Source organism: Saccostrea echinata, unplaced genomic scaffold, assembly GCF_033153115.1.
Source record: "Saccostrea echinata isolate AGI-Se365-2 ecotype Australia unplaced genomic scaffold, CSIRO_AGI_Sech_v1 ptg000042l, whole genome shotgun sequence".
NCBI classification, from domain to species: Eukaryota; Metazoa; Mollusca; class Bivalvia; order Ostreida; family Ostreidae; genus Saccostrea; species Saccostrea echinata.
The window spans coordinates 2985316-3129494 of record NW_026889791.1 but is presented as its reverse complement, the minus strand read 5'-3'; the positions used below and the strand labels follow the sequence as shown (position 1 = coordinate 3129494).

Here is a 144179-nt window from a genome sequence, read left to right as displayed (position 1 = left end):
GAGTATGTTAACAATATTTAAGTGAACCAAATCATTTCTAATATTCCAGTTTGTCCCGGGCAAACGCGTCCGGTTTTGACCTGTCCCGAGTATTAAAAAATTGGCGAAAATTTCAATTATCGATATTTCTTTTTGCAATTGTCATAATATCTAAGTTCTGAAAGTTAATAAACAATGAAAAACACAAGGAATCCCATTTTCTGCGTGTAATTTGCTTTAAATCACAAAAATGAATAAACCGGATTTACTACCCATTTTAGCAACCGGAAAAATTTCAATCGTTAATAATCACTGAAAAAACATGATATTTGGAGTTAAAACTCTCAGCGAAGACAAATTTTGTTGTATTAAATTACATCTTTAAGTTTTGTGATGAAAAATTTAGTATTATTTGAGTAATTGGCAAAAACCCGGTTTTCAGTTTCGAAATTCCCGGCCCGGGTCCTCTGAACACATGTTGTGCATGGACGCCATTTTGTTTCCAACAAACCCTTAAAAATCACAGCAGAACAAAATCAGTCGTTCTGATTCAAACTGATTTTGATTAAAATGCAATCTATAAAAGTTGATAAATATTTTTTTTAAAAATATTTGAATAATCTTATTAGAAAAAACTTTTCAGTCGGTGCGATTTAATTGGGTCGGTCGCGTTAGGGGAAACAAAGGTATTTTTTATTTTGGCCTCACATGTAATTTTACATCATAACTTTATTTGACTTAAGTAAAAGCATTAAAGATTTCAAGGTCAAAAGGCCAAACTTAGCAATTTTTATTTTGCATTAAATGTTTTCAGATGGTAATGTCAGTTCTCTTGGAGTTTTTGCGATGAAATTTTATATCCCAGTATAGTGTGACTTAACAAAAAGATTAAAAGATCAAAGGTCAAGGTCAGTAATAAATATATTGCATAAAGTACATTGTAGCTCTCAGATAATAATGATGATGACAAAGTATGACAAAGGCATTCTTCGTAACACCAAAAACATGTGTTCGTTAACATTGGTAGGGAATCTGCTTACTTTCTAGCGAGTGTGTTCGATTTGCTGACATTCCTCACATCAGTAACCACAAACTTACAAGACTGTTTTGTTTGTTTAGATTTCTTTCATTCCTTTTTTTTCTTGATTATAGTTTTAATATCTTTTATGCTCCTCATATTTACCTTTTTCTTTTTTTTAAAGTAAGCATAAATTTTATTTCATAAAAGTGCAAGGGCGTATGACAATGAAAAACACCCGAAATTCGTACTTATGTTAATTTTCAGATAAAAGAAGTTTCTAAACAGGTTTTTATAACCTATTGGCCAGAAACGCTCCTGCAATGTTAAAGTCATGAAACTCCATATAAAATGTAGTATATTATAAACTTGAAATCTGGCTCCATGTCCTTTTATAAAGAAAATACATCTTGATGAAGTTAAAGGTATTTCTTCTTGCAACTGGAATTTACAAATGTTCTTTATCTTAAAATTTGACTGTCATCAATCTATTATCTTATCCCTTTTATTTTAGTACAATTTAAAATTGTATGCATTTTAATAAAAGATCAGATTTATTTTGAAAAATCATAAACTTTAGGACAAAATTTTATATAATGGAACAGAGGGATGAAACCTTAAATGCGGGATCTATTCGTTAAGAATGTAATGAAGTACAGTCAAATTTATATATATATATATATATATATATATATATATATATATATATATATATATATATATATATATATATATATTATATATTATATATATATATATATATATATATATATATATATATATATATATATATATATATGTTACACAGGAAGCATTTTGAGAAGTCCGTAGGCCGGAAAAGTCGTGCTTAAGAGGTGTAACGTCTGAGTGTTCTCTTGTTATTGCTAACATCAAAATAATGCTTTCAAACAGATTTTATGCTGGATATCTATCGACGAAAAAATAAAATGATACCAGAATATTTGGGAACTTAAGCATAAGTCATGTTTTGTAAAACGGAAATATACAATTTACATGTACTTCATAGATTATTTATAGCAAATAGAATGTAAATTAATTACAAAGCATTGATAAGGAAAGCAAGTCTGCTTGAGATTCAATTGACGTTTTAAAAAATCCATTTGATACGCCATTTTGAACACTTCATCTCGCAGAGCTTTATATCAATAATTAATATGAGAGCATTGATTATCAGGAAATATTCGTGTCATTTTTAAAATAGATCTAAGTGATCTGAGATAATTTTTTGTGTTATCGATCGAATTAAATTCAGATTATGCTGAAGCACTATGCTGTGCAACTATAATATATATAACATATAAATGAAGGTCATTCATCTTTCTGACTTGACATAGTACATTTGCTCAATGAATTCTCTCCGCAAGCAAAATTAATTAAACAAAGAAATTTTAGAACAACCTCCAGGCTTTCATAGGTACCTGCATAAGTTCAAACACTATAAATTACAATCTTTAAAAACGTGACCAAAGAACAATTTTAATGTCACTTATAAATTTACCGCTGTAAGATCGTATTATCTATGAATTAAAAGATCGATTTCAACTCTAAACTAAATGTAAATACACGTTTTCATATATTTAACCATAAATGCATGCAGTTTGAGTTTTAATATGAACATAATATGAACATGTTTAAAAACATATTCCATGGGCAAATATTAATGTCGCTTAACTAAATCACGTATTTCTAGATGAAATTTTCACTTGCATAACCGTTCCGAGTTAATTGCATGAAATATTACAGTTTTTTTCCTGTATAAAAAGAAAACAAATCCCTTTTCGCAAAGAAATGAGCAGATCTTGTATCATACTAAATTATTTCATACTACTTCTTGCTTTTTAATTACACACATGTTATCTTAAAGTGGTCGGTGACCCTTATCGACTGGAGTCTGAATTATCATTATTTCCATAATGGTAATAAAGGATTTTTTTGTATTTAACGACGACGGACCTAATTCATTTCTGCAATAGATTTTTCATTCAAATTCAGGATATTGAATGTTTGCTCAATAAAAACCCTAGTTTAAGCATGGCATTTATTGTATTTAACTTCGGATGGAGTTGATGGAGCAGGGAAACTTGGTAAGGTTTACAGGGGTACCCAGAGTCTCCAAGCAAGAAGCCTTTGTATCTTCCTGAAAATATTCTTCTCCAGAACTTCTGGGCCAATTTCAAGCAAACTTGGCACAGATTATCCTTGGGTAAAGGGGATTCAAGTTTGTTCAAATTAAGGGCCACGCCCTCTTCCAAGGGGAGATAATTACAAAATAGCAAAAAATTAATGGCATCTTTTAAAAATCTTTATCTCAAGAACCAATGGGTCATGAAAGATGAAGCTCATGTGGAATCATCGTCAGGTAGTGTAGATTTAAATTCGTTTAAATCATGACCCCGGGGGTAGTGTTGGGCCACAATTGATGATCAAAGTAAAAAGTAGGAATACGGGAAAAATCTTCTCAAGAACAGCAAGGCTATGATAGGTCATATTTATATGGAAGCATCCTCAGGTGGTGTAGATTCAAATTTGTTCAATTCATGACCCCATAATGCATATTTAAGGTTAGAACATTATGTCCTTATGACTCATGAAATGTATTCCCCCACCCATTTCCTTTTTGATAGCAAGTAGATATAACTATAGATATGTATTTATTCTTTTGGGAACGAAATAATTACTGCATGTACTTTCGATTTTGCATCTCTTCTTTTTCAAATTACATATTATGAAATTTCAATAATTGTTGAAACATGCAATTGTTGCGATGAATGATTAACTAGGATATATTATTTAAATATATAATTATGTTCCATTATATAAAATATTTATCTTATGTACATGTATAATCTTTCTGTTGTCAACAAGCTTTTCCATTTCTTATCATGTGTATCTGTTATGTTGTCTTGAAACACTCACTGAAAATTTTTCCTAACGTAAATATGAAAAACAGATAATGATGACGCTACAACTATAAATTAAAGTCTGTAAATTGAATATGTTTTGTCAATGTGATCAGAATAATATTCAAGCACTAGGACACTTAATGTTGTGTAAAACCAGTTGTTCATTTCACAATGGAAAGAAGATCTAAAGAAGAGGATGATGATGAAACTCCAGTTCTTGCTTCAAGTACATGTAGTGAGATTTAATTTCACGCTTAAAATTTACCTTAAAATAAGTTAAATTAACTTAATGCGTCGTAATTCTTGCTGATTCGACATAATAACATTAGAATGGAGGAGAATTATGATACATTTGATTTATATACATTGTGAAAAGTCATTTTAGAATATGACATACAGATTTTAGAGATTTTCATTATTATCCTATGAATTGGTATTGATTATGAAGATTCATTTTCAGGAATGGTATTTTGTCTTTAAATATGAAACCGTTTCTACCTCTGCTTAGTCTGGCATTGAGAAACATTCTCTTGGCCTCTTATTTATCAAGTGGAAATGGGTGAAATAAACAAATCTGGATCCTTTCAAAATATAGTAAATACATGTATCATTTCTAATTACAATGGTCACTTTAAATTCCATGACACCATAGTTTAATTGAATAACTGATTCATTTATCCCACTGAAATCAAATTTTTAAAAACACATAGAGTCTGACATAACTGTTTCACATTGGATTTATAACTAAATTGAAAGATTATTATTATTGAGGCAAAATAACAACTTAACTTAATGATAAACCTAAGACTTCAGTTTTCTATCGTCAATCAACAATCCTTATGGAAAACCACTATTACAGGCATATGGTGTTTGTGTCGATATGGAGGAGCATATTCTGGTTAAGATTACTCTCTAAACCGAGACACTTCACTGAAAAATAACTTGATGTTACATGGGTTTTAACAATCTCAATTAAAATCAATATGTCATAACTTATATAATCGTTACAGTGATCTTGTTGTCAAATGTAACCTTCTTCAGTTCGATTGTTGACTGACGTTTTCAATACATATTGATATGGCATATTTTTAAACTGGTATGTCTACGATTTACCCGATTAGGTTAATGATTGTTATGTTCAAATTTCACGTCCAGTGTTCCACTTAACAAATTGAAAGGTTTAAAGTCTATTTGTGTTTTTTTTTTCTTATTTCTCTTTGAATTGAGTGGATCATTAACACATGTAAATGTGCAAACTATACAGTTTAAAAAATAAAGAGATGTTCGGATTTTTAAAAATCGTTTTTTTTAAATTAGCAATAACAGCATTAATGTGTTGATCTACGAAAAATTATACTAGTAATTTGATAATTATGAAATTTAAAAAAAATCATTCGACAATTTTCATGCTTTGCATATGAGACTACAAACATAGGGCGTTACAATCGTTATAGTATAAATAATTAAATTCAAAATATGTAACCCAATTTCAGCTATTCATAGTGTCTGTGTCATAACATAGTTTCAGGTCACATAAGTGTTCATTGTGATTTTTGAGAGCATCCGATTTACAACAGTCGATCAAAGTTTCATGTTTCAATTGATAGTCAAGTGTCACTTGATTCTGTACAAAACACGACATGTTACATACTTTCTTGTATTGTTGAACTGAGCGTCATCTTTTTAAATATGCCAGATCTTGTTGTTTAATTACTAGAATTGTAAATCTAAGATTTCTTTTATAGAGCGATTGTCAATACTTTATTTTTTAAGCTTAAGCTATACTAGTACTGTCAGAAAAAGGTGTATGCTTGTTAGTATACTTGGGGTAAACATTTAGTAATAAACATATTACAGACGATTTTTAGGCACCTAATGAAGTAGTTCTTTTGTTAAAACGAGCCTATACATGTATAGTGTTTGTGAATATCGCTCGGAAAATATTTATAATGTAAAAGCTTATTATCCTTATTATTATTATTATCGTTATTATCCTATGAATTGGACTTGACTATGAACATTCAATTTCAAGTATTTTGTCTATAGATTTGAAACTGATTCTACATAGCTCTCTTTTTTTGGCTCAGTCTGGCATTGAGAAACATTTTTATGGCCTCTCATATGTCAAGTGTAAATGGGTGAAATAAACAAATCTGGATCCCATTAAAATAAAGTAAGAATCATTTTAATTTCCATGTCACCATAGTTTAATTGGATAACTGAACCATTCATCCCACTGAAATCAAAATTAAAAATAAGGTTTGAGGTATGAAGCAAGGCTTACTTTTTTCAAAATTAAATTTATGTGTAATCATGTTATGAAGGAAATTTGACCCAGTAATAGAAAGAGCAATTATTTATTATCACAACATAAAATAAAAAATATGAGGCATGTTTAAAAATAATATTTAGTGTCATATTTTTCAAATTTATATCGGAAAACATAATGTAGCGATGCTTTTTAGTCAGAATATCACGCTGTTTATCTGTGTTTGTAAAAAATCTGACCATCAGCAAGAGTTATCTTTTTTTTCCAAAAGAAAAAATACACCACTAATAAAATGCTCCAAAAAGCGTACTGTTAATTATACAACAAAAAAAGAAAGAAAAAAAATATTTCAATTTGTAGCAGCAAAAAAAAATAATGGGTGCAAATGTTTAAGATAGAAAACCTATAAATAACTATCAAATATATAAGCAAATGAAAAACAAGTAATGTTCGAAACGTTTCAACATTTTGCAAAAGGGTGTGATTGCCTTGTAGGAATATTACAGTTAAACAAATAAATGGCTGAAAAATTACACCTGTTGAAACGAATTTTTAGATATTTTTGGATTTAATTTCTTCGAAAGAGAAAGTTAATCATCTTATCAGAAGGACATAAGACCTTGAAGTATCACCTCTCCATACACCAAACAATATATATGTTAACGTTTAACGATCCGCACTTAATATCAACAACAAAACAAAAATTGTATTTCTTATCAAAAAATGTAGCGTAAGATTCAAATTAATAAATTGATATAAAGTGAGCGTTGCTTAAAGTTTAAGAAATTTATCTTTATGTCTATCCATGATATCGAGACAATTTGGCACAGTGAATAGAAAAAAACAATAGTTTATCATCACAGCATAAAATAAAATATATGAGGTATATATCAAAATAATATTGAATGTCATGCATATTACATGTAAATTTATACTTGAAAACATAATGAGGCACTGTTTTTTTCTAAATCGGAATATCACAATGTTATATATATGCTTTTAAAAAAATGCGTCCATCAGAATGAGTCAAATTTAAAAAAAAAAATGTATTCATAATAAAAATGTGTACATATATTATTTATGGTAAATTATTACAGTAATTAAATTGCGTATAAAGAGGTAAAGAGGTAAAATATTTCAATTTGTAACAGTTAAATAAAACCTTTTGCAAATGTTAAACTTAAATGTTATTTATAACAATCAAAAATATTGACAAAAGAAAATAAAAGTCGACTTTCACGTCTTATATTAATTTTAAATGAATACGTATTGACTACATAATTGTCTTCAATACTAAATTCTGGTAAGAAATCTATCGAATATATAAGGATTATTTCTTTGGAACTTATCTCTCTTATCAGAGGGTCGTTCCACCGTAAGCCAATTCAGTATTGTAATTTAAATACTTCCTTATTCAATACAAACGCAAACGGGAGAATGTATTCATTTTGATTGTTGGACTCGTAAAAAGATACATGATTGATAAACACATTTTTTTATTCGGAAGATGATTCTGTTTTTAGTTCTTTGTGCTCTGTTTTACAAACCTGTGACTGGAGTCTGTCCTGACTCGTGTAGCTGTAAACTGATTCCGTGGCCACGTCCTTGTTTTGGGATAATTGTTAAATGTATTAGTAAAGGACTAACCACGATACCTACCAACATGACAAAAGAATTTACTTGTGAATTGTAAGTAAGCTTGTCGCAAATTGTTTGAATCTATACAAAAAAAGCAGAAAACGAAAATAAGTCCAAAAATTTATACATATCCGGGCATCCATGTTTATTTTTATATCATCTGTCCTTAATGCTGTATCCGCAGTTCTCCCAGTATTCATGCACTCAATATCTTCCTAAAAGACAAGCGTATTAAGAAACTTTGTGAATTCATTTTAATAAAAAATTCATTAAAAATACGTTATGATTAAGAGTCTTACATTAATTAAAAGATCCATGGTTTTGTTGAGTGGGGTTGAGATTGAGGGATAGGATATTTTGAGCTCTAGGATTAGAAATTAAGCATGAAAATGCAAGATTTTCAATTAACATATACCGAGAAAAAGAAACATTAATCGCAATGTTGTACACAAAGAATAGAAACAAAAGGATTCCCTGACTAAAAAAAAAATCCTGTTTCTACAGAAAGGGTCATATTATAAATTTATTTTCTAATAACGTGTAAAACCTTGATATGAATAATTGCTTAATCAATGCAAAAATTGCATGATTGATTATTCTAATAATAGTTTTTATATGTTTTGATATTTATTTATCTACATACTAATGCTCATTTCATTATCATTATCATCATCTTCACATTTAACCAATAGGGAATTACAGATATCTGGAATTTACTATGTACAGTGTATATGAGGGGTTATTAAAAAGTTTGTGTACGGGTGCAAAAAAATAGGGTGTGCTTAAAAAATTATAAGGATTGTAAAACAACAAAAGTTTAAGAAGTCCTGAAAATTTTTCCTTCATAAGTCGATAATTTTTTTTTATATTATCCTCAAATAAAAAAGAAATAACATGGGTTCCCGGCGCTGTCGCCATTGAGTTGAATAACATTCGACAACGTCATTGCGATTCCACTCCTTCTGCTGATTTCAATGCATAATGTTGTAAATTGATCATAAGAAAAGTGAAAAATCCTCACTTGACTATGTCAGCTTAATAACCTTGTCAGAGTTCAATTCCTACCGCATACACGTTACTTATCGACATTGGACACCCAGACTACAAATCTGTCTGTCCTTATTTTGAAATCTTTTTAAAAAAGGTAATCTGGGTGCATTTTATTTCTCTATAACCTGTTTAAACATTTTTTTTTAGGTCTAAACCAGTTTTTCCAGGGTGAAACGTTAGAGAATGCGGGAAAAAGAAATCCCTTCTCCTTTCCGGCGTCATTTTACCGTTCACGGTAGCTCAGTCGGTAGAGCGCTCGCTCCGTGATCGTGAGGTCGTGAGTTCGAATCTCGGCCGCAACTGACCTAAGTCGATAAAAAATTGGGTACCAACTGTTCCTTCGCCATGCGCTCGGCACTTTGAAGTGAAAGTTGCGGGTCCTTCGGATGAGACCTTAAAAATCAATGTTGCTGAACATCCCATTCGAGAATTTTTCACTCATATAGAGACATTACCGTATGTCGGTGAAGGACTTCAAATTTAGACCTATACTCAGCACTCAGGGTCATTGAGCAGTGAGGGTTCTATATCATGCCAACGTCTACCAGTGATATGGGACCTGGGATTTTAAGGTCTCATCCGAAAACCGGTACCGTTACTTTCACTTCTAACGCCGGGCTCTTAGCGAAGGAACAGTCACTACGTACCTAGTTTACCTCTTAGGTTTGATGCAGCGCGGTGAACGAAAATTGAACCCGGGCCTCCCAATCACGAAGCAATCGCACTACCATCAGGCTACCGTGACCGGTTATTCTATAGATAGAAAAGATGATGCTACTAAAGGATGACTGCACTTAAGGACATGCGGAATTTGCGACAAAATAAACTTTCAAAACAAGCATTTTTCTTTTCATTGCAAGAATTTTCAACATCCAATCTACAACTTTATGTAATTACGTTTAATAAAAGTGTGTATTTACGAAGTTCGAATCTGTTTTCAAAGGCAGGGGTCATCACAATTTCTTAAATCTCCGTTTGATAATGAAGACGCCCACTTTTTTACTGACTTTATACATAGTCAGCGCATGTTTGTCTATTGTTCTACGTTAGACAGTAGTTGTATATTTGCATAAATAATAATGTGTCAAAAGGAGATTAATAGAAAAACATGCACTCATGGTTAAAAAGAGAAAAAAACTGCTTCTTCTTACATTCGCTCTCTGTGTTGTAACCAAGGATTGTGACATGTTGAATATTATAATTCACCACGTGATTTCTTACTTCAGGTAACTTTGTGAATACTAAATTCCGTCACGTGACTTGTAAGGTAGCATGTTTTGTGCTAACTAGGATATTGTGTTCAAACACGTTAAGTCATCTGGCATTGATATAAAATCTGCTTTAATTGCATAGACGTGCTCATATTGTTAATTTCATTTTGAAACCTTTGTCAGAAGCGTATTTGTGCCATACAGAATGGAGAGGGAGATTGGAAAGAGTGATCACGTTTGCTTTTCCAAACATGTCACTTACTGACGTTTCTCATACTAATTGTTAGGCCATTATTTACACACTGAATTGTCTACAGATATTTTTTCCGTTTTTCCCGATCATGACAAGGAGCACACGGCGGATGTGACCGGTCGGCAGGGGATGTTCACTCCTCCATAGTACCTGCTCCCACCTCTGATGTTTTAGAGATCTGTGTTTGCTCTGCTCCTGATTTGCATTGTTTGAATGGACTTTTGAGCTTGAATACCGTTCGTTATCTCCATATTGCATTTGGCAATTCAAAATCCTCTGCAGTTATTATCTTATTCTCCAACTTCTTCCGTTAAATATGCACTTAATTGTTGACTTAAATATAAGGGCATAAATTGATACTTTTTAAATTAGTAATGTTTTCTGATTAAGCGTTTAATATTGAGTATTTCATTGAAAGTGTTTATGCCTGTGGGGAGAGAGAGACACATAGAAGCAGAAATAAGTAGACTTAAGATTTTATGAGATCCAAGATAAGAATTGAAAGACGGCAACACTAGATCCTCATTATTAGATTTGTTCTGTCATAGAGGAATGAGAAAAATTAACCTCATTGATGTACATATATTCTCATTTCACAAGACCTTATTTGGGGAACTGGATAATTGAATAGTCTCATTAATTTGACGATTTTATTTGTACATATTGGGGGAGGGGGATGAAAGAGAGAGAGAGAGATCGAAGATAAAAGCAGAGATAAGTAGACTAAAGAGTTAGAGATTGGAGATAAGAATTGAAAGATGGCAACACTAGATCTTCAACCTTCATAAAGAAATGAGAAACATCAATCTCATATTTGTACAGGTATTGTTATTTCACAAGATCTTATTTAGGAAATTATCAAGAAAAATTGGCTAAACAAAAACACATAATCCCTCTTATATATTAGAAAAAAAAAACAAATAAATCTCATTCTTGAATAACTTTCTGTTTCTACGGGGAGTTATTGTATATATGTACTTTTTAAAAATGTGTAGAGCCTTAACATTTTCATCAAAATCGAATGATCACTATATAATAGCAAATATAGGTGAAATGATATTTTTATAAAATGAAACATGAAGAGAAAAAAAGTTGCTCTTCAATGTCTCTTATTTCCTTTACATTTTGTCGAACAGCTTAACCTTTGTGCCGCATTTGTTATAGATTTCTATGAAATCAATCATTTGTTTTTATGAACCTTTGACCTTTGACATTCATACAATAAGGTAATTTTAAGATAAATTAGTGGTTTTTTCCATTTTGTTTTTGTTAATATAGCCAACGTACCTGTTAACTGATTAAGCGCAAAATCTTTTTCTTAGTTCAACATGGATGGTTAAAATGAACAGGAATAGATTTCTTCTCTTTTAAAAATAAGATAAAGATGGTGGAATGAGAAAAAAATCATGCTTATGATTATCTAATCTAAAATATTTGCATTTTTAAATTTAGTATTACGGTAATTATGACATTGTAAAGAATGTATATATTGTGTCATTTAACTTTTTTTTCTTATTGTGACCATCATTTCTCTGTTTTCAAGCATGTCACTATCGACAAAAATACATTATATTACTAAACTGATAAAGTTTATTTTATTCCTCAAAAGAGATTAAAGAATTACTTAAGAAAATTCATGAAAAATATATTTCAAAGACCCTTGTAAATAATAATATCAAAGAAATTTTTAAATTATTTGATTTAATTTGGTTAACATATAGGAAACACTTGAGTTTGTGTGTGGCGCCTTCTAAGGGAGAGATAACAGGAAACGGTACCTAATTGTTAATATCACTCTATAATATTACATGTACCAAACAGCAGAAACTAAACTTACAGGCAGCTGGTTTCATGCAATTGACCCAGGAAATCTCACTGGCCTAGCGTATTTAGATTTCTGTATGGCATCTGATTTAGTCAATCATGATATTCTAACTGAGAAATTTAGATACTAAATACTTTGACTCGCTCACAATTAAGAGGTTTAGTCTTATTTAAATAATACGACCCAAAGTGTTAAGATTAGATTAGCAGATATTTTTTATATCTACCTTTCAGGGCTACAGCAGAGATGTATTTTGGATCCTGCTCATATTTTTATTGTACATAAGTGTCTTTCTTTTTTGTGTTAATTATTCCAATATTGATATGTTTGCAAAGGATGAAACCCCGTATGTAACTGCAAAGAGTGTACCTAAAATTGATATATAAGTATGGATTGACGTTTTGAAAACCAGTGTTTACAGAGCAAAATGATTCTAAACACACAAAAATCAAATTGTATGCTGGTGTGAACGCAACAAACAGATTAAGCTTAGATATATATGTACCTGTACTTAGTGCAAAATTTTCTGACGAAACAATGGACAATTTTGAAGACGAAAAATTCTTGTATAGATAGATTAATATCTTCATTATAATTGTCAAGTAGATTCAGTCTACAAATCCTTTAATATACAAGTTATTTACACTCGAGCTTAAAATTTTATAAAATTTTTTAAAACTTTTATAATTTGTATTATGAAGTTTTGAGACCTGAATATCTCTGAGATCTTCCTGTTTTTCATAGCTATGATTCCTATTCTCTGCGTTCAGAATTAAATTAATGCCTTTGTTTACCAAAACTTCGATGATTCATTAGATTATGAATGAATTACATATATTTTTCAAAATCTTACTTTTAAAAAAGCATATGATTAAAGAATTTGCCTTTCTCTAGAAGGATACACAAAAAATATCCTAAGCAGGACAAAAACTTGTACATAACTTTTATTCTTCTAAATTTATTATAGATATTTATCGGAAAACAGCATAACCACAATACAGGAGAGTGCATTTACTGGTCTGTCAAATCTATGGAATCTGTAAGTTATACCATTTCTTACTCAGACCACTGGGAGTCAAATAAGACCTCTTTTTTCACTTTAAATTTAACAATTTCCAATCTGAGTTTGTGATATTTTCATCTGAATTCTTTCAATTTAAATGCTCTGAATTGTATCATAAAAACAAGAATTGTGAACATTATGCTTCATCAATCTAGGATAATTATGCTATGATTTAGAACCTTATATTCATAAAAGGATTTTTAGTGCTAAGGCGACTGGGAGTCAAATTGAGAAATGATCCAATAAGTATAATAAATGTTAAGCACTGTTAAGGCTTGAAAAAGGAGGCGGGTCTAATTTATCCTGGAAATGTTTTTGTGACATCACGCAAAAATATAACAACTATTCAAAATACCAGAAAATGAAATAATTTGCAATTCTAAACTGTATAGAAGTATTAATCTACGATAAAACGTACCGCTGCATTTATTTTTCTCATTAGATAAACACCACACAGTAAGATGTAAACAAGTAGCTGATTCTCAATGCATTTGTCAACATGACGTCATTATGCGAAAATTTAAGGCATTTTAAGTGCGATGAGAGGCGGATCAAGTAATTTTTTCACAGTGAAAATTGTATCTTATTATTAAAGAGAACAATGTTTACAAACGTATAATAGACCACTGATTCCAATGCGTAACGTTTGCTTAATGTCAGTATTTATTTAATATCCAAAGAGTGAACTGAATTTATTTCCAAGGTGTTTTATGTATAGGAATAGCAAATTGAACGTAGAGGAATCTCGTGTAATCTTATTTTCGCAAGGGCACATTCTTAATAGATCTTGGCAGTTTTTCAAATATAGATAAATAAAACATTTTTTTTTCATGAAATCTCGAAAATTATTTAATAAATCTACAAAGTACTTGGTAATAATCACGCATATTTCAACTTGAGCCACATAACTTGAAATTTAAAGCAATAAAATTTTATTCTATATAAAGCTACAGTACTTTCCGGAAATAATAAGATATGTAGACAATATTATCAATTAAAATATTAATAAGGATAAGCCCTTGCGACATTGAAATTTGTATATGAATTTAACGCAATACAAATTCTGTGCATGTATCACGTGACCGTCAAATCAGCTAAACAAACTGAATATATTTCAGAGTGAGGAATACTGTCTTTTTTTCGTGTTAAAATATGTATACATGTAATTATACAGCTTTACAAAAATAAATAAAGTTTAAAAAGTATCCATTTGTGCGCCTCTATATTCAGACGATTTCTTCAAAGTACGCCTTAACGGTGCTGTGTATTCTAATGATTTAAAAATTTCATACTCTATGTCATCATACTCTGAATGCAATATACACCGACAAACAAATAGGAATGAAAAAAAAAATAACAGAATTCATAGACCATAGAGATAACCTTATCAATTATTCGAAATTAAAATTACAATAATTTCATTTCAGTTTTTGCCTTATTGTTTATTTTTTATGAAATGCGTATTCGATTGTTCTACTTGTTTGTCTAAATGCAGATCAAAATAGATGACATTCACACTAATTCCATAAGAAAAATCAATATAACTTTGTGCATTAATTTGATAAACATGTCAACCCTGCATTTTCAAAACGTGTAAATTAAAAAAAATAAATATTTTTCTCTTTCCCTAGACAGATGAACATTGAATCTATAAATCAGAACAAGTACTTACTTGTGTCTTTTTTTTCTCAACATTTACATTAGAGACCTATCCGACAACAGTATAACCAGGATACAGGAGAATGCATTTAATGATCTGCTTCGTCTTACACATCTGTAAGTAAAGTATTTCTAACTTAGATTAATGAGAATCGTTCAAAGACCTCTTTCATCAGTATTATAAATTCAACAAATCTAAATTGGAGTTTTTTTTATATCATCGTTTTAATTCTTTCAATACAAATGCACCGAATTGTATCCTAAAAGACTTTAATATGTAAACATTATATTTTATCAATTGAGAATGTGTTTTGATTAAAAAGATTCATAATCATTGTATCACTGGGGATAAGGAGTCATATTGAGAGTCGAATAAGTACACGTATGATATAATCTAAAATCCAAGATGTTCATTAAAAGATGGCTGCATCAGTTTCTTCTTTAACAAATCTTTACAAAAACAGAGAAATGAGAATTATAAATTGCTACAGAATGTGCTAATTTCCGTATTCCTAAGCTTCATAAAAGACTCTTTTTTACTCTGTTTTAGAGTTTGTTAACTTTGAAGGAAATAGTTCATAGTGAGAGATTCCAAGATTTTCTTTATAAGGTCAAAATGCAAATGATTAGGCGTGACTTTGAAATACTTTAATCTCTTTTTTTTCTGGATGCTTTTGTCTTTTATTTTATCAAATATATTATTGAAAAAAATATTACCAAGAGATAAAAGATGCTGTATTCCTAAAATAAGATTAAAACATTTCTCCCTATCCCCAAGAAAAAAATATATTCAAAACAGATTACAAAGACCCATGAAAGCATGGAATTTTTAAGAAAATATATTCTGTTTTGAAAAACATACAGAAAACATACATTGAACGATTACTTCATCCATAAAACCCCTTTCAATCCCATTTCTTTTTCGGCAATAGTTATTTGTAACATAAATTCTCACGATTTTACAGAATACAAATCTTTCACTATTCTATCTAAGTCTACGTATCCTAATGATTTAAAAATTTCATAGTCTAGATGTTATCAAAGGTGTGACTCAACATTCTCCGAAAACAAATTCGAGGGTTGTCCGGAAATTATTGAGGCATTGACAAACACAAAGAATTATATATTAATGTGTCAATGGTAGGGGTACCCGGTGCAATCACGAAATCAGATATTGAAAATAATTAACACCTACGTTCAAACTACTGGACCCATAGTAAGATCGAAAATAATAATTCAAATTTTGTATATAATTTTTGATTAAGAAAAAAATAAGAATTCTCTGGACAAGAGAATTCTTGTCTAACGCTTCCCCGTCATTTCAACACGAGAAAAGATTTACGGCTAGCATGACGTTAAAATGACGAAGCGATGCTGCTTCAGGTCAATAGCCATATGCAAGTTTATAATTTTACCGTGATTTATCTAATTGCCATATTACGTAAAAAAAAATTGCACCATTGTTTTATTTGTTCTTGATAAAATGTTGACGAAATTTTATGAATTTATTTCTTTTCTTTATGGAGTAAAAGTAAATGTGTCTCAATAATTTCCGAACAGCCCTCGAAGGGATGACAAAAATGACAGAATTTATAGAACATACTGATAATCAGTACTAATCAATTATTCGGAAAAAAAAAATTTACCTTTCATTTCAGTATTTGCCTTTGCTATCTAATACTTCTTATGAGATAAGTTTTAAATAGTTCTGCTTGTTTATCAAAAGAGATGACATTCACACTAATTAAAAGGAATATAGATTTCTTCATTAATTGCACAAACTTGTTGATATCACATTTTCAAATTGTGTAGAGTCAAATAAAAGATGTGGTTCTCTTTCTCTAGATAGATAAACATTGAATATTTGAACTAGAACAATTACTTACCTGTGTCTTTTTTCTCTAAATTAACAATAGGGATCTATTCGGCAACAGCATTACCACAATACAGGAGAATGCATTTAATGGTCTGACAAGTCTAACATGTCTGTAAGTATAGAATTTCTAACTTAGATAACTGTGAATAAATCAAAGAACTCTTTCGTCACTATTTTAAGAAACTCTAAATTTGAATTTTTCATATTATCGTTTTAACTTTTTCAATATAATGCTCCGAAATGTATCTTATCAAAAAATTGAAATGATTTGACTTGACTTTGAAGTTCTTTAAAATTTGTTTTTCTGCATGCTGTTGTCCATTATTTTCCCAAGTATGTTATTATTGACAAAACGATAACTAAGAGATGAAAGATATTGTATTCCTTGAAAAAGAATGTCTCCCAACACCTAAAGAAAAATGAATGCTTAAAAAATGATTAAGAAGACTCATGGTAGCACGGAAATCTTAAGAAAATATACATTGAACGATTACTTCATCCACAAAAAAAATTATTATTCTATCTCTTTATCAGCAATGAAAAGAGATGAATTACTTAGGCCATAAATTCATTAGAATGGATAGAATACCAATCTTGCACCGTTCTATCTAATTCTATGTATTGTATTACTTAACAAATTTCATACTGTCTGCTATCAAAATCGTAAGGCAATATAAACCGATAAACAAATAGGAATGACAAATATAACAGAATTCATAGACCGTAAAGATAACATTATCAACTATTCGGAATTCAAATTGAAATCATTTTATTTCAGTCTTTGCCTTTGCCATCTTTTTTATGAGAAAAGGTTTTAAAGCTTTGCTTGTTTTCTTCTCAAAATGCCATTCAACAGAGATAGATGACTTTCACACTTAAATTAAAATCTATTAAGAAGAACATTACATTATGCATTAATTGCACAAATTTATTTATCTCACATTCTGAACGTGTAGAGTAAAATAGTTTTTCTCTTTAAATATATACTAGTAGATAAACGTTCACTGCATAAACCAAAACATGCATTTACGTGCGTCTTTTTTCTCTTCATTTACATTAGAGATCTATCTGGCAACAGAATAACCACAATACAGGAGAATTCATTTAATGGTCTGTCAAGTCTAACACGTCTGTAAGTATAGAGTTTCTATTTTGAAAAACATACACAAAACTTACAATGCATGATTACTTCATCCACAAAAATGCTTACTATTCCATCTCTTTATTAACAATGAAAAAAGACGAATTACTTGCATGTACCATAAACTCCTAAGACTTCATAGAATACAAATCTTGCACTATTCTATTTAATTCTATGTTATATATTATTTTAAAATTTTCATACTCTATGTTATCATAGTCGTTATGCAACATGCACCGAAAAAAAACAAATAGGAATGACAACCAGAAGCCTCTGACGAGACTGTAGCCCTACTGGTTTGTACTTATAACAATGGAAGATAAAAGTATCACTTGGACTTGAAAATTTGCAACAACAATACGTAGAATAATGATCCTTGGCGTAGTCTCTTTTTGTGGCAAGATTTATTGCAACCAGACTAAAACTGTAGGAGGAGTAGCCTTTTAAAAGAATTTTACAGAAATTTCAATTTTAGTAACCATGACAACATTATTCAAACAAAATCAAAAAATAATAGAGACAATTTTGTATCTTAATGTCTTGTATGCCAAGTTATACTGAAATCAGATCAAAACTGTAGGAGGAGTAGCATTTTGAAAGTATTTCAAGGAAATTTCTATTTTTAGTAACAATGGCAACACCGTTCATTGAAATCAAAAATCGATATAAAGAATTTTGTATCTTAGTGTAGTCTACTTGTGTGCCAAGTTATAGAGAAATTAGACCAAAACTGTAGGAGAAGTTGGGTTTTAAAAGAGTTTCACAGAAATTTCTATCTTTAGTAACCATGGCAAAGCCGTTCATTGAAATCAAAAATCAATATACAGAATTGTGTATCATAGTCTAGTCTACTTGTGTGCCAAGTTATATTGAAATCACACTACAACTGTAGGAGGGGTAGCATTTTGAAAAATTGTTTACAGACAGACAGACAGCTAGACAGACAGACAGACGGACGGACACCTTACTATCTCATAGAGCACACAGATAACTTTATCAATTATTCGGAATTAAAATTACAATCATTTCACTCCAATCTTTGCCTTTGCAATCTGTTTTTCCATGAGAAAAGTTTTTGATAGTTCAGCTTGTTTTATCAAAATGCAATTCAAAAGAAATGACATTCACCCTAATTTTCATTAGAAAGAACATAACATTGTGCATGAATAGCTGAAATTAGTTAATCTCACATTCTGAAAGTGTTGAGTCAAATAAAATATTTTAACTATCTCTTGATAGTTAAACATTGAACATATAAACCAGAACAATTACTTAACGTCTTTTCTCTCTACATTTACATTAGAGGCCTATTCGGGAACAGCATATCCACGATAGAGGAGAATGCATTTAATGGTCTGTCAAGTCTATTGCGTCTGTAAGTAAAGAAGTTGTAAGTTAGATTACTGTAAATATATCGATCACTGTTTTAAATTCAACATTTTTAGCTTTGAGTTTTTCATGATATTGTTTCAATTCTTGCAAGATAAGTTCTCCAATCTGTGATTATAATGCAGTAATATGTCAGCATTATACTTCATCAGTTAAGGTTATTTGTTGATTAAGCATATTATATTTATAGAAAGAAACATAGTGATTGTAGCTTTAGGGATAGGGGGTCAGACTGAAAGATGATTAAGTACACGTATAATATTGCAACGTCCAAGATGCACATTTAAAGCTACACGTTTTTTTTCCTTTGCTAGATCTTTATAGGATCAATAATTCAAATGTAAGGCTTGACTTTGAAGCACTTTAATCTATTCTTTTCTGCATGTTTGTGTACATTATTTTACCACATATATTATTATTGACAAAAAATTAGTAGATATTGCATTCCTTAAATAAGATTAAAAACATTCTTTCCACCCCAAAGAAAAATGCATTTTTAAGTATAGATTACGAAGACCCATGATAGCATGGATTTCTTAGGAAAATATATTTATTTTGAAAAACATACAGAAAACATACATTGAACGATTACTTCATATACAAAAAACCCTAACTATTCGATCTCTTTATCGGTTATGAAAAAAGACGAATTACTTGTGCAAAGAATTTAAAAGACTTGCCCTATTCTATCTAATTCTATATATTATATTAACTGAAAAATGTCATACTTATGCTATCAAATTTGTGATGCAACATACACCCATAAAACAAATAGGAATGACATAATTTATATTGAATACAGAAAACATTATCAATTATTCAAAATTAAAATTACAATTATTTCATTTCTGTCAATGTCTTTGACATTTGCACTAATTTTCATTAAAAGAACATAAAATTGTGCATGAATTCCAAAAACTTGTTTTTCTCCCTTTTCAAAATATGTAGAGTAAAATAAATTTTTTTTCTCTTTTTCTATTAGTATATAAATAAACGTTGAATCTATAAATCTGAAAAAGTACTTACCTGTGCCTTTTTTTCTCTACACTTACATTAGAGATCTATCCGACAACAGGATAACAGCAATACATGAGAATGCATTCAATGGTCTGTCAAGTCTATGGTATCTGTAAGTATAGATATTCAGACAGATAACTATGAACCAGTCAAATAACTCTTTTTCACTGATTTAAATTCAGAAATTCCAAATTTCAGTTTTTCATATCATTGTTTTAATTCTTTCAATATAAATGTTCCCAGCTATATCTTAAAAGACAGGAATATTTAAGCATTATATATCATCATTTAAGGATGTATTTTGATTAAGAATATTACAATCATAAAAAGATTCATAGTGATTGTAGCTCTGAGGATAGTTAGTCCGATTTAGAGGTGAATAAGTATATGTATGATATTTAAATATCCAAGATACGATTGAAAGATCGCTATCTTTCAATATCCAAGATGTGCATTGGATCAAGGTTATATATATTTTTTCTTTGATCGATCTTTACAATGAAAGATAAATGAGAAATATAATTATTTGGAATTTGGAATTCGAAAACTCACTGATTTAAATTCTGAAATTCCAAATTTCAGTTTTTCATATTATTATTTCAATTCTTTCAATATAACTGTTACCAGCTATATCTTAAAAGACAGGAATATGTAAGCATTATATATCTTTCAGTGTTTTTTTTTCTCTTCATTTACATTAGAGGTCTATTCGGGAACAACATATCCACAATACAAGAGAATGCATTTAATGGTCTGTCATGTCTATTGCGCCTGTAAGTATAGGATTTCTAACTTAGATTACTGAATCAAACAACTCTTTCATCACCGTCTTAAATTCAACATTTCCCATTCTGAGTTCTCCGTGATATTGTTTTAATACTTTCAAGATAAATGCCCCAATTTGTATCATTAAATACAGTAATATGTACAGTAATATGTAACCAATATACTTCATCAATTAGGATGTTTCTTGGTAAAGAATTTTAAGATATTACATTCATAAAAGGATTCATAGTGATTGAAAATTGGGAGGCAGACTGAGAGAGGAATAAGTAGACAGTAGAATATTTTTAAATCCAAGATGCACATTGAAAGATGGCTACATATGTTTTCTCTTTGATAAATCTTTACAATGACAGAGAAATGAGAAATATAAATCGTTATATACTATGCTTATTTCCGTAAGACTAAGCATCATAAAAGACTCTTCCTTTCTTTGTTATATAGCTTATAAAGTTTGTACTAAATATTTCATAGTGATAGATTCTAAGTTTTACTTTATAAGGTCAAAAATTCAAATGATTACATTATGTAAGCTTGGCTTTGAAGGAAAATTTCTCCCCTACCCTACGAAAATGATTTGTTTAAAAACATATTACGAAAAACCATGATAGCACTGAATTCTTAAGAAAATATATCCGTTTTGAAAAACATACAGAAAACATACATTGAACGATTACTTCATCCACAAAAACACTTACGTACTTTTTTTATCTCTTTATCGACACTGAAAAAAACTACCTTGTGCCAATAATTTACAAGTCTTAACAGAATATGAATCTTGCACTATTCTATATAATTGTGTGCTTTCTTATGATTAAAAAATATCATACTCTTTGTTTTCAAAATCGTTATGCAACATACACTGAGGAACAAAAAGGATTGATAAAAATGACAGAATTTATGGAGCATACAGATAACATTGTCAGTTATAGGAATTTACTGTAACAATCATTTTATATCTACGCCTTTGCTAGCTATACTTTTATGAGAAAGTTTTTGATAGTTCCGCTTGGTTATCGAAATGCAGATCAAACGAGATGACATTCACACTTATTTTCATTAAAACCAATAGAACATTGTGCATTAATTGCACAAACTTGTTAATCTAAACTTTGTAAAATGAGTAGAGTCAATGATAAAATTCTTTTTCTAGACATTGAATATGTAAACCAAAAAACATTCTTAATTGTTTCTTATTTCGCTTTTCTCTACATTTATTTAGAGATCTATCTGACAACAGTATAACCTGCATACATGAGGTTGAATTTAATAGGCTATCAAATCTATCGAGACTGTAAGTATAGAATTTCTAACTTAGATTATTGCGAATCAATTAAAGATATCCTTTTATCGCCGCTTGGATTCAACATTTAAAAATTTGAACTTTTTCACATTATCGCTTTAATTCTTTCACTATAAATGTTCCAAACTGCATCCTAAAATACAGTAATTTATAAGCATTATACTTCATGAATTAGGATGGTTGCTAAATAAATTGAAGAATATAACATTCATTTAAAGATTCAAAGTGATTGTAGCTCTAACGATTAGGAGTCAGACTGAGGGAGGATGTCAGATATTTTGAATCAAAGATGCACATTAAAATATGGCTACACATGTTCCTCGTTGAAAAATCTCTACAATGAAAAAAACCCCCTAGAAATGTAAATCATTACATAGTGTGCTTATTTTCGTAAAATTAAGAATCAAAAGATTTTTCCTGTCTCTGTTTTACAGTTTGTTAATTTTGTATAAAATATTTTACAGTGATATAATCCACGTTTTTCTTTAGGGTAAAGAAATTAAAATGATTAGGCCTCGCAGCACTTTAATCTTTTCTTTTCTGAATTCTTTTGTCCATTATTTTACAACTTATATTATTATTGACAGAAATTTTGATAAGATATTATTCCTAAAATAAGATTTAAAAATTTCTCCCCTTTCCCCAAGAAAAATGAATTTTAAAAACATATTAGGAAAACCCATGGTAGCACTAAGTTCTTAAGAAAATATATCTTTTTTGAAAAACACAGAAAATAATTCACCACAAAATACCCTTATGTACTATTCCACAACGTTATTGGCTTTGAAAAAAGACAACTTACTTGTTCTATAAATTCATAACACTTGATAGAATACAAATATTGCACTCTTCTATTTAATTCTGTGTCTTCTAGTGATTTAAAACTTCCATAATATTTGTTTTCAAAGTCGTTATGCAACATACACTGACAAACAAATAGGAATGAAACAAATGACAGAATGTATAGAGCATACAGATAACTTATCAATTATTCGGAATTAAAATTACTATCATTGTATTTCATTCTTTGTCTTCGCTATATATTTTTTATGAGATGTATTTGATAGTTCATCTAGTTTGTCAAAAGAGATGACATTCACACTAATTTTCATGAACTGAACATTAAATTGAGCATTAATTGCACAAAATCTCACCTTCTCAACGTGTAGAGTATTTTTTTTTTCTCTTACTCTACACAATTAAACATTTATTATTTATTTATTTATTATTATTTACAAGTATTTACTTGTGTTTTTTTTCTCTCCACATTTACATTAGAGATCTATCCGACAACAGCATAACGAGCATACAGGAGAATGCATTTAATGGTTTGACAAGTCTTACACGTCTGTAAGTAAAGAATTTCTTACATGCATTACTGTGAATAAATCAAAAAACTCTCTGATCACTGTATGAAATTCAAATTTGAGTTTTTCATGATATCGTTTTTATTCTTTCAAGCTAATTGCTGCAAACTGTATCTTTAGATACAATAAGTAAACATTCTACTTCATCAGATTTTGATGTGTGTTAATTAGGAATATTAAATTTATGGGGAAAAAATCACAGTGATTGTAGCTTTAGGGATAGGGAGTCAGACTGAGAGATCTCTACAATGACAGATAAATGAGACGTGTAAATCGTTATATAGTTTGCTTATTTCTGTAAAACTAAGCACCATAAAAGACTTTTCCTTTCTCTGTTTTACAGTTTGTTCAGTTTGAAGTAACTATTGCATTGTGATAGATTTCAAGTTTTTCTTTAAAGGGTCAAAAAATTAAAATGATTAGGTTTGACTTTGAGGAGCTTTGATCATTTCTTTTCTGCATGATCTTGTATATCATTTTTGCCACGTTTATTATTACTGACAAAAATATTGCTAAGATATGACATTGTATCCCTAAAATAAGACTTACCCCCCCCCCCCAAAAAAAAGTACTTTTAAAAACACATTACGAAGACCCATTATACCACTGGATTCGTAAGAAAATATATCTACATACAGAAAATACACATTGAAAGATTACTTTACCATAAAATACCTTTACTATTCCACCACTTTATCGACTATGAAAAAAGACGAGTTACTTATGCAATGAATTCATCAGACTTGATAGAATGCAAATCTTGCACTATTGTATCTAATTCTATTTATTCTAATGATTTAAAAAAATAATACTCTGTTATAATAGTCGTTTGTCTGTTTGTTTGTTTAACGTCTTTTTCGAGAATTTTTACTCATATTGAGACGCCAACACTTGCCGATGGAGGTCTGCAAATTTTGGACCTATACTCGGCATTCAGGACTATTGAGCAATCAGGGATCTTTTTTGTGCCAGCACCTACTTCGAAATGGGTCCTCGGTTTATACGATCTCATCCGAAGGACCGGTCTCTACGTTCCGCAGTAGGATTCGATCCCGCGAGGTAAGGATCAACTCCTTACTCTGCGACTCTGGAGCAAACGCTTTAACCACTGCGCCACGCGAGCAAATATCATATTTGTTTTGCACCATAACAAACACCGACGAACAAATAGGAATGACAAAAATGACAGAATGTATAGAGCATGCAGAAAACATTATCAATTATTCGGAATGGAAATTACAAGCACTTTATTTCAGTCTATGCCTTTGCTGGCTAATTATTAAACATTAAATATATAAATCATAATATACACTTACTTGTGTCTTTTTCTCTCCATTTACAACAGTTATCTATCCGGCAACAACATAAGCAGCATACAGGAGAATGCATTTAATGGTTTGACAAGTCTAACACGTCTGTAAGTAAAGAGTTTTGACTTAGATTACTGTGAATAAATCAAAGAATTCTTTGATCACTGTTTAAATTCTTCAGTTCAAGATTTTTGTTTTTCATGATATCGGTTTAGCTGTTTCAAGCTAATTGCTTCAAACTGTATCTTTAAAAATATGCCAGCATTATACTTCATCAATTTTTGATGTGTGTTCATTAAAAATAAATTTATAAAAAAGAATCATAGTGATTGTAGCTTTAGGGATAGGGAGTCAGACTGAGAGACGAATAAATAGACGTAGGATATTTTTAAATCTAAGTCGCACATTACAAGATAGCTACACATGTTTAATTTTTCTTTGATAGATCTCTACAATTACAGAAAAATGAGAAATATAAATTGTTATATAGTGTTCTTATTCCATAATAATAAACATCAGAAAACACTCTTCTTTACTCTGTTTTACAGTTTGTTTAGTTTGAAGTAAATATTTGAAAGTGATATATTCCGAGTTTTTCTTTAAAGGGTCAAACAATTCAAAAGATTAGGCTTGACTTTGAAGCACTTTAATCTTTTCTTTTCTACATATTACTTTTGTTCATCATTTTGCCACGTATATTACTATTGACAAAAATATTTCTGGGAGATAAAAAAAAATATTTTATTCCTTAAAAAGATTAACAAATCCCCCTTCCAAAGAAATATGAATTTTTAAAAACAAAGTACGAAGTCCCAAGATAGCACTGAATTCTTAAGAAAACATTTCTATTTGAAAAAAAAAAAACCCATATATTTCAACATTTACTTCCGCCACAAAAACCCCCTTAATATTCCATTTCTTTATCGGCGATGAAGATAGACGAGTTACATTTCCTGCATAAATTCATAAACTTGATAGAATACAAATATAGCACTATTCTATTAAATTCTATGTATTGTATTAATTTAAAAATTTCATACTCTATATTATCATATTCGTAATGCAACATACACTAACAATGAAATAGGAATTACAAAACTGGCACAATTAATAGGGAGTACAGATAACATTATTAATTATTCAGAACAAAATCACCATTATTTTATCTCAGTATTTGCCTTTATCATCTATTTTTTATGAGAGAAAGTTTTGACAGTTCTGCTTGTTCATCAAAATGCAAATCAAAGAGATGACAATCACACTAATTTTTGTTAAAATGAACATAAAAAATACGTGCATTAATTGCACAAACTTGTTAATCTCATCTTTTCAAAATGTTTCGAGCCAAATAAATTTTTTTCTCTCTTTCTCTAGATAGATAAACATTAAATCTAAATCAGAACAAGTACTTACTTTGTCTTTGTTCTGTACATTTACAGAGGTCTTTCCGGCAACAGCATAACCACAATACAGGAGAATGCATTTAATAGTCTGTCTAGTCTACGGTATCTGTAAGTATAGAATTTCTAACTTAGATTTCTGTGAATCTTTTTCCTGTGAATTACTTTTTTCACTGAAGTAATTCAGATATTCCAAATTTGAGTTTTTCGTGTTATCGTTTTAATTCTTTCAATATAAATGTTCTAAATTGTATCCTAAAAAACAGGAATATCAATATTATATTTATTTTTCTTCATATCAATTAAGTATGCGTGTTGATTAAAGATATTACATTGATAAAGAGATTCGTAGTGATTGTAATGAAAAAAGGTAAAGATAACGAACAGTGACCGATCTCACCTCAAAAAATCAACAAACTACACAAATCTGGACACGGACACCCGGAAATACCAGAGGTGGGATCAGGTGCCTATGAGGAGTAAGCATCCTCTGTTGACCGGTCGCACCCGCCGTTAGCTCTATGTATTTATCAAGTAGACGTAACATTCCGTAGTCAAGTTTAGTATCAAAACAAAGGCCTAACAATTGGTATGAAAATCTGGAGATAGGGAGTCAGATTGAGAGACGAATAAGTACATGTTTGATATTTAGATATTCAAGATGGACAATGAATGATGGCTACATATATTTCTTATGTGTCAGCCATGTTTTGACGTGAACCTCAACCGAAATACTGTTATATGACACCTGCAAGCAAGAGCAACCCAAAGTACCACAAAGATATTTTAAACAAAGAAAGTGCATATGTAATATTCTTAAATGACAAAATATCTTTCTGGTATATTCAGGCGCTCGTATTTTGTAGAACGTAAGAATGTTGAAAATACTGACCTTCTTACCGTTTTTTCATGATTATGCAAAATCCAAGTCCTCTTAAATTTATTTTACAAACAAATAAGAAGAAATATGATATGTTTCATAAGAAGAACTTGTTACCAACTTTTAAAAGACTTTTGGATTTTTTTTTATTATCAGTAATTTATTAAGAAATTCGGGGGCCATCCGGATTATATAGAGCATGCAGATAACATAAGCAATCGTTAGGTATTACAACAGTAATAATGTAGCCTTTGATTTTGCCATCCATTTTTTATGAGATAACTTTTTGATATTTCTACTGGTTTATCAAAATGCAGAGCAAAAGAGATAACATTCACACTAATGTTCATTCAAAGAACATAAAATTGTGTATTAATTGCATAAACTTAGTAATCTCATCTTTTAAAAGGTGTAGAGTGAAATAAAATATTTTTTCTCTTTCTCTAGATAGATAAACATTGAATTTATAAACCAGAAAAGTACTCATTTATATTATTTATATTTCCTCTACATTTACATTAGAGGTCTATCATTCAACCGCATAACCGCAATAGAAGGAAATGCATTTAATGGTCTGTCAAGTCTATCGAGTCTGTAAGTAAAGAATTTTTAATTTAAATTACTCTGAATCAATAAAGAACTCTTTTATCACTGCTTTCAATTCAACTTCTATTTCCAAATTTGAGTTTTTCACGCTATCGGCATAATTCATTCAACACAAATGTTCCAGACTGTATCCTCAAAGACAGTTATATGTAACATTATACTTAATCAATTAAGGGTGGATTATGATAAAGGACCTTACATTTATAGAAAGATTAATAGTGGTTTAGGCTCTGAGGATTAAGAGACGAAAAAGTAAATGCATGATATTCTATAATCAAAAATGCACATTCAAAGATGGCTGCACATGCTTTTTTTCTTAGATAAATCTTTAAAATGAAGAAGAAATGAAAAATTTATAAATATTGTGCTTATTTCCGTAATAATAAGCCTCATAAAAGACTCATCTTTACTCTGTTTTACAATTTGAAAAGTTTTAAGTAAATATATTTTATAGTGAGGCATTCCAAATTTTTCTTTATAGGGTTATAAAATTCAAATGTTAGGCTTGACATTGAAGTGCTTTAATCTCTTATTTTCTGTATGCTTTTGTCCCTAAGTTACCAAGTAGTTTAGAATTGAAAAAAAAAATTGCTAAAACATAAATGATATGGTATTTCTAAATAAGGATTAAACATTTTACGGAGATTTGTGATAGCACCATCTTCTTATATACAAAAATATATCTATTTTGAAAAAACAGAGAAAACATACATTGAGCGATTGCTTCATGGACAATTTTTTTTTTACCTTTTCCATCTCAATATCGGCAATAAAAAATACGAGGAACTTGTGTAATTAATTATAGCTATTTCTATGTATTCTAATGATTTGATAAAATTCATATTCTACAAGTTACCCTAATCGTAATACAATATACACCAACAAACAAATAGGAATAACAAAAATGACAGAATTGATAGAGCATACATATAACATTTATCACATTTTGAATTAAATCACAATCATAGTAATTCAGTCTTTGCCTTTGCCATCTACATATTTTAGTATGAGATGAGTTCTTTTACTAGTTCCACTTTTTATCAAAATGCAGATCAACAGAAAAGACATTCAAAGTAATTTTCATTAACATTAATTGCACAAACTTGTTCATCTCACCTTCTAAACTTGTAGAGGAAAATATTTTTTTTCTCTTTCTCTAGATAGATAAACATTGAGTATTTAAAACAGAACTAGTACTTACTTGCGTCTTTTTTCTCTCCATTTACATTAGATATCTATCCAACAACAGCATAACTACAATACAAGAGAATGCATTTAATGGTCTGACAAGTTTATCGATTCTGTAAGTCTAGAATTTCTAACTTGGATTACTGTGAATCAATTAAAGAACTCTTTTATCACTGTTTTGAATTCAACAATTAATTCCAAATTTGAGTTTTTCATGTTATCGTTTTAATTCTTTCAATATAAATTTTCCGAACTGTAACCTAAAAGACAGGGATATGTAAGCATAATATATCATTAATTAAGGATGTGTTTATTAAGAACATTACATTTATAAAAAGATTCATAGTGACTATAGCTCTGGGGAAAGGGAGTCAGATTAAATAATGATGAGTGGACTTTTATATTTCGAAATCCAAGATGCATATTGAAGATTGCTTCACATATTTTTTTTTCTTTGATAGACCTCTACAATAACAGAGAAATGAGAAATATACATTGTTACCTAGTGCGCTTATTTTCGTAAAACTAAGCACCATAAAAGGTTTTTTTTGCACTCTGTTTTACAGTATGATAAGTTTGAAGTAAATATTTTTAATATTTTTAGTGAGAGATTTCAAGTTTGATTTATAGTGATTTTAAAATCCAAGATGAAAATTGAAAGATGACTTCATATGTTTCGTTGTCCTTTGATAGATCTTTACAATAATGGAGAAGTGAGAATTAGATATTGTAATATAGTGTGTTTATTTTCGTTATATTACATCATTTAATCCGTTTTTTTTTACTGTTTTACAGTTTGTTAAATTTTGGAGTAAATATTTTATAGTGAAAATTCTTTTTTTTCTTCACAGAGTAAAAATAATAACTGATGAGGCTTAAATTGACTTTGAAGGGAATTAATCTCTTCTTTGCTGCATGTTTGTGTCCATTATTATTTCAAATATAGTATTATTGACAAAAATATAACTAAGAAATAAAATATATTGTATTTAAAAAATAAGAACAATTTTTTTTTCCTCTTTTCTTTTCTGCATGTCTGTATCCATAATTTTTTTAAAGTATATTATCATTTCCAAAAATATTACCAAGATTTAAAAGATATTGTACTAAAAAAATAAGAATGAAAAAAAGTCTCCTCTTCCTCGAAGAAAAATAATTTTTTGAAACAAATTACGAAGTCCCACAGCAGCTCTGAAATCTTTAAAAAAAATACATTTAAAAAAAAATACAGAAAACATACATTCGACTATTACTTCCTCTAAAAAAAATCCTTACTATTCCATCTCCTTATCGTTAAACAAAAAAAGAGCCGTTGTCTGTGCCATAAATTCATAAGACTTGATAAAACACAAATCTTGCACTATTATATCTAAATCTATCTATTCTGATAATTTTAAAAATCCTTTCCTCACCCGCGTGGCTCAATGGTTAGTGCGTTTGCTCTAGAGTCGCGGAGTAAGGAGATGATCATTACGTCGCGGGTTCGAATCCCACTGCGGGACGTGGAGTTGAGGTCCCCTGTCGCAGTAAGAGCTGGCACAAAAAAGATCCCCCACTGCTCAATGGCCCTGAGTGCCGAGTATAGGTCTAAATTTGCATCCCTCGACCGGCAAGTGGTGGCGTCTCCATATGAGTGAAAAATTCTCGAGGGGGCGTTAAACAAAAAAATAAATAAATAATAAGTTAATACATTCTTTCTGTATGTTATTTAGTCGCAATGCAACATATAGGAAAGACAAAATAGGAATGACAAAAATGACAGAATTTATAGATCATACAGATAACATTATCAATTATAAAGAATTAAATCACAATCATCATAGTCGCCCGCGTGGCGCAGTGGTTAGAGCGTCTGCTCTTGAGTCGCGAAGTAAGGAGTTGATCCTTATGTCGCCGGTTCGAATCCCACTGTGGGACGTGGAGATCGGTGCTTCGGGTGAGACCGTATAAACCGAGGTCCCGTGTCGAAGTAGGTGCTGGCACGAAAAGATCCCTCACTGCTCAATGGCCGTAAGTGCCGAGTATAGGACAAAATTTGCAGCTCTCCACTGGCAATTGGTGGCGTCTCCATATCAGTGAAAAATTCTCGAGAGGGACGTTAAAATCATACAAACAAACACAATCATCATATTTCAGCCTTTCCCTTTGCTTTTTTATTTTTGTATACGTTTTCGATAGTTCTGCTATTTTAACATGCAGATCAAAAGAGATGACATTCACATTAATCTCACTTTTTCAAAAGGCGTAGAGTAAATTAAAAAATATTTTTCTATTTTTCTAGATAGAGATCAGCGCCAATTTTCAATTATGAATCAACATGAAAATTTTGGCCATTTAGATTCAAGCTTCTGTATAACGACTCTAAAAAATCATTCCACATCAATGGTCTTTCATTTCATTTAGCATTAAAACTACACACTAAAGTTTGACAACAGTGTTACTGTTATTTCTCTTTTTCTATTCACACCAAAACTTTTTTTCTTTTTTCAAATAAATATATTTATCAATGTAACCGAATGAATATTGTTAAAATGTAATCATGATTATACATTTATGATTTCATCTTTCTTCCAGTTATATAAATGGTAATCCTTTTCACTGTGATTGTGAGTTGAAAGGCTTTGTCAGATTTATGAAATCAAGGAGAGATATATTGTACGGGAGCTCTCATCCAGAATGTCTTTCTCCTGGCGTCTTGAAAGGAACACGCCTTGCTGATCTTTCAGTTTCAAACTTGACATGTCTTTCCAATGACGTTAGCACTATTCATTAAATTGACGCCGAGTTCATAACAATATCCTTGATCTTGCCTGTCTGAGAGACTAACTCTCTCACTCCGTATACTCTGAACATTGATGTTGAACTCACAACTTCAGGAGGAAATAATTGAAAGCTTAATCAAGGTTTTACGGAATCATTGCAAAAACAATGATGCAAATTTAACGAGAAATTTTAAAACAATTGTAATTAATGTCAATTATTTCAATATTTTTTTTTACATATGAAGTCAATCCGTATTTAGATTTAACGTAGTTTATAAATCATGAAAATTTATGGGAATTAATTATTCAAAATGTATATGAGGATTAAAAATTAATTCCTTTGCAATCGATAAACGATGCCCCATAATAAACATAATGTACAGTAATCAGTAATATACGATGGCCGATATGAGCCGTCAAATTACAAGTAAGAGTAACTCTATTATGTACGCAGAATTAATTGACTTTAGCAGTAATACCTGTATCATTTTGTACATGTACATCTTTGTCAATGACAAAACGCTTGTACTTGTAATATGAATTTGTACATGTACAAATCTTGAGACAAAATACATTTGAAACTACTTGACATTCCTCAGATTTATTGAGGAGATTATCTGTAAACTTAGAAAGGGTTTTAAACAAAACACGTGTGTTTTTTAAATTTTTTTTTTGGGGGGGGGTGTTAAATAAATCTTATTTTTTAATGATATTAAAAAGAGCAAGACTGTTTGTACATTCACATATGTCGTATGAGATCACGACTCTCAGATTTTCCATCAAAGAATATTTTGTAAGTGTCTTTATTCAGATTCCTCGTGTTTTTGTTGGATTTAAACCTCTTTCACGACAACGCAATATAGAAATTAAGTCGTATGGTGTCGTGCTTAGCGTAACGAAGTTTTTTTTTTTTTTTTTTTTTTTTTTTTTTTTTTTTTTTTTTGTAAGAAAGCTGATACTCAGGATTTTATCGCTTAGGTTCAAATCAAATTAAAAAATCCTAGATTTGATTTACCATAGAATAATTTTTGCCGAGATAATTTTTCAGCAGAAAACATTTGTTTGTCATAATTAATGAAAACTTATAAATTGGTCTAAAAATTGGTTGATTATTAAATTTGATTTTGGTCCCAAATTGGCCTCCTGGATGAAAATGAAAATTCCAAAAATCTTACTGCACAGACAACACAAATGATATTCTAAAAGATGATTTGACAACTGCATAAAATTTTATTTAGGAGTTCTAAACATGGTTTTGTGCAAGATTGATTTTTGACCCCAAATGACCTCCTGTATGAAAACGAATATTATGAAATCTCATTGCTTATCGACAAAACACCACAAATCATTCCAAAGATGATTTGGCTACTGCATAAAATGTAAGAGAAGTTAACTGAAAACGCCGTTTTCGACTCCCAAATGCATGGCTCCAGATGCTACTTTTTACAATTCTGAAAGGTTATTGAACATCTAACGTACAGGACAACACCAATCAGATTTTTTTTTTTATAAAAAATGATCTGCTACTGCTTAGAATAGAAAGTAAAAGTTCTGAGAACCAGGTTTACTAAGAAAAATGGCGTTTTTTGATTCCCAAGGTGAAAATAATATTACAACACCTCATTAAAAATCTACAGGATACAACCAATCATATTCCAAAAGACGAATGCTTCAGAGCTATTCTTTGTAACCACTTAAACTTCTTTGCCACGCATGGTCATCGATTTTGATGAAACTTTGCCCATTATGCCTATTACAACTTGGTTCAAGAAACATATATCAAATAAAATTTGGTTGCTATGTGTCTTGGTTGCTATGTTAACAGTCGGAAAAGTTTTTAAAAAATTGATATTTTCGGCTACTTTGAACCTTTATTGGCCTTAGTAAAGACTATGAAAAACAAACAAACCATTTTCACAAAACATGACACCTTATGCTATAAAGAAACTTTTTAGAATATATCTCTAGTAAGTGGTAACCATAGGTACATTAACTCTAAATTTTTACCAGTGATAGGTGTTACGTGATCAAACTCAATCAGTAGCTCAAGAAAAGCAATAAAAATATTTGACCTTAAGGACAGATGATACAAACAAACTTTTATCAATAATTCTGAAAATAACAACTTAAATCATGTTTATATAAGTAAAATGAATCAGTTTAACCGCATATATAGTTTTTAATTTTTCATTCAAAGTTTCACAGTTATGGGATTTAAATTGACAAAAAAATATGTAGATTAATAAGGATGATTGCAGAATGGTAGAAGTTTAACATCATAGAAAGTTTACAATTTCTTAATATTTAAGAAATTTATTATCTGCATCATTCACAACTAAAATAGGTCCAAAAATATATAACAATCCAGACATCCATTTTTTTTTTTTTTTTTGTATCACCTGTCCTTAAGGAAACATCACAAGGTATATTATTTTAAAAAAATAACTTTCATGGTTGCCATGGTAACACAGTGTAGCCATAAAAAAGTTGTTGCTAAGTTTTGGTTAATCCTACTATCCTGAGGAAAAACATGGACTTCAAAACTGGCCAATACAACCATTAGGATCTTGCAACACAGATAACATAAGATTGGGATTAATAGCTAATTTGTAGCGTAACCATGTAAACAAGATACTAGTGGTGTAAAATGATTTTTTGCTGCTATAATAATTTAGTTACCTTTTAATCAAGAAACATATTATTTGACTCACCTTGAATACTAGGTACCTGATACACTGTAGATACACTGTAGAGCTAAAGTTGAATATCATAATGAAGAAAATAACACTGTTTCTATGTTACCAAGAAGGAAAAATGTTCGATTTTGTTTACTTTATGGCAATATTAATACATATGTGGCTGCTTCTTGCATCTAGTTAGAGATCCTGTGGTAGTCATAATTGAAAGTAAGGTTACTTGTTCATAAATATCATAAACGTTTTGGGAATCTACGTACAAGGGTACGTATCAAAGGAAACTAAATATTTTTCAGCTTTTCATACATTCTTTTTTCCGCTAATTTCCATAGCAACGCTCTAATTAAAGAATTTGATTTGACTTTTTTGAAATGTGAAAATTAGGACCACACCAATGCCTTTAAAAATTGATCACCATTTAGAAAGAAATGTGCTGTTTTAAAAGACAGAATCAGATTTAAACATACAGAGATACATACAGAGAGTACATTTGAAATCCCTTTGGGGTATTAAAAACATGACAACCACTGCCAAACAGTAAGAAATACCACATTTCGTCCTTCGTATAAAAGGATCTTTATTATTTGTTTGCATTTCATCATATAATTGCATATAATTGCTTTTATTTTTGAGTTTCTATGGTAATTTATGTAATAGTTGATTTCCAAAACATATGTTTATCAAGGATTTAAGACATCGTGCCTTCAACTTTTGGAAACAGTTTGCTACTTGTTTACATTGCTGCAAACGTTCATTATGGGACTCTGAACATGTTGAAAAATGTTATTTTTCAAAGTTTAGGGCACATTCCCATGGTAACCATGACACAATTTTTACCTAATTTTAGTTTACAATATGAAAGACTTTTATCATGGAGAGTTAGAGAAATTCTAAGACTATGTGTGCCATAGCTCCTATATAAAATTTCAAGTCATTACAGAGAATGGCTCTCAAAAAGTAAGAGGGTTTGTGTCATACGGAGGACTAACAGACCTGCGCTAGGATCATGAAACGGGTTTCTTTTTTAAAAATAACTTGAAAGATAGAATTTATATTTTAATAATGTTATTTTTTATAGTCGGCCATGTGCTTCCTGTCATATCCCAAATTATTGTTGTATCAAATTTTCGTCTAAAACAAAAAAAAATACTATGTATATATATTAACCTAAATTATTTCATTCTTTTCAGGTATTTTCAATTACTTGTAATAAATCATAAAATGCAATGTTGATCCTAAAGTATCATATACTACAGGCCTCAAATAAAATTCCCGACCGGATAAATCAGTAAAATAATTTCTTTTTCAATTTTTCTATAGTTCGATGGCTAAAATAATTCAAAGCACCAATCACAGTCCTCTTCTTAATTAAAAAAAGAGCATCACAAAGTCAGACAATTTATAAATTTGGGCGATTTTTTTCTTCATCAGAGAATGATTATAAGTTCCCAATTTCCTATGAATTACCTAATACTACATACATTTTTTATACCTATGATTTGTATGAAGTAGTCTTGGAGGTACTAGAAACTGAGAACAATCCACTACACCTGCAGATTTTAATTGTTACAATATGAGATAATAAGTTAATAATTGAAGAACATGTGTATTTTTTTTTATTTTAGGTTGATATTTGAGTACATGTCATTTTTCTCTGAATATAGTACATGTTATTTCATATTTGATGTTAATCATTGAAGTGTTTCATGTCTGTGTTTAAAATATTTCATTTTATGACGTTGATTAATAGTTGATGAAGTGTTCATTATTTGTTGTTATCTCATGTCAGAGGCCTATAATAGATAAAGTAGCATAGAATAGATAAGTATATTGGGATCAATAAAATATGTTCAGCACAATCTTCTGTATCATTATTTCACAAGGTTCTAAATAGCTTGGTCATTGTAGGAATGTTAAAAACTCATTATACGTAAATTTCATTTTTTAAAAATTTTATTTACTGATATATTTTGTAACTATGTATTTTGCTGTCAAGTTTGTAATAAATATTAAGCATGTAAGCCTAACACTTGAAATAAGTTTTTTTTATACATTATTTATTGTTTCATCCTGTTAGCCCATCTAAGTCAAGAGAAAGTCAGAGTTATTTGTAATAAACGTATTACATTTGAGTACATGTACATAAATGCCCATCTATGTTTGCAGATACATTTTCAACTTTTCCGAGAGAACACTAGACCAAATTCAACCAAACTTAGTACAAAATATCATTGGTTGAAGAGTGAATCTTTAAAGATGTCTTGTCAAGAACAATTAGATGCTGCCATAAGAAGGTAATACCTGCACATAGGTCTTTACCTCTAAATGTAATCACCTTCATATTTGTGTAACAAGAGAAGAAGCCACAATAATTCTATAATGTTACAAAAAAATCCGTTTCAAACCCCCAAATCACCTCCTGGGTGAAAATCGAATTTCCGAAACCTAAATGCACATCTATAGGACACTCCCAGACTTATTCCAAAATATGATTTGGTTACTCTGAAAAAATGTAAGAGGAGTTCGGGGAACCAAGTTTTTGTAAGAAAAAAAATTGATAATAATTTCTACACCCACCCCCTTTTGGCCAACATGGTGAAAATCATAATTCTGAAACCTTATTGCACGTCTACAGGACACCACAAAAAAGATGATTTGGCTACTGCAAAAAATGTTAAAGGAGTTCAGGGAACCAGATTTTTGTAGAAAAATTCTGAAACCATATTGCACATCTAGAGGACAATCTGAATCATATTTAAAAATGTGAATGGGCTACTGCGAACAAGAGGCCCAGGGGCCACATCGCTCACCTGAGCAATGTGGTTAGGAAAAAAGCAAAAATCAGTTTAGTATTGGAATGCTTAAATGCATAAGTGGTCCCAGCCTATCCCTAAAAGGGAGAGGGTATGATTTGAAGAAAATTGAATCTAAGGATGCTTACATATTTCTTGACTAAATGTGACTTTTTTCCTACAAGTTTAAACTTTCATTGTGGCCCCTACCTACCCCTGAGGGTCATGATTTGATCAAACTTGAATCTACACTATCTGAGGATGCTTCCATATAAATATGACCAATCATGGCTTTGCTGTTCTTGTGAAGAAGATTTTTTAAGATTTTTCCTATATATTCCCATGTAAAACTTTGATCGTTCATTGTGGCCCCGCCCTACACACTCCCAGACTTATTCCAAAATATGATTTGGTTACTCTGAAAAAATGTAAGAGGAGTTCGGGGAACCAAGTTTTTGTAAGAAAAAAAATTGATAATAATTTCTACACCCACCCCCTTTTGGCCAACATGGTGAAAATCATAATTCTGAAACCTTATTGCACGTCTACAGGACACCACAAAAAAGATGATTTGGCTACTGCAAAAAATGTTAAAGGAGTTCAGGGAACCAGATTTTTGTGGCCCTTCATTTGAACAAACTTGAATCCCCTTCACCCAAGGATACTCTGTGCCAAGTTTGGTTGAAATTGGCCCAGTAGTTCTGGAGAAGAAGATGAAAATGTGAAAAGTTTACAACAACAACGACGACGACGCCAACGACGACGACAGACAACGGACAAAGTTTAATCAGAAAAGCTCACTTAAGCCTTTGACTCAGGTGAGCTAAAAATGTAAGAGGAGTCCGGTGTATCAAGTTTTTGTAGAAAAAACGACGTTTTTTTACCCCCTAGGGTGAAAATAAAAATTCTAAAACTTATTGCACATCTACGGTACACCACCAATCATATTCCAAAAGATGAGTTGGCTACTGCAAAAAAATGTAAGAGGAGTTCAGGGAACCAGGTTTTTGTGGATAAAAGTCGTTTTCTTCCCCAATCGACCCCCTGGGTGAAAATCGAAATTTCGAAGCCTAAATATTACACATACACAGGACACTCTCAATCGTATCCCAAAATATGAATGGGCTTTTGTGAAAAATGTAAAAGGGGCTAGATCAGGGAACAAGGTTTTTGTAGAAAAATACTTGATTTTTAACCCCAATTTTGCCCCTAAGGGGTGAAAATGAAAATTTCAAAATCTTTTTCCACATGTTTGAGGCACCAGCAATCATATTCCAAAAGATGAGTTGCCTGCTGCTTAAAACGTAAGAGTAGGAAAGGAAGAGGATAGTGCGACAGACGGACGGACCAGGATAACAACAATATACCCGAACTTTCTTTAGAAAGTATGTATAACAACGACATAATAATTTACATTAATATGAAATTATCCCAATGTAGTTTAGAATCAAGTTTCTTTCTTCATTTTGGTGTTAGCGTGGGGCCTCGATAGGGTTTTTAAATAATTATTTTACATATCAATGAATCAAATTTATATCCTGTGTTGTTATATGTATGAGTAAACTTAGTTTTATTTTAAACAGCTATTTAGACTTTTGACTATATAAAATAATTTTATTTTTTAAATAATCAACAATTTATTCAGTAAATTACCAATATTTATTTTATCTTATCAGAAACAAATATTTAGTTTTCCTTCAAATAATTTTTCCTCAAGCTCTTCTTTTTTCTCACCAATTGAATTTTTCATCATCACAAAACAAATCAAATGCATATAAAAGTTGGTGTAAAAATTAATAAGCATAAATTTTACCTTAAAATAGTCAACACCAAACAAGCCAACATCGTTATTGTCTTCATAAGCATCGTCTCCCTTCATGAGCTGAGAAAAAAACAAGAGAATTATTACGTGTAACCATATATCTGTTTTTAAATACCATAATTATACTTGTATTTATAAATCTTGAAAAAGAGAGCAAAGAAAATATCATATTCAAATGGACACATTTAAGTATTTTGGGGATTTGATTTTAGTTTGCCTTTGCCCTACCTGATAGACCTGATAATTATGCAAGGATTTGTAATACCTCTTGTATAACTGTTATCTTTTTGTTGTCTGGAGTCTCTTGTTCCCCCCCCCCCTCTCTACTCTCTGGATCTGTTCCCTTCCTGTCCTCTGTAACTTCCTGTTTGTCACCTCCTCATTCTCTTCTGCTACCTGTCTGGAAGGTTTCTCATTCTCTAAGTGATCTTGCTTTAGCCCTAATACATTACTTCTGTGTATGCTACCCTCTTCTCTGGATACGTTTGTTTCAATGGAAGCCCTGAATCTGCGATATCTAAAGGACTTTGCCAATTTGCTAACTCCAGCTCTGCTGAAATCCTTTACTCTCGAAGACTTTTGTGTATGTGCTATCCCCAGCTCTGCTGAATTTTTCTCCTCGGTAGGAATTTGTCTATAGCTATGTTCCATCCCTAGTTCTACTGAATTCTTCTTTCTGTGGGAACTTGTGTTTGTGCTATACCCAGCTCTGCTGAATACTTTTTCTCTGTAAATACTTGTGCATGTGCTATTCCCAGTTTTCCTGAATTCTTTTGCTCTGGAAGAACTTGTGTATATGCTATCCCCAGTTCTGTTGTATTTTTATCCTCTCTAAAAATCTGTACATCTGCTATCATCCCCAGCTCTGCTGAATTCTTTTTCTCTGTGAGAACTTGTGAATGTGCTATCTCCAGCCTTACTGAATTCTTTTCAGCTCTGATAGCTTGTCTTTGTGCTATCTCCAGCTCTGCTGAATTCTTTTCCTCTGGGAGAATCTCTATATGTGTCATAGGGTCATCGTTAAAGACAATAACGCTGGATTCGTCAAGATTTGATGAAATTTTAATAGGATAAGAAAAGAAACCTAGAAAACACACTCCCGACACACACATTAACAAGAGACAAATACAGCACATTACTCAAAGTTACAAATTACACATGACAAATTCACGTCGCCGCTAATAAAGATATGTAACGTATTATCGTAATTCATTTAAAAAGTGTTTACATCATTAGAAATAGATCTTACCAGGTATCAAGTATTATAAAATATAATAATGTAAAGTTTAGTCAAGGACTCAAGGTATCGTGGAACTCGATGACTAAAAACGTTGAATATAGGGTTGGATCTCTTACATCGTAAAGGTAGAAGCTGATAGCCTATTTGAATTGGCGGGATAGGCGCTTACGTAGTGCACGGAGTTAGTATACATGCATATTAATTCTCAAATAGTAGTCAGTCATTGGTCCACCGGTCGTAGTCGTATACCTGGTCAGTTTCTAAGCTAAAAATAGAAACATCATGTGACAAAACAAAAAATTCACACATGCCACTCATTCACGCAATCAGCGCTATGTTCGATTAGCAATGCGCGCTAATCAAATATACATTGTACCTGTAGTTTATTTACAAAATTAATATTTATTGATAATTAAATATGAACTGTGACATATGTGCTTTCCCTAGCTCTGCTGAATTCCTTTGCTCTGTGAGAACTTGTGTATGTGCTATTGTAAGATCTGCTAAATTCATCCTCTCTTGGGTAGAGTGTCTCTGTGGTAAACCTGTTTTTTTTTTTTTTATTTTTGACCCTCTTTAGTATGTTCTATCTTTATATATATATAGATTCTTCTGTTGATGTTGGTTTGACAGCCTAAAATTCTGAGTATAAAGGACTTTCTTTCTTCTCTCTTTATTGAATGTTATTATATCACTGTTGAGTACAACTTCCAATAAAGCAAAGAATCTCTTTGGATGACTGCTGTGAAAGATATACATACTATAGTATTTGTGATCGCGGATGCAAGAAACTGAAGAAAATAAATCAAAGGCCTAAAGGGCCTGAGAGTCGACTAGCTCGAGTTTATTGAGCTTTTTCATACAACATGTCACCATGCCTTATATTCAGTTTTTATTGCATCTTAAGAAATTGAATATCAGGTCTCCATGATTGGTTAAAAAATTAAGAGCTTCAAATTAATCCCATCTCACATGAGATTTTTTAAATTTAATTAAAGTATGGGTTTGTAAATACACAATGTGACAAAAAAAACAACATTTTGAATAGGGATCCAAATACAATTGTTTAAATTTGAACGGGTCTCAATTTACCCCCCTGCCCCCCAAAAAGTAAATAAAGGTGAAGGGTTTTAACATCTTCCACCTTTTTAAGTCAAATGAGTTCTTTAAAAAACTTCTCTTCAGTATCTTTTAATTATTATTATCATAAATCTTACTAGATCTCAGTGTTCTATTAAGAAAAACAGGAGGCCCATGGGCCACAACGCTCACCTGAGTAACTTTGGCCCTGCTGTGCTTCACCAGACTTTCCCCCATGTAATACTCCTATTGTGGTCCCATCCTATCCCAGGGGTCATGATTTTAACAATTTAGAATCTACACTACCCCAGGATACTTCTACATTAGTTTCAGCTTTTCTGGCCCAGTGGTTCTTGAGAAGAAGATTTTTTAAGATTTTTTCTATATATTTCAATGTAAAACTTGGATTCCCTATTGTGGCCCCGCCCTACCCCCGGGGGTCATGCTTTTAACAATTTAGAATCTACACTACCCCAGGATACTTCTACATTAGTTTCAGCTTTTCTGGCCCTGTGGTTCTTGAGAAGAAGATTTTTAAAGATTGTTTCTATATATTTCAATGTGAAACTTGGATTCCCTATTGTGGCCCCGCCCTACCCCCGGGGGTCATGATTTTAACAATTTAGAATCTACACTACCCCAAGATGCTTCCACATTAGTTTCAGCTTTTCTGGCCCAGTGGTTCTTGAGAAGAAGATTTTTTAAGATTTTTTCTATATATTTCAATGTAAAACATGGATTCCCCATTGTGGCCCCGCCCTACCCCCTGGGGTCATGATTTTAACAATTTAGAATCTACACTACCCCAAGATGCTTCCACATTAGTTTCAGCTTTTCTGGCCCAATGGTTCTTGAGAAGATTTTTAAAGATTTTTTCTATATATTTCAATGTAAAACTTGGATTCCCTATTGTGGCCCCGCCCTACCCCCGGGGGTCATGATTTTAACAATTTAGAATCTACACTACCCCAGGATGCTTCCACATTAGTTTCAGCTTTCCTGGCCCTGTGGTTCTTGAGAAGAAGATTTTTAAAGATTTTTCCTATATATTTCTATGTAAAACATTGATTCCACATTGTGGCCCCGCCCTACCCCCGGGGGTCATGATTTGAACAATTTAGAATCTACACTACCCCAGGATGCTTCCATATAAGTTTCAGCTTTACTGGCCCGGTGGTTCTTGAGAAGAAGATTTTTTAATGACCCCACCTTATTTTTGTCTTCTCTTGATTATCTCCCCTTGTGAGGGGACTTGGCCCTTCATTTTAACAATTTAAATTCCCCTTCACCCCAGGGGTCAAAATTGGCCCAGTGGTTCTTGAGAAGAAGTCAAAAATGTGAAAAGTTTACAGACGGACGGACAGACAGACAGACAGACGGACAGACGGACGACGGACAAAATGTGATCAGAAAAGCTCACTTGAGCCTTCGGCTCAGGTGAGCTAAAAATACAGCAAAGTGGTGAAATAAAAACAAGGGGAAAAGGGAAAATCATGTTAAAAAGGGAGACAAAGTATCATGGAAAAAAAATTAACATTTTAACGTAAGATAAATCACTTAAAAACAACCTCCAGTAATGGAAAACAAACGTTAGATATCTATGGGAAAATTTTTCAAGATCCGCCTGACTATATACATGTATTCACACAATTTTACTTTAATTTAAGCATTATGATTATGTTTATGTTAAGTAACATATAATAATTTAATATAGCATTGTGGAAAGCAGCACTGCAAACCTGGATTCTAAAAATTAATTAAGCACACTAGCTGCAGTGGTCTGTATTATAAAGTAATTAGGTCAATGATTCACACTACAAACCTGGATTCTAAAAATAGATTTTTCAGGTACACTAGCTGCAGTGAATGAGAACAGCAGGTGTGTGTGTTAGGGAGTATTCTAGGTCAATGATAAACTTCAGATGGGAAGATTAGATCTGCCTAACATGCTTAAGCTTGCACATACTAGTATATTCATACGCAGTATTTGTACATGCATTGTACAGATATTTAATCGAATTTTTCTTTTAAAAAACTGAAGACATAAATAATGTTACAATATGAAATTTTATACTGTTTATACCTTCTAAGTTTAAGCAATCACTCAAACAAAAGCATTTTTTGCTAAAACTATCTTATTTGGTGTATGAATCACCTAGATGAATGAGTGATAATTTTTACACTTCCAGCTGTGATACCAATGAGTCGCTCTGCGAGCCGACTCAAAAAACCAAATAATCCAACAGTTTTTAAATTATCTGTTAACAAAAAGGTTACTTTTGTTAAGGAGGTTGGATCCTGCCATCAAAAGTAATGAGAATTTTTTATCAAGTATATTTTTATAATTTATACACATAGTTTAATTAAAAATCAAAACAAAAGATGTGGGTCAATGCACTTCTTTTGGCGCTACAGAGCATTTAGTTTGACCTTTTTGCACTGTAAATACGTCTTACACATAAATAAATTTTTAAAGTTTTTCCTTTAATATTTTTTTATTCAAATAAATTATGGGAACAAACACAGTTTTATTTCATCTTGAATAGACACATTAAAATTTGTGACAACGAAAATTTTTTCAAATTACTCCGCATGTTCAATTATTTGACCTTTTTGCACTCAAAAAATTTCATTTTACTGGCATTAAAAATTTAACAAGCAAAAAAATCATTTGAAAGTAATAACATTTTACTGAATTTAAAAAGAATAGTTAAAAGTATTTTATATATTCAGAAAAGAAAATAAAAAGTGGGGGTATGTGATGTTAATTGTTAGATATTATTAAAATAGTGCTAATTTTAAGCTTAAAATATGGACTTTTTTTTCTTGATTTTCACAATATATTTGCTATATTTATCAAACATAATGATAGAATTCATGACAGTTTATTTGATATATAATTTAGGACCAGTATAAAACAGTTCACTACACAAAATAACTCTGTGTGCAGACTGCATGTAAAAATAGGAATCCAAACTTAACATACTTTAAATACTTCGAAAGAGAAAAAAATGATCATTTTCTTCTAAAAAACCTTCCGCCACAAAATATAGTTCCTCACTTAATGCTTTTGGTATGGAATTTTATCATGAAGTTTTAACTGAATATAGTTTAATTGGCATTGTAGAATTCAAATTTATTGTGAGAATTAAAATTTTATGCAGAATTTTTGAAATATAGGTTAAGATATAAATCTGCTCAAACGCTCAGGAGCGAACCTCGTTAAAGTTGTAAATTTGAGGTAAATGTTAGCAAGATAAGGGGCAAAGGATATCTCTCAGGAAAAGCTTCAATATATAGGCAATGTTTACTGCAAAATCTGTTGTTGCGGTATCTTACTTAGTCTTTTGTCTCATACAATAAAAAATATTTCTAAAAAGTATATACATGTATATATCCATAAAATGTATTTGTGTCATTGTTCCACAAGTCTCATATTACTGGCCTCATATAAAACCCTGTCATTGGTAAAATACTGGGGGGGGGGGGGGGGGGGGGGGGGGGGTTGTTGTTTTGTTTTTAAAAGTTTTGCTATAGCTGGATGGCTGATTTACCTCAAAGCATCATACACAGCCACTAGCTTTGTTTGAAAAAAAGCTTCACAGAGAACAGACAATTTGGGTGTTTTTTTTTATTCATCAGAGACACTGATCAAAGATTCACAATTTCCAATGAATTACCTAATACTGCATGTATTTATTTTTTCCATGTAAAAGCATCAATAACTGGAATTAAATAACTCAATAGAGAAAAAAAAATATACATGTATGTAAAGCAAAAAACAGTTTTAAACATAAAATATTGCCCCATGAATTTACTTTTTTACCCATTTTCAGACCACTAAAAAGTGCCTAAAACTTACAAGATACATATACCTGCAAAAACAACCATCATCCTAAAACAAAATGAATTTGTTTTGCCTTACACACTTATACACAAGGAATCACAATCGCTGTGGATATACCCTTTAAACTAGGGAAAATAAAACATTAGGCAAGTAGATGTGGAAATTTATAAAGCCCATGCATTAAGAAGAATTAACATCATACAGTAGATACTTGCATCCAGTAAGCAATCAAAAAGGATTTGTATATATAAATCACAGTAATATCATCCACAATATCACTCAAAAAAAAATTACACAATATCATAATGCCATAAACACATTAAGTCCTAACAAAGTCTCAAAATCTATGCTCTGTAGCAAAAAAAAAAAAAAAAAAAAAAAACTAAGATGTTTTCTCTTTTTTATAAGCAATTACCATCACCCAAAATAAAGTATTATTTAATACCACAGATTGTCTGGAAATAATCCTAATAAATGCATAATGTTTAGATTTTATGGACTCTGAAACCATGATATGATATAAAACTCTTATATTCATTTTTTTGAAAATAACAAAAAAATTAAAATACAAAGCTGACAAGAATTGCTGACTGCTTCTGCCACATGAGCAAATACACGTATAAAGCTTAGCACCCATAAATAATGTTTCTAAAATAATTATTGATCACTAACAAGAAAAAAAATCACTAACACTTAATAAAATCACTAACCCAGTTTATAAAATCACTAAGACTAAAAAATCACTATATGCATATTTGATTTCAGTATCGCAATGTTAAATACAGCATCAATTGTAGTTCCATTAGCTTAAGCACAATACTCTGTACCACGAATTCCCATTTACTATCATAATTACACTACATTATAAAGCGAAAACCATCTACAGTCAGTAAGCTTAGTTCTAACATGTCTAAACTTGATTGTTCTGTTGTTTGGCCAAGAATAAATCAGATCATAATAACACAACAACTGTCATTACAGATCTGTAGTAACTCCAAAGATACTAAATCGAACTCGGTCTAACATAACAAGTCAATGATATGTTGTATGCAGCACGGCCACACGTCCACAATATCCTACTAAGGCAGAGGTAACATGATTTAAGCAAATAAATCATATTTCAAATTAATAAAACATCTTGCATTGTATCACTTGGATGATGCTGGTCTAAGGAATTAAAATAGGTCTGCTTTCCTTTTCAGGTCATTACGCTTCCATTCTGGTAGTCTTGTGAAGTGTTCCCTATCCATTTTGAACAGTTGATTAAAGTCCTCTGGACGTAAATGAATCTGGAAAAATAAGAAGGCATTTTTTTTTTACAAGTACTGATATTTAAAAGTCTGAGATAAAGGAAATGTCTGTCTTAACTGCCTACTTCAGTAGCCTGGCTGACTTTGGATAACAGAGGGTAGACAGATTTTGTGGAGAAGTATAACAATTTTCCAAACATATTATACAGAGAATCAATCAAACAATTTTCCAAACATTCAAATTTTACAGAGAACCCATCAAACAATTTTCCATACATCCAAATTTTACAGAGAACCAAACAATTTTCCAAAAATCCAAATTTTACAGAGAACCAATCAAATTGACTAGTTTTTAGGATGGGACTATTGGTCACAAGTAAAAAGTTTTGATTTTTTATTACAGAATTTGTTTCCCATAACTTGAATTTTTTTTTTTGAAACAATATTATTATGATTCACATATATACATTTCAAAAGTAAAAGTAATTGCTTGACATTTTCTTTGCTCTCCTGAATGCAAGACAATGTACATAGCTCACCTGGGTCTAAAGATTTCATATCAAAAGTAAGCTGGTTCTCTGTACTTTTATCTGATGTAAGTGAACCAGTCATGAGAGCTTACCTCCAGCATATTTCTATCCACATCTTTAGGCAAGTCGAAATTACTAATCTTCAGCTTTTCATATGGATAGATCTACAATTCATTATAAAAAAGATTAAATTTCATTTCCATCAACTTCATTCTTTTAAACAGCACAGCTTTTCCATACATATATAGTTGCACTTCAAAGGTTTAGACAGAGCACAGAAAGAATGCAGACATATAACACATCTGACTTTTTTTTAGGCTCATCAACCCTCCAACAAGAGAGATAACTCTTACTAGAATTAATTCATTATTCCATTAAAAGTTTTCATGTTAATAGTTATTTTTCCATATATATTTGTCAAATTTTGCTCTTCAAGGGATGCTGAAATTGTTCGCATTTCCATGTTTATTTAGATTACTTTTAGAAAATCATCATTTAAGCAAAATTTTTATATGGTAAAGGGGGGGGGGGGGCTGTTGAACATTGAGCACTTACCGGGGGATCAGCTTCTGTGTGCCACGTACTTCTCTGTAGAGAAATTATAGATATACCTTGGCCTCCTAATATACTGGAAGTCGCAAAAGATTCTTGCTGCAAAATAAAAGCATTAATTTTTCATCATAAACATAATATGAGAAAGAAACTTTCAATATACCAGACACCATGTAAAAATATGGAATTAATACATACCTCTGTATTAACTGTGGAAGAAGAAGCTGAAAAAGTAAGTACACAGTACAAAAAATTAATTATGCAGATACAAACAAAAATGATGTGGTCCAAAAATTAACAAGGCTTAATATCCAATGAATGCACAGTAAATAAATAAAATTCCTATTGAAAATTGACTCTTTTTTCCTCCAAAATTAACAAAAATTCCCAAGTGAAAAGGGTCAAGAAAGCTCTGATTTAAGATAGTACCTATAAACTTTTCTACATCCAATTAAGACTTTCAAAGTATTAATTGTTAAAGTGTTTTAAAATGAGTATACATGTATTCATTTAGAGCTGGTGTGACACAGCTATAATCATCTTTGATGTTCAGTAGAAAGAACCACAATCTCTTTCCCCCTCCACAGGAAAATAAAGTATATACTGTTGTATCCAATATAAACAATCAACAGCAAGAACAAAGTCAAAAAAGAAAAGAAAAATGTAATATTGATTTAAGGAATCACTGTCTAGTTTTTTGGGTATGCCAGGGCATCATTGACAGTGGAAATGTGGGATAATTTGCATAACCGACGAAACCCATTTTGCATATTTTTATCCCATGTTTCCAACTGTCATTAATGTCCCTGGTATACCCAACAAACTAAACAGTGATTCCTTATATTTACATTTATGTGTCAAATAAAAATGTAAATAAAGATTAAAAATTCTGTCTTGTAAAATAAATATAAGAAGCATTCCATGTTAATTTCCATAGTCTCAGCCCATTGACGTCAGACACAATAGTCCAGGAAATTGACATGTATATTAGGCACTTGAGCTTTCACCTGGTGAAATTCACATTCAGTTGTAAATATCCAACAATTAACACACTTAAATTTCTCTGAGTTATCAAAGAGAAAACAGTTGGAAGAATAAGATACACAAAATAAATGTAAAGACTTAAGTTAGCATGAAGTTTGAAATGTTCAAACACTCTTAACTAGATAAAATGCGAGTAAGCAACAAGGTTGACTTGTGAGGTCCAATATATGTTGAGTAATGGTGATAAACTCAGATTGACTTAAGAGTGACTGACTTTGGGTAACTGACAAAGGTTACTTACATGTATGAGGTCTGTGTGACTTATTGACTTAAAGGGTCTAAGATGACCTCTGGGGTCTAAGTTCACTAATCGAGTCTAAAATGACTTGCTGGGTCTGATTAAGTGACTTATGAAGTTTGACCAAGTTGACTCATGGATTTTGACTACTGTGACTTATGGGATTTGACTTTGTTGAATTAAAGAGTTTGAGACTTTGGGTCTGACTTGCTAGGTCTGATTTGTAGACTTACTTGCTGAAGGATGACTCCTGGATCCCAGATCTTCAAAATCATAGTATCTCTGAAAGTTATATGCAAAAATTTTTCATATAAATATGTCATGCCTTTCTGGGTCCTTACAAAAACAAGAGGCCCAAGGGCCTTTACAGTCACTGAGTAAAATACAACCTTGTAAAGGATCTATGGAATGGTTAATAACTATTTGATAACACAAAAAAAACTGAAACTTGAAAAACAAGAGAAAAAGTATGATCAGGGATTAACAAAATAATTAATTTGGTAATCAGCAAAAACTCAGAAATGTGCCCCTATTTGCCAATGCTATCAATACGGTTTGTCTGTTTGTACGCAAAAACTTAAACCTTGCCCATATGTTTTGAATGGTTGGAGCTATGGCTTTCACATTTCACGTGTATTCCTTGTGACACCAACTTTCTTCAGGTACCAACAATTTTGAACCTTTGACCTTGACCTTTGAGTTAGACCTACTTTTGAGAAACTTTAAATTTGGCCATAACTTTTGAACAGTGGGTGCTAGGGCTATCATATTTCACTGGTATGATCCTTGTGGCAAGATCTTCCATTGGGTACCAACAATTTTGACCCTGGAGTTTGACCTACTTTTGAAAAATTTTAACCTTGGCCATAACTTTACAGTTATGCTTGGGATTTCATATTTCACATGTAAATTACTCCTCTTCACCCATAAATGCTATATGCCAAAATTGGTTGAAATTGGTTCAGTGGTTTCAGAGAAGTTGAAAATGATCTAAAGTTTGCACAGGACAGCAGACAAAAACAAAGAGCAATAGGTCACTTGAGTGACTCTGGGGACCTAATATTTCACTTGCAAGTTGATCATATTTTATGAGCTGAATTTTAATTTCAAACTTACTGAAATGCTCTGAATTTCTACATCTTATATAAATATGGGTCAGGGATCGACATTAACGGTTGTCCGATTGCCCGGGACAAGTAAATTCTCAGTTCGGGCAAGTGAAATTGTCGACGTACTTGTCCGATCGGGCAAGTGATTTTTACTCAGACAAATGTATATATTTACTTAGTTACATTAATTTATAAATAAAACATAAATTGAACACTTGATTTCCACCACTTACCTGACTGAAAATGTTTTTGCATTCGGAATACCTTGCTAGCATTTCTGGATTATACATTTCATTTAATAATCGGGTGAATATTTTCTTTCATAGTAAATATGTTCTAGGTCTAACAAAATTTTGTTAACTTCTTTTAAGAAATTGGATTATTTATTCACACGCAGAATATAAGTACAGTGTAACACGATGTATCCTGATCAAGAAGATGTATGTTTGGTATCAAATATCTTCTTTTAGCGGTGCTTCACAGTTATCTCTGAAAATCACGATTCATAGAAGGATCCTACCGAAAATAATTTTTAGAAATAAGAATTTTATTAAATGGAAACGGAGGTTTATTGCTGCATGGCAGTGTGTGTTAACAGATTAAATTTACAAGTACAGTGGTATACATTTATTTACAAATGCAGCATCAATTTTTTTTCAAGTAGCTCAACTTTCCAAATTGACAGTAGTGTATTTGGTCACTTTTTTCCTTATCATAACTTTACAGTAATTAATAATTTTCTTCTTAAATTCTTTCCTAATTTTGGGCAACCAAGTTTTGCATTCGGACAAGTCAAAGTTTGGGATCACTTGCCCGAAGGGCAAGTGAATCTGAAAGTTAATGGCTATCCCTGTGGGTGGAAAAAAAAAAAATAAGATGGCGCTTATTACTCACATAGCTAAGATGACCTCCAAAAGTGCCCGAAACAGGAAGAGTGGCAGCCCTTGGAGTTAGAGAATAACTAGTTCTTCGTACTGTAAGAAAGAATTGTTCTTAACATTAAAGCAAACCATCAAAACACCTCTCTGAATCTCAACAACATTATCAATGAAGTTTGCATTTGCCAAAGATTAAGTGGTGTAAATCCTCAATAGAATGCCTGTACCTGGATGTGTGGACATAGTTCTATAGCCTCGTGATATATCACTATCATCCCAATACCGACGTGGTCGATCCAGGAATCTAGAGGGAGCTGCAAAAATCAAATAGATCTGTCAAACAGCAAAAAATGTAGGTACAATAATAAAACTGTATGTACCTGACTACCAGTACTTGTAGGTAACCTTGGGCTGTGAGTCATCCAAGATAGGTTTCAAAAAACTAGAACATATATTCACCAAAATAGAGATGTCAACTGAGCATGTGACAGGAAGAAAAAAAAAAACTATCATAATACAATGAGTCAAACATAGTAAACAGAGTATCTGCTTGTTTGTTAGTTGAGAAATTGAAAAGTTGAGAGCAAAGTTAATTAGTATTGATGAAAATAACATGCCATATTAATTTTTGTAATGTTTACTCCCTTTCTGAAAGAGAGATTTGCTGATTTTGAGGGTTGTTTTGTAAGCATACATTGTATATCATAAATCAAACTTCCATACAAACTTTAGGAATCAATATCATAAAGGCTACTGATTTTGTGTGCTGTTTAGTTTACACTTACAGGCAAACATTGGGGACTGGTACCGTGTGCTGTATCGAGGTTCATGATCAGCACTTGGCACTCTAGAAGCTTTCCATGGATCTAAAGCCTTCACAGGATGTGCTCGCTTTTCCTCCAGTTCTTTATATATAATTTTGCCTATACCAGACTGGTCTTTAAATTTGGAGAGTTCCTCTATTTCTTTGGTAATTTTAGGGTCCTCTGGGGGCATTTCTTCATCCTCTTCATCTGTTTCACCGCGACTTTTACGTCGCTGTCTCACTATATAATTAAAAAATTATTGATACATGTTCTTTGTTTGTAATTGTTTAATATGATCACAACCCCTGATAAAATGGGTCATATGCTTTTCTAGTACTAAATCACTTTTTTTCTCTGAAATCTTACAAATTTCTGGTAGAATGGCTGCTGGACATGGAGGTCCAGGCCAGTCCTCTCTTTCTATCTTGGTGATCTCATTGGGGGGTGGGGGCTTGGCAGCGGGGAACATGCTCATCCTCACAGCCTCCTCGTTGCGGAGCTCAGAGGAAGAGGAAACCCGCCTCGTTCGCTTTACCACCACTTTCGTGCCAGTAGCTGATGGTGAAAAAAAAAGCAATAACATTAATATGGGCTTGGTTTTGCAAGGGATGATTACTGAAGAAACATTTTGCTTTACTGAATGATCACACTTACCTAATGCAGCCATACCACCTGGAAAAAAAATGTGTTAAAAGATATTAAAGTTGTTGGTAAAACATATATCACACCAGATGGTTAGAAAAATCTGTTGAAATCTAACACTGAGTAGTGACAAGGCTTTCACAGATTAAAAAACATTCCTTTTTTTTCTTTATAAACAAAAGGCTTTTAGTACACATAAAAAACATAAAAATAAGAGAGTCCCCCAATAAATTGTAGATTTCTGAGATTACTTTCTCTCAAGTTTTAATGAAATACTTAAAGATAGATGTTTACCATAGAGAAAAACATATTTCAATGATACACACAGAATGTACTGTTTTGAACTGTACACACTTGGCAATTTAATAGGTGTTTTGTTCCATGACTGAGGTGTAGTGCACATCAAATGACCTTTAAGTACTGGTTTTATATTCTAACACATAGTAAAAAATTTATCTGTTGAGATATTTAGAGTTATTTTCTATGGAAACTGAGAAATCATACAAAACCTTGACACAACACAGTGTGACTTAAGTCAAAATTTGGACAACATATCTTCATTGCAGTTTTAAGGAAATTAGCGGAGGTTATCATGATTATGAATTATATGAAAAAACCTTTTTAAATGTACTCATTTCAACGGTATTAAATCATATTTAGGTGCGTTTCAAGCTACCATCTGTCTGCTAATTTAAATACATGCAAACATATAATTTAAAAAGTATTCTTACACTAACAACATTTTCATTTAATCTGAGAAGTAGTCTAACAAATGAATACAAAATAAACCAACTTTTCTTGGGTTTCAAAAATTCTGGTTTGTCCCTGGAGTAAGAGAAGTTGACTGGCCGGTGGAAGTGGGGGGAGGTGTGGTCCTGGCGGGGATTTAGGGGGGCCTTCTTCAGGTAGTTGCTTTTCCCCTCACCCAGGTAACTAGTATTGTAAAACTTTCCATAGTCTAGAACCGCCTTCTTTTCATAGTAGTCCTATTAAAACCATAAAACCATTATTAGACAAAAATTGTTCCTATTATATCTTTCAAAAATGAAGACTCATATTCAAATTGACATGTTATTCTTCTAAATATATGTCAGATAACCTGTTGTGTGTTGGAGAATAAACATTGCAACACAGTAAATAAAAAATAATAAATACAGGAAAGTTTATCCCCGCTGGTTTGTTCTACTGGCAGCACCTACACAAATCAAGGTGGACTTGTGATCTATGAACATTTAAAAGCAAATACATATAATACTTATTCATGGAATGCACTCTGAAGATTTTTCAAAAAAAAAAAAAAGAATTTTGAGATTAAAATACTTGTAAAATGGGAAACACTATCAAGATAGCATTATTATATGCTGATGTGTAATATAGACCCTAGCACATGTTACACTCAGCCAAGTACTCCCAGATTATTAAATCCACCATCTCCTTTGTATAAATGTTTACATTTTAATGTAACTACAAAAAGGTCGTTCGTGACAGCACTTCATGACAGAATTGAACAGTGTGAACTTGTTTCGAGTTATGCTTATTCACGTGTTACCTAAGTGTGAGTACCTCCACACCCTTCGCACTATGAATATAAAGTCCCCATTACTGCCTTCTCCTGTAACAGTTCTTTTAAAACACAATATAGAACTCCCATCTTTTGTTTACTATGGTTGGCAATGGCTTATTTTGTTCATTTATTTGTTTATTTATTTTGTCCTTGGAGTATGGTAAAAATTCTTTAAACATCCAAATTAAACCAAGCTTATGACAAAATCGTTCTGCATGTTTCCTTGTGATTCTTTTATACATACGTCACATATGTGCGATAGAAAATTACATGTAACAATTTTTCAAAGTAATTTACATTTACATTTTATATAATATCTTATACTTAATTTTGTGAAAATGGATATTTTCATTAAATATAACCTGTAATTTAATTTTTTTCCCAAAAAAAACAAGAGGCCCAGGGGCCACATCGCTCACCTGAGCACTATGGCTAGGAAAAGCAGAAATCAGTTGAGTCTTGAAAGGTTGAAAAGTTTAAATATAAAAGTAATTCAGGGGTTGGGGGGGGGGGGTGTTATGAATTGAACAAATTTGAATCTACACTATCTGAGGATGCTTCCATTTAAATATGACCAATCATGGCTTTGCTGTTCTTGAGAAGAAGATTTTTAAAGATTTTTCCTATATATTCCTATGTAAAACTTTGATCGCCCATTGTGGCCCCATCCGACCCCTGGGGGTCATGAGTTGAACAAATTTGAATGTACACTATCTGAGGATGCTTCCATGTAAATATGACCAATCATGGCTTTGCTGTTCTTGAGAAGAAGATTTTTAAAGATTTTTCCTATATATTCCTATGTAAAACTTTGATTGCCTGTTGTGGCCCCACCCGACCCTGGGGGTCATGATTTGAACAAACTTGAATCTACACTACCTGAGGATGCTTCCATGTAAATATGACCAATCATGGCTTTGCTGTTCTTGAGAAGAAGATTTTTAAAGATTTTTCCTATATATTCCTATGTAAAACTTTGATCGCCCATTGTGGCCCCAACCGACCCCTGGGGGTCATGATTTGAACAAACTTGAATCTACACTATCTGAGGATGCTATCATATAAATATGACCAATCATGGCTTTGCTGTTCTTGAGAAAAAGATTTTTAAAGATTTTTCCTATATATTCCTATGTAAAACTTTGATCGCCCATTGTGGCCCCACCCGACCCCTGGGGGTCATGATTTGAACAAACTTGAATCTACACTATCTGAGGATGCTACCATATAAATATGACCAATCATGGCTTTGCTGTTCTTGAGAAGGAGATTTTTAAAGATTTTTCCTATATATTCCTATGTAAAACTTTGATTGCCCATTGTGGCCCCACTGACCCCTAGGGGTCATGATTTGAACAAACTTGAATCTACATTACCTGAGGATGCTTCCACATAAGTTTCATATTTTCAAGCACAGTGGTTCTTGAGAAGAAGATTTTTTAATGATGCCATTAATTTTTCACGAATTCTTAATTATCTCCCCTTGGAAGAAGGCGTGGCCCTTCATTTGAACAAATTTGAATCCCCTTCACCCAAGGATACTTTGTGGCAAGTTTGGTTGAAATTGGCCCAGTAGTTCTGGAGAAGAAGTCGAAAATGTGAAAAGTTTACAGACGGACAGACAGACGGACTACAGACAAAATGTGATCAGAAAAGCTCACTTGAGCCTTCGGCTCAGGTGAGCTAAAAAGTATTCTGTCACAGAGCCAAAGTAATAAATTAATAGAATGGCATAATGAATTCATGATGCAAATAAAAAAACAAACAAAACAAAATAACTCAGATGTATATACAAGACATAATTTTCTCAGAGTTTAAACTATTAGAATTCATACAAATTTGATAGAGTCATATTCAAAAAGTAAAGTTCTAACTGGAGCCTTATTTGGGACTTCCTACATGTATTCCTGTCATAATTTGTCAACATATATAAATAATGAAAATCAATCCATTTACAACTCCATATTAAATAGTACATACTGTAAAATCAAAATGACCGAAAGAACAAGAGGCCCATGGGCCACAACGCTCACCTGAGTAACTTTGGCCTTGCTGTTTTTCACCCGATTTCCCCCTTGTAATACCTATTGTGGCCCCGCCCTACCCCAGGGGTCATGATTTGAACAATTTAGAATCTACACTACCCCAGGATGCTTCCACATAAGTTTCAGCTTTTCTGGCCCAGTGGTTCTTGAGAACAAGATTTTTAAAGATATTTTCTACATAATTCAATGTAAAACTTGGATTCCCTATTGTGGCCCCGCCCTACCCCTGGGGGTCATGGTTTTTACAATTTAGAATCTACACTACCCCAGGATGCTTCCACATAAGTTTCAGCTTTTCTGGCCCAGTGGTTCTTGAGAAGAAAATTTTTAAAGATTTTTTCTACATATTTCAATGTAAAACTTGGATTCCCTATTGTGGCCCCGCCCTACCCCCGGGGTCATGATTTGAACAATTTAGAATCTACACTACCCCAGGATGCTTCCACATAAGTTTCAGCTTTTCTGGCCCAGTGGTTCTTGAGAACAAGATTTTTAAAGATATTTTCTACATATTTCAATGTAAAACTTGGATTCCCTATTGTGGCCCCGCCCTACCCCCGGGGGTCATGGTTTTTACAATTTAAAATCTACACTACCCCAGGATGCTTCCACATAAGTTTCAGCTTTTCTGGCCCAGTGGTTCTTGAAAAGAAGATTTTTAAAGATTTTTTTCTACATTTTTCAATGTAAAACTTGGATTCCCTATTGTGGCCCCGCCCTACCCCCGGGGGTCATGATTTTAACAATTTAGAATCTACACTACCCCAGGATGCTTCCACATAAGTTTCAGCTTTTCTGGCCCAGTGGTTCTTGAGAAGAAGATTTTTAAAGATTTTTTCTACATTTTTCAATGTAAAACTTGGATTCCCTATTGTGGCCCCGCCCTACCCCCGGGGGTCATGATTTTAACAATTTAGAATCTACACTACCCCAGGATGCTTTCACATAAGTTTCAGCTTTTCTGGCCCAGTGGTTCTTGAGAAGAAGATTTTTTAATGACCCCACCCTATTTTTGTCTTTTCTTGATTATCTCCCCTTGGAAGCGGGCTTGGCCCTTTATTTTAACAATTTAAACTCCCCTTCACCCAAGGATGCTTTGTACCAAGTTTGGTTAAAATTTGCCCAGTGGTTCTTGAGAAGAAGTTGAAAATGTGAAAAGTTTACAGAGGGACGGACGGACAGACAGACGGACGGACGGACGGACGACGGACAACGGGTGATCAGAAAAGCTCACTTGAGCTTTCAGCTCAGGTGAGCTAATAAAATGTAGATCATAGATGCATTAATTCTCAAATCCATCAGCCTGGCTTGATTTTCTTGAACTTGGGTCTCTTTTTCTGTTTTGACCTGGAAGTTCATCTGATCCAATATGGTTCAAGAGAGCTTTTCTGATCCCTTAAGGACATATGCAACGTAGTTTGAACTCTATTGTCGTTTTCCTTGGAGTAAAAGTTCCAATACTAAAAGGAACTGTGTGCTACATTTTAATGTCTATATATTCTGTTGTACACTTCTTCTTAAACAAATTTGGATAAACAAAACATCTAGAATATATGTTTAGTAATTTTCGTATATTTTTCTTTGAACATTATACGAGAATTTTGCATCAATTGGTGTCTTTTCAAAACCCCTGGTATTATTAAATAAAAATACTCCACCAAAGGAATTGTCAAATAAATTGCACCTTGAATTTTACAATGAAGTCTATGGGGAGCGCAGGTTTTATTAAGATATTGTAAGAAGTAATTTGAATTTCATGTAGAGCTCTTGGTGAAAATATGCATAAACTCTCTCTTTATTAAAATATGAAATAAATTGAATCATTTGCCACAGACATTTTGATCAAATTAAATTTTTGGGTTTTTCGTCAAGGGCAGATAACTCTTCAACAAGAGGCCCATGGGCCACATCACTCACCTGAGTAACTTTGGCCATGCTGTTCATTACCAGACTCCCCCCCTTGCAATACCTATTGTGGCCCCATCCTCCTCCCAGGGGCCATGATTTGAACAATTTAGAATCTACACTACCCCAGGATGCTTCCACATAAGTTTCAGTTTTTCTGGTCCAGTGGTTCTTGAGAAGATTTTTAAAGATTTTTCCTATATATTTCAATGTAAAACTTGGGATTCCCCCTATTGTGGCCCCGCCCTATCCCCTGGGTCATGATTTGAACAATTTAGAGTGTACACTACTTGAGGATGCTTCCACATAAGTTTCAGCTTTTCTGGCCCAGTGGTTCTTGAGAAGAAGATTTTTAAAGATTTCTCCTATATATTTCAATGTAAAACTTGTATTTCCTATTGTGGCCCCGCCCTACCCCCGGGGGTCATGATTTGAACAATTTAGAATCTACACTACCCCAGGATGCTTCCACATAAGTTTCAGCTTTTCTGGCCCTGTGGTTCTTGAGAAGAAGATTTTTAAAGATTTTTCCTATATATATTTCAATGTAAAACTTGGATTCCCTATTGTGGCCCCGCCCTACCCCCGGGGGTCATGATTTGAACAATTTAGAATCTACACTTCCCCAGGATGCTTCCATATAAGTTTCAGCTTTACTGGCCCTGTGGTTCTTGAGAAGAAGATTTTTTAATGACCCCACCCTATTTTTGTCTTCTCTTGATTATCTCCCCTTGTGATGGGACTTGGCCCTTCATTTTAACAATTTAAATTCCCCTTTACCCAAGGATGCTTTGTACCAAGTTTGGTAAAAATTGGCCCAGTGGTTCTTGAGAAGAAGTCAAAAATGTGAAAAGTTTACAGACGGACGGACAGACAGACGGACAGACGGACGGACGGACGACGGACAAAATGTGATCAGAAAAGCTCACTTGAGCCTTCGGCTCAGGTGAGCTAAAAATTCCAAGCAAGAGAATATCTTGTCCCTTGGATTATAATCAATGCTATCACCTGACAAAGTCACTAAAATCTCCATGGTAACCATTATAATCCAGTGCCATTTTGTCCAGTATCAACTCCACACCTATTTGAATTAATCTCTGTCATATCCTTTAGTGGAACAGATGAATCATTGAGACTGATGTATTGAAGTAAAATTACTCAGTAATCTAAATTGGAGGCAAAGTATTGATTTTTATGCTTGTAAATAATTTTATAAATACTTTTATACCATGGAAATACCACATAATTCAATATACTATGTCATATAATTTGATTTGTTTTTAACTGAGGATGCAGTTGACAGTCTTCAATTGCATAAAAGGGGAGAGAGAGATGTCAAAAAATGATAAATCTGGTAATCACAAGTTTCAAAGTATGGTAAAAATCTAATTCAGAAATCTAATACAGAAACATTTATGAATGAGTTCAAGTATCATATTGGGTTTAGCTAAATGACTAACTATAAAATATTAAAGAATTTCTCAAATTAGCACTAACTTGATATACATCATTCAGTTTCTTCACCACCAACTTAATAAGCTGAAGCCCCTACTTTATCATTATCATCACCCAAATCATCGCATTTCTGATAGAGAGTGAACCAAACTTCCTCCTAACCAATCTAACCTTACTAACACGAACAGATGTGAAATCTCTATCACATTCCTTACTAATCAAATAGAGGTTATCTTCACTAACCTTACAAACAGATGTCAAATCCCTATCAAAATTTCCTAACTGACAGGTGTTAAAACTTTGTCACTGTCACTTACCTGGCTGACAGGTGTTAAAATTTCATCATCACTATCCTGACTGACAGGTAAATAGACTTCATCATCACTTACCTACCTGATAGGTGTAAGGACTACAACATCACTTACTTGACAGACAGGTGTTCCATGTAAGGCTTCATCATCACTTATCTTACTAAAACATGTTAACTTTTGTCATCACTTACCTATTTAATGGGTGTTAAGACTTCATCATCATTTACCTGTGTAAGACTTCATCATTGCTTACCTGTGTAAGACTTCATCATTGCTTACCTGTGTAAGACTTCATCATTTCTTTACCTGTGTAAGACTTCATCATTGCTTACCTGTGTAAGACTTCATTATCACTTACCTGTGTAAGACTTCATCATTGCTTACCTGTGTAAGACTTCATCATTGCTTACCTGTGTAAGACTTCATCATTGCTTACCTGTGTAAGACTTCATCATTGCTTACGTGTGTAAGACTTCATCATTGCTTACGTGTGTAAGACTTCACCATCACTTACCTGTGTAAGACTTCATCATCACTTACCTGTGTAAGACTTCATCATCACTTACCTGTGTAAGACTTCATCATTGCTTACCTGACTGACGGTTTAGCTTCATCATCACTTACCTGACTAACAGGTGTTAACCTTTATCATCACTTACCTGGCTGACAGGTGTTAACCTTTATCATCACTTACCTGACTGACAGGTGTTAGGGCTTCATCATCACTTTGATCTGTGTGGTCCTGGTCAGAGTCTGTGTTTATATCTACACAAATTAAAATTACATTAGTTAAAGGTTACAGGTAAGACAAAAATATTTTGTCAATGCCTGATTTTTTTTTTTTTTTTTTTTTTTTTGATGGTGACCAGAAATTTTAAAATTTAATGGTACCTGTAAGTCTGAAATGGAGTACAGAAAGACTAGTTAAAATTATCAGACACTATAGCATAAACCCCTCAAAAATATCACATAATTGGCATGAATGGACTACAGCCCAAATAATATCCAACATATAGCTTATTCTTGACACTTTCAGCCTCCTTGGAAGATTGCAATTTCTCCACTTGATGTTAGAAACATTGACGAAGAGTGGATATCACCATGGGTGACTAACAGAGAAAAAAATAATCTATATCAGCTATTATGTCAGATTGGTTTGTGAGATTAATTAAAATAATTTTCAAAGTTTAAATTTTAAACAACAATCCTTTAATTCAGTGTGAATTATACGTTATTATGTCTCCTTGAAATATCTGTTCAAAATTACTTTCTCTAAAATTTGCACAGTTATACCTTCAAATTTTAAATAGTTATACATCAAATTATAAAGAGTATTTTTATTGATCTTTTTACTACATCTTTTTTCCCCCCAAAACTCATTTCTTTACTTTAAATTAATGAAAAATATACTTTGCCCATAGGCTTTTCTACATGAAATTAATTAGGTAATATCTATCTGATATTATTTTTTAAAAAAAAATCCCTTAATCTCTTTGTAGAGCTTGTTCTTTTTATCTGATCTATAATTATGAAATATTTTAAAAAGTCGGAGTCAAATTGATTTTTCTTACTTTTTTTTTGGGGGGGGGGGGGGGGTAGGGGGGGGTGTTACTATTAATTTATGCATCACACCTTGACTAATTCAATGCCTCCATCTGTCACACTAAAAATCACCAATAGATTTTGTCAATGTATGTTAATGGAGGACATCAAAAAAGATAAAAAAAAAATAATAATAATAATTTAAATCTTGTTAAACTAATCAGATAATTATATCCTGGCAATTACATTTAAATAGTCAACATATCTGAATGAAGTGATTATAGTATACAGTATACAAAAAAATAACCATTTATTGTGCAAGTTTAATTTTATTTAGTCGTGTATCAATCAATCATTTCAAAGTTTAACTTTGTCTGCTCTATTAAAATGATACATCTGTAAAAAAAAAAAAATACCTAGAAAATGGCACTCTTTTTCATATCATTTTTAAGAAATCTAAAATAAACCTACTATCACATGTAAAAACCTTATTTTGATCATGTTGACGTGTGCAGTTTCATTTCATTTGATCAGACGGAATTCACATTACATTATTTTAAAATCAATGTTTTGTCACCACAGAGCACTCCTGCTAATTTATGTCAAACACAAAATGTCACGACAGTTTCTCAGTAATACTCCCCCTCTACATTTCACACACTGTGTCACGGTCTTTAGTGACTTATCTAATCATTAAAACAAGTTTCTTTAACAATTTACACCTTCTTTTGCTTACAGTTATTCGAGTATCAAGATAGTTTGTCAATGCATGTCTTCATTTTTTTTTAAAACAACATAACTCTGGTTTTACAAGTACCGCAACAGTGAAGTGCACATCCCATTTCACAACGCTACTTACAGTTTTTTTTTTTTTTTACCCTTTTTTATGAATAATCCATTACATTGGATGCCAATATGAAGTCTCTAAAACTCAAAAAAATTCCTGTGTCATTTATTCATACACACAAAGCTAGTTTGATATAAAGAACTATAAACGGTAAGGGCGTATTCCTGCCCCCATAATAGTCAAATTTTGAAAATCTCTTGAAATGAGCAAAAGTGTATATATTGTATAAAATAATCCAAATTAAGACAATATATTATGAAATTGAAAAAAATAGTTGGCTTTTCTTGTCTCTGTGACGTCACAAACTATTTGGATTTCCGTTATTTTTAAAATAGAGGCCAAAATGCACAGAGTTTGTTCAATTTTGACTATAGTATTTATAGAGCGCAAGCTTGCTCAGGTACCATATTCACATATTTCATTGATATTATCATTCTACACATTATATCAAAAGATCTAGTCTGAGCAGACCTGCGCTCGATAATTTCCAATCAAAATACCGACGTAAAATACAATATTTTCTCTCAAAATCATTGCAATTTGGAATTTACGTCATTTTATTGACGTCATATCTAACTAATGATGTCATAATTGATAAAAATATTTAATGCTTTGAAGTCTGCAAATATCCACCTGGTTTAGAACATAATTAAAGATTTCTCCATCAAAGTTTTATTTTGGGGGCAGATACTGGCCACTACAGAATATAGTCCTTTCTGCTTATTCCAACATTTTCTGAGTTACTTATGGAGTTTTCCCTAGTACAACACAAAATTATGTTGCTACTCGCTGCTCTATGACATCCTAAGGCATCATTTTTTTCCTCCCTATTCAATGAGGACTACCTGTCTTTTGCAATTGATTTCTGTTCAACGAGGCAATATAACCCCTTTTTTGCAGTTTTAATTTTTGAACATGTTGAAAAATATCATATTTGTTCTTCGTTATTCAAATCATTTGAATTTACTGTTGAAATATTTCTACCAAATTTGGTCATAATATGATGCTAAATAAAAGTTATGACAAAAGGCTATGTAATTTTTGATGGACCCTCATTTAATTCAAAAGTATAGAACAACATTTAACTTCATTTGGAAATGCCTATTCTACTTCAAATCCTTGTTTTATAATGAGTAATGTAAACAAATTAAAAAATACTATGTTTTTCAACTCCTTAATATTTTCCAAAGATATTTCCAGAAAACAGCAGAAAGCTTTCCTTTCTAAATGGTGTGTAAAAAAAAAAATGAAAAAAATAAAAATAGAGCAATAAACACACTTATTTTTCTGTTTGTGACGATGGCATTTATGAAAATCTCTACCCTTCATGAACACATTTTGTTGTTTAAGTTTTTATGCATCATTATCTCAAAAATTACAAAATACATGTGCATCTGTGAATGTCACTCAAAATGTTGTTTTTCTGGACAAACATCTGATATTTATCATGTTTATCAAGTGAGATGTTTGTTTTCAAGTTTCTGCATTCTTGTAAATAATCTGCGTTACTTACGTAATTGTTCTGTACATAACATCCCATAGGCTGCTGGTGTAGAGGCCGCCCGAGGAAGCATACCTCCATTGACTGTCTTTGGTGTTAATGGCTCTGTGCCAGTGCCATTCATTCTTAGGGGACTATCAGGAATGGATTTTTCTGTCCACGTCTGAGGAACATTTTCCTTTTGCTCATAGTCTGTGTCTTGTTGATCATAGTCTGTTTCTTGTTCCGAGCTAGAAGACGCCATATTTAAGGACCTGCTCTTCGGAAGACTTGGCGAGTCCCCTATACTGGATCTCTGCTCCATAACGGGAGCGGACTCTGATCTCAGTGGGGATTCTATTTCTGATCTCTCATGGTGCCTCATTCCTCCCCGCTTCGGAGACTTGCGAGGTGTGGGGGAAGGTTCCCCATCCAAGTCTCTCGGCTTTGATGATTTCTGACCTGTAACATATGTACATCAATCATTTTACTGACTCCTCCTGCTGATTGGCATGGAAAAATAAAATTTTCTATCTTTAGAATTATTTCTCTGAAGAACTTCAAACACTGACCTACTCATTTATGAATATTTATTTCTGCTAAATTTAACATCATCATAAGCTAAATACAAATATTCACTAAAGAAATATTATATATAAAGCTTTTATAAGATACTCATTAATAAACTTGTGACAAGCATGGAAATTGATTTGATCACATGTTGATCAATCAAATAACCTGATGCTTGATTGAACTGCATAAAAAAAGTAAAGTAAGTAAGTATATCTAGCAAACAAGACTACCTAAACTAAGCAAAAACCACTCTGAATCTCTGATCACATCTGAAATCCAACACATTGAGAAGGCCTTCTGATAAGTCAGTCATGAATATTTTCAGGGTGCAAAAAAAGCACTTGTCCACTTGTCCTGGACGAGTGAAAATCGACCAAGGACAAGTGGATGACATTATCTGCCTGTTCCTGGTGGCGAGTAAAATTTTTTGCATGATTACTGATAATTTTCTTCTGATTATATCCAGTGATAAAGTCAATAATACAAAAAGTGCTTCAAAATTTGACAAGAGACTTCAACTCTGAATTTAAATGAACATATGTACATCCATGATCACAGTTTGAGAAGAGATCTAAACCAAGCTTTAATCTTTTTTATGATTTTGTGAAAAACAGGCTTTATATAAAGGAACAAGTAAAATCATCATAGGAACAAGTGGGTATGATTTCATACCTATCCCCTGGGACAAGTTGTCACTGAATTTTTTTTCTTACCCTGAAATCATAAAATTTATGATCCACAGAAGATAAAAAAAATTCTAGTAGCCCAATTAGTTACTTTTTAGTTAATAAGAATTGTTTCCTCAAAATTACTCTCACACTTAAAACAATAAACACTTAAGTATAGATAACAATCTTTGAGAGGGATTGCAGGAATACTACATGTAAATTGATTTTGAAAAATTAAAAAAATGATAGGATGAGAAGTCCTAGTATGTTTTATTCATTTTCAAGTTGTATACAAGTAACACAAATTTAACACTGACTGATCTGTTGATAAACAATTTAATTGTTAGATTGCAACATTTTATTGTGGTTATTTAGCTTAGTCACACAGTTTTATTTGAAAATGAAATGACACTTGATGAATGATCGTCAAATGATTGTTCTGTTTGTTACATAGTGTAGATAATTCAAATTACGGGGAGTATCTGAAAATATTTGCTTTTCTCTTTCAAAACATCCATTTTCTTTTCGGAGGGATGGGAATAATGCAAACCATTTTAATCATTTACTATTATATGTTTCAGCAAGATCAGTACCTCGTTGTCCAAACTGACACCAAATGAAACAATTTTATTACACCCAAAGTATTTTTTTTACAGAAGTGAAATACAGTAGATCATCTAATTTTTGCAACACCTTATTTTAGCGAGATATATATTTGGTATTTATACATGTTATAAGGGAGACAAAATTTTCACGAATGGAGGTTTTTGCTGTATATGTTTTTTGCTAATAAAATTACATGTATACGCGAGAATTAAATTTTCGCAAGCAGACCATCTCACGTAATTACGCGAAATAAAGTTCTTGTGAATAAAAAGTGTTAACAGTAGCTTAAAGTGATCAGCTACATCAAAGCTTATTGATTCATCAATGTTACTGAAATTTAAAAGATATCACAGGAAACATGAGAATTAGAAGGGGGGGGGGGATTTCATGACAATCCTAATAGTAGTGATGGGAAATCGGAAAAAAATCATAATCGATTATCGGTAATAATCGGCTGCACATAATCGATTAATAATCGATTATAATCGAATCTTTAACTTAAATGAAATAAATATAAAAAGTTAAACTTATTCAGATTTAAGTTCAGATTTCCCCCCCAAAAAATCATTTAATTAATTATATTCATATATGTTTATTCATTTTTTCCTTTATTGAAGTGGAAAAAAAGAATTTCTTTACTTTAAAAAAAATATATTGAATGGGAATTTGTTTTACAAAAAATTCTCATTAAAAATATTGAATGGGGGAATATTACTGATATTAGTCCCATCTTGCATTACATTTATTTATTTCTTGGACTTACAAGTTTAAAAAGTAGTTATCCAGAATTTGGACCTGTATTCCTGATTTTAATAACGTTTACAGATCGTCTGTACTATTAATATTTTCCTGTGTATACGGTAGTAAACCTCTTAATATTGTCCGTTTTTCTGTTATTAGTCTGACCCTATAATCAATCATGGCGGTAAATATCAACATGGCAAGGATACCTTCGATATTTTAAACATTCATCACTACTTTAAAACTCTTTGCACGTGGATTTGGTAATAAAATTAAAGTATTACAATATTATTTTTTGTCAGCGATGTCGGCGACATTTATTTTGTAATCGATTAGTAGTATCGAAGAGCTCCTAACGACCGACAATCGATCGTCGGCGACAATCGGCCCATCACTACCTAATAGACTTAATATCATAGTACATATATGTACATGATGTTTCTACAGGAAATCTTAGACTTGGTTGATCTTTTGTGTCTCTTTGCTTTATGTATGCATTCAATAATTAACCCTTTCTCATTTTGTAAACATACTTCTAATAAATAAGAATATGTTGATTGGTTAAGCTAAGTAAGACTAACCAGTCAATACACAATTGGCCATGAAACGCATTAAATGACAATTGTCTGGTTATATATGTAGTGTAACTGAAGCTTAGTATGACTGTATGTACTACCAGAAATATGTGCACATGTGTCAATAATCAACAATTTCAAATACAATACATCTGAACACAAAATTTATACCTATATACAAAGGTGCATTGTAAACCTGCCATTTATGTACTTGTAAGGGAACTGATTCCTCAGGTACATGAAAGTTTTCAATGATTTTATCTCAGTATAACATGGTTTGGACAAAAAGAGCATTTAGAAGTGACTCATAAATATTGACCTAGGTCAGGTTCCTGTGAAGAGATAGCATGAAACTAATTATATCCCTGTGTTAACACATATTCTGTTACATTTTCCCCCTAGTTTCAAATTCACCTCTGTCACATATTCAACAACCAACACAGGGTGTCTGGTGTGATGTTTTATGTCTTAAATAACCAACTCGTCTAACCAGGTCTTTTCTCAGTAGGCCGCATGCCTTTTCGTGTCTGATAATGTTGATGATGAGGGTTCCAATGATCCGCCATCTTGAATTTTTCTGGGTAATTTGCAAAAGCTAATCTACTGATATTTATCCTTATAAAAAATGTCTGCGTTGACAAAGAGTTCAAAAACAAAGTTAACTACGATATGTAAATGGTAACCTCTGAATATAATATGTAAACACGCAGTGCGGAGAATTTTTCAAATGTATAGAACCAAGCAGCTAATGTTTATTGCTCGAGTGTCATGCTTCGACATTTTTAACATGGTCTGCGATTCTCGAATAACCAACCGATTTATGTAGAAATACTCACCCATGACAGAGAAGATCCCACAAACCCGGTATTTTATGTCAGCATATGGGTAAATATACCTCCTTTGCCATCCACATGTTGTATACACAGCCGAAAGGAAGTTCTCAAATGTCAACAAACTTGGGCGATTCCACTTCCACCTCACAGGGGGAGTTCAGCGTTGCATTTACAAATTAATTAGCGCGTACTTGATAAATGTCGCATCTGAGTAAGTCGATTTTAATTAAACTTTCACTTTGCTTTTTTGATGTTGAGAAAAAGAGGAAGAAAATGGTCGGTTAAGTTAATATAACACATGCAGGGTCCATTATTTTGACACTGTAGATGTTCTGCACTTGTGGGGTTCTTAAAACCAATGGGCCGGGCCGAGGGTTATGCAGACTGACAAGACATTTAAACAGTGAAAATGTTCCTACAAATTTTCATTGCTGGAATAGTTATATTAATAACAATACTTATATGCAGGCTTGGATCTTTTTTATACAGATGGTAAGTATCTTCCAAAAGTATAACGTTCGTACTATTTTTTGTCCATAGGGAGGTAATGGATGGGTCAACGTAATACACGGATCGACCAGCTGTTTAAAAGTTGGGGCATTAGCCTGTTTAGAGGCTCTTTCTATCATGTTCTATCTTGGGTCTAATATTAACATATATGGCCAATTATACACAACTTTTACAGTTGTAAAATTAGTTAAGTTGCATAAATTTGTGCAAAACATGCTTCTGATTTTTTTCTTGTGCCCTTTTTAAAAGCGAGGAGTATATTGTACGTAATTGCAAATGACAATTTACGAGCACCATAATCGACAACTATTACTAATAGTAGTAGAGTTAAATATATTGTGTCTAGATCATATTATCTATTTGTAAACATTAAAGTGAAGAATGTGTATGCACTTATGCACCTGGGGCTATATAGCGCATTACATATAACCATGTCGCATAGATTAACAATTAAAAGCAATTTTTCATGATTTAAGAAAAAGACACAAAATCTGCACAGTTCTGTGTAATTTTCACTTTGTTGACTTTTTTTTTTAAATTAAAAATTAGGAGTCCAGAATATCAATCGAAGTTAAAGTTGATGTGATTTTTACAGCTCGTGCGATTTTTAATTTCATAAGTAAACCAAAGTTTACAATGAAGTGAAGAAGGACTGTTAAAAATAATATATATAAGCTTATCTTTTTCTTTGTGGGACGGGATGGGCTGGGGTTAATATGACAGGCTAGGGGACACAACTTCTATTTACATTTTATCCTTTAAATGAGTCCTTTGGTACAAAATGTTTAAGTTTAGATCGATAAAAACCAGGGAAGTCAACTAAAAATGGTAATCAAGAAATAAAAATACATGGATCGCTTTTTCTCATAAAGGATATGGAGACCTTTCTTTCGCTGAAAGGCTGCAAATCCTAGTGAATCGATATATGACTTCGTATAGATGTGTTCGGTTTTACATCCCGTTCATTATCACCCCTTAGGATATTCTATTGTTGAGCTGGTCATATATATATACATGTATTATTATACTGATTTTCTTTCACTACAAAATATTATTATTTTTGCTATCATATTATAGATTTATTTAAAAAATGTGTAAACTACGTCATGTGGTCTAGTGTATGAGCGCAGCGTGGCTTTTTCAACTGGATGTATTTAAGCTTTAGTTGAAAAGCCAAAATTGGTTTTTTGTCCACAGGAGCTTGGGGACAGACACCACCCCCACCCCACCCCCGATAAGCTTTCATGTCTTGAACACACTCCAAGGTTGAGGAGTACATGTACTACTTGTTGAGTCTTTTTATAAAATCACAAATGAATAAATATCTGGCGAGAATAAATGAGAAAAAGAAACATAATGAGATTAATCAAGATTTGTATAAAGCAATTTTAGCCTATTTTATTTATAACTTTTATACGTGTTATCATTGAAGAATTATTCGATCGATCCACTAAAAAAAAACTTTTCATTTCCCCATGGGCACTATAAATTTTATTTTCTTAACACAACCACTAATAGAGCGGTCGCTCCTGCGGCTTCTAAAGAGAAAAATGAGCTGAACCCGTCTTTAATTTTGGTGCCAGATTTATTATGTCATTATCAAACTTACTTTTCCCTATACTTTACGGTACGTTTGAATTGAATTACAATCCCATATAAATTATCATTTCTGAGATCTGGATAGGGATTTTGGAAACATAAAATTTGTGTGATGTTATGGAAAAATAACTCCCCGTTTTTATAACTGCTTGATTTTCGTTTTACATTGAAAATGAAAGTTTAAAACAAGTTTGGCATTGTGTTTACCTCAAAATTTTGCCCAAATCACTTTATTTTATCAAACTATGGAATTCATTTCTCAAATCTGAGAAATCTATATAGGCTCCTTTTATTCAGTACTGTAAATCTTTACCCTGAAGTTTCTGTTCCGCCATGCAATCTCCGGGATCGACAATTTTCTTGCTTAATATACTTTTGTCATTGAAAAAGGGACTGGGACACAGATCTGAAATTAATATTTTCTCAATTTTTCTGTGTAATATCATCGCTTATATGTTGCTATAGCATTTCACACAGAAATATAATAAAAGCGTGCAAAGAAACTTCTTTTTATCTGAAAATTATTTTTTTTTTGCGTTTGATTGACACGTATACTGACACTTTCACGATGTAAACTTTATCCTTAATACTTCAGAAAAGTAGAAACTTTTTTTCTGTTAAAGAAAATATTAAAACTAAAATCTTAAAATAGTAAGAGTAGAAATGCGAGAAAGCAAAACAACTCACCTGTATTGTCAGTCCGTGCTCAGTGATGTGTGCAGAGTTTAACAAATTGAACGAACCCGGTGAAACGTAAATATTTAACAATAACAGATCTCGTGCTCTGTTTACAAAAACTGATGTTTGACGTTGACATTGAATTCTTAAAAATATTCATGTAAGTTCAGTGTAAATTAAATTCATTTAAGGTCAAGATCTAGTAAATGAGTTTAGTCTGTCTTTTGGTGCTAGATCCATTATGACGTCATAATTGATTTAATCTTATTTTCCCCGTATTTTACGGCTATAACAGAATTAAGTAGAAAATGACACATTTTCAAGGAATTCAATTTGAAATAATTTCAAAAGGAACCCCGATACCTATATTCAATTTAATATCATTTTAAAGAAGAGGTCAAGAAGATATGAAAAACCGTTTACTGAGAGACTTTAGGCAATATTGATACATTTTGTTTGTCTGAGATGGAGAAAACTCCCATTTTTATTCCTGATTTTCTTCATTTTTCATTGAAAAGGGCAGTTTAAAATATGTTTTTTTCGTTCCGTTTATCTAAATATTATGCCCCGATACACCTCAATTTATTTAGCTACAATTGTAATAGATTATTAAAGGAATTTGTTTCTCAAATTTGAGAAATCTGTAGGCACTTTTCATTTACTAGATCTTGACATCAATTGGTTGTGATTTTGAATAAACATAGAAATTTTAAAAGTAAACATCGCAACTGTGTCCAGGCCCCTTTAAGAGAAATAAGACAAATTATACATACATTCGTAAGCAGAAAGTATACTATTTTTTACCATGTGACCTTGACCTTGAAGGGGGGAGGCAGGAAAGGGTCTAAGTTTTTACATATTATGATATAAATTTTGCGAATAAAGGGGGAGGCTAACATCCCCTTCCATCCCTTCTCATTTTACATGTAATATAATTTCTGTGAATAAAGGGGGAGGCTAACCTCCCCTCCCCCTCTATCCTTTGTCATTCCAAGTGGTATGTACTCTGTATATCTTCCCCTCAGGAGGAGTTGATTAGTGAATACACGTATATATCTAAAACATACAAAAATCTATCTAAATAAAAATCTATAAATGCCTGAGCTCCAGTCATAAAGCATCGTTTCGTCTAAATCTATACTTCTGTAATCAAAAGCAAACAAAATTAATAGCCTATTCTTAAATTCTTAGAATCGATACATTATTTATTCATTTTTATTGTATCCTTACTACTGTTGCCTATATGATATAAAAGCCCGAAAGATTCAAAATTTTAAATCATATCCGAATATATATATATATATATATATATATATATATATATATATATATATATATATATATATATATATATATATATATATATATATATATATATATATATATCAAACAATGTGAACATGCATCGGCGTCGGAGCAGGGATGGAAATAGGAGGGGTTAGCGCCCAAAGTACATTAATCACTACTCCTACAAGTAAGAGGCTAGTGTCTTTCCACAAATTTTATTTAAAAATAAACTTTGTTGTTATGACTAAAAGTCATAAAAACAAAGCTTATTTTTAAAGAAAATTTGTGGAAAGACACTAGATTATCGTCCCTACGCTCCTTATATATACCTCGGTTAACTTTTGGCCGTAACTTTTCTTTAAAAGAGATCGGACTTTCATATTTCTTCACATGAGCATTACTTGTGACAAGACATTTCGGATTGTATTATGATATTTGTCCTCATGACCTTGAACTTAAAATTTGACGCAGTTTTAAAAAACTTTAATCTTGGCTATAACTTTCATTAATTCAAAACTTAAAAAAAAACTTTTTTATTTGACAAACAAGACAGGACATACAGACAATACAGTGACAACATGCCATAAATAATTGCATCACAACCACTAAGACACCGAATGCGGGGGATCACAAATCTTTGAATTTTGCTTTTTTTTATCCGCACTTTATAATGAAAGTTCGGGCATATTGTACTCCAGCATGCTAGAGGTTCACGGCGAGATACTTTTGACTTGGCGCCGTGGAGCGTAGGGACGTTAACCGAGGATCTTACTTGTAGGAGTAATTGTTATCCTGCTCCGTCTGTACGTCATACTTTCTTCTCCCTCAAACTTCTCTTTTATTTTAAGCAGTATTACAATTCATCTTTTGGAATATGATAGGTGGACTGGTGTCATTTAAATATGCAATAAGCTTGCAGAGTTTTCATCTTCATCCTGCTGGCCTAATGGGGGACGAAATACAACGTTTTCCCCTTCAAAACCTTAAGGGCCTTCTCTTACATTTTACGCAGTAAAAAATTCATCTTTTGCACGATTATTGGGGATGTCCTGCAGATGTGCGATAAGGTTTCGAAACTTTCATTTTCACCCTAGGGGTCAAATGGGGGTCGAAAAACGACGTTTGTTTTTCTACAAAAATCTGGTTCCTAGAACTTTAACACTTTACACAGTTACCAAATTTTCTTTTGCAAGAGGATTGGAAGTGTCCTGCATATGTGCAATAAGGTTTCGTAATTTTCATTTTCACCCTGAGGGCCAAATAGGGGGTCGATAAATGATGTTTTCAAGTTCCAATCTGCGCCGATTTTTTACTAAAATAGGAGCCTCATGATCATATGCTCACCTATGCATTTTATGCTCAGTTGGATACATATATCCATATTTGATATAAGTTATTGAATAACAATTGTAGTTTCTTCGCTACCCCGTGAGGAACAAGGGAGCTACCAAAACACTTACGAGCGAGTATTACTGTCTTATGACAGCATCTAGTTTTTATTCCAATCTCACCAGAGAACGCGTTTCACAATCTTCAATATTACACCTCCATTGTCGTCTAAATTACAAGAATCTTTTAGAAAGGTTCAGTAGTAAGTTTTACTTCAAATTTAACTTCTGCGATAGACATTAAGTTATTTTTTTCCTTTAACAACTATCCTTTCCTTCATCTTGAACATCAATATATTGCGTGTGGAAATATATTTTGTTTAAAAATTTACGCTTATATTTATATTAGACATGTATATGATGCAGGAACCACATGTAGAGACCAGTAACATACCTTATTTGATTTTACGTGATCACAATATATACAAAATTTTTATTAATGATTACACAAAATCAAACAAGTATGGTACCGGCTCCTGTGGCAGGGACTACTTTGAAGACTATAGTTAACAGAGGTGCGCGACAATCGGCAATCCCCGGCATTGTGGCCTATGGGCCTCACTTTTTAAAAATCCAAATATAGAACAATAAATATTTGTGGACATAAAAAGAAGCGTATTAGCAGTTTATTAAAAATAATATGAAGGACAATAATCCAGAACTTGTTTATATTAACGTGTTGATCTGATTGGCTCATTTATTTACAGGTCAACAAAGCGTCATAACGTCCCACCAGATGTGGTCATTTTGTATCAAATTGGGAGAGGTCCATTTGCGCCCAGCGTCTCCCCCTTTCCTTTAAAATTGGAGACATTTTTACGGATGACAAAAACACCTTACGTTGTAAGTACATTTTGAATCACTATACGCAACCCGACTGTCGTGTTGTGCATAGTTTCATATGTTGAATGATACATGATATACCGGTACTTTAGGGGACAAGGAAGGAGTTTCGTTTATATTGATACCATTTATATATTGATTAATCATAAAATCCAAAGTATTTAAAAAAGGAATGATTACAATTCGTTTTGGTAGATTTTTAAAATTACGTAATTATAATTATATAGGCTAACGTTAAGTTACATGTTTCGCCCATTAAAGATACACATAGTTTAGTAAACAACAATTTTATTTATAAAGTAGGTTAAAGGAAAATAATCCATTTATTAAGAATTTGTCAAGTCAATACGTACAGCACAAACTCACATGGGAAATTTTGTCATGACTAAGTTTTTAATTACCCGGCTTTTCAATTGATAGAGATAATTGACGTTACTTAGCAAATCCGTCGTTCTACAGCAAGATGTTTCTTAAAATAATGTCAAGAGCGATTTAGGACCATGGATTAAGAAAAATTGGGTTAGGCCAAATAAAAAATTATGTGTGGTTCCGGTTACCCGACCTTCCCTATTTTATACCCCCGACCCTAAACTTTCTCTTTGGCAATTTTCATATTTTTTCCGGAATTTTCCCCGATTTCAATCAATGGCTCCAGTTTAAGTTTTAGTTTCAGCAATGATGACCTCCTTGCAAAACATAGTTTACTAGTGTTAAATCCAAAGCAAACTAGCATGTAGGTGTCCCTACCAATATTGACTAGTATATTATCACACCACATCTAAATGCCATTTGCAAAGCAGTGATAGGTATTATTTCTAAAGAAAAAATTAAGAAAATCATTTTGTTAAAAAAAAAAAAAAAAAATTCCCTACCTACCTACCCTAATTTTTTTGGAAGTGTAACCGGAACCACACATATTTTTTGTTTTGCCTTAGGTACGTTAGGGCGGAAGGGAGGGGAGGGAAAATCTTTCGTAACAGAGAGAAAATGAAAACAGATAAATATAAATCTGTCAAAAATCTACGTCAGAAAACCCCCATGTGTAGGAAATATTGATTGTAGGTGCTTGTGTACTTGTTTTTACTGATTTTGATTATTTATGGTCTTTCACGTTGCTCGACTTAACTTAATTAGTGTCTATATATATATATGTTACACTGTAGATAAGGGTAAAATATCACTGAACATGCTGAAATGCCAAATAACACGTTAAGTAACCATCGCTCAATTAAAATTTTCTGAGAGAACAAAACCGCAGTGTAAAAAATATCGAATTTAAAATTTTACTTGAAATTACCTTTTATTGCAGTAAAAAAAAAATGCAAACTAGGATGTGAATCAATTTTTTTTAATTGTCTTTCACTGTACTGCATAACTCGGCAAAGTATGCCTCCGAAAAGAAATTGAGAACTAAAAAAAAAATTAGCCTAAACCTTTTCCCCAGGTACAGTGTAAATACGATTACGGGGATAATGCTAAACGATGTTTTCTACCCAATGCCTACAAATTTCTACAACTGATTTTGCAGAACGATCACTCGGGTAAGTTTTCCTCCAAAAGGAAAACGCCTTGGATAGAGTATGACGGAAAATCTATAGCTGATTCCCAGTTCTGCATTGACTATATAAAGAAAAAAAGAGGGGTGGACGTTAATGGCGACCTGTCTCCCTCAGATCAAGCGGTGGCCAGAGCGTTTCAGAAGATGACAGAAGAAAATCTATATTGGTAAAGATGTGAAGTAACTATTCTATAATTTTTGATGACTTGTATAAATACACGTATCACAAGACAAATCTTCCATTCAAGTGCATAATATCTAAAAGGGCCTTAGCATAAATGCAGAGGACTTGTCAACAGACTTTTTTTTTCAAATATTTTTAAAGGAATATATCACGAAATTTTTCATTTAATGACTATTTTTGTATTTAAAAAAAGATTGCATTTTGAGGCGTGTTAGGGGGGTTAGCCATGAAATCACCTTTAATTGTTTTTAGACTTTAATTTTTAGCTCACCTTAGCAAAAGGCTTACGTGAGCTTTTCTCATCATCTGTCTGGCTTCCTGTTTGTCGTTTGTTAACTCTCGCCCACTTCCAACTTCTTGTCTAGAACCAACAGGCAATTTGGGCCAATTTCAAACCAAACCTAGCACAATGCATCTTTGAGTTACAGTAATTCAAAGTTCAGACTAAATAATGCTAGTTCGGTTAGTCATTAAAATATACTTTATAATGGAATTTACTGGTAAAAGGAACATGCTTTCAAAAATCTACGCCAGCAGGAAGGCCAAGACCGATAACTCAGGTGAGCTTCGTGACCCATCCGCCTCTTGATAATAGTATTGTTATTTCTCGTTTTGTACTTCAAGTTGTACCAAGAGTTCATAAGATCTAGAGTGATCTAAGGAACTTTTTTTGTACGAAAACAAAATACCTTCTCAGATTGACAGATTGACAGACGAATTGATTGACCATGGTCCATGAACAAAGTTAACCCAATCTGAAGACGGCACACAACATACACGCCATACCATCCATAGAATAGAAATGTTCCATAATGAAGTACTGCTCTTTTATAGGACTATGTGTATAGAAATGTTCGGCGAGGACACATCCACAGTGGAGAAGGTTATACCATACAAAGGGCTTAAACTCTGGCTCACCATTTGGTTCCTTAAACGTGTCATCAAGAAAGAGACGTGGGGCCATGGGATAGGCCGACACACCCAGGACGAGGTCTGGACCATAGCTGTAGATGACATGACTGCAATATCGAACTTTCTTGGTATAAGAAAAATATTTTTTTAAGAAAAATTTCCCACAATTAAAACATGAAATTGTTAATAGTCGTCACGCATGGGTGATGTGTAGATTCTGCATCTTTTTAGATTTTTATAAAAACAAAAGTCTTGCTCAGCTAGCTATAAACACGATCGATTAGGGTCCGAGAGAGAGAGAGAGTACTGCTTAAGGTTGTTAACCCTCTTATAAGAGAGATAACTCTCATTAGGGTAAATGACTATATTATTATAAAATTGTCAAGTTGATAGGCAATTTTTGTCAAAATTTGCCTCACAAGGTATGCTAAAACTGTTCGTGTTTAAACTAAAAATATATTGCTTTTTGGAAAATCATAAGCATTAAAGTAAATATTTATAAGAGAACAGAGGAATCATCGGATGGTGAACCTTAATTTACCGAAGGCTTATAATCTTTGGCATATCATAATTATTTTAGGAATGACTCTAATTCTTGGCCAAATTATTCGAGTATAACCTGGTTTGGGTCAGTTTACGCTTTATAATCCGCGAAGCGGATTATAAAACAGCGTAAACTGACCCAAACCAGGTTATACTCGAATAATTTGGCCAAGAATTAGAGTCATTCCTTATAATTTAATTCTAAAATCATTAAACAACTGTGGGTGTAAAATTTCGTTGCTTTTTATTAGTTCAAATTTGCCGCTCAATAATACAACCCTAGTAACGGAAGTGATGGGAAGCGAGGGGAGGTAAAAACTGATACATAGTCATAGCAGCCATGTTGTTTGTTTACATGTGGTAAGATCCAAGTTACTGTTTGAAGTTAAAGGTACATTTATTAAATCTGGAATTTTCCATGAATCCCGAGGACTGGAAATGAGAGGATTGCATGGATACAGACGATTCAGCTGGTTGTCAGGTGGGTGTGTCCCCATACCAAACCAGGTTATACAGAAATAATTTGTGTTCCTTTTTGGATATTAACCAATCAGAGGCTAGAATACAAACAAAATTAAATTATTCTCATTTAACGCCAAAAACATCCAATCCATTCATATAAAAAATACTAGTATATGTACAGGTATATCCATACCAGGAATGAATGAACTCGTACGTATGGATATAAGTGAACCATTTTATATGTGATATATAAAATCACTTTCATGCATTAAAGCGTGGCCAAGTATTATTTAAATATTTCAATACAAGATGAAGCATTTGATGCGATCCTCGGAAATGTTTCAAAATACAATATATAGCCTGGCATTTACAAAATGTTGAATTACCTTCAAACCAAATCATGGATTTTAAATAAACAACCTAGAAAATTGTGAAACATCTATATCTGCCTATTTGATCTGACACTATTTTGATATGTTTTGTAAAATTTTGACACCTCTATGGTGAAAAAAAATTGAAGGTGGGAGAGCGCATTGGGTCAAGTTACTTGGCAAATTTAATTTCAGTGGCAGCTAGCTACCACTTTTTCATAAATTGTCAATCCCATTTAAAGAAAAAAAGTGTCCGACTAAGCGTCTTCAGAGAATTATTCTGCAAAACTACGTGTACCTAGCGAATAGAAACCGGGGTAAGAGTGTGTATTGGGGGGGGGGGGGGGTCACGGGGGAGTTAATTTACGGTTGTGTCATTCAATAAAAATAATCTGACGACTCTTCTGTTAGGGTACCCCCCACCCCCCAACCGAAATTGCTTTATACGGCCTGACTACTGTACAGCCGAGATACAAAGACCTCACCCATTCCAGTCTGTATCAGAGATTTAATATGCTTTGTTTGGGAAAAAAAATCCATATCATAGTTTTTAAAGTTGATGGCATGTTTTTTTTTCTTCTTCTTCTTTTTTTGTTTCTTTTCTTTCTTTCTTTTTTTTTCTTTTTTTTTTTTTTTGTTTTCTTGTTTAGTGTTACTAAAAAACATATCCCAAGTGTCTGGATTTTTTCGATCTGCAGACTAAATGTTTTCTGTTTTAAAGTTACCTGACTCACTTGACCTTTTGATATTTAATATCACTATATGCAACTGTTTCAGTTCTCATTTTTTTTTTTTTTTTAGTAAAGCAGGAGATTATAAAACAGAAGTGAGAGGAAATGCAAAATTTTTTCGTTTGAATGTGGAGAGGGATACCCGCGGAAAACAATTTGAGAGAGAAATTATGCATTTCTTTTCCAGGGCTGCTAAACAAAAACACAATTCTTATATTTTTCCAATATTGTTAATGAGTTAATGAATAATGAATAGACTCATTTGCGAAAACTGTTTGAAGATGAGGCTGTTGTTTATACTGGTACATGTGTAAAACGCCGATTTTTTTTTTTTTTTTTTGGTTTTTTTTGGGGGGGGTAAAGGTTTGGAAACCATGTAAAGAAAAAATGTATTTGGTCATAATTCTGTACATGTTAAATTTATTTTGATTTTCTTTTCATTTCAGGGAACAAGGAATTTTTTATGGGATCTGAGCCAAGCGAAGTAGACTGTGCGATGTTTGGAATGTTATCCATGATAATATTGAACATGCCAAACTCAAAACATGACAGATATGTTAGAGGTGGGTCATAAACAGAGCAAAATTACAATAACTATCCCCATCGTAAACACTAAATATATTCCGAGTTGATGTCGAAGTCCTATCTGTGTCTGTGATTCGTTAACATGTTTGTTTTAAAGGGGCGCCGTATTACTTCCAAAACACTTGTAACAATAATTCTGATATATTCCGATTCTACACACATTAACTCTTTTAAACTCTGACCCTTGATATTGATTAAGAAGATGCTGGAGTTACTCATCGACAATATGTTGTTTCTTGAGACCACAACAATCAACAATCTGTTGGAATTTCGATGGGCACTAAATTACCCCTTTATCATTGACCGATTCTTATTTTCTTACAAATCAGGATTTATTTTATTTAAAAAAAAACCATCTCCACGAGAAGAAAACTCTTGTTGTGGCCTAAAATTTGACATTTATAGAGAGAATTATACATGTATATCGACGATTCATATGTCGACTCGATACATGCCAGTAAACTCGAAATAAAAGAAACCACAGAGTTTGCCACATTTGTTCCATAATTAGATGTTGTACATGTATTGATTATCATGATTATAGACGTTATAATGGCAAACTAACTAAACAATATCACAATCGGAATAACTTCAGCTCTTCCCCTATTTATTTTATTAAATTTCTGGTAAAGTGTGTACTTTGTAATGTTAAGAAGGTATAATAACTATTTTTCATGGTCTAAAAACATTTCACATATAGCAAAGCTTTTACATCAGCGTATAATGTGTGCTATCCACCCCTCAGAAAATTTTCATTTCAACTTTTGACGCCAATACTGATTTCCACAAAACTATACCCCATGGTATAAAATGTGCTATTATAATATATATCAGTATAATAAAACGCGTATCCACTGGCTGTGAGTGGGATACCTCTTTCATCTGCATATATCAGGTTAGGGGAAGTTTGTTACCTTTTTGGAAAATGTCTGAGTTTGATCTGTAAAAGTCAGGCCCGTAGAAGGCAGCCCCCCCCCCCACATTTTTCTGAGTACAGGAATTTGTTATAGTAATTTTTTTCTTTAGATGCTGGTATCACCCCCTCCCCCCCCCCCCCCCTCCCCACTTTTTGATGTTGTAAGGTCGAGCACTGGAAATTTCCACTATTTGGACAGTAAATTAGTTTTTTTTTCTCTTTTTTTTTGGGGGGGGGGGAGTTGTCCCCCCACTTTTGAAACCGTTGCTAGGGGCCTGAAAGTTGATGTACATACATCCCCAACCCCCACCTTTGGAAAAATTCCTGTATCCGCACCTGAATAGGTTTTAGTTTTTTTCCTTTTTTCATTGCACAGAAAGAATTGCATGTACATACTGGATAAATAATGGTTTTGTATTAAATTGAATCATATTTAAAATGCCGATTCAACCTTAAAAGCTTATCATATAAAATTTTGATATATTTTTTTTATTGCAGAAAATTTGCCAAACATAGTTCGTTACTGTGAACGGATGAAACAACGGTTTTGGCCTGATTGGGAAAGTCACATTCTAACCAGCAGCAAGTACGAAAATGATGACGGAAAAATTTATTTCAAATCACAAGAAGAAAAAACATCCTAAAGAACTAGAGCTGTTGTATTTAACATTCTACGACGAAATTGTTCTAATGGTTTGGAAACAATGAAGAGCGTAAACGCAGCAAATTAACCTACATTTTGAGTCCCAAAAGTGAAACATGGCAGAAGTGTTTAAATGCCGGGATTTCTCAAATTTCCCGGGATGGTTCCTGTCATTACAATTTTCATTGTGCACGTTGTTACTGAGATCAGCTGATCGTGTTGTACTTTATTTTGAGCTCACCTGAGCTAGCCCAGGTGAGCCACTCTGGTGGTCTAGATTTGTCCGTTGTCATGTGTTCTCATTTAAGTTTGCCCTTCCGTAATCTCTGAAGATTTTTACCTCTCGTTCAGAACTGGAACAATTTTTAAACCGTGCAATTTCACACAATACATCTTTGAATAAAGAGTTTTCAAAATTTAAAGTAAAATCCTTGACTCTTTCATGGGAGAAAAGAAAAAAAGATGAAAATGATTGGGTTCATTTAAAACTCGTGTATGAAGATTCAATGTTGTTCAAACTGACTACATATTCTTTACATATACACTGTAAAATACCAAAGTCTCAAATGATAGGAGAAAAAAAATATTCATATTTGCTTATCAAAAACATTTTTGAACATGGCAAGTTCAGAGAAGATGTTTAGTAACTATTATAACTTATTTAGTGTAGCCTCAAGTGTGATAAGTTTTGGCCCCTGGACACAACGTAACGTGAATGTATTTTTTTTTTTAAACTCTTCCCATTAAGAACAGTAAAAACTGTAATTTGTCAAGTCAAGATGCCTGTAAATAGAAGTATGTTAAAATTGCCCTGTAATGAAGGTTCAATGGTGAATACATGTGTATACTTGTAGTAAATCATGTCCTTTGGCTTATTTGAGGGTTAAAAAGGGACTTCATTTCTGATTCACTCATGTACATGTATTTAAATATCGTAATTTGACTCAAGTGGGCATTGTGACTTTGATCTTGGAAAAGTACCGATATACTGTTGCTTCTGCAAGTTGACCAATAAAAATTTGTATATTAAGTTAATTTTTATTTCATATTTTGAAAAAAAGGGGTAAATCACATTAGAAAAAATGAACATGAAATTTTATTCATTAATGGCCAACAAAATAAAATTCACCTCAAAATAATTTACCAAAGCCACGGATAAAATAAAAGTCGTGTCCATGAATTGCCATCTAGCGTGAAGAGCTTAATTTGCATCCGTTACATCCTTTTCTTTTGAATCGATTATACAATCTAGGAAAAACGTTTCTACGATAAAGAAAGAAAAGTTAGAAAACCGTTGTTTCGATCTTTTTAAAGTCGTTTATTTGAGTCTTAAAATCGCCAGATTGGTACTATTTTAAATTAATACGGAAGTCAGAGATTGCTGCAGCGACCGTGGCAACAACAAAGAAGTCCAAATATCGGTAATTGTTTTTGGAAGTATAAGAATTGCATTTAGAGGATTAATTTATTGCGTTGAACTAATGGATATTTGAAGACATATAAGTACTAAAAGTGTCCCTTTATTAAAAGACCTGTTTTGATATTTGAATAAGTACAATTTATTCAAAACCTTCTACATGAAGTCTCTTGCAGTGGCGTTCAGTACGACATTTAGATGTATCGACGACATATCATATATGTTATGTTTTTTATTTCCCTGAACTATGAAATAAACGACATCTCAGAGTCTGTCGCATCTGTTTCATATTTGTATGTTTTACTAGAGAAAGACATTGATGGCAAACTAATAAAATTTACAAGAAACATAATTATTTCTTATTTTCTATCGCCTATCTTTCTTATTTGTGTAGCAATACACCATCACACCTACATTTTGTGTCTCCGTCTCCCAATGTATTCGATACGCAATTACATCTTATAAGTACGAAAAAAATTTGAACCGAGGCAAGTTACTGACATATAAGTTTAAGGTACAAGGGCATCTACAAGCTCGTTTTGAGTCAATATTCCGCAAATTCTATCATAATGGTCGATACAATGAACTTGTTTGCAAATACAGACTGTCGTTAGGTCGACTGTTGACTGGTGTTTTTAAAATCAAATTGTTATCCATGTGAAGGTACTAATATATATATGAGAGCAATTTTTCATGTATTTGATTGAAAATCGGATTATATAGCTTGGTTTCTGCCCACTAGTACAATGGTCAAACTATTTAAGGTCTTTCGTCTTCTAAGGAAGACCTTCTTGTTATTCTTAAGTTTCTTTTTCACTTTGATTAAAGTCTTCCAACTTCAGCGGAAGACCTTTCTGTTATTCTTAATTTTTCTTTTCCACTATTTTTATTATGGTTTTTTCCCCTACCTATTTTGTGCACACGAGTTCTCGGAAACGGCTTGTTTGATCTTCATGAAACTTTCAGGTCTGGTAGAACATCAAAAGATCTAGATATACATTTTTTGTTTTGATGACGTCATTTCAGGTCCGGAGATTTCTGCGATTAAGTGATTTTTAGAGGGTCACTTTGTCCACTCGTTTTCTAAAAAAGCACTTTTTATAGGAACTTGATATTTTCAGCAATAATAGAGCAATGTTTGTAAATGTGTACATGTACTAGGTAGTTCATTTTTCCAGTAGTGCCGCTCGTTGACGCTCGGTATGCTCCGAAAATAGTCATATTGAGTATATAAAAATTTTCAGCAATTTTTCAAGAATATCTCTTTACATGTAAATATTTTGATAAAACATATAGAACAAAAGTTGTGCAGAATGACAAGCCCTTTCATTTGATATCGACAAATTAGGGACTGGCCCTTAAAATAAAGGATCTACAGGGACTGAAAGTGTTTTCTCAATAACTCAAAAACTATTGAGAATTTGTGATACATCAAAGGAGCAAAATTGCTCAAAACGAGCAAGAAAAATAGTAAAAAAAAAGTTGTCAAATGACGTCGCTTCCGGCCTAAACGAAAATGCATATTTTTGACGTTTTCGACACGGTATTGGTTAATTTATTTAACCAGAAGCGTCCAAACAAATTTTTCATCCATTGATATCACTTACGGTTCAAACTGGAAGTAGCCAGAAATAGCTTATTTTACAGGTTCTGATGCAAATTTTAAAGTCATTGGTCTCCAATGACTTTAAGATTTGCATCAAAACCTCTTAATTTCTTAATGTCTTAACTCATTCTTTTCTTTTATTGATTCACTTCCGGTTAAAACAGGACGGAAGACCTACTCATTGCTTTGCAACGAGCTTTGCTCTAGTTATTAAGGTCTTCTGTCTTCTACAGAAGATCTTGTTATTTTTAGTTTTTTTTTTTTTTTTTTTTTTTTTTTTTTTTTTTTTCACCTTCATTATTATTATTGGGGTGTTTTTTTTTCCTTACCGATTTTGTGCACGCGATTTCTCAAAAAAAAAAACGTGAAACTTTCAGGACTTACACAGATTCCAATTTATAAATCATTAAAAAAATCGCTTGGAACTTTAAAAAAAAAAAACAAACAAACTGGTTTATGCGTCATGAAGTTTTTTTTTCTTTCTTTCTTTTTTTTTTTTGGTAAATATACCACTTTTCATTGAGACACTCATCAGTTTAGTAGCCCGTAAAAAAAGACAGACAACTCTTCTCATTGTTTTGATTTTTAAGAATGCGTTAAGCTTACCTGTTTGGTTAACATTCACATAAATAGAGGATATTAATGGGACTTTATTCCTGGTAGAAAAGGATTGTATTTAACTGAATGGCAAAAATTAGAGTAACATCAAAAAAACAATGAAGATTGTATAAAACCCATCTGAACTAATTTGAGACGTTATAAGCTTTAATTTATTAACTTCAGTTTAGAATTACACTTTTTTTGTTAGGACAAAATGGTGGAAAAATTATTGATTTAAATTGCAAAATACTTAACAATCCCTTTACATCGTGATTAAAATTTTTTTTTTTAATAGAACCTCCCTTTCATTTACACATTTTTTAAGGAGAGAAAAAAAAACTTCAACTTTATTTTTGCATTAGGAATTTTGATAAGAAAGATAAGAAAGATTTATTTTTTTAAACTATTTTATAAATACACTGTATATTTTTTTACGACTTTTCACGGTTTGTTTACAGTCTAACATGGCCGTAACATAGTCACATATTACGCTGTACTCCTTGTCAATTTTGTCGATGATTTTTACCCATTTACAAATTTGAAAAAAAGAAGTTCTTTGTACGAATGATGTTTCAGATAGGCAGTTGCACTTCTCTTAAAAGAAATATGCAAACAATGTAAAATTACATCTGGGAACGAATTTTAGTAATTAGGCGAGAAAGAACCTGTAGCTTCCCTAACGTACGCCTACATAAAAATGGTGATAATTGGGAAAACATTCCACTTTGTATGGTCCACCTTTTGAAGGAAGATAAAAAGAACCAGCATTTTTTTATTTGAAAATTTATTGATTATTAAAAGGATGTTTTTGCGATCATAAGGTGTCCGTCATCAGTCTGCCTGTAATGAAATATATGGAGATAACGGACAGTATTCAAGCTCAAAAGTCCATTTAAACAATACAAATCAGGACCAGAGCAAACAAGGACTTCTAAAACATCAAAGGTGATATCAGTTGCCATTGAAGAGTGAACATCCCCTGCTGACCGGTCATACCCGCCATGTGATCCTTGTAATGATCGGGAAATAGCGGAAAAATCCGTCGACAATTCAGTGTGTAAATAATGGCCTAACAATTAGTATGAAAAACTTTAGTCAGCATTTGACTTAATGTTAGATTGTATTTGCTGACAAGACCATTGTATCGACCTTACGAAACTTAGAACTATAGAACTTAAAACTATAGAACTTATGAAATGTTGACTTTTTACAATTTTTCGAGATACTATTAATACTTGTACAGATTTGGTTTGGTTACAAAAAGATACATAAGTATCTACATTAAAATAAACCACTCGCAAAAAGTGTTCCATGTGAATGTGAATTGAATGGTCCGGAAATAAGATGCAAAGTTTATTTATTTGTACTTAAAATTACCGAGTTCAGTTTTTAAAGTTGTTAAAATTTTTGATTGGAAGGGTATAGATATATAAACATGAATGCACATATATGTTTTCTGGCCAAACATATTGTAACATATTGTAATATATCACTTTATTTTATACGTAATATTGTGCGGTCTGTCCAGTTCTCATACTTGTTTAATCTTATGTTCATCATGTGCCTGCCAGAAAAGTTGTTCGCTTACGATTTTATTGAAAATATGTCAGCTTATCTTGATACGATTGTAGTAATAGCTATTATCGTCATATTTTACGTTGTTGCTTCATGTAAAGTCGTAGGATTTGTAATATCTGGGATAAGAGGGTGGATTTAACATTTCCTGTTTTGGTAGCCATCATACTTTACTCGGATCGTCACTTCCGGTTTAGTGACATATTTACTATAGTGATCTATGATTCAAGTTATGAATATTGGATCAGATTCTACATCTTAATTTGAGTTGTTGTGCATTTTGAGGCTATAAGTAGTTCTTTATTGTCAGCATTAACTTTATTATCAGTCAGCTTAATCGGAACTACATTTGTTTACGCTATCGTTGGTAGTTACGATATTCATACGCTACATTGTTCAGTACCTATTGTACAGCCTAGGAATGTTTTTTAAACATTGAAGGTATTAATTTATTCGTCTAGTCAAGTTTATTTTATATATTCTATTTCCAGTTGTTAGTTTTACGTTGTTATATTTGTTACGATATTGTACGGCAGCTTGTGTGGCAAAAGTAGTTCTGTGTGAGAACTCAGCTTCCCGTACAAGCTGTTGATTGGTTGATAGATCGTACGGCATATTTTCATTGGATAATATGTGTCATGTGACAGGGGATGGGAGGTTATATAAGCAAGCGCGTACTACGTTACGACAGATTTCAGCTAGTTGTACGGCGGCCACATTTAAAAAGATAAAGAAGAAAACAAAGACGGTGAGATACTTATAATGTAAATTACACGTAATTAGCCTAGTTAGAAATTTCCTACCACACTGGACGACCTAAACTTATGTTTCTGAAGAATCAGCCATGTTTTCTTATGTTGTTATTTGTGTATTGCCTATATTGTTATGATAATGAGATGCTGTACGTACTATAAATGATAAGTATGACTGATCATCATCTTAAGTATTATTCCACCAAGTATCTACAGAGAGAGAGAAGCCTGGTCTATTTTACATGAGAGCAAATTAAATTGGTGCATCCTGGTAAATAGATGATTTATCTAGATGATGAAGTAATTACCTGTATACTGTACATGCTGAGGATTCAGAAATACTAGCCACCCCTTGGGTAGCTTACAATATATAAAATCATTAATCACAATATGATTTACAAATTAAAAACGATAAATTGTTTTTATTATGCGTACAAGTAGGTTATAAAACAGTAATTATACAAGAGCATCATGATTCACAAGATCTAGATATGCTTATAGATACAAGTAATTTTTCGGAAAAAGCTACCACATGTAGTATATTATAAAGAAAAAAAAATAATTAAAATATGTGTTAGATTGAAATTTCAATAATAATATGCGGTTTGTTATAAAAATGTAAATTTGTCTACTTATAATTAAATCGATAAAATATACATCTGTATCATAATATAGTAAGAATTTCTTTTATAAAAATGTTGTACAAGTTCTTGAAACATTTACAATGTATATATAAGCAAAATACGCGTTTGTGAAGGTGTGTTCCCGTTTTGCGCACATTTGATAAATATGTATAGAACATGAGTTGTTAAATTTTGATAGTAATTATAGTCTGCTTTTTGTCTAGGATTTACCCGGATATACCTGTGTTTTATCAGTGTATTGGAAAAAATAAGTAAAATTCATTTAAATATTTATGTCTCGGTTATAGTCGACTGGGTGTATGATTGATTGTATATTGTTTTACGTCTCATTCGATAATTTTTCACTCATATAGAGACGTCACCATATACCAATGAAGGGCTTCAAATTTAGACTTTTACTCGGCACTCAGGGGCATTGAGCAGTGAGGGATCTTTATCGTACCAACGCCTGCCGTGACACGGGGCCTCGGTTTTTAAGGTCTCATCCGAAGGACCCGGCGCCACTTTCACTTCAAAGTGCTTAGCGCTTGACGAAGGAACAGTTGCTGCCTATTTTTTATCGACTTAGGTCAGTCTAGGCCAGGGCTGGAACCCACGACCTTCCGATCACGGAGAGAGCGCTCTACCGAATGAGCTACCGTGACGGTCCGGCTGGGTGTAAGACTGAACGCGTTAACTACTACGTTAGGAATTCCTCTTGTCATTGATGTTTGTCAGTGTGCTTTAATGTAGAATGCAGACTTGATCCATCCATACTCAAAAACCAATTTTTATGGTTCCATTTTATCCCATTTTCCACTAAATATGCTTAACTGTCAACCTCAAAAAAATATCATCGAAAAAGTCATTCAATAAAATAAATGATTCAATTATGTTGAAAATGGCATTACTGACAAAATAATTTTTGAAAAAAATAGCTTTTCCTGAACTTTGAAAATTGAGAAATACATGTACATTGTGTCAGAGCGAGGGACTGTCGTCACCTTGTACGCCCTCTTTCTTTTCAAATGTGTGCAAAACGGAAAAAGAAACTTTTTTGAATACATGCATGTCCATATTGACACCTAATAATGTTACCTAAGACAATCGACAAATTTCGTATACAAATTTCGTATACGAGATTCGTTTAGCTTATAGGCTGGAGACAATGATGCGACAATATATGCAGTTAAGAACAAAAAATGAACTTAATTTTTTAAGAGAGGCATGAGTTACAATGTTAGCAGAAAGAAGACGCAGAAAAAGTAGACTTTTTAGTGTGCATGTTGCTATAATTATATGATTTCTCTCGCAATTTTTACTCAAATCAAAATTCGTGTAAGATTTGGACTGTATTAAACATTTTCACTACAAAAAGTCCATATAAAGAAAATCACTCCAGATACTCTTGTTTAAACAGAATTTCCGTAGAAATGACACTTTAGCATTAGAATCTCTGAACAACACTGCTTTCTGTTCACTACATTGCCTTATAAGCATTTACAAATCTGAATTCAAACTGTAAATATGTTCTTAAGAATTTCCCATGTAAATGCAAATTTTGTTCCTATCACGATCGAAAAAATTAATCAGAATCTTATGCTCTCTCGTCATATTCGGGTATTTGTTGATTATTTTCATATTATATTATATATAATATATCCTTGTGATAAATATTGAACCCATTATTTCTTCACAGGCAGATTCTGATAACAAATGAAACTATTTTTCTCAAATCCAAGAAGATGTTTGTCTCAACATCCTCCACCACCACCACATCCACCACCACATCCACCACATGCACCTCCTCCACCACCAAATCCACCTCCACCACCACCACATCCACCACAGCCTCCGCAGCCAGCACCCCCATCACTCACCCCGCCAACACCACCACCAAAATCACCTCCATCTGAATTTATGACACGATGACCTTGCTCAAATCCTACACCAGTTTCAATGCCCCCAGCACCACAACCACAAACGTTAGCACCATATGTATGATAAATGTAGTGATTAGAGGGTGTAAGATATAGAAGACCGGCTGCCAGCATAAATGACATATCTTCGTCTGGAAATCTTTCAATTTTTCGTGTACCTCTAGATGTTACTTTTGGTTTTAAAGACTTTCCAGGTTGCCAATCGGAAGGACGTGGCACACAGAGCACGTGGAGAAGAGCAATGGAAAATGACAGGGCAACATAGTTCAGAATTTGTCCAGCAGCTTTTCTGCTGCAAGTTATTAAGCCTTGAGTTAAATCTAGCTTTAGTCCCTCAAACTCTACTGGATGGTGTTCTGAAAGATTGATAATTTGCTTTCTTGGAGGACTTGTATGATCCACTCTATAGACTTTTACTTGCAGATGACCTGGATTTCCCGGAACTCCTCTTCTGTCTAAAAGGTAAAAAGGAGATTTTGACCAGACACAATTTCGCAAGTGCGTTAAGGCTAGGTATAGGTGTTTCTATGCAAATGAACTAATTTAAATATATGATTATACTAATTATACAAAGAAGGTAAAAATTTATTTTCTAATAAATAGTTATTACCCTCAACATTTGAAAGCCAGTACACATTATGACGTCATTGTTCTTTACTACACGAGATTATAAAGAACATCAACAAAATAGCTTTGGTGCAAGGGCATACTCTAAATAATTTTACAGAAACAGAGTATACTTAGAAGGATTAATGATACTGTTGCACAAATGTTGACAGTTGAATTGTTTAGTTACACTTTGTAAAGTTTTGTTTTCAAACAGGGTAAAAAAATCAGAGTCCGGTGTTAGTTTCTTCAAATTCTTCTTAGCATTATACATTATTTACGCAAAATTAAATAGGATATGTCCTTGCGCCGAAACTGTTTTCTTGATGAGTTTTTTTACTACAAGTAGCAAAGAATAATGACGTCATAATATGACGTCATAATGTGTACTGGCGATAACGTGGATACTAAGAAATTTATATAAATAAATTTAAACTTTCCATGTATAATAGATAAACCTCTTATGCATTTGTATTAGTTCATTTGCAATGAAACGCCTACACCTAGCCTAAACAAACGCTTTATATATTTTTAATTTTGAAATCTTCTATTTTGAATATGAAATAACGTGACTATATATATATATATATATATATATATATATATATATATATATATATATATATATATATATATATATATATATATATATATATATATATATATATAATATTTAATGTTTTGTAGATGAATATGGAAGAGTCAGGATTTTTTTTTCTTTTGATAATTTCACGAGTGCGAAGCACGAGTGAAAAATCAAAAATTCATGTCTCACCAGTGAAATTAATTCCATATTCATTTACAAAACATTTTAGTTTCTGTTTATTACATTTTCTTAGATTTTCTATTTGCCTGTGTCTTTTCGTAACATAGTTTCATAGGCTATGACGTCATAGTTGAGCGGTCATAGCTAAGCGATTGCGAGATTGAAAAACGTTGTAAAAATAGATTTTAACTACATTTTGGAAAAACTTAGGCAGTATAACTTTTAGTCTCTCTCAGGATGGTTCATTAACTCTATCTTATATCAGGCCAGGGATTATTTTCATAATACTCTTCGTGAAGGAAGGAAAATCGTATACAAGTTTTGCCGCACTGTGAGAATGCCATTTTGATATCCTTTCACAGTGTGGTTGAAAATGTAAGAAAGAAAGAAAGAAAGAAAGAAAGAAAGATAGATAGAAAGATAGATAGATAGATAGATAGATAGATAGATAGATAGATAGATAACCTCGACTTCCAGGAATCCCCCTCAAAAATCCATTCCACTTCCCCACGAGAATTAGCGAATCTCCCTCCTCGCTTTTGACAACAATCGCTCTTTCACCAGAACCTGGGTCCAATGTAATGTTTTCTAAACCCACCTTTGTAAGATATAATTTAAAAAATATATATATGATATTGAACTGCTAAATAAGAATACATGTTACTGGTGTAAAATTTACAAGTCCACATATGTCAATTTCCTTGGTAATAATTGTAATTTAAGGGAGCTCTAAACACCGCATCTAATTAATTCCTATTGTTCGGAATTTTTACGCAGTAATCTGTCCTTAGATATAAGATAAAATAAGGGGAAATAAGTAATTCATGATGCAATTTGTAAAAGATTCAAGTAATATTTTTTTTTATATTACACATTATACAAAGATAAAGTAATTAAATACATTAATTAACATGTATTTTATCACTGTAAGTAAAGAACAGTGACTTCCTGGAAAACTAGGCAGCTACCCAATGTCTAAAATAAATTTGATAAACTCTTTATATACTTCTTTAAACCGGTTACGGTAGGCGAATGGTCGGGTGTTCGCTTCGTGATCGGGAGGCCAAGGTTCGACTATCGTTAGCTGTGCCGCGTCAAACCTAAGAAAAAAACATATATAGGTCGTAAGTATTCCTTCCCCAAATGCCGGGCAATTCACATGAAAGTCACGGGTCTTTGAGATGAGACTTTAATAGAGGCCCCATGTCACGGTAGGCGTTGGCACGATAAAGAACCCTCACTGTTAAATGGCCATGAGCGCCAAGTACAGGTCTAAATTTGAAGTCCTTCACCGGTATATGGAGACGTCTCCATATAATAATAAGTGAACAATTCCGGATTGGACTTAAAACAACATATATAATAATATATGCTCTTTTTATGATTTAATTTTCTCAAAATCGGAAAATCATTTTTATTTGGTGTTTAGAGCTTCCTAGCTGAAAATGGAAAATTGACTAAAATCACCTGATGAGTTAAGCCTACCTGCTTTCCCGATGGTAGCTGATCAGAACCGATAATATGAGCAATTGCAGCCATTTTGTCATGATAGTAGACTTGAACAACTGACATCATAACGTTTACGCTGTGTATTACACGACAAGTAAACATAATGTTTCCGTTCTGGTCTCTCAGCCTATAAAAATATAAAATTACAAGTTATTTTTATCATTAGTTGAAACATACAATATTGTTCAAATCAAATAGGTTCTATAAACAGTGCGAGTTAAAAACCGGTTTTCCTCAAACTCTCGTTCCTTAATTTTTTTAAAAAATTATAGAGCCACGAAAAAGAACGAAAAATTTAAGAAAATAGGTTCATAACCAGCACTGGCTATGATCTGGATTGGGGTGCATTATACAATTAGTGACTTGTACATTTTAGGTTCAATTTGAAACACACGGAATAAAACAGCCAGTCTGAATAGTCCAGGGTGTTTCAAAACAATCAACTAAACTTTATGATAATGGTGATGACTTCAACATCTCTATCGTCAACTTCGCTTATTTATGTAGCAATAAACTATTATCACCTGCATATTTATTTAGGTTTATGTCTCCGAGTTGATTTGATAAGCAATTAAGTGCATATTCTATGTACGATCAATTTCTCAAAAGAGGTAGGTTATTGACAAGTAAGTTGATGATACAAGGATACAAGATATTAAGAATCTCGTTTTACGTCAACATTTCGCACATTCTATGGTCGATACAATGACCTTGTTTGCAACTACGATCTATCGTTGTCGCCCGCGTGGCGCAATGTTTAGAGACTTAACTGCAGAGTCGCGGAATAAAGAGTTGACCCTTACATCGCGGCTTCGAATCCAGCTGCGGGACGTGGAGACCGATCCTTCCGATGAGACCGTTTAAATTAATATCATTAATTAATATCAAATTATCATTAATTAATATCAAATTTTACGGGATGTCGCCCGCGTGGCGCAATGTTTAGAGCCTAAACTGCAGAGTCGCGGAATAAAGAGTTGATCCTTACATCGCGGCTTCGAATCCAGCTGCGGGACGTGGAGACCGATCCTTCGGATGAGACCGTTTAAACCGAGGGTTCGTGTCACAATAGGTGCTGGCATGAAAATATCCCCCATTGCTTAATGGCCTTAGGTACCGAGTACAGGTCTAAATTTGCAGCCCTACACCGGCAGGGGGGGGGGGGTCTCAATATGAGTGAAAAATTCCATCGTTAAGATGAATGTTGACTGATATCTTTCATCAGAATTAAGCCATTATTTTCACACTGAATTGACTGCGGAGTTTTCCGTTTATCAGATCATGTTCAAGAGCACATGGAGGGTGTGACCCATTGCAGGGAATGCTCAATTCTCCATGGCACCTGATCCAACCTCTAATGTTTTAGAGGTGTTTGCTCTGCGCCCAAAATTTATTGTTCCAAAAAATTTGAAGCATGATTGATGTTTGTTATCTTCACATTTCATGTTAAGAACGCGAAAATTAAAAAAAAAAAACGTTTGACGTTGCGACCGTTTAGGCGAGCGCAGTTCACTTATTTTTAAGATCCGCCTCTTCAAACCGCACGAGACATTTGGAACGTCTAGACTGTGACGTCACATGACGTCGTATGTTAGCTGCATCTATACTACTATATTAAAATAGTAGACTCGAATTTTTGGCCTTTAATACCGATAAATCGGAAGAGTACTGTCTTTTGTTTGATATATTTTAAACATCATTGGTACTTGAAGATTACCAATTTATTTTTATTTTTTCTAAATTAAGCTTCGCTAATTAATAATCAACGAAAATTCCTCAAAAAATTCCGGAAATCATCTGGATTTTTTGGATTTTACAATCTTGCGCGTGCGCATTACATTCACGCTAAATCACGGTGTTCAAATCAATCTCCCTTGCAGAGCTGTCGTTCGTTTCTCTGTCATACACGAATGTATGAGCCGTTGGTCGAGAGTGTGTTCAAATCAGAGAAGACAAAAGTAAATACTAAGTAGATGTATATTTGTTATTGTATAATTTCTCTAATAAGAAATCAGTAATATATATGAACAGAATATATAGCAAATTTCCAATGAAAATTTACACGTATTTGTCATAGGGGTCGGAACCGGGGGGGGGGGGCTTAGCCCCCCCTTTTTTGCAAAGATAGACACAATATAGGCATTGAAAATTGGGACTTACCTTTTTTCGTTGGTTTAGCCCCCCCCCCCCAACTTTCAAATAGCCACCTCACTCTCAATTTGCTTCTGACGCCTATGTTTGTTTCTGAGTTTATATCCATACAAATGTGAGATTGTGGCCACGTGGGTAATCATTCGCCATCTCGGAGACACATTTATTATATGTTATTTATATCTCTGGCCATCTCAACGGAGGCAAAAAGCTCATGATCGTAGGAGCAACATTAATGTAACTACCCGATTTATTTTATCCCTCCTCTTTTATGCTTTTTTGAGGGGAACTAAATGGGGGGGGGGGGGGGGTTTACAACTCCAGTTAGAATCACATCTTAGTGAAGTAGGCATTCTTTTTCCGCCAAAAATTACAATAATAACTACTATATAAGAATTATAGACTCGAATTTTTGGCCTTTAATACCAATAAATCGGAAGAATACTGTCTTTTGTTTTATATATTTTAAACATCATTGGTACTTGAAGATTACCAATTTGTTTTTATTTTTTCTCAATTAAGCTTCTTTTTTTATTACTTTTTCTATGTACTAATTCAAGGATATTACATTAATTTTTATCAAAACAGACAGTCTTTTACAGATTATATACCTGTCTATTACCTGTGTATATGTAAAGTACATGTATATGTATTAGCCGTGCTTAACTCTTTTATTGTTGAGGTCATATTTTGAACAAGTTGAGACCTGCAGTGTTAAAATTGTTACAAAAATTTTTACACCTTTACTTTAATAACTGATTGTGTAAAAATACCAGCTTAGCACATTTCTTCATTTTCATTACTTTGCTTGATATGTATCAGCAGTGTGCTCAACTCTTTGCTGTTGTCATATTTTCAATGAACATCCATAATTTCTTTTATTAAATTTGTTTGGAAGGGTGGAATTTATGTAAGCTCCGGCGTGATTCGAACTCAAGACTTGATTTGTAGCTAACTGGTGGTCAAACCCATTCTGCGCTACGCCGTTACGCAACAATTTAAAAAACAAAAACAAAAAAAAAAAAACAGAATTATATTCACATTCATTGTTTATTTAAAAAATACCTTACAATATTAATGTGTCGATGTATCTATTTTGTAAATGTCCGATATGCACATGGATGCATTCATAACAATGTCAACCCGTGCACGCACGGGTCAAAGTCTAGTTTACATAAACGAAGTTTGAAAAGTGCAAAATTTTAAGAAAGAACGTTAAATCTACTACATGTATCTGTATGCAATATCCATTAATTAAGGTGAGTTCATTTTTTGTGAATTTTTAGTTGTTGTTACCGAAAGAACGAAGTTAGCAGCGAGAACAACAAGCGTTGCATTGTGGGTCTCGAGGTAACTGCGGGAAAAAAATCGTTTGGATCAATGGGCAAAGTCCGAATTTTCTCTTTGCCCAGGCGTTGCTTTAAGAGCTCGCTGCGCTCGCTATAAAAGGAAGAGGAAACACGGTTGATAATGGGCAAAATTACAATTCAATCAAAAGAAAAACATAATTTATCCAATAATAAAAGAAGTAATAAAAACCAAGAAATACAATCATTTAATTTACAAGTAAATGCTTTTAAATACTTTACCTATGAGAAGCTACCTGGCAAATGTTAACTGCGTTGGACTTTGGCAAAGGAACGGGACCCCAAAGTTGTTCTTCGTTTGTTGGCATGTTTGGCTTTTCGTACCTTCCTTGCTCCAAAGAAAGTACAATGTCATCTAGAACGGTTCGCGAAATATATCCTCTTACCACACAGCTTGCTTTAGCCAATGTGCTTACTACTTGCATGTCCCTTTCAAACTGAAATTGGCCACCTTCCTGTAACTCGGGACGGGTGAGGTAAAGACCAAATCTTTCTTGAAACCCCCCTATGAATTTGGATCTTCCTCCAAATATGCTGTTTCTTGTTTTCAGCTCAAAAACAAGTGTGGAATCATGGGGGCCAAATGAAAACATTATTTTTTGCTGACCCCACGTCATGTTCTCTATTGTTCCTGTCAGCCTTTTAATCAGAGTAGATTTCCCTGACATGACATGGCTCTTGATAACTTTCAACTTGATCTTTTTATCTTTATTTGCGTTTGACGACATGACTGATATTTCCTGAATAGTGACTAAAGTCCTTCTTCCACACATGTTTTCAATGTCATGCTGTGTAAGGTGGTAAAGTTTACCCCTTGGAGAATCACCTCGGTACATAGCACCAAATTTGGAAAAATGTTCATGGTATGTTTCTATCCAGAGCCTTCTTGTATTTTTATCCGACACAGATAGTTTCGATCCTGGACTCCTGTCGGTTACCGTATCATCATGGACGAGGATACGACCAAGAAGGGATTTTGTGACTTTTGCATAATTGATTGGATGAAGTTGATGTGTGTGCCAAAGCAAATCAATATCATAACAAGGCACTAAGAATTCCCTCGGATATTTCCTCTTAAGATTTAAGTAAAACTTATATCTTACAAAGGCATCCCTAAGAAAAAGGTCATCTTTGTAATGTGGAAGATGGATGTTATAGTAGAAATCCTGCTGTCGATGGATAGCTGCCAACAAATCAAAAGTAAATTTCGATTTATATTGTTCTATTGAAAGAGGTACCTTTCCATTTTTAATTTCTGGGCTTAACTCAAATTTTTCACTAGGATAAGCCCGGGACCAAATCCCCTCTGTCAATTTTCTTCCAGCTGGTGACTTCTTTACAGAGTGATCAAGGACTCTTCCAAACAGTGACATGCAATCTTCTGCATATTTATGTGGTGCTAGCATATGACAGTGCCATACCCATTCTATGTCAATTGGTGGATGTAAATACTCAGGCTTCAGGCTGCTTCCACTCTGGGAAGCAGAAAGTGGAAGCCAAAAATGTTCGTATCTGTAAATGGAATATCGCAGCACGGCATCGTTTCTAAGATATTCCAAACCTTGGACCTCAATAAGAAAGTCATACTCAGCTTTTGATGCTCCAATAAGATCCAAACCAAAGTTGATATCCAAAGAACCAGACATTATTGCACTCTTGTAGCTGTAAATATGTAAATATTGCTATAACAAAAATGAAAACATGGTTTTTACAGACCAGAACAAAACATTCAATTTTGGAATGTTTTGTTTTGAAAGATTGCAATGTCTTCAACATGATCAAACTTCTTCGTAGTCAGAATTTTTTGTCTATTGATATCAATTATGACTCGTCTATGATATATTTTGCAGCCATTTTAGTACCTTTTAGAAGAATGAACTTGAGATATTTCTTTATATGAATTTTATTACGGCTTTACACTGATATTGAATGCATTATAAACAGCATTCACATATCGAAATTTTTAAAATGAATTCAGACATAACGTTACTTGGTTTTCTGCCTTTAGGTGCGTTTTGTGCAGAATGTTATGGATTAAAATACAAGTCATCCACATTTTTTATATAGAAACCCGAGATAAAATGTTATAAAATCAGCATTATGTAGTAAGACATATATTTGGTAAGATATTCTTTTATAACAAATGAAGCTTCTTGTTCAGTGGCAATATTTCAATAAATTATATTGCAGAAAATTGTCAGTACATTCAGTATAATATCACCCTATGTAGACCAATCGATACGGTACACTGGTATATGAATGCGATATAGCGAAGGATTCCTTATAAAGAGAAAATTATTTCTGATTATCAGAAAACAACACTACATGAAATATAGTAGAAGCGCAAATTGTATATTATACAATGTATAAAACATACTTTAAAGGAATTCGGTCATTAATATTATACTTTTTCTGTGACTTTATTTTCTAATTTTGCAGAATAGAATAACGAGCAAAAAAAAAAATTATAATAATAATAAAGCTACAATTAAGCCCAAGATACAATGTAACTGAATATCATAAAATAAACGATCACTATTTGGGGAAAATATACGGACATGTATAAATTTAAAACCTAGATTCACCCTTGTGTATGCTTAAAAAGACTCACAGGTGCCAGAATTGCTCACCTGTTTATAGCTAAAGACAATTTAATTCTTTTCTGGACTAAAAACCGAAAATAAGACAATTTAATTTTTGTACCATAATTCCCGGTACATTGTAGCTACATCTTGCCATCCTGGTTATTTTCACAGATTTTATCTCTGCGTTATTAGGGTGAATTAAAAAGAAATGACCTGTACTAAAAAATACAGGCAATAGAAATAAATTTCTACGTCTCAGACACACAGAACATTTTTACCAAATAGATATACAATGTATCAATTACAGGGTCTGTCTGTGTTTCGGATCTATATTACTATGGTCAGGAGTGCAACGTATTCTTTTAAGATCCAAATTATTTATTGAAAAGACCTCTATTCATAATAATAAAGATTCTTTTATCAATATTGATCTATTTGAATAATTTAGTACTAAATTATTGCCAGTTTAATTATTAAAATCTGTCTCTTTTTCAATTTGATCAATCCAAAAGAGTTTACAACTTTTCTTTGAATTCTTTTTTAATTTAAAAAAAAAAACATGCACATCGAAAAATTGTTTTAAAATTCAGGTGATTCCACCTAAACTTCTCTGAAATTACAGAACACGTTCAGTTGTAAATTATGCTTCACGATCTTACTTTAAAAACTTGCATGTTCTTGATCAGGTGTGCAACAAAATGTTAGAATTATTGCTATCAAATATAAAGAAACAATCGATGAGTAGAATGGTTCTGGTTGACCTCAGTTGCTTACAGTGTTTGTCCTGTGAAGGAAAAGATACTATAAAATATACTTTTATCTTCTAAATATTCTTAGCTAGTTTTTTGACATACAGAGAGAATAATTCAAGATATAAAGGCCAAGTTTAAAAACTTTCATGTGTTTAACCATATAGTATTGGAACAATAAATATTGCACCATCTCATTACCACTTGATGCTGCCAACACTTTATGAATTGGTTTTAATTTTAAATTTTACTGCAATCAGGAGAGCAACAAAACTATTTTATAATTATCAATTAACTTCAACTTTCTTTGCTATACATTTAACAGGAGAAGATGATGTTTGATACTACATGTATTTGTAAATCAAATCATTATGTCTATCAACAAATTACAGATATTGTATGGACATTTTACAGTTAAGGTATGTCACTCGTGAAATTTGTTATATCAAGGATTTTTTGAGAAGTATATTTTGGATAAGTACTCATATAGTATGACTCAAAATCGCAGAGAAAATGGGGGGTCAGTGTGCATCTAACTGAGCTACGGTACAATTAAGTTGACCTTTTTGCACTTAAATTGTAACTCTTTGGTTCATCACTTTAACCGTTATCATATTTTATAAGATGTAACCATGGCAATAAACATAATCTTATTTTACGTAAAACAGTTTGAATAATATTTATCATTGAACAAATCATGCAAATTAATGCGCGTAAATTATTGTGTGACCTTTTTGCACTGAAAAAGTCTCATATTTAGGGTATTAAAAATCTAAATAGGCAATAGAATATTTTCTTGTATCAAACTTTTTACGACTTAAGTGATGATCGGTCAAAAGTATCGAGTAGTTTAAAATAATGAAAGAAAAAGTTGGGGTCAGTGATGTAAATTTTGAAATATTGGTCAAAATATGCGATTTTCAGGCAAAAAACTGTGTAAATTTTATCTCGACTTCCTTAATATATCTTCATTTCTTGGCAATGTTTGTGGAGCGAAGGTGTAAATTTTTTTATAAAAATATAAATTGAGACCTATATTTAATATTCCAGGCATATCATAACGGAAAATATTCTCTGAGTAAAAGTATGTGAGGCTAAAGTTCCAAGATATTAAATTTAATAAATGTGTAGATTTGCAAAATTTTCTGCTAAATATCCTTCCGCCACAAGAAATAGTCCCTTGTAAATCTTGCTTCTTTGTGAATTTTTGAGCAGTTTTTTAATTGAATGTTGAACATTTTACATTGTTTAATTTAAATATGTTATAAAGATTGAATTGTAATAAATAGTTTTTAAGTAAGAGGTTCTGACTGAAATTTTCTAAAAGGCTGACGAGTGACATACCTTAAGTCACAGAATAGTTTTCATCACTAAAGATATATTTTTAAAAACATATATTAAACAAGCAAATAATCATATTTTAAGGTCTAGACAATAGGAAACACTTGCCGTTAAAGAGAAAATTTCCAGGTCGTCGATCTGATTTACAAACTTTGAATGATTAATTGTGTCTTATAATTTTTAAAGCAATGTTTAATATAATACTCATCAGATGTCAGGAGTACAACAAAATAAGGTAAAATAGAATAAGGTAAAATAGAATAAGGTAAAATAGAATCACTTAAAAATCTAGCATACTTTGTAAAGAAAATAAGAAAAATTGCATTTCAAAATTCTTTTTGGGCTTAGATTTAAGAATTGGCTTAAATGAACAAAAGAGTAATTTTGGGGAATTTATTGTATCATATTTCTTTTATATTAAAACTTTTCAAACCAGAATTGAAAAAAATTAAGTAAAATAACAACCAAAAAGCCTATTTCTTTTACATATACAAGAAAAGAAACTCAATCGAGGTTCAGATCTAATCATTTATATCCCTGACACCATTTTGATGCATTAAAAACTATAGTCTCTTTTGATTTTATATTTTGGAAAGTCTTTTAGGAATGTAGTAATATTTTCTTTTTCCAAATAAAGTTTTACTTATAAAAATTTTGAAACTTCTGAAATTATGCAATTGTCTATTCTATTGTCACTTCAGGACTTTTAACTAGAATGCAAGTTGTTGGTCATTATGAATGTTGGTGGTCATTATTTTTTATTTATTTTTTTTTTTATTATTATTATTTTTATTATTAATCTATTAGCAAAACTGATGCCAAAATTAAAGAAAAAAACAACAACAAAAAGCTGCACATTATCCCATATTCTATTTTAAGAAATAGCAGCCTTGTTTTTATTCATTGTATCAAAGAAACAAGCTTAGTCTCAATAGGCTTACAGTTACAGATCTATGGTGCCCGGTTACTTGTCAAAATTTGAATCATCATTAAATACCTTAAGAATATCATTATTATGTCTTATCATTTGAGTCAACATCTAAAAATGTCAATTAATATCTATAGCCACATTATGAAGCTTTGTTATTTTAATAGGCGGGGTCCCTTGATATTCATGAATATCAAAAGAAACTGGTGACAGATGCGTACTTTACAGCTATCATAAGCATCGAGAGCAGAATTTGTTCAAAGTCAAGGTCGAATTATAATGAGTATATTATATGATTAAAGGTTAAGTGAAAATATCTTTGTTAGGGCTGATACACACGGTAAGGCATGACTCGTAATAAGTCTTAAAACTTAAGTTTTTGCTAGCTGTACTGCTCTCGTGTACACACAATAAGGCAAGTCTTACAATTACTATAAATTCCATGTGTATTCGGTTTTCAAAATGGCAGACAAAGTAACTAGTACTTGTAAATTACTTTTCTCTTCCTCCCTAACTAACGATTTCTCTACTGTCTCGTGTGTGTAGACCACCATTAAATCTTTTGAATACTTCAATCTATTTAGAATGTTTAAATTAAGTCACGTGTATCTGTATTGTCACAGATGAACTCACCCGGTAAACGTGTTTAAGTAAGAAACTAACACGTACTCAGTTTTAGATCGATCCATGTAGACTTGTTTGATGCACCTTATGTTTTGTTTGTATGTTGAGAATTTTTCACTCATATGGAGACGCATTGATGCATCTTAAGGACAGAAGATACATTCCTCAATAATATCATAATTTTTTCTAAGATTTTGTCACTTAAGTATTGCTTCTTTAACACGTTTACTCGCAAAATATTGAGGTACCTTTCCAGATATTAGAGGATGTTGTTTCCTATAAAATCCTTTTGGAAAAAACTCAATTAGCCAATAACACATTTTTTTAGTTTTTCAATTTTTAAAAGACAATAAAAAACCAGTTTAGAAATCAGAAGGTAATTAAAATTTTGAATATTTTCCACACAATACGAAGATATACAAAACAGATATTTGATGAACGCATCATCTAACCTTAAAGCTGAACACGATTCCTAAAAGGGAGAGATCTATGTCCGCCATATCACTCCGCATTAGCTATAGCTATTAGCTATACGGCCCCTATATAAGCCGTTTTTCACCGGTGTGGACTGACGTATTCTACATAGCTATTCGGTAGCGACAAGAGAAACCGTGTGCTTCTTCCACGACAGAAGAGAAAGTTTCCAAAGAAACGTACATCAGTTGCACAGGTCGGTGCAATACAAACACAAATACACGTAAACTGCAATAAAATTTAAACAAAGGTAATGTAACCAACACGAAAATTCCACGAAGGTACCCGTGAAAAGAAAGCAGTCAGGTGAACGAATGTGAAGGATATACCCCAGTGCTGTTACATTGTATCGGACAGAGCAAAACTAAAATGATTTATGCCTATTTACGAGTCGTGTTCAGCTTTAATAGCGTTTTATCGCCCAAGTTTTGTACATAGAAAATTTTATTTTTAGTTAGTGAAGATAACTGATTACATGTACATATTTTGTGCTTACAAATAAATATCGAGAGTATTTTTTTCTGTATGTCAAAATATCCTGGACATAGCTGCATCGCCGTTTTGATTAAAATTTCAATTTTTTATATAAAAAAAACAAACTAAACTTCATTTTAGTAAATTGAACTTCTTTAAAAATTCTTAAAATTTAATGACAGCGACATTCTTCATAATTTCACGACAAACATGTTGTGTTTGTAAACATGGGCACGAGCTCTTTGTTAATTTATAATGTTTACGTTTTACCTTGTGTGTCCAATTTGTTTACTCTGCACGCATCACTGAGCACGAACTGAGTTGGTTCTGCTTTCTCGCATTTCTACTCTTAATAATCTGAATTAAAGTTTTCATGTTTTACATTAATGCACAACAAATTTTCCATTTTTCTTAAATATAAAAGATACAGTTCACTTCATGAAATTTTAAGGATGTGTGTCAATCAGACGCTTCCTAAATTCAAAGTTTTAATAATATCCAGATAAAAGAAGTTTCTAAACACACTTTTATGATATCTAAGTGTGAAATACTCTATAGCAACTTACAAATTATTCTAGTTTACTGAAAATTCTAGAAAATATTAACTTAAAATCTGTGTCAAAGTCTCCTTAACGCCTTCTCATTTTTATTAAGATTTAAGTGAATACTGTTAATTTCTTAATTTCGCCATGCCAAAAAAGTACAACACATAACTTTAAAAAAAATAGAATGAAAAATGAATAAATATATTATTAAAAAACAATTAACAAATAAAAATCAATCCGATAGAGAATCATAAACGATCGATGTTTCGATATACGATATTCTGATTGTAAAAAAAATACTTAATATCATTTGTTTAATATTCTGTAAAAGGGAACGTAGTCTTTTCTTGGTAAAAAATATTTCGAAATTTTTACGCGCAATAGGTGTTAATTTATTCATAATAAATGTACACTGCTTTGATTAGAAATATTTTGTAATATATATATATATATATATATATATATATATATATATATATATATATATATATATATATATATATATATATATATATATATATATATATATACAATGAAGAAAAAAAAACATACTTCCGTATTTCTATATTTTAAAACTGTTAAAATAAGCGAAGAAAGGGACCTCGCTGCGATACTGAAATGGAAAACCCTTTTTTAAAAAAAGGACACGCTCCACATCAATACTTGAAAGTCGCGGGATAATCTACCCATATACATCACCATTTGTATTTAATAATAATTATTTATATTGTAATCAATTTGAATAGTATATTTTCTATTTGTATTCTACATGCATAATGTTCTAGTATAATGTTCTATTTGGAATTTTATTTTTTAATTGTATTCTATATATTATCTATTTATATAGTATGATTTACATTTGTACTGTATACTGCATATTTGTATTTAATTTTTTTTTTCGATTCGTATTGATTGTGAATATGATCTTGTAACCTGTGTTACCTTTAACAAATTGCTTAATATTTGAATATTTAATGCAGGAACAAATTTATGAATAATAAAAAAAAAAGGGGTAGTTTAATTTGTAACTGATCTTATTCTTTTACCTGATGAAATCGGGATTTCAAAACACAAAACTGACTTCAAAAAGAATTCTTGATCCACGCCTCAATTCTTGAATGTATTTGTCGTATATCCACTTCTAACTTCTTCTCAGTTTAGTAGTCTAAACTGTCCTGTCTCTAGGATCAAATATTGCAATCGCATGAAAAAATCATGTAGACACCTTTTATAAATAAAGTACGACGCATTTATGGAAATCACCGGGAATTCTAAACAGGATATGGCTGTTGTGGAAATTTTTAAACAGTATAACACACCATCCTATATGTGTAATGAAGCATAAAAGTTGTCTTTTATTGACGTAAATATACTGCATTTCAAACAGGCACCCGACCGTCAGTTCAGCAGGCATGTTTACGAAAATTTCCTAAGATTGTTCCTAAGAAATTTCCTAAGACATATCTTAGGAAAATTTTAAGATCATCCTAAGATTTTCTTAAAGTGTTTTTCAAAGCTATCTTAAGAGTATTCTAAACTAAGACGTCTTATATCATTATGGCATAGAAATACGCAAAGTTTTAAACCATTGTCAGGAATCAGAGAGTGGTCATTTTTGCCATGTAATGCTACACGTTATGTAAATCATAATAATGAAAATATTTAAAAGAGTAAAAATGAAAAAAAAAAAAGAAGAATTCAAACATTCTTTTTAAATCTATAAATATAAATAATACATTTTTTAAAATAATCATCTTAATTCGACGATATAATATTGGTTGTAATTAAAATCAAATAGAGTTCCATTTGATCATTCAGAATTCTTGAACCATGAAAAGCGCGTCAATTTTCTCAGTGGAATTCTTATTCATTGACAATTTCTGGTTCGACAAGAAAACACCCAGAGGATGAGTCGAAAGAGGAGTCCTAATTTTTCTCAAATTGAAATCGAAATACTGCTTGATGAGGTGGAGAAAAACAGAGCCATTTTATTTTCAAAGTTTTTCAACGTATCTACAAATCCTTCAAAGAAAAGAGCATGGGAGGAAATGTGTGAGAAAATCAACAAGGCAAATAACATCGACCACTGTAGGACAGTAGAAGAAGTGAAGAAGAAATGGTCCTCTTATATGAGTGAGACGAAAAAGAGGGCTGCGCAAAATCGCAGGGAAATAGGAAAAACTGGAGGAGCCCCCCCACCCCCCCCAGGGACTAAACCCTATGCAGGAAAAAATCGTGGGAATAATTGGTTGTACCCCAATTTCTGGCATAGAGGGCGGTATCGACACCTGTGAAGTCACCGAAAAAAAAAAAACGGTACAGTAACGTGTAAACTCTCTCTCTCTCTCTCTCATGTTAAGTGAGATTCAATAGTTTTATTTTATTAACAGGTTACATCTTACTATATTTGTTGTGCACTGAATATCGGAAGAGTTCTAACAATGGCTATTCTTGGAAAGTAGATGCATGCAGGCACGTAACATGGGGGGGATTTCCAAACATAACTTTTTTTTTACATTGTACCATTGAAAATGTTTATTGAAATTAAAAGACCGGCCCCCCTCCCTCCCCACTTTTTGGTGCAGTATAGTAAAAAAGGGAAAAAGGGTAATGCAACAGTGAATACTGAAAGAAGTTGGAACCTAACACCCCCCCCCCCCCCCCCCCATGAAATAGGATTTTCGAGTTAGGAATTTTTTTTTTTTTTTTTTTTTTTTTTTGCTTGTCAAGTTTTTTCAGGCAAGTTGAATTTTTTCTCCGACTGCCCCCCCCCCCTTCTTTTCAAAAACGATGCTACGTCCCTTGCATGTGCAAATGCAGTATACGTATAACTGTGTAATAATTCAACATCTGTAGAAAGCACATGATATACATTTTTTTTTTAAAATATATATTGAGCATTGAGCCTGCATGTTCAGGTGACAGTACCTGTGCCTGTACCTGCTAGTGTTGTGCCGCAGTGTGATTTGCCAGTTTCACGCGACGAGTCCGTTGAATCCAGACCTCAAAGAAGAGGAAAAGGGAAAAAGACAGTGAGGATTTTTACGAAAACAAGTTATTGAGGAGGAAAAGCTTTCAATCATGAGACAGATGCTGGAGATCGAAAAAGAACGTTTGGAGTTAGACAGACAGAGACTTACTATAGAGACACAGCGTCATCAAGTGTACTTAACCAAGCATGCAGGTGTTACTTTTGAAGGAAGTACAGATACCTACATGACAGTAAACGATTCCTTATGGTTTTTTAAAGTTATTTTTGTAATTGATTTACTGGTACGTTCATCATTTGAAAGAATAATAGGGGGCGGGGGAGGGGGGGTAGAGAAATATATAACTATTTTACATGAAGAGAAATAGTCTCAAATGAAGAGAAATATCCTTTATTAGTCATAAATGTGTTACATTTGTGTTGATAAACGCATCAACAAAAATTCAGGGACGTAGCATCGTTTTTGAAAGTGGGGGCGAAGCAGAGAAAAAAAATTTCAACTTACCTGAAAAAAACTTTACAAGCCAAAAAAAGGAAAATTGAAAATTGTCCGAACTCAAAAATCCTATTTCGTGAGGGAGGGGGGAGAGGGGGGGTAGGTTCCAACTTCTTTCAGTGCCAATTTTATTCATACACTATACTAAAAAAAAACCCTTATCTGACTATTCTACAACAAAAAGTGTGTGTGTGGGGGGGGGGGGGGGGGGCGGGGGCAACCGGCCTTTCAATTAAAATTTCAAATAGTATAAAAAGTCTTCGAAAAAAGTGGGAATGGCCAGGCACCACCCCCCCCCCCCCCGCCCCCCCCCCTCCGTTGCTACGTGCCTGAAATTAATTATCTAATCAAACATAACAAGAAATCTCTAGCGGTAATTTTTACAGCTGATTCACATAGAAAAACGTCCTGTGGTAAGACGACCTGCTTAAGATAGACTTGAGATATGTCAAAAGCTGTCCTAACTTTAAGATAATTCTTAAGAACTTTCTTAAGTTAGGATACTTTCGAAAACCCCACTTAGACTTAAGAATTGTCCTAAGTATATCTTAAGACGTTTCTTAGTCCTAAGTTAGCTTCGTAAACATGCCTGCAGGTCGATAAACAAAGAAAGGTAACTCTACTAATTTTTAAGAATATGAAAAGAAGATCGGCTTATTTAAAGATGTACATGCTATGCCTTGCGTCAGTTAAAAAGAAATCTGAAAATTTATTTATTTTGTTCTCCAATTAAAGTCACGAAAATACTGTAAATTACACAATTGAAAATGAACGCGTTAGAAAGATATCAAATTATAATTATTATTTTCCTTCTGGGAAAGTAATGCCTCTATTTAAATATAATCCATCACATGACACTGTCACTACTTTTAGATTGATAAACAAAAACGAGGTAGGCCTTTTGCCGTTTGGTATACAAATATCTTTTGACATGGATGGCAAACGTCTAACACTTAAAGATACTCATCTTTTAAAGCAACCAGTATTGACTATCTACTCTGTAACGACAGACATGAACCTTTCCTTGATATAGTCGTAGTGCAACGTTCTTCGTCGTGTTTGATTTCCCGTAGGTCTACATGTGTGTTTGAATACTGTTAAGGTTTTGCCGAAGGTCAGCATGTCCAAAAATTTATTTTTACAATAGCTCCAAAACTATGTGAGGTATAAAGTTAAAACTTTTACAGTTTATAAATATATCATTGATTAACAGATAGAAAGTATCACTTGAAAACAAATATTTTAAAAAAAAATTTGAGAAAAAAAATTGCATATTTTAAAAAAAGGCACCTGCTTAATTCTGTACTTTTAGTGAAAACCACTATTGCAGAAATAATATATGTTTATCAATGAAGGGCAAGTTGGACGTGAATTGTCTCTGAAAGACTTTTATTGAGAGCATGACATGTATAAAGACAAGACCCCTATAAAATCCGCCATTTGCAATGTACTTTCAGTTTCAAATCTTAAACATTTGGACAAAATAAACAGGGAAAACAACTTTCCAGATGCTGTCGAAGTCCAACTTGCCCTTCATTGATAAGCATATATTGTTTCTGCAATGATGGCTTACACTAAAAGTACGAAATTAATTAGGTGTATTTCTTTAAAAAATATAGGCATTTTTTTTTTTTAAAGAATTTTTCGCGATAAATATTTTTTTAAGTATTTGTTATCAAGTGATACTTTCTATCTGTTAATCAATGATATATTTATAAACTGTAAAAGTTTTAACTTTATAAACCACATAGTTTTGGAGCTATTGTAAAAATAAATTTTTGGACATGTTGACCTTTGGCAAAACCTTAACGCACTTCCTTCATCAATATTCATGAAAAGACCGAATTCTTAATTGCAGATCTTGCGTAATTGCTTTGTAATTACAAAAACTTATTTAGTAAAATCTTGTGGAAAGTATTATTTTTTCATTACACATCATGTTTTTCAAATCAATTACAATGTAATCATTTTGTTTCACACAAAAAATCGGCGTTTATATAGTGTGTATATCTTTAAGACCACGGAACATTAATGCCATTTCCATCTGTTACAGTCAAACCATTTGATGATAGATAATAAATTGGGAGTGTAAAATTCGACACTGACGTTTAAAAAAAACATTGGATTGAAATTCTAGTTTGAAATTCATTTTCATCCACCTCAGCAACGCTCGAAAGCACAATGTTACTGATAATTTCAATTTCGGAATAGTTTTTCTTTTAAATTAAATCAGATTTTCTGTCCAGTGTTTTTAAAGAAATTAAAAGGAGACGACCATTAGTCATTAGAGTCCTCTTTTGGGGAGGGGCTGAAAGATCTTAGAAATAAATCAGGAAAATTTTGTGGAGTTTGACACCCCCTCCTCCCACTTTTTCAGTGAAGAAAAAATAATACCTTTGTCATCCTAGAAATAAATATATTCTGTTGCGTGAAGGCATGACGATAAATAATCTGACTCGACAAAATTTGCCAGCCTCCCCCTCCTCCTCGAATCAAATGACCGTACCCCGAAAGAATGTATACATTGTATCTACAATGTGTATATATTCTATATCTATCGCATAACTTTTGCTTGACCTTTAAAATATTGAAAAAAGAAAATTCTGATACATATTAGATGCAAAGTACAAGTATTGGAATTGAAATTATTGTCCTTTGGATCATACATTAGCACTTTGCGTGTGAAAATATCTCCGGTGGATTGAAAATGAATTTAGAGCTAGAATTTCAATCCAACATTTTCTCAGACGCCCCTGTGGAATTGTACCGCCCATTTCATTGTTTCATTGTCTATCATCAAATGTTTAGACTGTAGGAGATGGAAATGACGCAAGCTGCATATTTCGATCAAATCTTGCAAGTTAATGTTCCGCGGTTAAAATATACATGTATCACATATGAGATACTATTCTATATAACGATTTAAACATTCAGTCTATCTATACATATAATTATATAAAAGTACATAAATACACGGGAGACCCAAATTTGACTTAATTATTGCCTGCCCCGAGGTGTGAACATCACCACTTTTTGCATACATAAATACCTTGATATTCAAACTAGGTTTAATCGGCAGATTGATTTTCCCCCCAAAACTTGATTCTTTTAAACGAACCCTCGAGTTCAACCAGTATAAATGCATAATACACCCATTCAAGTAAAAATATTATATCGATTGTAAGACACCTGAGTACAAAAGAAAAATTCTTCCAGGTATATGACGATATATTCGCGATGTTCTTTTAATAAAAAATTGTTAATATGCAATATATTGCAGTTTCTTGTAATCTTAGAAGGGGCAACGAGATATTGCATTTTGCACAAAATAAGTTGTCGTACTCATTTATTTTGGAATCAATAGAAACAGTATTTTGCAATTACAGACATCCGGGTACCTTGCGCAATAAGAACATGTAATCACCTTCGTCAAGCAACATCTTTACCTACTTGACGAACATAGAAAATAAGGAAAGAACTCTAATTTTTTTTCTTGTAACAAAATGTAATACATGTAAAACTTTTTGTTGGAAACTATATCTTAGTATTTGATCTTTTATTGCCATTGGTTTTAGATATATGATGTAAACAAAATCACACCACTGTTTTGATCTCGATCGTTCCTGGTATCAGCCCTCGGATGGTCTCCCAAGCCCGGAGGGCCGATACCGACCGCTCGGGCTGATACCTGGGCCGAAATCACAGCAGTGTCTACACTGGACTAATAATAGATTTAGAAATTCCAAATTGAAAAAAAAAAGTTTTGAAAAGTTATTTCACCTGCACCCGACTTCGACTCTGGTGAACATAACATTCAATCACAGAGAATCGGGGGAGGGGGAGATGTGCCCCCTTTTCTCAATGTAATTTTTTAATATTTGGTAAGAACATGATGATTGACATTCTAATTCCCCCTCTCCTTGATACAGTCTAGCTATAAAAAAGCTTTTCAGAACTTTAAAAACCTACTACATATTAATAGAATCACTCTCCCCCCCCCCCCCATTAATCAGTTGATTTTAGGTTTTTAAAGGCAAGGTGAACTTATATGAAAGTATTTATGAGAACATATAAAGGAAAATACAAGCTATGGTACATGTAAAATCTTCAAAATAATTTGGGCGAAAATAAAACGGGAAATACTTCCCAGTAATAGGTAAAAAATTAGATACTTATACAGTTTTAAAGTTTTAAAGTTGAAATTTTTGTTAAAAGTTGCATAATATGTAATGAACACGACAAAAGAACAACTGCGCGGGAGAGATAAAAAAAAAAAAAGTTGATAGTAGGAGAAAAGTACTCTGCAACAAGTCACACAATAGATGAAAATTCAGGGATTATAGATCGTGATAGATACTAGCCTGGTCACTACTTTTCGTTCGTCGTTGGCACTTCCGGTCGCTCACGGAAGTGAATTTCAAAAAACAATTTTTTCAAATTTTTATTTTTCTATGAAAATGATAGGGCTAATAAAAAGTCTTATTAGAATGCGAAATATATAATTTGTTTTAAAACTTCTCAAACAATTTTTCAGATATTCACCTCTTAGGATTGCCAAAAACGTTGACACTTTCTTTGTTAAATACTTCAAACTAAAAACTTTTATTTCTTATATATTTTATGCACAGTGTATATCAGGTGGGAGAAGTTGGAATGATTGCACGGTAATAAATATTGTGTTACAAGCAAAAGCTATTCAAGAAGCTTCCCTGACTAAAACAATTAATATTTGTAGAAAGTTTTACGTGGCATTTTCATTTTTTCATTTAAAGAATAGAAAACCACAAGTATAAGAAAACCATTTTTTTTAAAACATTGCTTAATAAACATAAATGGTATCACACTCTTTCACCTTCGTAGGGCGAGACATGTTTTCTTGCAAAACGTTACAGTCTATTCATAGATATGTACCTTATCGGAATAGTTCACTTTTGGGGTAAACGGGAAAATAAACTATGTACATGTAGTAAAACTTGGCGAGTTTACTGCTTTACTGCTACTTGCCAGTAAAGATATGTTACACATGTATAGGTAAAATGTGATAAATACATTATAAAGCTCGAAACTCATGCTATAAGAACATACTTTTTTAATTCATTGAAGCTATCACACCAATTCAATAGACCATACATTCCAAGAACCATACATTCAAAGAAAGGGCGCGAAGATCTACTCGCTTTGGCGCGAAATAGTGTATTGTGTCCCGCCTTTCATAGCAGACAAATCATTTTATGGACTGATGCAGAAGTTTAGAAGTGCAGAAAAGGATTACACCGACATTCTGTATTTGGAATTGCACGGAATAAAAAATGAATGCATAAAGAATAAAAGAAGTAGACAAGTCAATAGTTTTCATGAGTAACAGATTATTTCTTCTGCTAACAGTTATTGCTAAAATTTGGATGTGAATCTGCTTGCACAAAATTTGGCTTGCTAGCTTTTATCCTATGATTCTGTACTATAGAACGAAAACTTTTAACATGCCTGACGTTTGTTACCGCAGACAATGAGTGCAAAGTAAACATTGATGATTGCTGGTGCATTGCGCTGGTGTTGTGGTTTCCATATTAAGTTTTCAAGCAGGCAATCTGAGTTGAATTCCGACTACATGTATGTCCGAAATTTTTCTCTCATTTTTTTGCTTAAATTGGTTCCGGTGCCAAGTTACGGACCATTTTCTGAATTTAAAATAACATTTTGTCCGCGGATAATCTCAAGAACGGTAAAAGATATCAATGTGAAACATTCAGGGATTACAGATCATGATAATAAATACTAGCCGGGACATGACTTTTCATTCGTCATCATTACTTCCGGTTGTTGCCAAATGCGAATTTAAAAAGTCGAATTTTTTAAAACTTTTTTGTTTTTCAATATTAATCTTTGAAATTAGTGGGATTGATAGAGGTACTTCTGAAAATGCTTAATATATAATTTGTTTTAAAATTAATTGATCAAACTCTAGGTATTCGCATAAAATTTGAAGCGGGGTCCAAAATGGCGGCTGTCCCCGTAAGCTCCGACGAGCAGGTCGGAGTTTACTGAAACAGCTGAGCCATAAGATCAATGGAATGTGAATGTGAAGGAATTGTTGGATTGTACGTCGCAATTGCCTTGCAATTCTCTTCTGAACTAGAGTTATAATCCAGGGTTTCCTCAAACGTCGACTATAATTGCTTTTGTCTGTACATGTATCTCAAAGTAGAAAACGACATGATTACAAGTGGAAATACGAGAACTACAACCTTTTGTTTTTGCACCGCGGGAAAACCTAACCCATGCTATGTAATAGCTTTTCAAGAAACTTGCCGAACTAAAGCAATCAATATATATAGTAAGTATTACTTGGCAATTTTTTTTCCATGCAGGCTTGTGTCATATTAAATTAATAGAAAACGACAAAAAAAAATTTAAAATAAAAAAAGATTGTTTAATGAAGTTGATGTAAATATTTTTTCTAATAGATGCAAGTTATTGAAAATAAATGGTATCAGATTCCTTGAAGGTCGTAGGGCGAGACATGTTTTTCGGCGAAATATTCCAGTCTTTTTTTCATGAATGTGTAACTAATCGGGATAGTTTACTTTGAGGCTAAACAGAAAAATAAAATTTGTAGAGAATCTTAACGAATTCACTGCTTTAGTGTTACTTGCCAGTTTATGATATGTTATATGTACAATATGATAAATATACATTTCAAAGCTCGAAAATCAGGCTATAAGAACATACTTTTTTAATTCATCGAAGCTATCACACCCATTCAATAGATCATACATTCCAAAAAAAGGGGCCAAGATTTACTCGTGACGTTTGGCGCGAAATAATGTATGTTGACCCGCCTTTCTTAGTAGACAAATGGTCTGATGCAGAAGTATAATATAGAAGTGCAGAAAAAGATTTCGTGGACACGTCTGTATATGGAATTACATGGAATAAAAAGTTGAATACATAAAGAATAAAGGAAGTAAACGGTTTCATCAGTTCATCAGTAATAGATTATTTCTTCTGCTAACAGTAATTTTTAAAACTCAAGTAACAAATTCCGATGTGAATCTTCTTGCACAAAACCCGTCTATTTAGCTTTCATTCTTTAATTCCACACTTTATATAAAAACTTTTAACCTCCCTGACGCTCGTTACCTCAGGCAATGAGTACAAAGTAAACATCGATGATGGCTGGTAAAATTGCGCTGGTGTAGTGGTTTACATATTGAATTTTCACGCACGCGAACTGGGTTTAATCCCGACTATGTCTGAATTTTCTTTATCATTTTTTAGCTTAAATTTGCGTTTTCATTTTTATAAAAGATGTTTGGGGGGTTTTTTTCTGTGTGAATTCTGCGCTAATTTCATTTTTTTTGTCTTTACTACGAGCATATTAAAATGTTATTTTACATGCAAAGAATATCACATTTAAGGATGGTTGTTCGGACGGAAGACCTCTCGTTGCTCGCAACGAGTACAAGTAAAGCTTATAATTTCTTTCGATTCCTGATATACATGGAAAAACAAATAAATATAAAGCGTTTCTAAAAAGCTAATTGTTTGGTCTATACATTAAAGTATGTATTTATTGATATACATGTATTTGCTGTGATAAATAACCTCCACATTCACATTTGTTAATTCTTTCTATCTTTTACATCCATTTTACTACATTATCTTTAGAAAAATTAAGGTTGTAGAAAATAGAAAGGATAATTTCTTCTTTTCTCATCGAAAGTGCATGGCAGAATGTACGGATTGCAAACAAATAAACAAAAACAGATTTTATTTTCTGCTCATAAATGAAACATGTACAGAACAGTTATTTTACAGTTACTTTGCTAAAATTGTATCATTTGGGAATGTTTTCAGGGAAATATATTTTGCCATGATCATCGGTAAACTTGTCACTGGCTGTGGTCAGGTTGTCCCAGTCTGGCCAATAGGTGGACTTCATTCTATGAAAGTAACTCACAAGATTGGGATGGTTTTCTATAAATTAAAAAAAGAGATTACTATAAGCTTTTCAAAAACCCTTTCATTTTGCCTAGAAGAAAGAAATTTTATGACAGTAATTTGTGTTACATGTATATCGTACCTTTGGTAAAAGTTTCATATCTTGTTCCTTGCATGCTCACCAGAAGAAATGTGAGCATTCCAAACAAAGAGCAGTCTATTTCACTGGGGTCATCTCCCATGAAATACTTCTTATCACCTAAAGAAATGTGTAGCAAAAAAAAATTAGCAGACATTCAGATGTACATGTATATATATCTATCTGTATTATAAAAAAAATCTTTCAAAACTTCAAATTATATTGAACCAGTTATCACCTACACAAATACGTTAGGTCACCAAATTTTTAACGACAACCTTATTTTTGTGAGATAGTTTTTCGGATATCTATTAAGCGATAAGAATTTATTGTATATACATGTAATCAATATACACTAAAATGTTTTTTTTTCCCGACCAGACGGTTTGCAAAATTCTTTAAAAGTAAATACTAGTAACACCCTTGATATAAGTTTTCGTCACCTACCCAGATAGTTAGACAGAGCCTCGATATCAGCTTGACCTATGCCCCAGACTTCCTCCACACTATGGCGTCCAATACCATGTCCCCAGGTGGCGCTTCTAATGGCACGTCTCACAAACCAGTAATACAGCCAGAATCCAGCTCCTTTCAGTGGAGCTGAACTTTTTAACACTGGTATATTGTCTTTGTTACAAAACAGTTCAATACATAGCGTCCTGAAGTGCAAAACAGATATCAGCAAATAACTGTGATGGTTACAGTGAAAGGAGTACATAGGATTATCTAAAGTATATAGAGCCAAAGGTGGTTTAGAAGATCTACTTGTAAAACTTTTGATGATCGAGAATAAAGTTAATTTTTAAACTTTGTTATGTCGGTATTAAAATAGCTTATTGGAGTTTTTCAACCAAAATTTTAATGATTTCTATCATTTCAAAAGAATATGTAAATTAAAATTTTCCACATTTTTCTGATATTATATCCTGGCCTAGAACAGGATCCTAAATTCCAAAGTCGCAGCTTGGCAAGACCAGATAACGGCTTGACAAGGCATGTATTTCCAGTGAAACAAAGTCGCACATTGCAACACTTGACTAATCAGAATATGTGTTTGAAAGTCGCAAAACTGGCAACACCTGACCAACTAAATACTTCTGTAACAGGAAAGGAGAACATGTATGGCTAGACCGGGAATCGAACCCGGGACCCCTGCATCTTTGGTCAGGTGCTTTATCTACTGAGCCACGCAGCCGATATCTACAGCGCAAACCGTTAAATTCCGCCCTCCTTAAATTGTCTTTGCCCATGAAGACACAACCTTCTTATTTGCCCCTGCCAGGACTTTCATCTGCAAGTCCAGGGGTGGTCAACGGCACCAAATTATGTACAGTGAAATATGGAGAAAACGAACAGTATTCAATCTCAAAATCCATTTAAACAAATCAGGAACAGAGCAAACATGGACCTCCAAAAACATCAGAGGTGGGATCAGGTGCCATGAAGGAGTGAGCATCCCCTGCCGACCGGTCACACCCGCCGTGTGCTCCTTATCATGATCGGGAAAAACGGAAAAATCCGTACACAATTCAGTATGTAAATAGTATCCGAACAATTAGAATGAAAAACGTCAGTAAGCATTTAACTTAATGATAGGATATATTTGCTGACAATGTCGTTGTATCGACCATAAAACTTGCGAAATGTTGACTTCAAACGAAACTGTTGATATCCTTGTTTCATCAACTTGTTATTTCTTGTCAAGAAATTGTTCATACGTAGAGCATGCTCTTGGAGACAACAAGGAGAAAATGTATATGGCTGGACTGAGAATCAAACCTGGGACCCCTGCATCACTAAACAGGCGTTCTACCAACTGAGCTATACAGGTCGATATCCACCGCCCAAACCCACTTTATAAAGAAGGGAAAGTATGCTTATCAATGTGGATAAGCTTGAAATGAGAATATAATCACTATTATACATGTACTTAGGCTTTCATACCAGTAAAAGTTTTCTTCAATCAGTTTCAAGAATGCCCTGGCTACACTTTTCTGTTGGGTACTTAGAGCTGTATTCAAGTCGATGCCATTTTTCTTTTTCAGGAAATCTAAACAGAATTGGGAATCCGCAACTTCTGTGTCATTGAATTCGATCCATGGCGTTTTTCCTTTCTTTGACATTCTTCCGCTGTGGTCATTCTAAAAAGGTGTTCGAAATTATATTCTAACGCACTTGTAAATGGCCATATTAATGAAATTAACATCTAAGATGGATTCTAAGGACATATGATACAAACCAAATAATAGATGTATGAAACTGTATATATTTTTGGGCTTATTCTGGTTATAAATGATGCATAATTATATCAAATCTCTAAAATATTAAGAAACTGTAGACTTTCTATGATTTTCAAAATTCGTTCTTTTAGCCATCATCCTTATCAATCTATACAGTTTTTGATCACTTTTGGGCATTACTGAAAACTTCAGATGAAAAATGAAACTTTATTCTTCTAAACTTATTCATTTTACTTATATATAATAGGTTGTCGTTATTCTCATCTTGTTTTTTTCTAAAATTATTTTCTAAAATTTCTTAATATAATGTCGTTCATCTTCGAGATCATATGCATGCATGTATCCCGTTTCACATTGCGAGTAATAAATACTGATAAATCCTGAAGATACTTCTAAGGTGTAAGTAACAAAAGGCCTTTTTTCAAGATTTTGTCACCGAGACTGGGAGACTTGGCTAACACCCCCACCCACACACCTACATTCTTAACTGCTGGCTATATACCTATCACTATATTATACTAATAACATTTTTTCAAGAGAAAGAGAGAGCACCCACCATATATGGTGTTTTGGTCATGCGTAGAAAAGTCTCAAGTTTCATTGGGAATGGCGACTTGCTGGGAACCATTAATCCTCTCCCAAAGAAGTGATGAACTACCACAACATTTGGAGGAACAGTCGGCAACTTTTTCCTGGGGGAAAAATTCCAGCTTAGCCAAAGTTTGTATCATTTATATCTTTGATTGCATAATTATGATATTTGAAGAAAGGAAAAGTTTCCATGAACACATGTAATCTACAAAGGATTGCGTTTTGTTTTTCAATTTCGAATTTCTCTGTTATTTTTTTTTTTTATTTATACATCACATAACATAAATATTGCGGATGAATTTTAGTGAAAATACAAGGATTTATGTCAATCAATCATGCAAAAATTATTCGTAATTATAATAATTTTCAAATAAAAGAATTTTATAATATATCGGTCTGAAATACCCTTAAATACATGTGTTGCAACATGCAAGTCACGAAATTCTAATGAAAGTTAATTGAAGGACGTAAACTTGAAAAACTGTCTATGCCCCTTTAAAAATCGTACATAAATTTCCGCAGTCGACCCCACCATATATTCTTTCCCGAAAATAATTACATGAATGCTGACTCTTTAAGGACATACGCAACGTACCTTACCTACTGATAATTTTTCAAGATATTCTTAATTTATGATTATAGTACCATCAGATGTTCGTAGACAAAAAATCAGCATGCATTACCAGGGATTTTAAAAAGATATCAATTGAAAATTCTTGTATAATTAAAAGAAAAATATACAAAAATTAATAAACATATATTCTAGATGTTTTGTTTATCCAAACTTGTTTTAGAAGAAGTGTACAACAGCATATATAGACATTAAAATGTAGCACACGGTTCCTTTAAGTATTGGAACTCTTCAACTCCAGGGGAAAAGACAATAAAGTTCAAACTACGTTGCGTATGTACTTAAGAAAATTATAAACTTTTTATTTTATAACTGTCACTGGTGAGAATTTTTAACGTAAAACACGCTAATAGCGAACACACTTACAGCGAAGTGATTTTCATTCCCCATGACTTTAAAATCTATTGTAAAGTTAACGGATAAAACGAATTACGCTTATAACGAAGCAAAATCGTCGCCCCTGGCACTTCATTATAAGCGTGTTCAAAATTTGTTAAAAGGCGTGACGACGGATTCTCGACTTTAATTGCGTTTTAACCCAATCTGCCTCCCATATGTAGTTATTTTTTAAATGCCTTGATTTTATGTCCAAGTGGTAGAAGAATGCTTTTCATTGTCATTACATGTACATATACATCATCGATGTACATGCACTATTAAAAATTACAATTACAATTCGTTTTGAGAAATAATAAATTCAAAATGAACATCATTCTAAGTCTTCGCTAGTGAACCATGTAACCGTGTGATATATCAAAATAAACAAGGAAAGTCAGACCGACTGTGTGAACAAACTAGCATTTTCTTATCAACTATAGAAGTACTTTTACCGTTTTCGAAAAAGATGGCAGCCCAGGACAATGCAAAGGAGTGCACCTCCAGCCAAACAAATCCATGTTCCTAATCCCGCCATAGTGTGTAAGGATGTGTCTGCATGAACGAGTTCCTAGTTCGATGACCTCTTTTTTTTTTCTTTTTCTTTTTCTTTTTTTTTTTTTTTTTACAAAGAAATAACAGTATTTCGTCAGAAATTGGGTAATGACATTGAAGCTTATATGTAATGAATGACAATACCTGTCAAAAAATATTTACGAAATAATTTAATGTATATTGCATCAAGATGCCAGAATCCCCTCTCGTCAGTAAATATAGTCAATAAAATTAATAATGATCGATCGACCGGGGGGGGGGGATTGTTCCGCTCCCTCACTTGTTGTCGGAATAGTTTTTAAAATGAACAGTAAATTAACTGTGGAAATTGCCATTCAAAGGCTGTCCATCCCACTGTTTGTTGCAGAATGGTTAACCCCCATGCATTATGAATTTATTGTACTATATAAATTTTGTTGAAATGAGCGGGAAAAGGGGTTTTTCGATTTCGGACATTTTCAGGGTTTTGTTTTTAACCTTTATTTATATGTATTTATTTATTTCGTTTATTTGGGGGGGGGGGGGGAGAGGGGGGGTTCAGGCATTTAATTTTTCCTTTGCTTGTCAAATATTTTTTCTGGTTGCTTCCACTTTGAAACAACGATTCCGAGTGCCTGAAGGTCAGTCTAGACTCCAATATTAATATTCCACCATGAAATGTGTATCCCCTTTTCTTTTATTGAAATCATGTGTATGCTGTAACAGGACATCACCGGCTTTATGCAGTGTCAGTCTCCAAGTGTGTCAATGAAAATTTCTATACTCAAACAAGAGACTTTTCTCTGAATATCTATAGAAAAATACATTTAGTGCATGGTTGGAATAAACCTCAGAAGCTGCAATTAAATAATATACTCTCTCATGAATGTTCTTCTACAAAAATAGTTGGCTTTAGCCTGTACGGCGGCAAAAGTCGGCCTACTGTTTACATTTTATGAGTACTGTGTTCCAACGAATTTTTATTAAAATATAAAATTTGATGATATTTAAATAGTCATAACACCAAATTTTATATTTTAATAAAAGTTTAAGCGTGGCAAGACAGTACACTTTTTACAGATGTTTTCTTGGAATTATCATGTTTATTGTTTTTTCTTTGTTGCACAAATGAACATAGTTAATTTGAGAGCTATTAAATGTCAGTAATCCCAAATTATGCATAAACATGCAGTTTAAATACTGTACAGATAGCACTGTAAGGTATGAGAAATTTGACTTTATAGCTTCTATATATGTATCAACTGTCAGACAAACTGGACACATTTATAACCGTTATTATTGACTTAATGTTCACTTGAAAGGCTGTTTTTTTTTCTAGACACATAGCATTCTTCTAAGCAAGGTTGAGACTTCAAAATTAAAAAAAAAATACTATACATGTAAAATGCCCTTGTGTAATTTTTATTTTAATGTACCTCCATGTAACTACGTAGCTATGGGATAAAATCATCAGCAAAGTTTGACACGCTGCGTAATTTTATGGAGTATGCACGCTTGCACTAGTTGTTTTTTTTTTTATAATGCATCACTTACGATTACTTTTTAGAAGATAAAATAAAGCAAATTTAGTTTTTGCTGGATGATATTTCTTAATGTCCATTTAAAGGTTTGAACAAATATGTATGTGTAAATAACATCAAAATCTAAAGAATAAATATTGAAATCCCAAATGCATGGCTTTCTTAAATTTCTTTTCAACCCTCCCTCCTTTTTTCCTCCCTTTTCCACGCTTCTTTTTTTTCTTTATTAAACCTTTTTACAGTACTCTCTTTTTTCAGCTCACCTGAACCAAAGGTTGTCTGGCTGACTGTCACATCATTTCACATTTTCAACCTCTTCTCCAGAACCTCTGGACAAATTTTAACCAAAACTTACCATAAAGCATCCTTAAGTAAAGTGGATTCATACTGCTTTACGCCACTCTATATGTTCACCTTGAGGTGTCTGAAAGAGGAACGAACGACAACTCTGCAAGGGAGATTCGCTATACATGCCTGCCGGTAGACCAAATATCTTGAGAACCCTTTGCTTGACAGATATCAAGCTTGGAACACTGATACCTCCTGAAGAGTAGATGACCCCTAATGTCACAAGGTCAAAAGTCGGGGGGGGGGGGGGGGCAAACTACTCCTGAAATATATTATCTTGAGAACTGTTTCCTTTATATATATCAAACTTGGTTCATTGATTCCCCTTATGGAGTATATAGCCCTTATTGATTTTGAGATAAAAAGGTGAAAGGTCATAGTAACATATTGACTGTTCAATATTGACCACTCAGTATTTTGAGCACCCTTTTTCTGACATCAGACTTGGTATGCTGGTTTCCCTTAAAAGAAGTTAATGTAGATGATTCCTGTTGATTTGAGGTCACAAGGTCAAGGGTCAAACTGAATATACTGACAACTAAATATCTTGAGAACCCTTTGCTTGAAAGGTATTGAAATTGGTACACTGGTTTCCTAAAAGGAGTAGTTGACCACTGGAGATTTTAAGGTCACAAGATCAAGGGTCATACTACTTTTTATACAGGAAGACATTGTCTACTCAATGTTTTGAGAACTCTATGCTTGACAGACATCAAACTTGGTACACTGGTTTCCCCATGGGAGTAGATGACCCATTGTAGATTTTGCGGTCACAAGGTCAAACAACATAGAAACTGGACATAAGGATATAAATTATTATCACTTCAGTATTTTGAGAACCATTTGCTTTATAGACATCAAATTTGGTACACTGGTACTCTCTCAGAAAAAAATAACCCCTAATGATATTGAGGTCTGATAGAGATAAACTCCCCTGACTAGTAGATGACCTGCAGTTTTCAATATCATTACAGACATTCTAAATTTAAAGTTGTTGGAGCAAATATTTCTCTTAAACATTCTTTTTTTTTTTAAACTTTCACATGTAAAAACTGTCAATAAGGCTTGATGAGAAAACAAGTAAATGTTCTTTCTTTTCTGTGCAAACTTTTATTTCTAAAAAGATTTCAAGGTAAAATTGATGTAAACATAAGGAAAAGTTAGAGAGTATAAACAAATATTAACAAAGAGATTTGTCACCGCAAATATATATATAAAAAAATATAAAGATGAATCAAAATACAAGCATCAAAATTAAATTTCATCAAAGAAAAGTTGCAATGGTTTGTAAGAAGTCTCACTCACCAATTATCATGAGCTTGTCACAATTAACAGAGAGGTTTTGCAGACCAACGTGTACATGTACAGTACAAGTTAGAAAATACAAATCCGCATTTACATATTTTCTCATTTAGCAACATAACTTGTACATGTAATTATAAATGCTTTAAATACAAGTCTTTACTTCGGATGATTTCATTTTTGGGGGGGGGGGTAAGTTTATCCTCTTTGATTTATAATGTTCATCACTAGTTTAATTGTTTTTATGCAAATATTTATAAAAATAAATTTTGAAAAGAATACTTAAACCCTTAATTCTAAATTGATGTTTTGAAAGTCAAGATTAGTGTATTTAACGTGTATTAAGATAATTTTTTATCATAAAATCTTGTAGTTCCTTGTATCAGTACTTACACTAAATCTTTGGGTTTTAGAAAAACACAAACTTTGATTGAAATGAACAGCAAATAAGTAAATATACACTACATGTTTGCTCTTACGGGTAATCAGCAATCTACACATACGTAGATATGTGTAGAATTTCATCATTAGCAAAAGTGATGACGAAATGCACAAATATCCCCTTGTACTAGTACATGTACACTTTGGTTTCTAAAACCTCTATAATGCTACATTTTTAATACTACATGTTTGCAATAAGAAAAATCACATTAATAGATAAAAAAGTTTTAAAAAAAAAATAATAAAAAGCTGACTCGAGTAAAAGAAATTGCACAATCTATCACTGTTTATTATATAAACATTAAGGACATTTGATGAAGTATTATTTGGAAAAAAAATAATAAATGAACAACTAAATGAACTTGCAAAAGCTGATTGCTATAAGCACAGGCTCAATACTGAAAATTAGAAATTGTACAAATTATTTTACAAATATTAATACATGTATTTGAGCAGAAAATAATTTTTTAAATCTGAACTTTATCCCAGAGCATTTATTTTGTGGTTTTGCTAGAATTAGAACAAACAGAAGCATCTTTTCTGTTAAATTACACCTTTATATATAAAAATGAACAAAATACTAACCAGAGTATACACCGGGTGGAATGTTAATTCAATATTCTTACCAGAAGCCTTTTACAGACACTTGACAAATGCATGTAAATTCCTTGAAAATACTTTTATCTTATTCAAAATTCCATAGATTTAAGATGTTTGTTTTCTTCAAAAACATTTAATGCGAATCACAACTTTGAAACCATACTTGATGATGTATCTGCACTGGTATATTGATTGAATTCTAATCAAATTAATTATAACCTATATTAATTAGTCTTAATTAAATAAAGTCTATGAGTTGCTTCTTTTCAATAAATTACAGAGTACTGTGGATAAATTCATGTTCTAAAGACAATCCTCTCAAGAACAAACAGAAAAATCGAGATTTAGAAAAGAAATATATTGCTTAAATTATTTACAGATACATGAAGATAACTTCCACCACCTACAAACTACTTCTTACACCACACACAAAAGTCTGGTCTCTTGTTATATGTCACACATTACAGTCTGAATTCCTTTATCTCATCATGGCATTCTTGAGATTGAACTTGGTTTCCTTGAAAATCTTGACTTGAATTTCATCTTTCTTTGGCTAATCAAGAAAATTTTTTAAAAATTAAAAAATAAGCATTACAACATTTGAAAACCTTCAGATTAAGATCTCTCTTGTTTTCTCATGGATCATTCAAAATGTCAGTTAATGTATATGGTTGTGCTCTTACTTGTACAACTGTTTTGTCTGCATAAATTTTCTGTCCTTCAGGTATTGGAATATCATATCCATACAATTCATCCTTGATTGTAACTCTTATGCCCACATATCTGAAAATACACCAGTAATTAAAACAATTTAAAAAATAATGACTGGAAAATATTAGTAATATTGCCAGTAATATTGGTACATCTAATTTTATGAGGATGTTAAAAAATAGTACATTTTATTATGTAGATATATATGTTTAGAAAATATACTGTGTGTATACATGTGTTTTGTGTATAAGCCATGTATTATATATGACCCAAGAGGGAGAGAGGGGCGACATACAAAATATCCCTATATTTAAATGACCATACACCTTTACTAGAGAGGTTAAGGCCATAATAAAAAAAAAAATTCTAGATTCTCATCCCTGTCAATTCCAATTTTAACCCTCGCCTCATTTTTTTTCTTTAATTTTCTGTTTCTACACACAATAAAATCCAGAAATTTTTACAATTCTGATTTGGGTCAGAACTAACTTATCATTCAACTCCTGCAAATGTCAGCATGATTTTGACAGCTGACAAGATGATGCTTAGTGAACAACTGGATGTGACAGATATTGGTGAAGGTGTATTGTCAAAGATATGTACATTTAAATGAAACTCTATGATGATCGACTTTTATTCTGTCATAAGAGATAAATCTGCAAGAATTTATGACGTCAACAAAAATATCTGTACAATGAAACAACACAATTTTTCATTAAAAGTTGAATGAGAATCTAGGAATTTTTTTATCATGTTCTGAATTCATCTAAAAATAGGGGTGTAAAGATATGAGGCGACGTTATGGTATTTACAGTAAAACGCGGTTATAACGAAGTCACTGGGAGCTGTGAAATTACTTCCCTATATCCGTAATTCGTTATATCAGTATAAGAAATTTGTTAAATTTATATAGCTGGGGATCCAAGAAAAATTCGCAATATCCGTGAATTCACTATATCCGTGTTCGTACTAAGTGAGTTTTACTGTATTGCCATTTAGTGATATCACCTATTCGAATAGATGATATCACTTATTCGAATTGGTGATATCACTTTTTCGAATTGGTGATATCACCTATTGGAAATAAATAGGTGATATCACTTATTCAAATAAGTGATATCACCTATTCAATTTGATTGAACGATATCACCAATTCGAATAGGTGATATCACCTATTTGCATTTCTTACAACATAAATAATGAATGCTCCCTTCCTCAAGACTTTCTATATTTCCATTGACCCCACACAAATTCGGGCTGTCCAGTTTTCCCTTACGTTTTACTCTGAGACATTTTAAATACCTTATGTTATAGATCCCTATAAAGTTATATAAATTTTACTTGCAGTATTAGTTTTGCTATATTTATTGATAGACAATTAAGTTCTATTAATAATTCTACTACGGTGCTTAAAACCAACTGTGAAGCTGTATACATTGTCTCCACAAGAACACTCATGTACCTCAGAAGTTATGAAACGAAAGTGAAAGTAATCAAAAAGTCCTGGGAGCAGTTGTTATTTCTTCAATAATTTGCACCTATTTAAATAAGTGATATCACCTATTCAAAATGAATATTCAAATAGGTGATATCACCTACTGTAGATTCCTAAATATGCAAGAGGAATTAATTATCGCGTAATTACGAGAGAAGCACCATTCGCGAAATTAAATTACTCACTTTTATTTTTATGGTGCTTTAATGTATGTAAAATCTCTAGATAAATCACCCATTCGCTAATTATTTTTCTCGCGATTTCAGGATTCGACATTCACGCTCGTCACTTCGTCATTTCCATCTCAGAATGATTTTGGACGACCTGATTTTCAGTCTGGCTCGCCCAAATGACGACCTGGGAAGAGTTGGGAATATTCAACAATGTTGTTTAATATTTTAAAATAAACTTTATAAGGCCTTGAAAACATTGTTTCTTGCAAACTGACCGACTCATTCAAATAGCAGCCGCGTGGATTTTTCTTTCTGCCAAATCTGTGTTTGATCAATCAGCTGATGTAATTTTTACCAGAAGTGATAAATTAAGTTTTATTTGAGATATAAAATATGTCAACCTAGTCAACAATCACCATAAAGAGTAATGATCATTATTGTAACATCTAGCATTTCCTCCACAACTTTTTGATGTTCGTTTTCTGCTGCTAGACAGCCATGTTGGGTATCCACTGTAAACATCACACCTGGTTAATTCAGTCCAGGGATGTTTGACCCCCTTATTTAGGCCTTTATGGTATGTGAAAATGAATGGAATGTTTTAAACTAGAAAATTTATTTTGTGTCAATACGTGAGGTGAGATTGTACATTAGCACAAAAAAAATCTCCAACCTACCAAACCCTTCAGGGTTCGACACTCTTTAAAATTTGGACTCGGCATTTGGGCAACCTTGGTACTGATTTCAGGTTGCCCGAATGAATTTCAGGTCGCCCAAACAAAATATCAAATGAAACAAAAATGTGCAATTGTTTAAAATTTGTTAAGATAACAGAAGTTGTGCTTTTGTATTATAAAATGTAAACCAGGCATTTTTGGAATGCCAAAAGCTGTCTTCTAGTATTTTATCAAACAAAGAAAACAGCCAACAAATATTAATAAGCAGAATCAGAATCCTAGTTCGGCTTTAAAAAATTATGTTTGTTTCATGTAATATTCCCAATAAATCAAGGGTTTGGTAGGTTGGAGATTTTTTTTGTGCTAATGTACAATCTCACCTCACATATTGACACAAAATAAATTTTCTAGTTTAAAACATTCCATTCATTTTCACATACCATAAAGGCCTAAATAAGGGGGTCAAACATCCCTGGACTGAATTAACCAGGTGTGATGTTTACAGTGGATACCCAACATGGCTGTCTAGCAGCAGAAAACGAACATCAGAAAGTTGTGGAGGAAATGCTAGATGTTACAATAATGATCATTACTCTTTATGGTGATTGTTGACTAGGTTGACATATTTTATATCTCAAATAAAACTTAATTTATCACTTCTGGTAAAAATTACATCAGCTGATTGATCAAACACAGATTTGGCAGAAAGAAAAATCCACGCGGCTGCTATTTGAATGAGTCGGTCAGTTTGCAAGAAACAATGTTTTCAAGGCCTTATAAAGTTTATTTTAAAATATTAAACAACATTATTGAATATTCCCAACTCTTCCCAGGTCGTCATTTGGGCGAGCCAGACTGAAAATCAGGTCGTCCAAAATCATTCTGAGATGGAAATGACGAAGTGACGAGCGTGAATGTCGAACCCTGCCCTTGATTTATTGGGAATATTACATGAAACAAACATAATTTTTTAAAGCCGAACTAGGATTCCGATTCTGCTTATTAATATTTGTTGGCTGTTTTCTTTGTTTGATAAAATACTAGAAGACAGCTTTTGGCATTCCAAAAATGCCTGGTTTACATTTTATAATACAAAAGCACAACTTCTGTTATCTTAACAAATTTTAAACAATTGCACATTTTTGTTTCATTTGATATTTTGTTTGGGCGACCTGAAATTCATTCGGGCAACCTGAAATCAGTACCAAGGTTGCCCAAATGCCGAGTCCAAATTTTAAAGAGTGTCGAACCCTGCGATTTGACGCCCTTGGGCCATTTCGAGATATTAAGTACTAGCATAAATTAAGGAATCTACAGTATTTGAATTGGTTATATCACCTATTTGATTTGAATAGGTGATATCACCTATTCGAAAAAGGATATCACCTATTCAAAAAGAATAGGTGATATCACATATTCAAATAAGTGATATCACCTATTCCAATAGGTGATATCACCGATTCAAATCAAATAGGTGATATCATCTATTCGAATAGGTGATATTACCAATTCAGAAGCTGAATAGGTGATATCACCAAATGAATAAATGATATCATCTATTTGAATAGGTGATATCACTTTATGACAGTAAATGCCAAAACGGTGCCTCATTTAAAGAACTAAAAATGACTGAAACATCATGAATGTCTATAATGTACACAGCCTTACGTTTCTGTATGGATCTTTTCTATGGACCCCTTGTAATCTGAGAACTTTATGTCTTTTAGGGTTTTTTTCTTCTGCATCTCAGACTTTGATAGTATCACCTCTGCTACCTCATCTGTTTCATTGCCAAAGTCAACTGTATATAAAGAAAGGACACAAATAAAATACCAACAGACAGTGCTTAATTAGCTAGACATGCAGGGCTGACTGCTGATAAAAGTTGTCAGTCCTGCCAAAGATCTACTAGTCCTGAGAAAATAATTGACCTTTTTGGGGGATAATTTCCACTGATTATAGACACTGACTAGTTCTAGCTGTCTTTTCTCCATCAGTACAATTAGTCAATTTGCAATTCTTGCAAAAAAACATGGATATGTAGAATCTGTCATAGAATGGTTTAAGTCAACTGAACTCATTAGGCCAAACAAAAAATATGTTTGTTTACTGTTACATCCTGAAATGAGTAACCCTTTATCAGACAAGTGGCATGAATCTTATGTTGTAGTGCAATGAGCATGCTGATCATGCTGTTGCACTCTTATTTTTCAACATCATACTTTTGTAAAGACATAAGAGATTATTGGCGGGAGGAATGAGAGCATATCTTGATAGTCCAACACCTGTACATGTACCTACATGTATTTTATATCATGATATTGTAAACATAACAATGTATTTATAGCTAACGACACGTAATTGTGATTCATGCAATTAATGTAAACACACCATTCAAGTCTGTCATTGCTTTTTCCGAGGAAGCCATCTTCACACAGGATCTGTAATGATGTAATGTACATTTGAACAGTATTAAATACACAAAAAATTACTTTGTTTAGGCTAAAATTAAACAAAACATGCTGAAGTCATGTGTTCTTCTGATAAAATATATAATTATGAATAGATATATATCTTTTTAAACATTTTCGATATTCTGAAATTGAAACGAAAGTAGTTTCTTACATGAAATCCCGATTTGAACAGTATTAAATACACAAAAATTACTTTATTTGGGCTAAAATTAAACAAAATATGATGAAGTCATGTGTTCCTCTGATAAAATATATAATTATGAATAGATATATATCTTTTTAAACATTTTCGATATTCTGAAAATGAAAGCAGTTTCTTACAAGAAATCCCCAGAAGATGTACAGTTCGGAACTCATCGAATATCTTCGCTTTAAAACTTAGTTTTTAGAAAATATCCGAAAAGTTACGATACATAATGTTCATTCGTTCATGAATGTTTCGGAGGTCTGACTATATGTTCCTCAATATTATATATCATTTTCCTCAAGAATTTATCATTAAAGGACTTTTTTTTTTACTCTTTTTTAAAAAGTTTCATCACGAAAAAATTATGTACCTTTCCAGGTATTTGATACCTTTCCAGGTATTTGATCAAGATTTCAAGATTTCAAGATTTCAGTGAATAGTATTTCAAATATATTTTTAATCCTAGTTAGAATACAAAGGCACTTGTTTCTGTGGGGCTTTTTAAGCTATATAATTTGTTATTATTATACTATGGAGTAAAAAAAAATACAGAAATAAGTACTATTATTATAATAATTTGGGGGAAAAGATTATTACAGAAACAACTAGGTGCCTGTGTTAGAATAAGCTATATAACTTAAGAGGAGGCTGGGGGTTGTGGCCATTTTTAGACTATATTGATCTCCTTTAGAAGAAGAGCTCCATATGAAGATATAGAAAATGATCAAATTTTAAAACTAAAATTTTTGAAATTTTTCTTTGCCAAATGATAGTTGACAGCTTAAGATATCATATCTAAATAATTAAATTAAATCTGGTGGTTAATTTGTGGTTAATTTGTTGACCCCCAGCCTCCTTAAGTAAAATCACTTATTCGAATATTGGTGATATCACCTATTAAAGCTTTTGAATTGGCGATATCATGTATTCAAATCGGAGATATTACCTATTCGAATAGATGATATCAGGCCCGTAGCAACGGTTTCAAAAGTGGGGGGGGGGGGGGCAACCTCCTGGCAAAATCTGACGAGCAAAAACAAAACCAAAAATAATATTAATAATAATAATAAAAATACAGCAACAAAAAGTGGGTGGGTGGGGCAACCAGCATCTAAATGAAAATTTACTAAACCAAAATACTATACTCAAAAAAAGGGGGAGCGTTCTACGGGCCTATAATATTACCTATTTGATTTGAATTGGTGATATCGCTTATTTGAATAAGTGATATCACCTACCGGTATTTGAATAGGCGGTTTCACCTATTTGAATTGGTGATATCACTTATTCGAATAGATGGTATCATTTTTTTCTCATTTTGAATAGGTACTTAATATATCACCTATTCAAACTATGTATGAAATAACAACTGCTCCCAAGACTATGCTTAGACTGCATGCATTTACTCTATATAAACATGATTCAGAAAGTTATATTCAGTCTCTTAAACATTAATAATAATAACAGAGAAAAAAGCAATAAATTTAGCAAAACTGACTGCAAGTAAATTATATATAATATTACAGGGACCCATTTCATATTAAGTTGTCTCAAACCATAACACGGGGGAAAGGAGACAGCCCGAAGTATCTTAGGCTCAATCGAAATCTAGTTTTTTATACGTAAAATCGGGTTGTTCAACGGACCTCTTTTGTGCGTATATAACATAACATATAAGATTTCGCCATTTACTAAATGCATTGAATCTAGACTGTCTTGAAGAAGGCACCATTTATTACTTAATGAAATAAGAAATGAAAATAGCTGATACCACTCATTCCATCAAGTGATATCACAATTCAAAATGAATACATGTAGGTGATATCACTAATCTAGGTGATATCACCTATTTAAATAGGTTATATCACCTATATTCAACTCGAATAGGTGACATCACTTATCACCTAATAGATTATTTATATTTCAATATAGGTGAGGTCACCAATTCGGAAAGGTAATACCATCCACACGCGCGGATCCAAGATTTTTTTTTCCGGGGGTGGGGTGGGGGTCCACCCCAGTCAAAAAAAATCCAAGCCAGAAATTTGTTGTTTGTTGACAAGCAAAAAAAAAAAAAAAAAAAAAAAAAAAAAAAAAAAAAAAAAAACTCGCCGCCCAAACGTGAAAAACCTCTTTCGTGGTCTGCGTTTTCGAGGGGGGGGGGGTCTGCGTTTTCTAGGGGGGGGGGGTCCAAGGTCACCTTTTACTTGGTTTAGTATATAAATTTAATAACTCTGCAAATTCCAGGGGGGGGGGGGGGTCAGACACACACACACCCCCCGACCCCCTCTAGATCCGCGTATGATCCATTTCAATAGAATAGGTGATGTCACCTATTCCAATAGGTATATCACCTATTACATTTGATTAAGTGATATAATCTTTTTGAATGGGTGATAACACCTACATTTATTTGAATAGGTGATATAACCTCATACTGTGTCTCGTTACAGGCCCTCAAACCGGGTCCGTGGGACATTATCGATAGAACATTCTATCTATTAAATATAATCCTATATGAAATAATTATCACTTAATTTCACAGTTTTGCTGACATTTAGAGACCAGTTTAGAGATGAAAATAAATACTTTTGATAAATTACAAAAAGATATTTGAGGATTGTGTTGTGAGACATTTAAGAGGAAATGACTGTGTCTCTGAATTTCACAAAGAGCTTCTCCCTAAAACCAGAATCCCAGACTCAGCTAGGGGCCAGGAATTTCACAAAGAGCTTCTCCCTAAAACCAGAATCCCAGACCCAGGGGCCAGGAATTTCACAAAGAGCTTCTCCCTAAAACCAGAATCCCAGACCCAGGGGCCAGGAATTTCACAAAGAGCTTCTCCCTAAAACCAGAATCCCAGATCCAGGGGCCATGAATTTCACAAATTTGTAAGAGGCACCCTTGCTTATCATAATCAATCACTTTTTTGTATAGTACCCATTAGTACAGAAGAAGATTTTCATATAATTAATGCATTTTCATTATAATATCAATAGAGCCCCACCCCAAAACCAGAACCCCTGTCTCGGGGCTGTATTTCACAATTTTGGAGGAGCCATGATCCCTTGTTTGTTTGCTAAATAACAAAGGAGCAGAAAAGAAAAATTTCTAAAGGATTTATTCATTTTCACTGAATGTTCAAAAGAGCACCACCTTTACACCAGAACCCCTGACCCAGAGGGCTTGACAGAACCCCTGACCCAGAGGGCATGAAGTTAACATTTTGGAAGAGGCGCTCTTAAAAAATTGCTCATCATAACCATGCACTTATTTTGTTTGCCTAATACTCAGGAGCAGAGAAGAAGATTTTCAAAGAAACAATGCATTTACACTATATAATCAATAGAGCCCTCCTCCCTTCCCTAACAGAACCCCTGATCCTCAGGCCACAAATTTCACAATTTTGGGAGAGGCATCCTTGTTAATCACAACCCTACACCTAGTTTATCTGGTTAATTTTCAGAGGAAGAGAAGATTTTTAAAGAATTTAAGCATTTTCACTTAAGGTAAAAAAATTATTAGATCCAAATTCATTATCCAAAAAACAAATCCCTTCTATATATGATCATATCGGGAAATATTTCATTTGAAGAATTCTTTGTATTTTCATATGCAATTACATGTAAATAGCACCCCTCGCCTGAATAGCAGAACCTACCAGATCTCGAAAATCTATCCTTCCAATATCTTCCGCAATTTGTATAAAAAGTTTTCAATAAAAAATAAAAGCGGTTGCAGGTAGTATGGTGTTTCAAAAACTGCCTATTTTTCCAACTTTCAAAGTTGATTTATTTGTTTTCTTTGCGTGAATCTTATGTTGATCATGTGACCGATTTTAAAGAATGGATTTATAAATTGTACGTCAAAGAATATTAATCGGCAGTAAAACTTAAATGTCCGCGCCAAGGTTCAAAAGATCCGGGGCTATTTTGTTTAATTTTGGCATCTTTTGCCTCAAGTTCGAAATTGCGACAAAATCCTTTTAAATTAAATGCCAGTAGTTTCAAATATTGCCCTTAAAACAGTGTAAAGGAGAACAAGATGTAACGAACTAATAGATGACCAATTAGAATGTATTTATTAATTGCGAATGGTTGAAAGTACGCCAAAATACTGTCCCGTTGGAGCATTGGCAATGACATGAAATATATACTAGTGTTTGAAAGAGAATGGGTTGATAAAATGTTATTGCAAATCTCTCCCATGGGAGAATTTGCCTACTTCAACATGTATAAGCGGTAATTTCACTACCTCCAGAATTGTAAGGGGAATGCCATTTAATTCGGGGGGAGGGGGGGGGGGGCTGGCAAATTTTTTCGAGTCAGATTCCCGGTATTTATTTTCGTGTCGGTGAAGGACATATTTTTTCAAGGACAGGTTATTTATTTCCAAAATCAGCCAGCCTCTACCCCCCATCCCTTCAGAATCAAATGATCGTCCCCTAACTCATTTTGTCTCTCTCAAGCGGTTTTGGTGAAATAAACTGCCCACAGACTGTACATTTACATCCATCTAGAGTTATCCATGTCTGAATAAACCATCATTCTGAAATCGAACAGCCCTAAGCCTAAACTCGGAGGTGCGGAGACAATGAAATTTACTGTTTTTGTTGTTGTTGTTGTTTTTTTTTTTTGTCTCCATCATTCCTAAATGTCATATATATACCAATATTGGTTGAAATTAGTTCAGAAAAGCTGAAATTGAAGGTTAAGAATTTATAAATAATGCACAACTCACGGCGATGAAATGGCGTGGAAAGCATTTATGACTCAGGTAACCTAAAAAGTGGTTCATTGTAAAGATTTGTGATGTAGCTGACAGCATTAAAAAACAAACTCTCAAAGTTATATAGATATTGTATCTTTTACTGTAAAAATAACAATCATAAACGGTTAATCAAAAATATTAAGTGTTTGATTTTGAATTAACACAACAATTTTATTTTTTATGAACGAAAAAAAGTTTTGAGACAATGTTATGATGAATTGATTTTAATTAATATAATCAATAACCCAACTTACTCCAAGCAATGGATATTATATAAAATACATGTAAATATGTCTTGAAACATCTCAATGGCCCTCCCCCATGGATTTCAATCATTCCTCTGATTTAACAGCATTAATAATAATAACTAATATTCTATATATAATAAAAATGTAAATCATTTTTGGTACTAATTAGTTGACTAGTTAAAAATGGATAAAAATGATAAATCATAAGAACTATTTTCCAAACAACTAAATTCTAACAGTCCTTAAATATGTCATTAAAAATTCATCATCAATCAAAAATAAAAATCATGAATACAAAAAATGGGCAAAATTCATGAAAATAACATAATTATTTCATAAATCAGAGGACAACAAAGCAAAAAACTTAATTAAACATTGATTTTTCTACAAAGAACAAAATCAATAAGCACCTACAGCACCTGCCTGTGACTAATCTACAATAAAAAGTTGTAGAGATTAATTAAAGCTATAGTCTGGCAATACAATATAATTCTGAATACAGAGTCTGAAAACGTGATATGTACCAATGGTCAATACTAACTCATCATTTTCATTCTAAAGTTAGTATTCCTACTTTTGATACATTGAAACAATATTGCAATCAATGTTATTTGGAAAAGGAGTATAAAAAATACACTGTAATCAAAATTTTTGTTCTCTACAATGTACCTGCAAAGTTCTTAAAGTATAATGGTAATTTTTTTTCTTCACAATTTTATCATGTTAAGCCTTTCAGTTTCTTGAAATTTCCTTTCCATCTAGGATAATACATTATACATGTAACTCACGAAAAGGAATTCAACAACCTTCATTAACCATATCAAAAATTTTTAGACCTACTATAATGATCAACAATATGTAATTACAAAATATTGAATTTTTGTTTTCATTCTCTTCTGCTTCATATTGCTCTGCAAAGCAGGTAGCTCATTATATTTTGCAAATGATCATTAAGCATCATACACATGACAATTTCAAAAACAGGGCAAGAGTATGACACAATAAAGCACCTTGAATGTATCCCATTAAACAAGGGGGCATTGTTACTTAACTTTTTTTCTGATATGGATACATGCACTATGAAAATGACATGAGTTTAACAATCTGTAACAGTATTTCCATGATAGAATTTCAAATGGGGTATACTGCAAAATTGCAGCCTGGCAAGAACCTGTAAATACAAACTGACACAGACAGTACAAAAATCAATCAGTTGTTACAAGTAAATATGCAATGAATAAAAGGGCATGTCATTTAGGCCTACAGGAAGCAATTTCAGTTGGGGGAGGGAGAAGAGGGGTCACAACCCAACAGAAATTCCTTTGACAAACAAAAAAGTGGGGTACAACCATAAGTTACATTCACCTCTGTTTTCTATAGTATATCTTGTACTGAACCTATAGAGGGATATCCTCCCAACCCCACCCACCACAAACACACACTGTGGGGGTTCTCCAGACCTGTCAGTTGCCATTGCTGAATTTTTCAGATTAATAAATTATAATTACTTTAGAAAAATGCTTGGAATTTGATTTGCGAATAATACATCGATCTATACAATCATTAGTGATATGCAGAACACTGTCAAAATCAATACAGAATAATGCCATTGTCCATCACTTTCTCTGCCTCTCTGGTGAATCCACATGAGAATTTGAGTCCAGATAAGCACAAAAATATCAAGTTTAGAAAGAAGAGAATGACGGACACCATCAGCATGTAGAAGGAGAAATCTAGGTCAGCGTGGCTGACGAAGCCCTGTTGTTGGTCGTCCCTTGGTAACACACTCTTTTTGTAGTGCTGGAAGTATAGGACCAAGTACACCACAACAGCCAGCAGGGAAAACAACACTACAAAATAGAACATTCACAATTCAAAAAAACAATTTTTATTCATTCCCAAACTTTTCTAAGACAAATTTAATACTGTGGGGGTGGGTTACATGTATAGATAATGAAAAAATTTGTACTTTTACAGAAGTTACGGGGGGGGGGGGGACTCAATCACTTTGATTCATGAAAATAAAAATGGAGGAAAATTACTAACATGCTAGTCCTTTCCATATAAATAGACCAAATGGCCCAGTGATGGTCTCAATGGGTTTCCCGCAAATGTTGAATGTAGCAAATCCAATGTACACCAAACCCCAGATCATTCCAAGAGCTGACATGACTAAGACCACAACCCACAGGCTGAAGGGAAATAACCCATACTGGTACATCTCCGTATCTCCTGCTGCAATACCATTAAAGCAGGGAAAAAATTTAATCACACCTGATACATAATTATTAGTAAAATAAAGAATGATTGATTGAAATTTTCTGATTACTTAGAAAGCATCACATTGTTTTACAGCATTATATAAGATATTATGTGTACCTGTTTGATTACGTGTGTAGAGATTGACCATCTCTTTAAGCTTTTCTCGTGATCCTTTTTCTCCTTCTTTTGCATTGTAAAGAATGCAATACTCACTATCACAGACAACTGTAATGAAAATAGATAATTTCCATTTTTAAATAAAGCCCAAAAATCTTATTCTAAGAAGGGCACTATAATAATTCCTTTATCAAAAACACTTAGAGGTAATGGACTGTATGTAGCAAGATTAGGCTAAAGAGATAGAAAAATGCAAGACAAAATGTTCCCTGACAATGATTTTACTGTTTTATTTTGACCTTGACCTTCTAAGTAAAAACTTAAATCAAGTTCACAGCACACACTTTCCCAACAAGACTGTCGGTGAAGTAAGAGCCAGATATACCAAGCTAGAGATTACATTAGTAGTATATACATGTATGTACTTTGAGGTAGTTTATCATGTTAAACTGGTTTGATATTGAGCAGAAAAATATCAAGCAAACATTCAATAAACAGTAAATAAGGAGTCTGCAGATTGAATTTAATAGGTACTCAGGACAATTAAGTTATTATGTGAAATGTGTTAACTAATAAAGATGGGCAGAGATATACTCCAGCATGCTAGAGGTTCATGGCGAGATATACTTTTGACTTGGTGCCGTTGTATATAAGAGTGTAGGGACGCTAATCAAGGCTCTTACTTGTAGGAGTAGGCAGAGATGTTGACTACAGCCAACTGTACAATGCCAATATTCTTATGAGACAGAGACACTTAAAGTTTTTTTTTCCAGTGGTTAGAAATATTAATACATGTACTTACATATACTTATTTATGGTGACCAGGCCAGACAAAATGAAAAGAAAGTATTAGTTACTATTCAAATCTGTCTCTCAGAAATTATTCTGTGTCTATATACAAGATCATTTACAATAAAAAAAACTAATACTTTCAGTGATGAGGATTTTTTTCATTGCCTTATGGGCCTTAATTGATATGATTAAGCTATACATGTAGGTAAAGAGGACCTTTCTCATGATTGGACAACCTACAGTAATTTAACATATTTAAGTAGAAAACTTGACTTTTAATTTACTGCACATGTCAGAAGTGGACCATAAAACTATATATTGTACCATAAAACTTTATTGTGAAAAAATTGAACAAACTTTCAAATGACCTGTATGCATGAGTCTTTGAATTTAAAATTTCAAAGGCTTATTAATTTTTTAGAAAATTGTTCACATAATTCATGGAAAATATATTGTGTAACACTGAAACTATTCAAATCTTTGATTTAATGAAACACCCGTCACACAAGTAAATCAGTGTAATCTTTGAAATCTTGTTTGAACAGAACATAAAATATAACATTGCAGAAAGTAGACCAGGTGATATGGGTACATGGTTTAATCTGGTATATATAGTACTGCATGTAGTCACTACAGGTGATTAAATGATAAAACAAGTCTTGACAGGTGCGCACACTTCCTGTTCCTGGAGTCGCAGGAATGTCCATTACTCCGGTCATTGTAAACTTCAACGATAAGAAACAAACACCACGATTAAATGATTCAAAGCCCTATACAAAGTTATAATCCTGTATTAGTGGGGTTTGAATTACTTCCTCATATCCGTACAAGGGTGGTACTGATACAACGTGTACCAGCCAGCACTTAAACCATTACCCTTTCTATATCATTTCTACACTTGTAAAAGTTCCCAATGGTTATATATCAAATTGTAGTAAAGTGCTTGTGGGTTTAAAAAGACAAATTCTGCATAACACAATACATATTTTAAAATGATGGACAATTGTATATATGTACTAGAATAATCTTTCAACAGACATGCCAAATACTGCCCTACATTTCAGGTTGTTCTCACAAAAAACTGTCGATGAGAATTAGTCCTGTATGCCGTTCACAACTTACCAGCTTACAGGATATTACCATGTATAGTACATTGTATTCATTTGTCTAACATGTTCATCTGAGGAACTGTATTATATCAAACTCTTTGTATGCTTACTATAGAATAGACACCACTCAAAAGGACATCAGAAAGGGATGTGCCTTAAGTGCTGTCATCCCCTCCTCCTTTTTTAAAAAAATATATTTTTTAAACAAAACAAACTCTTACATCTGTTTCAAGTAATGCTACTATATTTTCTTGATTGAATATTTGAAAAAAATGACTTTTAGGATGCACCAGAACCCTGCAATATGGTATCCATTTAAAAATAATTAGGGGAGGTGATACACCTCCCAGGCCCTGTTTGGAAACCTGAATGACCCTGAATTTAAAGTAAATCTAAAAACCCTTATCCTTTCACCTCAAAAGATTTTCATAAATTAATATTCAAACAGTGCAAGCCATCAACCCCCCCCCCCCCCCCCCCACCACCACACACAACACATCACATGCACGATGTTTTAAATAAATCAGATTCTCACAGAAGTCTCTGCTAAAACTCAGGCATGTCCAATTAAAAGTTAAAGTTTGGTAAATTTTTGCAAAAGTGGGTCAAACTCGAAGGTCAAGGTCAATAGGTAAAATATGTTGGTACCAAAAGAAAGGTCTACACAAATGAAATATGAAAGTCATAGCGCCACCCAGTCAGAAGTTATGGTCAAGGTTAAAGTTTTTGCAGACAGACAGACGGACGGGCAGGGCAAAAACTACATACATGTACCCTCGAATCTTCGATAACGGGAGCATAATAAATGATCAACTGACAGTTTAAATAACACCCCCCCCCCCTTCCCCGGCTCCTGTTTACATCTTCTTAAAAATCAATATGTTTAAAAGAACAAATAAAATGAAAGCAAATCAGAATGAGATACCCGTTATGTTATGTTTCCTCGGTCCATTTCCATAGTTAATAGTTCGACTACCACGAAAAAGACCAAAGGTACCACTCATACTCGGCACATTGGAAGCGTTGTAGTTTGATGTCGTGTTTTTATTCCCCGTGGCTTTGATCCAGTTGTCTGTGGCAAAAGACCCCACCATTAATCCAAGACCCACTACGGTCAGAATGAGTGTTATTATGACGAACAGTTTCTGACGCTCTTCAAGCGCCATTTCTTTTAAATTATCCAAGTAAACACTCGTCAGAAATCAGCGAAGAATATACATTTTGATTTTTCACCTGTCCACGCCCAAGAAGTAGTGTTTATCGGAATTCATTGGCGATGTCATGCACACTACCTGATTTATCCATTGACGATTATCATTACCAAAAGCGTTCAAAGGACGGGGACCATACATTGATAATCAATAACATGAATAAACTACAAGTCAATCATTTTCCGGATATACGGAGAGAGAGAGAGAGAGAGAGAGAGAGCAATGTAGTATTTAAATACTTGCAGGAATACAAACATGTAAAATACACTAAACATGCAAAACTATTAACAAAGGGTTTATTTATTTCTAGGCTACATGGGCTATAGAACAAATTAAACAATGTTAAATGACATTAAAGTCATATATGGCGTATTTTTTAAAAGTTCAGACTAACTAAAATTAAAAAGATCTTTCTATTCATTTTATTACTTTATATAAAGATAGGGCTTTCCTGTAAATTACACAATTTAAATCAATCACGTCTCAAAGATATTAGAAATTTAAAACAATAACCGGTTTAATTACTGAATCCGCATTTAAATAACAGACCCAGTTTAAAATCAATTTAACTATGGAAACACGAGGTTATTCAAGTTCAAAATCGGTGAAAATTATGAATACGCCATATATAGCTTTAATAATTTTCCAGTGAATTTTCGTAAAGAATTATGGGGTCCTCTCCACCGAACATCAGTGCAGGTTTTCTGATCATAATTAATAATGCTCTAATATTTTATAGCTTGCCTTTAGAACTAGTACTGTAGCTCTCGGAAACAGAAAATTCGAAAGACCTCTTTAGTGTATTTATAATACTGTAATTTTATATACGGCTGAGGCACAGTCAATTTATTGTCTTGTTTCTGTAATATTTTTTTTTTAACCGATAGCTATAATTATACTATCGGTTAAAAGAATTATTGCAGAGACAAGTGCCAGTGAGTAAAGGACAATTATCTCTAAAACACTGAAAACAAAGACGGAAAAAAGTATACAAATATAGCCTTTTGATGAGGTAATTAAAATTCCATGGACCTATTTTACAAAAGAACATACAACTAAAAACAAAATGTAATTCTACAAATAACATTCTTTTTTACATTAATTTGAAAATTACGAAAGCCTAGCTATGAGGATCAAACTACGGTAAAAAAAAATTTAAAAGGCGTTATAACGCCTTTTGAAAAGGCGTTATAACGCGGAAAAAGGCGTAATAACGCCTTTCCAAAAGGCGTTATAACGCGAAAAAAGGCGTTATTACGCCTTTCCAAAAGGCGTTATAACGCCTTTCCAAAAGACTTTATTACGCCTTTCTAAAAGGCGTTGTTACGCCTTTCTAAAAGGCGTTATTACGCCTTTTAAAAAGGCGTTATTACGCCTTTTAAAAAGGCGTTATTACGCCTTTCCAAAAGGCATTATTACGCCTTTCCAAAAGGCGTTATTACGCCTTTCCAAAAGGCGTTATTACGCCTTTCTAAAAGGCGTTATTACGCCTTTTAAAAAGGCGTTATTACGCCTTTCCAAAAGGCGTTATTACGCCTTTCCAAAAGGCGTTTTTACGCCTTTCCAAAAGGCGTTATTACGCCTTTCCAAAAGGCGTTATTACGCCTTTCCAAAAGGCGTTATTACGCCTTTCTAAAAGGCGTTATTTCGCCTTTTTAAAAGGCATTAATACGCCTTTCAAAAAGGCGTTATTATGCCTTTTGAAGGGCCATTATTATGGTTTTGACAGGCCCGTGCTTTTAAAGTGGGGGGGGGGGGGGTCCCATAAAATTGACAAGCAAACGAAAAAAGAAGAACCCCCCCCCCCCCGAAAAAAAAAATAAACTGCCTAAACTAGAGGGGAAACTTTTTCTAATTTTTCGGTAAAACTTTTTTTAAATGCAATGACTTGCCCGAGTTTAACCATACTGCAACAAAATGTTAAGGGACCAAGCAATCAATTAATGATTTTTTATATTTAAACTATAGCAAGACTATTCTCCCAAAAAATGGGGTGGAGGACCCCCCCCCCCCCACACACACACACTAACATTCGTACTACCGGCCTGTTTGAAAAGGAGTTGTATCCAAAAATGGAAAGGCGTTATTTTAAAATAGTAAATATATGAAAGATTGAACCAAAGTCATCTTTATTTATGCAATATTTAGATTATAGTTTTAATATTATAAATTATATTATAAATTATAGTATTTTCTATGTTCCTGCACATCTCGCAGACAGTTGTTTGCATTTTGCATGCATATTAAGAGAAGTCAACACTCTATTTTTGAAAATCCAGGATATAGGCAGAATCAGCTTTGGGCTTTGCTAGCCACGTATTAAAAATTAATGTCAAATTTGAAATATTTTTCTCTCCTCTTGGTAAAAAACAGGCAAAGTATTTGCATAGGTATAATGAGCAATTAGCCTTCAACAAAATTTCTGAAATCCATACACCTTGGTAGAAGCGTCTGGCATCAGAGAAGGACTTAGTTGGTTTAACACTGAAAATATTTTACACATTTAAAAATCTTTTTTCCTAGAAATCTAATTATAATCAGCCCCCAGGGTGGGCTAAGTAAGTTATGTATTGAAAAAAAAAGAGACTTAATAACGCCTTTTTTCGCGTTATAACGCCTTTTGGAAAGGCGTAATTACGCCTTTATTTGCATTATTACGCCTTTTTCCGCGTTATAACGCCTTTTCAAAAAGCGTTATTACGCCTTTTTTCGCGTTATAACGCCTTTTGAAAAGGCGTTATAACGCCTCTTAATTTTTTTTACCGTAGTTTGATCCTAATAGGCTTTCGTAGAAAATGGTTTTAATCTTTTGAAAAAGAAATTGTAAAAGATTTTTTTATGCAAGCAGTTTTTTAACAGAATCATTAATTTTGCAAGATTTTACAATCAACCTAAGGTTTTGGTCTTAGTCCTAAGTTCTTTTGAAAAACGAGTCACATGTTTCTAATACTCAATAGTCTCTCCATCGTCGGATACCCATGGGTGTCACATCTCGTCTTTTACTCAGCGATGAGTAAAGGAGATCACCCGTGGGTATCCGACGATGTAGTTTCTCATAATTATAAGGCATTGTTACGTCATACGTATTATGACGTCACAATTACAAATAGCAGCTTAATTATCCGTTTTTGGAAACATCCAGTTTATAAGGACTTTTGTAACATCATCACTAGTGTTGCTTCACAGAAGTAGAAACACCAGGTTTGTAAGCTTTTTTAGACGCTTAAATTAGAAACACCCAGTTTATAAGATGTTTGCGATCTAGTTTGAGCCAATCAGATACATGGGAACGATTGGGAAAAATAATATCAGATATTGCAAATTAAAAAAAATGAGTGCTGAAAAGTAATGTCATATAACGACGTCGGTAACACAAATCTTAACTTAATGTTTATCTTAATATTTAAAAGGTACTAATATATTACTGAAAGAAATTTAAGGCGTAAGTCAAAATAGATAGGGGTATTAGTATGCAAAATTTTGTTGATACATTCCATTGATCACCAACGATTTTAAAGCAGTTTTGAAATTACTTGGATCAACCCCTCGTATCTTTCAGAAGAAAATTGACTTAGGTCTGGACTTAGCAAAAGTGTAGTCCCCCCCCCCCCCAATAGGATTTTCAGGCTTGGACAATATTTTTTTTATTCTTTGCTTGTCAAAAAATCGAGTCTAGCATTTGAAACAATTGTTGTGGACCCCCCCCCCCCGAAAAAAATCCTGGATCCGCCCCTGTACGTACCACTCTGCCAGGATCGAGGGATTTGACTTCAGCATCTGAAAACAGGTATTTCATAATCAAGAGACTGGTGAACTCGATGCGTCGAGATTCCGCGCAGCAACTCGGAACACACGCTTTATTTTTCTTTTATTATGCCACACTGCTAAGTTAATTTGTGCTTTAATATTTACAAATAGACCATAATTGAGTAGTTTTTTTTTTTAAAAATTCAAAACAATATTCGATAATTTACGAGCGTACCAGTATAAATTCTTCGAATACACAGCCAGTTCAGCCCGACGTTGCGCCTGATTTATAACAACGTCATGAATATATAAGGATATCCTATTTTCGTCAAATATCAGTAGTTTTCCACTTCTTGTAGTGTCTCTCAAACAGTACTTACCGTTCAAAACTCGTATATCAATTTCGAATCAATGAACTAAATATATTCCAATAATTTCCATTTGTTTTAATAATCACTGTCTCTGTCGTCTTTTCAACCATATTACGATTGGATGCTGTTGCGTTAGGATGGCCGACGTCGCTTTTGAAACATATTTTTCTTCATATTTTCTCTGTCCAATAAGCGATTATACTAAAGTTATAAGAAAAAGAAAATGACGACAACCGCTTTATT

General features: G+C 32.7%; 7 protein-coding genes across 7 annotated transcripts; 2 read left to right on the top strand and 5 right to left on the bottom strand.

Moving 5' to 3' along the window:
- Positions 1-18218: 18218 nt before the first annotated feature.
- LOC133201032 (slit homolog 3 protein-like) lies at positions 18219-31922 on the top strand. The gene is made up of 5 exons (XM_061336835.1): positions 18219-18231; positions 19170-19281; positions 27878-27949; positions 29193-29264; positions 31724-31922. The coding sequence occupies exons 1-5, from the start codon at positions 18219-18221 to the stop codon at positions 31920-31922; spliced, it is 468 nt and encodes a 155-aa protein (XP_061192819.1).
- A 13230-nt stretch (positions 31923-45152) lies between these two features.
- Positions 45153-67725, bottom strand: LOC133201169 (uncharacterized). Its single transcript, XM_061336950.1, has 14 exons — positions 67586-67725; positions 63620-64048; positions 60412-60482; positions 53231-53423; positions 52450-52467; positions 52162-52350; positions 51775-52035; positions 51217-51303; positions 51006-51085; positions 49236-49284; positions 47919-47944; positions 47724-47819; positions 47261-47332; positions 45153-46677 (listed from the first exon to the last, which is right to left on the bottom strand). Exons 1-14 carry the CDS (start codon positions 67587-67589, stop codon positions 46564-46566), a joined length of 1689 nt encoding a protein of 562 aa, XP_061192934.1. The 5' UTR covers positions 67590-67725; the 3' UTR covers positions 45153-46563.
- Positions 67726-67956: 231 nt separating this feature from the next.
- LOC133201069 (failed axon connections homolog) lies at positions 67957-81362 on the top strand. The gene is made up of 6 exons (XM_061336870.1): positions 67957-68074; positions 73752-73887; positions 75416-75612; positions 76464-76669; positions 79095-79211; positions 80648-81362. The coding sequence occupies exons 1-6, from the start codon at positions 67992-67994 to the stop codon at positions 80791-80793; spliced, it is 885 nt and encodes a 294-aa protein (XP_061192854.1). The 5' UTR covers positions 67957-67991; the 3' UTR covers positions 80794-81362.
- Positions 81363-89119: 7757 nt separating this feature from the next.
- Positions 89120-97350, bottom strand: LOC133201068 (uncharacterized). Its single transcript, XM_061336869.1, has 4 exons — positions 95927-97350; positions 92163-92313; positions 91143-91275; positions 89120-89760 (listed from the first exon to the last, which is right to left on the bottom strand). Exons 1-4 carry the CDS (start codon positions 97348-97350, stop codon positions 89120-89122), a joined length of 2349 nt encoding a protein of 782 aa, XP_061192853.1.
- A 17313-nt stretch (positions 97351-114663) lies between these two features.
- LOC133201067 (failed axon connections homolog) lies at positions 114664-119364 on the bottom strand. Its single transcript, XM_061336868.1, has 6 exons — positions 119282-119364; positions 117786-117921; positions 116934-117130; positions 115437-115648; positions 114993-115109; positions 114664-114886 (listed from the first exon to the last, which is right to left on the bottom strand). The coding sequence occupies exons 1-6, from the start codon at positions 119362-119364 to the stop codon at positions 114747-114749; spliced, it is 885 nt and encodes a 294-aa protein (XP_061192852.1). The 3' UTR covers positions 114664-114746.
- A 4328-nt stretch (positions 119365-123692) lies between these two features.
- Positions 123693-129090, bottom strand: LOC133201066 (uncharacterized). Its single transcript, XM_061336867.1, has 4 exons — positions 129040-129090; positions 128317-128449; positions 124276-124375; positions 123693-124145 (listed from the first exon to the last, which is right to left on the bottom strand). The coding sequence occupies exons 1-4, from the start codon at positions 129074-129076 to the stop codon at positions 124071-124073; spliced, it is 345 nt and encodes a 114-aa protein (XP_061192851.1). The 5' UTR covers positions 129077-129090; the 3' UTR covers positions 123693-124070.
- Positions 129091-134156: 5066 nt separating this feature from the next.
- Positions 134157-139946, bottom strand: LOC133201065 (uncharacterized). Its single transcript, XM_061336866.1, has 4 exons — positions 139533-139946; positions 136707-136814; positions 136374-136562; positions 134157-136177 (listed from the first exon to the last, which is right to left on the bottom strand). The coding sequence occupies exons 1-4, from the start codon at positions 139771-139773 to the stop codon at positions 135918-135920; spliced, it is 798 nt and encodes a 265-aa protein (XP_061192850.1). The 5' UTR covers positions 139774-139946; the 3' UTR covers positions 134157-135917.
- Positions 139947-144179: the final 4233 nt, after the last annotated feature.

Bases quoted from the DNA above. Each gene is read 5' to 3' on its own strand.
- LOC133201032 (XM_061336835.1), top strand. The intron at 19,282-27,877 runs GTAAGTAAAGAA...CATTTACATTAG, and splicing joins CTGTCAAGTCTATTGCGTCT to AGGTCTATCATTCAACCGCA. The intron at 27,950-29,192 runs GTAAGTAAAGAA...CATTTACATTAG, and splicing joins CTGTCAAGTCTATCGAGTCT to ATATCTATCCAACAACAGCA.
- LOC133201169 (XM_061336950.1), bottom strand. The intron at 47,945-49,235 runs GTAAGTCTACAA...TTACTTTTTCAG, and splicing joins CAGGAGTCATCCTTCAGCAA to CTTCTTCTTCCACAGTTAAT. The intron at 47,333-47,723 runs GTAAGTGCTCAA...AATGAATTGTAG, and splicing joins ACACAGAAGCTGATCCCCCG to ATCTATCCATATGAAAAGCT.
- LOC133201069 (XM_061336870.1), top strand. From the start codon at position 67,992: ATGTTCCTACAAATTTTCATTGCTGGAATAGTTATATTAATAACAATA. The intron at 73,888-75,415 runs GTAAGTACATTT...CTGATTTTGCAG, and splicing joins TGACAAAAACACCTTACGTT to AACGATCACTCGGGTAAGTT. The intron at 76,670-79,094 runs GTATAAGAAAAA...TTTTCATTTCAG, and splicing joins TGCAATATCGAACTTTCTTG to GGAACAAGGAATTTTTTATG.
- LOC133201068 (XM_061336869.1), bottom strand. From the start codon at position 97,350: ATGTCTGGTTCTTTGGATATCAACTTTGGTTTGGATCTTATTGGAGCA. The intron at 92,314-95,926 runs GTAAAGTATTTA...ATATTTTTATAG, and splicing joins TGCCAGGTAGCTTCTCATAG to GCTGAGAGACCAGAACGGAA. The intron at 91,276-92,162 runs GTAGGCTTAACT...TATCTTACAAAG, and splicing joins AGCTACCATCGGGAAAGCAG to GTGGGTTTAGAAAACATTAC.
- LOC133201067 (XM_061336868.1), bottom strand. From the start codon at position 119,364: ATGGCGGGATTAGGAACATGGATTTGTTTGGCTGGAGGTGCACTCCTT. The intron at 117,922-119,281 runs GTAAAAGTACTT...TTTTTCCCCCAG, and splicing joins TGCCATCTTTTTCGAAAACG to GAAAAAGTTGCCGACTGTTC. The intron at 117,131-117,785 runs GTGGGTGCTCTC...ACACCTTTTTAG, and splicing joins TGACCAAAACACCATATATG to AATGACCACAGCGGAAGAAT.
- LOC133201066 (XM_061336867.1), bottom strand. From the start codon at position 129,076: ATGGCTTCCTCGGAAAAAGCAATGACAGACTTGAATG. The intron at 124,376-128,316 runs GTAAGGCTGTGT...GTGTATTTTCAG, and splicing joins GAAAAGATCCATACAGAAAC to ATATGTGGGCATAAGAGTTA. The intron at 124,146-124,275 runs GTAAGAGCACAA...TTTCTTGATTAG, and splicing joins CAGACAAAACAGTTGTACAA to CCAAAGAAAGATGAAATTCA.
- LOC133201065 (XM_061336866.1), bottom strand. From the start codon at position 139,773: ATGGCGCTTGAAGAGCGTCAGAAACTGTTCGTCATAATAACACTCATT. The intron at 136,815-139,532 runs GTATCTCATTCT...TTTTCATTACAG, and splicing joins GAGGAAACATAACATAACGG to TTGTCTGTGATAGTGAGTAT. The intron at 136,563-136,706 runs GTACACATAATA...ATGGTATTGCAG, and splicing joins CTACACACGTAATCAAACAG to CAGGAGATACGGAGATGTAC.